Consider the following 144179-nt stretch of genomic DNA (forward strand, 5'->3'; position numbering starts at 1 on the left):
TCTACAGCTCCCAGCGCGAGCGACGCAGAAGACGGGTGATTTCTGCATTTCCATCTGAGGTACCGTGTTCATCTCACTAGGGAGTGCCAGACAGTGGGTGCAGGTCAGTGGGTGAGTGCACCGTGCGCCAGCCGAAGCAGGGGCGAGGCATTGCCTCACTCGGGAAGCGCAAGGGGTCAGGGAGTTCCCTTTCCAGGGGTGACAGACGGCACCTGGAAAATCGGGCCACTCCCACCCGAATACTGTGCTTTTCCAATGGGCTTAGGAAACGGTGCCCCAGGAGAGTATAGCCCGCACCTGGCTCAGAGGGTCCTATGCCCACGGAGTCTCGCTGATTGCTAGTACAGCAGTCTGAGATCAAACAGCAAGTCGGCAGCGAGGCTGGGGGAGGGGCGCCCGCCATTGCCCAGGCTCCCTTAGGTAAACAAAGCAGCCAGGAAGCTTGAACTGGGTGGAGCCCACCACAGCTCAAGGAGGCCTGCCTGCCTCTCTAGGCTCCACCTCTGGGGGCAGGGCACAGACAAACAAAAAGACAGCAGTAACCTCTGCAGACTTAAATGTCCCTGTCTGACAGCTTTGAGGAGAGCAGTGGTTCTCCCAGCATGCAACTGGAGATCTGAGAACGGGCTGACTGCCTCCTCAAGTGGGTCCCTGACCCCTGACCCCTGAGCAGCCTAACTGGGAGGCACCCCCCAGCAGGGGCAGACTGACACCTCACACGGCCGGCCAGGTACTCCAACAGACCTGCAGCTGAGGGTCCTGTCTGTTAGAAGGAAAACTAAAAGAAAGGACATCCACACCAAAAACCCATCTGTACATCACCATCATCAAAGACCAAAAGTAGATAAAACCACAAAGATGGGGAAAAAACAGAGCAGAAAAACTGGAAACTCTAAAAAGCAGAGTACCTCTCCTCCTCCAAAGGAACGCAGTTCCTCACCAGCAACGGAACAAAGCTGGACGGAGAATGACTTTGACGAGCTGAGAGAAGAAGGCTTCAGACGATCAAATTTCTCCGAGCTACGGGAGGATATTCAAACCAAAGGCAAAGAAGTTGAAAACTTTGAAAAAATTTAGAAGAATGTATAACTAGAATAACCAATACAGAGAAGTGCTTAAAGGAGCTGATGGAGCTGAAAACCAAGGCTCGAGAACTACGTGAAGAATGCAGAAGCCTCAGGAGCCGATGCGATCAAATGGAAGAAAGGGTATCAGCCCTGGAAGATGAAATGAATGAAATGAAGCGAGAAGGGAAGTTTAGAGAAAAAAGAATAAAAAGAAATGAGCAAAGCCTCCAAGAAATGTGGGACTATGTGAAAAGACCAAATCTACGTCTGATTGGTGTACCTGAAAGTGACGGGGAGAATGGAAACAAGTTGGAAAACACTCTGCAGGATATTATCCAGGAGAACTTCCCCAATCTAACAAGGCAGGCCAACATTCAGATTCAGGAAATACAGAGAATGCCACAAAGATACTCCTTGAGAAGAGCAACTCCAAGACACATAATTGTCAGATTCACCAAAGTTGAAATGAAGGAAAAAATGTTAAGGGCAGCCAGAGAGAAAGGTCGGGTTACCATCAAAGGGAAGCCCATCAGACTAACAGCGGATCTCTCGGCAGAAACCCTACAAGCCAGAAGAGAGTGGGGGCCAATATTCAACATTCTTAAAGAAAAGAATTTTCAACCCAGAATTTCATATCCTGCCAAACTAAGCTTCATAAGTGAAGGAGAAATAAAATACTTTACAGACAAGCAAATGCTGAGAGATTTTGTCACCACCAGGCCTGCCCTAAAAGAGCTCCTGAAGGAAGCGCTAAACATGGAAAGGCACAACCGGTACCAGCCACTGCAAAATCATACCGAAATGTAAAGACCATCGAGACTAGGAAGAGACTGCATCAACTAACGAGCAAAATAACCAGCTAACATCATAATGACAGGATCAGATTCACACATAACAATATTAACTTTAAATGTAAATGGACTAAATGCTCCAATTAAAAGACACAGACTGGCAAATTGGATAAAGACTCAAGACCCATCAGTGTGCTGTATTCAGGAAACCCACCTCACGTGCAGAGACACACATAGGCTCAAAATAAAAGGATGGAGGAAGATCTACCAAGCAAATGGAAAACAAAAAAAGGCAGGGATTGCAATCCTAGTCTCTGATAAAACAGACTTTAAACCAACAAAGATCAAAAGAGACAAAGAAGGCCATTACATAATGGTAAAGGGATTAATTCAACAAGAAGAGCTAACTATCCTAAATATATATGCACCCAATACAGGAGCACCCAGATTCATAAAGCAAGTCCTGAGTGACCTACAAAGAGACTTAGACTCCCACACATTAATAGTGGGAGACTTTAACACCCCACTGTCAACATTAGACAGATCAACGAAACAGAAAATCAACAAGGATACCCAGGAATTGAACTCAGCTCTGCACCAAGCAGACCTAATAGACATCTACAGAACTCTCCACCCCAAATCAACAGAATATACATTTTTTTCAGCACCACACCACACCTATTCCAAAATTGACCGTATACTTGGAAGTAAAGCTCTCCTCAATAAATGTAAAAGAACAGAAATTATAACAAACTATCTCTCAGATCACAGTGCAATCAAGCTAGAACTCAGGATTAAGAATCTCACTCAAAACCGCTCAACTACATGGAAACTGAACAACCTGCTCCTGAATGACTACTGGGTACATAACGAAATGAAGGCAGAAATAAAGATGTTCTTTGAAACCAACGAGAACCAAGACACAACATACCAGAATCTCTGGGATGCATTCAAAGCAGTGTGTAGAGGGAAATTTATAGCACTAAATGCCCACAAGAGAAAGCAGGAAAGATCCAAAATTGACACCCTAACATCACAATTAAAAGAACAGAAAAGCAAGAGCAAACACATTCAAAAGCTAGCAGAAGGCAAGAAATAACTAAAATCAGAGCAGAACTGAAGGAAATAGAGACACAAAAAACCCTTCAAAAAATCAATGAATCCAGGAGCTGGTTTTTTGAAAGGATCAACAAAATTGATAGACCGCTAGCAAGATTAATAAAGAAAAAAAGAGAGAAGAATCAAATAGATGCAATAAAAAATGATAAAGGGGATATCACCACTGATCCCACAGAAATACAAACTACCATCAGAGAATATTACAAACACCTCTACGCAAATAAACTAGAAAATCTAGAAGAAATGGATAAATTCCTCAACACATACACCCTCCCAAGACTAAACCAGGAAGAAGTTGAATCTCTGAATAGACCGATAACAGGAGCTGAAATTGTGGCAATAATCAATAGCTTACCAACCAAAAAAAGTCCAGGACCAGATGGGTTCACAGCCGAATTCTACCAGAGGTACAAGGAGGAGCTGGTACCATTCCTTCTGAAACTATTCCAATCAATAGAAAAAGAGGGAATCCTCCCTAACTCATTTTATGAGGCCAGCATCATCCTGATACCAAAGCCTGGCAGAGACACAACAAAAAAAGAGAATTTTAGACCAATATCCCTGATGAACATTGATGCAAAAATCCTCAATAAAATACTGGCAAACAGAATCCAGCAGCACATCAAAAAGCTTATCCACCATGATCGAGTGGGCTTCATCCCTGGGATGCAAGGCTGGTTCAATATACGCAAATCAATAAATGTAATCCAGCATATAAACAGAACCAAAGTCAAAAACCACATGATTATCTCAATAGATGCAGAAAAGGCCTTTGACAAAATTCAACAACCCTTCATGCTAAAAACTCTCAATAAATTAGGTATTGATGGGTCGTATCTCAAAATAATAAGAGCTATTTATGACAGACCCACAGCCAATATCATACTGAATGGGCAAAAACTGGAAGCGTTCCCTTTGAAAAGTGGCACAAGACAGGGATGCCCTCTCTCACCACTTCTATTCAACATAGTGTTGGAAGTTCTGGCCAGGGCAATTAGGCAAGAGAAGGAAATCAAGGGTATTCAATTAGGAAAAGAGGAAGTCAAATTGTCCCTGTTTGCAGATGACATGATAGTATATCTAGAAAACCCCATTGTCTCAGCCCAAAATCTCCTTAAGCTGATAAGCAACTTCAGCAAAGCCTCAGGATACAAAATCAATGTACAAAAATCACAAGCATTCTTATACATCAATAACAGACAAGCAGAGAGCCAAATCATGAGTGAACTCCCATTCACAATTGCTTCAAAGAGAATAAAATACCTAGGAATCCAACTTACAAGGGATGTGAAGGACCTCTTCAAGGAGAACTACAAACCACTGCTGAAGGAAATAAGAGAGGATACAAACAAATGGAAGAACATTCCATGCTCATGGGTAGGAAGAATCAATATCATGAAAATGGCCATCCTTCCCAAGGTAATTTACAGATTCAATGCCATCCCCATCAAGTTACCAATGACTTTCTTCACAGAATTTGAAAAAACTACTTTAAAGTTCATATGGAACCAAAAAAGAGCCCGCATTGCCAAGTCAATCCTAAGCCAAAAGAACAAAGCTGGAGGCATCACGCTACCTGACTTCAAACTATACTACAAGGCTACAGTAACCAAAACAGCATGGTACTGGTACCAAAACAGAGATATAGATCAATGGAACAGAACAGAGCCGTCAGAAATAATGCCACATATCTACAACTATCTGATCTTTGACAAACCTGACAAAAACAAGAAATGGGGAAAGGATTCCCTATTTAATAAATGGTGCTGGGAAAACTGGCTAGCCATATGTAGAAAGCTGAAACTGGATCCCTTCCTTACACGTTATACAAAAATCAATTCAAGATGGATTAAAGACTTAAATGTTAGACCTAAAACCATAAAAACCCTAGAAGAAAACCTAGGCAATACCATTCAGGACATAGGCATGGGCAAGGACTTCATGTCTAAAACACCAAAAGCAATGGCAACAAAAGCCAAAATTGACAAATGGGATCTAATTAAACTAAAGAGCTTCTGCACAGCAAAGGAAACTACCATCAGAGTGAACAGGCAACCTACAAAATGGGAGAAAATTTTCGCAACCTACTCATCTGACAAAGGGCTAATATCCAGAATCTACAATGAACTCCAACAAATTTACAAGAAAAAAACAAACAACCCCATCAAAAAGTGGGCAAAGGATATGAACAGACACTTCTCAAAAGAAGACATTTATGCAGCCAAAAAACACATGAAAAAATGCTCACCATCACTGGCCATCAGAGAAAGGCAAATCAAAACCACAATGAGATACCATCTCACACCAGTTAGAATGGCAATCATTAAAAAGTCCGGAAACAACAGGTGCTGGAGAGGATGTGGAGAAATAGGAACACTTTTACACTGTTGGTGGGACTGTAAACTAGTTCAACCCTTGTGGAAGTCAGTGTGGCGATTCCTCAGGGATCTAGAACTAGAAATTCCATTTGACCCAACCATCCCATTACTGGGTATATACCCAAAGGACTATAAACCATGCTGCTATAAAGACACATGCACACGTATGTTTATTGTGGCATTATTCACAATAGGAAAGACTTGGAACCAACCCAAATGTCCAACAATGATAGACTGGATTAAGAAAATGTGGCACATATACACCATGGAATACTATGCAGCCATAAAAAATGATGAGTTCACGTCCTTTGTAGGGACATGGATGAAATTGGAAATCATCATTCTCAGTAAACTATCGCAAGAACAAAAAACCAAACACCGCATATTCTCACTCATAGGTGGGAATTGAACAATGAGAACACATGGACACAGGAAGGGGAACATCACACTTCGGGGACTGTTGTGGGGTGGGGGGAGGGGGGAGAGATAGCATTGGGAGATATACCTAATGCTAGATGACGAGTTGGTGGGTGCAGCGCACCAGCATGGCACATGTATACATATGTAACTTACCTGCACGTTGCGCACATGTACCATAGAGCCTAAAGTATAATAATAATAATAATAATAATAATAATAATAATAATAATAATAATAAAAAGAAAAAAAATTAAAAAACAAAAAACAACAACAAAAAACAGTAATCTGCAAAATAAGAAGCACAAGCTTGAAGTGTCTCTATAGGTACTGTGGAACTGTGGGTAGCTGTATTTTGCCCCCTGGGCTTTTGATAGATTTGGTCTAGCTGGGAGCTAATATCTTAATCACTGGTGCAGCACCATTTTAGCAACTTTGTGCAGATACCATGTCAAGAGAGTAATAAACAAAATCCTACGTAAAAATACAAACAGGCAAAGATAAATAAAACATTGGTATGGCCCATGTTATACAGAGATTTCTATAATTATAAAGAAAGAACAATTTAAAATCGAATACATTCTGTATAGCATCTTAAACATATGTTGAGTGAATTCCTTTGGACAAACTTGAAATCTTGTATTTTCTCCACAGTATTTCTAAGAACACTGTTAATTTTTATGTAATGTCAGATTATCACAGGTAATAAGAATTCATTGAGGAAAATGGGAGAATTTATATTTTATGTAATCAAACATTTGTGATGTTTCAGAAGTCAGGTTATGAATGTCTCTATGTCATTGTCTCTTTCTCTTCTGAATTGTTCCAACTGGAAATCAAGGTCTACAATTGCCTGTACAGTGTGGTCAAGAGAAGGGAAATGAAATACATTCTGCTATTCTCGTAGCAGAGTCAATGAAGGAGATTCTAAACCCAAAGTTAATGTGAAGTCCTGGGTTTATTATATTGTTGATAAACATACATACTCTGTCACTACAGATGTCTGAGAGTTTGCTGTCAAAGTAGTTTTATGGCATTTAAATACTTTTCAGAGGAATTTGCCTGAAAGGTATTGGGTAAGTAATAAATTGTGTGTCAGGGAGAAGAAAGGAACATGTGGTTGCAGATGGATATAGAAGTAGACTGTGAAATTGGGCAGGTGTCATCTGCTGTTCCCATGTTTGGTAGGTGAACTTTACCTTCATTAAAGATGCCCTTCTAGAAATTAAAAAGTTGTTCTGCCTTTCAAATGCTCCATAGCCACATGTGGCTAGCGGTTTCTGTATTGAACAGGGCAGATACAGAATGACTCCATCGTTGCAGAAAGTTCTATTGAGCAGTAGTGTTTATATTAATATACAGATTTCAGACCCGTATGGGAGTTAGGAGGAGGAAAAAAGAAGAGAGGCTAAAATGGCAGGGTTTTATCAGCAAGTGGTAGATTTTGAAGTTATAGAGGCTGGAGAAGTATAATGTCTTAAATTCTTTAGAAATTTAGAGCACTATAAAAAGAGTTTTATGCCTAAGAATAAAGAAGCATTAAAAATATGGGAACATGGGAAAAATAGATTAACATTTAGCATATTCCTGCTTCTTAATATATTATTCTTAAGGAAGGGAAGAAGTTGGCTTGTTTTGAAGCACACATTTTACATGACTAATTGAAACCAGGGACTCCTGTGCTCAAACAGCATTGTGAGAATTCAGTTCCATGAGGGCCCTCAGTCTACTATATTTGTCCAAAGATTACAGCTGGAGCAACCTCAAAGAGCAGAATTCTCAGCAAGGAAAGAAAAACCAACGCAATGGGTAAGTAGGACCATGGCAGACAGAAATTCAAGATCTGAAGGAAATGCGGGTGCCCACATAGGCCCATCTGCAGGAACACTGTTCCAGGTATGGGAATTGGTTTATGCAAAGGCCCTGAGGCTGACACGTTTTGGATGGTTCAATAAATAGCAGGATGTTTAGTATGTCTGGAATTGAGTGAATGAGAAGGAGCGGGGAGAAGTGGAGGTCTGACAGGAAGGTGGAGTAGAGTACAGAAAGAAATTCAGACCTTTGCAAGAGCACTGGACATTCTCTGAGAGACGGGAAGCCAATGGGAAATTCTGAGTGGAAGAGCAATGTGACCTGGCTCAGGCTTTACTGGTGACTTTCTGTCCTTTCACCCTATATATGCTTTCACAATATCTTTTTATTTGCTTACTTCATAAATTGGAGTGGATATACACAATTTTGTCAGTTTTGTGGCAATATTTTCTATCAAATTTGGGGCAGATTTCATTAATTGTAGATTTTCCACTGTTTTTCAAATAATATCAACCTGACTTAGGTTACACAGCAATGATCAACAGAAGCAAATGAAATTCAGGTTTCTTTACATCTCTTAATACTTTCCCCCCTTTTTATAAACTCTCCCAGCGTTAAGGGCTAGTAAGACATATTTTTTTGAAGAATTGCCATAGAGAGTTTTGATGAAAAACTTGCAGCATGGGCATGCCAAGGAGTGAATTTAAAGCAGAGGAAGCAGAACTAAAAAATTTTCAAGTAGTGTTCCTATTTTCTATTTCTTCTTCTTCTTTCTTAAGGCTCAAGTATTATTTGGGCCAATGGAGGGCCTAAGTAGCCACTGCATCCCCAAGCCTCTAGCTCTGTTTCTTCAGTGCCAGCAGTTCAGGAAAGGAGAAAGACAGACAAAATAAGAAAGAGGAAGAGGAGAGACTTCTAGAAGTTCAGAAAGAAGTAGAGAAATGCTGAAAAGTTTTCACTTCTCTTTTTCCCAGCCTGGGATGTAGAAAGCAGACTCCCTGCATGTAAAAAGTATCCCTAATGGAAAAAAAAAAACATTGTAAAAAGGGGAAATCACCTTTTATCCCATGAGACGAGCTAATTGGGCATCTTTAAAAAATTTCAGATAATTGAATAGAGGAACTTATTTTAAAATTTTCTTTTAGAATGAGAGGGGAATTTCAAGAAGAGGGCAATAAAAAATGCTATCATCCTTGATAATAAAAAAAGTGTTTATTTAATCAAATAGTCTATTGGCTTCCTGACTCATACATCTATCTCTATTTGTTTTAGAGATTGTTCTTGATTGCTGGCATATTTCTTTCTTTGGTTCTACACAATAGCCATTGTTTAATTCATAATAACATGAACAAGAATGGGGTTGTTAAAGATGACCTCTAAGGTTTGAAGGTCAAAGAGATTACATAGAAGCAAGAATCAAGGACAAAGCTATAAAATTCATGTTCAAGGAAGGTGTGGTAAGGGTGGGTGGATGGACTTGTTTCTTCATTTCTCTTTAAATCTGTCTCTGGGCTGGTTTCATTTCAATGAGAAAGACAACCATCACCTTGCCCCTGCTTCCTAAATAGATCACTGCAAATTTGAGGAGTAAAAGATGTCATGCCCATGGCTTAGTCTAGAAGTCATCACATATAGCTTTTTATATAAAATTCATCCTTGCAGTTTGAGATTAATTTTGTTTGCCATCTGATAGTAATATTGAGGAAATTTGAATTGTAAAGATTTTAATAATAATTTGCAATAAAGATAAGCAGTTTTCAGAATTATCTCTGGAAGCTGATTTAAGGGAAGTCAACAGTTAGGCCTGGGTTCCTGGGATGAGACTGAGAAAACAAGGTAGGCTTTGAGTCTTGGAGGACTCTCACAGTACTTATTCAAGCAGTTGCTCTCACAGACTGACATTGACAAATAGAGAACTTCTGGGACATCCTTTGGCTTAGGACAATGATTAAGCAAATATTATCTTCATGAGAAAATTTCCATCAGGTTTTGGTACGTTGAAGATTCAGTATTATATTTCTAAGTGCCTTAGCTTCTTAAGCCATGTTCTGAAAATCAGCTAACTCTGCTGTGTTTTAAAAAACTTTCTGACTCACCTACCTTTTATTTCGTTTTATTTTTGTAGACATCTGCAATGAGGAATAGTACATCTAGAACAGTATTTCAATATAGCCCTTAGCTGACCGTCTTAAATGTACCAGATCACTGATTACTTTTGCAGTTAACAATGTGAACCCAGAAAAATCCCTAAATGGAAATCCTAGTTCTCCTAATCACCAGCACTGAACACTGTACAATAAAGTCCACCCAAAATAAGTCAGGGCCATAATTTCCATGATGACAGTCCCCAATACAGCGTTTTGTTATTGTTTCTTTCAAATCACTAGAATTCTTCCCATGTGCTGTCATATCTTCAGATAAGAGCCACATGGAGATTAAATGTGATTTTAAATGAACTTTTACAGTCCTCTATATTTTCTTCGTGGGTTTTATTGTTTTTAGAGGCAAGTGATGAAAGGTTATTCCCTGCAAGATCTAGCCAGTTAAACGTGCAGCATAAAATCCTGAAGCCCTGCAGTCAGACACAGAAGAGCAAAGGGGAAAACGAGAAAATGTTCCATTGGGGCTGCAGCTTTTCAGAGTATGCAGGAATGATGTCATTTGTTTTCACAAAACCCAGTTTAAATTTGTTCCTGCCTTTCAAGAACTGCAGCAGGGAGCATCTGTGGAGACTCCTGCATCCCATATTTCAGGGTGTTAGAGTGTACGCTGCATTGGAATCCAACCAATCGCAGTATTCTTGCCCGCCCCAATTTTCATTTGTTCCCCCTACCTGAGCTGCCCGTGTTAAATGACCACCCAGCACCCTCTCCCGTGTTACAACTGCAGAGGCATAGCTCCATGCCTTGAAAGGTTTAAAGGAGAATAATACCACAATAAAAACTTACTTCTGATCACCCAGGGACATTCATTTCAATGACAAATAACCTCCAGGAAAAGATCTATCTGTGAAGGATGTTTTTGGTTTGGTTTGGTTTGGTTTGGTTTAAATGAAATCTTAGCCTTTTGTTTTTGCAGCCCCTGGGTAGCACTGGGGCCATCGTAAGAAGCAAGAAAACAGAAATCCTAGGCTATTGAACTTTCAGGGGCAGAAGCAGGACCTCCAAGTTCTACACCAACAATTGTCTTTTCACAAAGCAAACCCTATTTCTATGTATATAGTCATACTTGATGATTGGAAAATAAGTAATGCAACAGAAACAGCATTTTAAAAACTATATTAAAGTGATAGAAGGAGATGATGGTGTGAACTTCACTTACAAAAATAATGGATAAGATACAGAGTGAAAAAGACAGTGTTGGTTAGCATGTCACCTCACTTGTTCTTAGTTTGTCTCCTCCATATGTAAATACTGCATATTGGCAATTACAGTTATCAGTGTAGGTTCTCTGGTTGTGAGTAGCTGTAACCAAACTAAACTAAAGGAATATTTATTGGAGGGCCATGAGGAAACTTACAGAATAAAAGGAAGACTGAAGAAACTGACTCAGAGATGACAGGGGCCGTGGTGTTATGGCATTTTCCGTTGGAGAAACTGCTTGTTGGGATTGTCAGTCCCCACTGCTAGACTGAATCATCTTCAAGTTTCCCTCCCACTTTTCTCATCATTCTGCTCAAGGGACAAAATTCCAGGAGAGAGTGTCCCATTGCTCACATGTCCAATGTGACTGCTTGGCTTGGAGAAAGCAGGGAGCCCTCAGCCTTCTGATTCACAGGGACACCTTCTAAAAGGAGAGGAGAAATTCTGCCAAAGGAGGTGGGGGTGCTGCTTCTAAAAGAAAAGGGGAAATGAGTGCTGTGTGCTCTTCTCTGTCAGCATGATCAATGCCTTGGGTCAGGGCCTCCTAATTTTCTTGCCTGAATTAACAGTCCTCCTCCTTTAACTCATTTTTTAAAACTTATTTTTAAACCATTCAATCATTCCCTATTTGTAAAGGCCAAGCCAGGACAATTTTGAAAATGAACCCAAGTGGTATTGATTGTTATACCAGGACAAGAGGCATAAACTGGGACCATCTTTGGCAAACTGGATGTATGGTCGTTCTTCCTTTAACCTACTTTCTTCCTACACTTGACCAATATCTAGCCTATTCTTCGAGACTTGATTTAAGGAGAACTGAAAGCTCTTTGAGTATAGAAATGGTGGCTTTTTCTTCTAGTGTCGTCTGCATCTTATCTCATGCTTGGCACATGGCAGTTGCCCCAAGAACCTTCACTGTGGAGTTATAATCTAGTATGACTATTGAATTCCTGTCTTTCCTACTCCCATATGCTTTCACATCCACATTTTCTATGTATCTTGGGAGTACACTATTCCCAGTATTCACCTTGGAGGGCATAGCTAACTTCTGTTTTCTTTGGATACCTGTCATTCTTTCTTTCTAATAGTGACCCCAGTGGGCCTTCCTCTCCATCATATAAATGGATAGGGTAAAGAACTAAATGACCTCAGACCATTTCTGTTTATAAAAGATGCTATTGATGAAAATATACTTTTTTTGATGAAATGGAAAGTGAAATATTTAAAAAGAGATTGTCCTTAAAACGGAATGACTTTTACTGAACACCTCTTTTGTGGTATACAGTAGAGTACTATAATAGATTTTCACCAACCAATAACTTATTCTCTGCGTTACCAGACTTTGTCAACGCACAAATCCTCTAGGTATTCTTTCAAATATATCCTCCTGGTTTCAGAAATGCTGGAATTGGAGCTCTACCTTGAATTGTCTTTTCCGAGGACCACTCTATCATCAGGATTTATCAGAAGGGTGCATTATTTGTCCATGTCAGTGCTCAGATCATGCCCTAAGGACTTTTCTTAATCAATATGTTCCCTTTAAAACATTGTTTTTAAAAATCCTGACTTGTGCGGCACAGTTGCATCTCAGAGTGAGAATCAAAGAGGTTTCCTAGGTCAAGCAGAACCCCAAGCAGATTCCTCCTAGGCCTTTCCGAGGGCCCACTCTGCAGACTAATGAGGGTGCATAACTCCATGCTGATCCCTTTCCGTCTCTAGCTGGATGCTGTGGTTTTTCGGAACCCAAGCCTAGTGAGTACACTGCCTGCAGCTCTGTGATAAAGGCACAGGCTTTCAGCCTTGACCAAGGGCCCACATCCAAAAATTCTGTATCAGAAACCAGATAATTTCACATCGTTTGCACTGTACTCCACCTTATCCATACTGTTTTTCTTTTTGTGGAAATTTTTTTTCTCTTCATCAGTCACTCTGAAGTGTTGCTCACTCATTCACTCAATTCTAGAGCAGTACTTTGCGGCCCTTCTTGTCACCGTGTTGCCTCCCTGTTCAGAACTTATGATGTAGAAAGCAAAGCATAGGATGCTATTGAAATGTGGAGTTTTATCTCTTAAATCTCACGTCAGTATCAATTACAGCACCAAAGCAATGACATGAAAATTTGTGGGTAAAAATGGAAAGTGAGTTATGTTTATATTATGCTGACTAATATATTTTTAACTTAAAATTTAAAAAATATAAGCTATTTGGCATTGCAGTTATTAATTTGAGAGAAAAATGAATTAACTGTGGAACAAAGAAAGGATGATAATTTCATGTAAGGGGTGAAGTACGTATTTATTACTTAGATGGTATGGTAGGGAGACGGCCCAGTTCACTGGAGGGTAAAATGAAAGAAGATGTAGGAGAAAGTGAAGTGTAATTGATAAACTCAGCTGAGGGTAGAGAAAAGGAGCTTGCAAGTCAGAGAGTTGTGAAGTTTTTGATAAAAGAATACATGCATTAGGACCCATCAGACATCAAGTTCTACAAGACAAGAAAAAATATTTTTCTTATTAGAAACTCTACAAGACATTTTCTGTCATTCCGCATTGCCGAGGATAATTCTTCCACACTCTTACTTAAGATGGCTTTCTCAGAATCTGTGTCTATACAGTCACAGTTAAGGTGAAAGATGGTAACCATCTGGGTAGTTCAATCAGTGTAGCTGGTAATGCATAATTAACCTCCTCCCTTCTCCCCACTCATTCTCTTTTCCCCGGTAACAATTTTGAGGGTATTTTCCTCCATAAATCTTGAATTATCTGGATAATTGTTTTCTGTACTTCATGTTGCTAGAAATCCACAGCTTGATTGATATCAATAACAGTTCTTTAAAACCTCCACATCTGCAGAGGGTACCATAGAGAAAAAGTAAAGTGCTACATTTCCGTTGCTTTTGCTGGTTACCTAATCCAAAATGTTTAAATACTCTACATTTTAAAAAGTTGTTTAGGAAAATATCTGTACAGCCAGGCACTGAAACTGGCTTATTTACTGATATCTAACTTTTCTTCATTTAACTTCATATAACTGTCAGGCCACAGAGGGTCACTACATATTTAGTTGTTTTTTTCCTTTTAAAATTGTTTTTAACTTAAATAAAAATTGGAAAAAAAATTAGTGTGCTGTCTTGTTCTCTCTTTTTTTAGGTTTAAAATCTGTGAGGGCAGGAATGACATATTCTCTATTTATAAAAAACATTGAAACTTATTCCACTGCTTACAGTTCAGTGGGGGTCACTTAATGATATCAGTAAAATTCAGTGTCAATCTTTAAAAAGAAATATTTTTCGTCTCCCCGAAAATATCTCTCCAGTAAAACTTGTTTGTCAAATGACTAGAGCTCCCTTAACAAATAAAACATAATACTATTTGCTGCTCTTTTCCTCTGAAGTGATGATAAATTGCTGGGGAGTAAAAGCCTTCACACTAATAACAGAGGAAAATTGACTCTAAGATCCCATCATTTTGTTTACCAGCTGTCTTTACAATTCTACAATAACCCAGCCCACATTAAAAAATTGTTCAGAGATAGTAAAATAGACTAGAAACAAATGATCTCTCTGCTGAAATTAGTTTAAGCAGGGGAACAGGCTGGAAAGAAAGATTTGATCCAAAAACTTACCTAGCTCTCAGGCATGATACCCGGTGACCACATAGTCGGTGCTGAAACACAACTCAGGAGCATTACATCATCGTGACAAACTTTCATTGGCTGCAGAAACCCCAAGGATAAGACAGGCTTTTAAGGTGCTGTGTGAAAACCCCTGTTGGTTCTTTATCAGGCTATGGCCAAAATATTGAAAGAAAGACTTTTCCTACATTCATGTTGTCATGGCTGAGCAGACAAAACATGGTTAACCATTTCTTATGCATGTTTATCTCCACTTTAGTCACTAGTTTTGTATTTAACTCTAACCTGTTGGGAAATTATTGTCTTAAAACTATTTGTTTTAAAAGCCTTGTTTTTTGTTTAGCTTGTTTTTCTTGAGGGTGCAGAGTGTCACTCTGTGAATGGCTATTTCCCTTCTTACTCTTCAGACCATCTTTCTTATTTTTAAAACTATATTTGAATCAATACATCTGTTTTTCTATTATTTATTTTGTCTTTATTCTCTCTAGGTAAAGAGGACTAGCACCCACAGATTTGAGAAAGCACAAGTGCGTTTATTTATTTTGAGCAATTTAATTGGAACTAGTGCACAAAGTCCTTACTTCCTAATTATTCATTGTCATTGTTAGTTTTATTTTCTATTGAACTCTATGAGTTATTTATGTCGTGCTTATTACCATGGTGATTTACAAACCAAAACCATGTGTGTAATTTGAGAGTGTGAGGAGCTTTAACTGACTGAGTGAAAGTGATAGGACAATGGCTAGGTCCAGCACTACTGCTGCACCAGTCTCTCCTGCCTGGGGGGGAGGCATTTGATGTAGGGAAAATGCTCTTGTTATCTAAGTAGAACATTTGGACAATTAGATTAATCATTCAAGAAATGACAACAATGTCACATTATTATCGAATGTTAATTTCTCTCTCGCTCACTCTCTGTGTGACTTTCTTTATCTCTGGTTCTGTCTCTCTCAAATTTAGGAGTACGGAGGAGCAGAATGATGACAAGAGTGACTGAATTAGTGGCTTTTTAAAGTGTCTCATGCCCTCTCCTAAGAACTTGACTCTCTAGTCTCTAAAAGATAAGCAAATACATACACAAATACCCTAAAAAATCCTCAAGGCTAGGAACTGAGAACTGTGTTTCTAGTGCGTGTCTGGGCTACTCAGCTCTGCTGTGAATACTCTCTTATTCCTCTCAGACCCTTCTCAGCCATGGGTTCTCAGCCACGTGCCTTGGAGGAGCCTAATCTACCTATTGCAAGAGAAGGAGTGGCTGCTGAGCCTGTTACCTTTCTTCTGTTGTTAGGAACATCTTTCTACTATTGTTCCTTAGACCTCCGGTCTCCAAGAATAGCTAGTCATCCTTTTTTCACTGTGTAGAGTAATACTGAGGATTCAAGGGCCTAGATTACGGTCTTGAGATATTTAGGAACATTTCTAATAGTGATGAGGAAAAAGGGAGAGAAAAAGAAGAGAGAACTCTTTCTTATTTTTTCTCCACTGAGAGGAAGGAAGGGATAAACCAGTCACAATCTCTCTGTTTTGTAGCTAGGATTTACAGAGTAAAATAAGATCTATCGCTTGCCCTCAAAATGTTTCATATGAGAAGGGAGAAAAATAATATTCCACCATGACTATTAAAGTCTGATAAAAATATGATAGGTATATATGCATTGATGGGCCTCTAACTGAGACTTGAAGAACTAAGAAGTGGGGCATTTGAGCTGAATTTTGAAGACATAGGGTTAACTAGCTGAAGAGAGGGAGTAAATAATTCTGTAAAAGGAAAACAGAATGTAAAGGCAAGGAGGAATGAAGGCATGGTTTGTTTGAGAAAGAGAAAATAGTGTTCTGTTTATGGAAAGAAAGAGTGGTATGGAAGATAAAGCTAGATCAACAGATATGATCACATCATGGAGGCCATTGTGAGCTAAGCTAAGGGATATGGGCTTTAACTTGAAACTATTATAGGTCATTGAGGAACTATAATCAGATTTGTAGCTAAGCTGTATTAGTCTAGCAGTAGCCTGGAATGCATAGGAATGGACTGGAACCAGAGATCCCAGTTAGCTTATACGTATTTCAGTTGAACCTTGGCAGGAAACAGATGGCACTTTCAAAAAGCGTAATGGTAGAGAGTTTACTGAAAAAAACATTTTCACAGATGTGGACGGGGTTAAGGGAATCAACAATGGAAGGTGAAGCACCCAAGGAGCCACATCAGTAGGAAGTTGTTATTGGGCAAGGTCTGTTATCAGACACTGAATCCAATGGGTAGCCACTGAGAAGAAAATCTGGGTGTTGCAGTAGATAGAAGTTAGCCTCTTGGGGCGTGGAGAAGAGTAGTGATATTTAGAGAAAGTAACTGGAGATGGAATGAAACAGACTATAGACTCAACAGTACGTGTGTGTGCGTGTGTGTGTGTGTGTGTGTAAGAGAGAGAAAGAGGAAGAAAACAAGAGAGGGAAATAAAATGGAAGTATCTAGGTAGGATAATTTGTAAGTTGTTTTTTAGTCCTAACAAACAGATGGAGGGTTGTTCATTCATTGAAGAAAAAAGCTTCAATGAATGCATGGTAATTGGTAAAGTTCCATTTTTATGCTATTGGAGTATCTAGATAAAAATGTCAATTATATTAGCTTCTAGAGCTCAGAAAAGAAATCAAAGATCAGAGATGGGGCAGTACATTTGGTAGACATTAGCAGATGCATTGTTTTTGGGGCCATGAATGTGGATGAGATCACCCAATGAGAGAGTATATAATGTGAAGAGAATGACGTTGAGGTGCAAGCCTGGAAACACTAACATTGAAGGAGCAGCTGGAGTAGAGGGGCCTCTAAAAGAAAACAGAGAAGATATGTTATTAACAAGTAGGGTGTTGGGAGTTAAAAGTGGTAAGCTGGAAGGACAAGCTGTCAAGGTAAAAGAAGAGTTTGAACTCATGATATTAAAGATCATATACAGCATATTAGTCTGCCAGAGCTGTCATAACAAAACACCACAGACTGGTGGCTTCCAGAACAGAAATTCATTTTCTCACAGCTCTGGAGGCTGCAAGTCCAAGATCCAGATGCTAGCAGAGTTGATTTCTCCCAAAGCCTCCTGCCTTGGCTTGCAAATGGCTGCCCTCTCACTGTGCCCTCACATGGCCTTTCTTCTGTGTGTGCACATCCTTGGCATCTCTTCATCCTCAAACAAGGACATCAGTCATATTGGATGAGGGCCTCAGTCTTATAATCTCATTTAACTTTAAGTACCTCTTTAAAGGCCCTATCTCCAAATACAGTCACAGTCACATTGGGTAAACCAGTGGTTACCCATTGACTTCAACGTAGATATTTTGAGAGGACACAATTCAGTCCATAATACCTAGGCAGAGTGTGGATAGGGGAGTGAGTTACTGAAATAAAGAGCAGATGAAGCTCACTGGAGCTGAGGCTAAAAACTGCTACTCTCACAATAATTGACCCCACACTTAAAATTGAATTTTTTAAATCATGTTCTGGTGAGGTTTCTACTATTTTTGCCAAATGAGCCTAGTAGAATAATGATGACCACTACTAGTAGTATAGTTATCATATGTACCTATAAAACATGCAAAATATTTATCTGTATAACTTGGAGATCAACTAAAACATTTTACATGGAAAATATTGTCATGTTTATACATCAAGTTGAAGAGTCTTCCTGTATATGTAATGCATGTGTGTATGTATCCATATTATATATAATATATCCATATATATATATAATTATCACTTTTTTGTCACTGGAGAAGCTTGTTTGAAAGTAAATATAATTGGTATAGAAATTTACATGAAATAGTCTGAAATAAAAATTGTACAGAAATTCACACAAGATAGTCTATTTTTTCACATAGTATCTTCTAACTTTCTGTATGGGATGATCACATTCTGAAAATGGTTACCAGATACTCAGCTTGTGTTTTTATGTATTTATATTGCCATTACATTCTTAGTGGGTAAATGCCAGAAAAAACTAATCGGGTATTACTTATCAACTTTGTTTTCTCTAAAGAGGAAACTGAGGCTCAAGAATAATACATAATTAGCAAAAGATTAGCAAAACATTGGCAGGAAAGAGTTTAGCTACCATTTTCCTACTTTTCACACTGGCACATATTCAATTATTTTTATTTTCTAGGTAAGCGAAATTGTTTTAAAGTTGACTCATTAGACACATCTTCCCTAAGACGTACAAAACTGTCATTTTAAAGTAAAAAGGCTGTAGTACCACCTAATTAACTAACTTGCCAGTCTTCAACTCAGAAACAGAGCAAGGAAGGCTACCCAAATCACTGTCTCCTGGTCTTATGAACCTATACCTCGGCCATGTTTCTTTACTTCTCAGGTGTATTAGTCCATTCTCACACTGCCTGAGACTGGGTAATTTATAAACGAAAGAGGTTTAATTGACTCACAGTTCTGCATGGCTGGGGAGGCCTCAGGAAACTTACAATCATGGTGGAAAGCGAAGGGGAAGCACGGACCTCCTTCACGTGGTGTTAGGAGGGAGAAGGAGCAAGCAAGCATGCAAGAGAAGAACTACCAAACACTTAGAAAACCATCAGATCTCGTGAGAATGGACTCACTATCATGAGAACAGCATAAGGGGAACCACCCCTCATGATCTAACCAGCTTCTACCAGGTGTCTCCCTCAGCACCTGGGGATTACAATTGAAGATGAGATTTGGGTGAGGACACAGTCAAACCATATCATCAGGCTTCAGTCTGCTCATTTGAAGATGAGAGATTTGGTATGGATAATATCTTCTCACTTTAAACTTCTATATGCCCATAACCTTTGCTTTCTAAGAATTCTAGGGATTTCCAGGGAGCCAACTCTTACACAGTTGTAATTCTTGAATACAGAGGATATTACCAAGGCTACAGCATGGATAGCACTCAACACAGTAAATTCTGAGGACTGCTTTGGTATATGAGTGTATCTGGATATATTCAGTTGGTGTAAAAGTAATTGCAGTTTTCGCCATTAATTTTAATTGCAAAAACCATGATTACTTTTGCACCAACCTAATAAAAGTTATTGTGAAAGCTCTCAAAACAAGATTAATTATACTGGACTTAATTCATACATATCATAGATGAAAAAACAATGGAATTCATTTGTTAATCACATGTAATTATTGTCAAAGTTCAAAGATGATTAGAAACCATTGGAATAAGAGTTATTACAAATAGACCAAAATAATCTATTTTTTTAAGTGAGAAAAAATTGAGGTTTTAGAAGCATCACCTGTATAAAAATGAAATAATACAATTTACTTATATAAAAATAAAAAGAAGTTTGAAATTTAGCAAATGCTAAAGGATCCTTAAAGAAAGAAACAAAAAACCTGAAGACTGCATCACCATTTCAGAGATGCCTCAGAGATAGAGGATGTGATGTAAAAATAAGAGTCTCCAAAAATTCTTTAACTAGATTCTAGGCAACTTGGTTAAGAAAATTCTAAAACACTCACAAGACATTAAAAACTAGTGTTTCTTGGGCCAACTGTAACTGAAATTGCACAGTTCAAAGATGATTTCTGAGGCATGCCATTTATGGCAATTTCTAAGCACAAACTTTTCCTCTAGGCCAATAATGTTAATGATTTAAGAGCTTTGAAAGAAAGAGGTTGGAGAGCAGAATAAAATAGAAAGTGTAATATCACTTCCAGCAGGTGTCTGGATTACCAAATGTGATGGTCAATTTTATGTATCCATTTCGGTAGGCAATGATGGTACCCGGACATTTGGTCGAATATTATTCTAGATGTTTCTGTGAATGTATGTTTTAATGAGATTAACATTTAAATTACTAGTCTTTGAGGGAAGCAGATTACCCTCCAGAATATAGACAGTAGAATCAGTTCCTTTCCTGGAAGAAGGGGGAACTCTTCCAACAGACGGCCTTTGAACTTGAATGGCTACATTGCCTCCTTCCTGGGTCTCCAGCCTGCTGGCCCACCCTGGATCTTAGACTTGCCAGCCTCTGTAATGATGTGAGCCAATTTCTTGAAATAAATCATTTTCTATATACTATATACAAATTCTGTTCTGTTTCTCTAGAGAACCCTGACTAATACACCAAGGTTCTGTTAAATGGAAAAATGAAACAAGACAGATTTTAAATCAATGACAGGAATTAGGAGTTCTCTACAATTTCAGTTAACATTCTGAATCTGGAATATAAGTAAGGAAACAACCCCAGAACTGATGAATTAATTTTTAAAAAAACCCAGCTTAAATATTTTACCCATTGCTGCAAAATTTATTTTTATTGAAAAGCAAAACCATTTTCTAAACATCATTAATTTCATTCTTCTTTCTAGATATTGATATGCCAACCTCACTTTCCATTTTATTATCTAAATGAGAATCTTAGGTAGCAAAGAATAATGATAACAGTTGATAATCGCTTCCATTTCTTTTATACATGTGTCTGCATGTGTGGATGTGTGAATGTTTATCTGCCTCTTCTAGTCCTCTTTATTACTGCCTGTCCTACAGAAAACATGGTTTTTTGAAAGTTTAAAAAATATTATTATTACTTTTTACTAAATTAGCTATAACTTAATTTTTAGAAGGCTTTTGGTATTTGGAATGAATTGGGAAAGTATTTGGGGGTGGGGGGAAAGAAGCTGTCTTATTAAACTTAAGGAAGGTTGGATTTTGAGACCCTTCACAGTTATTTTTTCAAATGGCTTCTCATCTTCTGCAATTTCTCCAGCAACCTCCTCTCACCCTTGTAATCAGATTCATAATTGTTGAATCTTTCCAGAATCATGTAATATATAATGTTATTCATTTCACACCAGACATTATGCAAAATTACACAAGAGGTTTCAGACTCTAAAACATTGCAATTTAAATTTTCTCTTTGAGAATACAAACAAATCAGAAAGAAAAAAATAATCCCATCAAAAAGTGGGCAAATGACATCAATAGACACTTCTCAAAAAAAGCCATACAAATGCCAAGAAACATGAAAAAATGCCCAACATCACTAATCATCAGGGAAATGCAAGTTAAAACAATGAGATACGACCTCACCCCATCTAGAATGGCTACTATTTATTTTTTATTTTTAAAAACTTTTATTTTAGGTTCAGGGCTATGTGTGAAGGTTTGTTATATAGATAAACTTGTGTCTAGGGGTTTGTTGTACAGATTATTTTGTCACCCCGGTACTAGTCTAGTACCCAATAGTTATTTTTTCTGCTCCTCTCCCTCCTCCTACCCTCCACACTCAGGTAGGCCCACAGTGTCTGTTGTTCCCCTCTTTGTGTCTATGTGTTCTCATCATTTAGCTCCCACTTATAAGTGAGAACATAGGGTATTCAGTTTTCTGTTTCTGTATTAGTTTGCTAAGAATAATGACCCCCGGCTTCATCCATGTTCCTGCAAAAGACATGATCTAATTCTTTTTAATGGCTGCATAGTATTCCATGGTGTATATGGCCACGTTTTCTTTATCTGATCTATTGTTTATGGGTATTTAAGTTGATTTCATGTTTTTGCTCTTGTGAATGGTGCTGCAGTGAACATACATGTGCATGTGTCTTTATGACAGAATAATTTATCTTCCTTTGCATATATCCAGTAATGTCAAATGGTATTTCTATTTTTAGCTCTTTGAGAAATCACCACACTGCTTTTCACAATGGCTGAACCAATTTACACTCCTGCCAACAGTGTATAAATGTTCCCTTTACTCTGCAACCTCACTAGCATTTGTTATTTTTTGACTTTTTAGTAATAACCATTCTGACTGGTGTGAAATGGTATCTCATTGTGATTTTGATTTGAATTTCTCTAATGATCAGTGATATTGAGCTTTTTGTTATATGCTTGTTGGCTGCATATATGTTTTCTTTCGAAAGGTGTCTGTTTATGTCCTTTGCCCACTTTTTAATGGGGTTGTTTTCTTCTTGTAAATTTTTTTATAGATGTGGATATTAGACCTTTGTCAGATGCATAGTTTGCAAATATTTTCTCCCATTCTGTAGATTGTCTGTGTACTCTATTGAGAGTTTATTTTGCTGTACAGAAGCTCTTTAGTTTAATTAGATCCTATTTGTCAATTTTTGGTTTTGTTCCAGTTGCTTTTGGTATCTTCTTCACGAAATCTTTGTCAGTTCCCATGTCCAGAGTGGTATTGTTTAGATTCTCTTCCAGGGTTTTTATAACTTTAGGTTTTATGTTTAAGTTTTTAGTCTATCTAGAGTAGATTTTTGCATATGGTATAAAGAAGGGGTCCAGTTTTAATCTTCTGCATATGGCTAGCCAGTTGTCCCAGCACCATTTATTGAATAGGGAGTCCTTTCCCTATTGCTTGTTTTTGTGAGCTTTGTCAAAGATCAGATGATTGTAGGTGTGCAGTCTTATTTCTGGGCTCTCAATTCTGTTCCATTAGTCTATGTGTCTGTTTTTGTGCCAATATCATGCTATTTTGGTTACTATAGCTCTGTAGTATACTTTGAAGTTGGGTGGTGTGATGCTGCCTGCTTTGTTCTTTCTGCTTAGGATTGCCTTAGCTATTCAGGCTGTTTTTTGGTTCCATGTGAATTTTAAGATAGTTTCTTCTGGTTTTTGTGAAGAATGTCATTAGCAGTTTGATAGGAATAGCATTTAATCTATAAATTGCTTTAGGCCATTTTAATGATATTGATACATGTATAGCAATCCATATCTGAAAGGCACAACTGAAATATTGTGTGGTACAGTTGGAGAGGCAGGCAAAACTTCTGGGAAAAAGAGTCTGGCCATTTTATTGATATTGATTCTTCCTGTTCATGTGCATGGAGTGTTTTTCCATTTGTTTGTGTTATCTCTGATTTCATTGAGCAGAGTTTTGTAATTATCATTGTAGAGATCTTTCACCTCCCTGCTTAGCTGTATTCCTAGGTATTTTATTCTTTTCTGTGGCAATTGTGAATGGAATTGCATTCCTGATTTGGCTCCTGGCTTGGCTGTTGTTGGTGTGTAGGAATGCTAATAATTTTTGTGCATTGATTTTGTATCCTGAAACTTTGCTGAAGTCGTTTATCACTTTAAGGGGCTCTTGGGATGAGACTATGAAGTTTTTTAGATGTAGAATCATGTCATCTGCAAACAGGGATACTTTGATTCCCTCTCTTCCTATTTGGATGCCTTTATTCCTTTCTCTTGCTTGATTGATTGGTCCAGGACTTCCAATACTATGTTGACTAGAAGTGAGAGACGGCATCTTTTCTTGTGCCAGTTTTCAAGGGAAATGCTTCCAGCTTTTGCCCATTTAGTATACTGCTGGCTGTGGAGAATGGCTATTATTAAAAAGTCAAAAAACAATAAATGTTGATGTTGATGTGGTAGAAAGGGAATGCTTATACTCTGTTGATGGGAATGTAAATTAGTACAACCTCTATGGAAAACCATATGGAGATTTCTCAAAGAACTAAAAGTAAGTCTACCATTCAATCCAGCAATCCCACTACTGGGTATCTACCAAAGAAAAATAAGTGATTATATAAAAAAGACACCTTGTATGCATAAGTTTATCACAGCACAATTCACAGTTGCAAAGAAGTTGAACTAACCTAAGTCCCTATCAACCAATGAGCAGATAAAGAAAATGTGGTATGTACACAACATGGAATACTACCCAGCCATAAAAAAGAACAAAATAATGCCTTTTGCAGCAACTTGGATGAAGCTGGAGGCCATTATTCTAAGTAAAGTAACTCAGGAATGGAAAACCAAATATATGTTATCACTTGTTAGTGGGAACTGAACTATGGGTAAACAAAGGCATACAGAGGGGTATAATGGACATTGGAGACTCAGAAGGGGGATTGTTGGGAGGAGAGGTGAGTGACAAAAAAAACTACATATTGGGTACAATGTACACTTCTCAGGTGGCAGATGCATGAAAATCTCAGACTTCACCACTATACAATTCATCTAGGTACCAGCCAAAATCACTTGTACCCCAAAAGCTATTGAAATAAAAAAATACTAAAAACCACTGATTTGTATACTTTAAATGGGTAAATTGTATAACACTTGAATTATGTCTTAATAAAGCTGTCATTAAAAACTTGCTCTTTGAGTTTGACTTGGTGTTCATATTTTCTAGAGGCAGACTTATTTTTTTTGTTTGATTTTGTCTTGCTGTGTCACCCAGGCTGGAGTGCAATGGTATGATCGTGGCTCACTGCAGCCTCAAACTCTTGAGCTCAAGGAATCCTCCCACTTCAGCCTCCCAAGTAGCCAGAACTACAGGTACACACCACCACTCCTGGCTAATTTTTAAAATATTTTGTAGAGGCAAGGGTCTCACTATGCTGCCCAGGATTCTTTAAGTACCAAATCCACAGTTATTCTTAGGAAGGCTTGCCTGCCTCTCCAACTGTGCCACACAATATTTCAGTTGTGTCTTTCACATATAAGTAGCTACACATGTATTTTATTTTTCACTTGCAGACCCAACATACATGAGCAAAGTGAGCAAAGTGAACATCTTCAGAGGTTTGACTTCCAGTGGCAGCAGGGAAGCACATAAAATTGAGACTGGTTCTTACCTAGGGATTATCTCTCATTGGTGACTAATGGACCCTTTTCATCATAGAGAAATCAAGGTATTTTTTACAGGGTTGTGGTCTGTTTATCTACTGCAAGTACATTTGGAGAGTTCATTTCTAGTGTTCACTTCTTTTTTCAGGAAGGAATTTCTGTCATTTATTTGAGAAGGCAGTACTTTCTTTACTAACCACACATCAACCAAACAACACATCCTCCCTCACACAGCATCTATCAAACAACAGCAGTCAAGGAAAGAGAGAGAGGAAGGGAAAAAAGAAACCTCCCACATAACTGACAGTCTGCTTAGACAAAGCTCATGCTGCATTAGACAGTTGTATTAGAATGGACTATTATAAACACAAGCAGGAAGGGAAGTGCTTACACTGTTCCATTAATAACTATGAATAAGCTATAATTTAAAGTTTGATGTTTTAGTAGACTATGGCTCAGCTTGTTTATTGAATATAATAAGTGGAGCTCTTGCTATACATATTATGAGTAATTACATTAAAAATGCTTGACCTGGAAGAAGACACAGCATATAAACGATCTCAGAATTTACCAGGCAGTATGTTAGCTCATTTCCTAATCATTATTTATTTATGTATTTATTTATACTAAAACATCAATGGAAAAAGTAGTCTATAATATAATGGCTAATTAGATGAGATAAAAATTAGGCTTATGACATTTAGAAACCTGCACAATTATGCCTTTGTAATTACTGACTATGGGTAGCACACTGAATCCTATAAAAGCCAAAACACCAAGCTGGAGATTTTGTTTTCCTGCTAGAAATATAACCCGTGGTTCCCCTTTTGGTAATTGCCGTACTCAATTTTGTGATATCAAGACTAACTTGATATTTGATTTACTATTCTATCTACGTATACTTGTGTAGTAGTACAGACACTTGACTTTCATCAGAAATTTTTTATTATATCCAACATAACATTAAACATGGTACCAAGCTGTAGATTCTCCTTCCTGATGTGATTCTATCAAGTGACTAAGGTTCTGTGGTAGTTGCTTTTGTTGCTTTGATATTGGTGATGTGGGATTATGGGTTTGACACCCCCAAAAGAGTACATCTATTTGGAATATGTGCGATTCTAAAAAGTTCAAGATGAGAGAAAGACTGTATGTCAAGTTATGGAAGACAGTTTTCATCATAATAATTTAATTATCAAAGATAATCTTATTATGCACAAGAATATTTGCTTAGAAGGGTCACAGAGTGATGTGAAAGCAAAATATCTATTTAGAAAATACAAATCTTTACATGGTTTGTGATACGTTAACTTATTTTTTACCTGATTTAGTATAAATGGAAAAAAAATGAACATTTACTGAATACCTACTATGAGCTAGATATCATACTGAGTGCTGTATATGCATTAGTGCAGTTAATGCCCTCTTCAACATTGGTAGGCTAAAAGTCAATGCAACTCGATCCCGGTAAAGGAGACAGGATTTACTCAGGTCTGTTTTGTGAAAGCTACATGGTAATGCCACTGGATTTAAATACACCAGAAACCACTTTAAAGTTCATTAAGTTAGTTAAAAGCTATAAGAAAAATGAATGCTTCCTTTTTTATTGCGTATCTTAGAATATTTTCAGTGGTAATGATTAGAGGCTGAATACAGCTAACTGGTTGAACGTATATATAATTTGCTGCTTCTTACAGAGCATGTTTCATCTCATGACTTCCCAAACTAATTGCAATACTAGATTTATCTATTAATTTCCAACAAAAGTAATTACAATTATGGTGAGCATCTATAAATTTCAACTTCCTTAGCCCTAAAGGAGCTGGTCCCAAATATATAAAGCATTTAATATCCACTACCATCTCAGGCACTGGAAATTCTTCAATCTCTGAGTCTCTTGATTTTCTTTAAGCTTTCTATTAGATCACGCAGACAACTCAGGATCTTTTTTTTTTTCCCCATGGTCACTAGGAACCTGTTTTGCTTTATAAAAATATTTCATTTCCAGTTATCTCTTTTTAGTTTCATAATTTCACAATTAACTTATTAGAGCTAATACAACATATGATTCTAGATATGATTTTCTAAATTATGAATATGAATTCATTGATATGTAAGCCTTTTTCTGTTGCCTCAAACCTAAATTTATTGTATTTCATTGTATATTCATCAATAAGTATCTCTTTTTTAGCTGTCTTTATTGATATTGATTGATTCATTTATTTAGCACACAACTATTGAGTGGTAGTTGTGTGTAAGGCTCTAATCTGGATGTTCTAGAAGAAATAAATATGACTGTTAACTGATGCTTTCCTTCAAAAAGACTAGTTACTATGCAATGGGCAATTTAAGCATAGGAAGAACAAATCAGAATTAGATTAAGCTATGTGTTATGGGAGAAATGAGTGATTCACTTTTCATCGAATGAAGAAATCATACCATTTCTTGGTTCAAAACCTTTAGTGATTCCCACTCTCCTTAGTCTTACACAACCTGTGTCCAACACTCATTTATTCAATTAGAATTTCCTTTTCAACATTTCAGTCATACCTAAACATTAGCCTTTGGTGCTTAATGTCTCGTAAATATATTCTTTATAGTATTGCTTAAATTACTTCCTTCAGAAAGTGTTCCTTGACCAGACCCCATGTACAATGCTTTCTTCTTCTTTGCAATCTCTACTATTAGTTTACTGTCATCATTTAATACACTGGATTGATAATATACATTTTTTTGAGTACGTGAGTGCAGTTTGTTTTTCCAATTTTGAATTCAAATTCCCTGGGAAGAGATCATGTCTGTGCTTTTTTGAATTTTGTATAGTACCCCATGTTATATATAAAAAGGGTTCAATAAATGTTTGTTGACTGATTTATATAGTCTTACAGATCAAAGAACATTTTTGTCAACTTAAAAAAAACACTTGCTTTGAGGCTCCTTGCAAATGTAGTTTCTGAGGATCATTGCATTGCTAAAGTTAAAATGCAGTCATATCTACTATAAAAAGTTAACATATGCATTTTTTTCTAATTTGGCCATAACACTTTTTTTTGTAAGATCAAATATTCATTGCTGGGATGGTGTCACTGAAAATAAGAAATAAAATTAGACTTACTATCAATTTACCATTAAATATCTAATCGACATATGAAAATAACATGGCTAGTAAAAAAAAACTAAATAAATATGTATTCATTTAAAAATGGCATACATATTGATACTTGCACAAATCACAAGGGTACAGCTTGATGAGCAACCACGCTACAGATCAAGAAATAGAATATTATGAGCACATTAAAAGTTCCCTCCTACTATTTGCTATTGCTACACAGTTTTCCTAAAGATTTTTTCCAATTTGCAATGTTACCAGTAGTACGCAAGATTTCCAGTTCTTCCATATCTTCATGATCACTAGTTTTGTCCATCTTCTTAATTTTAGCTGTTCTAAATTGGCATAATTTAGAATGTATAGTATTATCTTGTTTTATTTTGCATATCCTTCATGACAAATGAGAATAACATGTTTTCCTATATTAATTGGCAATTAGTTTATGCTCTTTTATGAAATGGCTTAGAATTTTACCCATTTTTCACTTGAGGATTTCTTTCTATGTTTGGCATAGGTGATACTTATTGTATAAGCATTTCAGATGATATCTCCTCCCAGTGTATCTAACCTCTTAAATCTCTTAAAGATTTCTTTTGATAAACAGAATGTCTTAATTTTAATTTATGATTGATACTTTTTATGTTTTCTTTGGGAAATCATTGTCAATGGGAAAGTCTTGAAGATAGTCTCATGCTACTTTCTTGAAACCTTATTGTTTCAACATTCACATTTAGATCAACACTGTATCTGGAATTAACTTTTGTTTATGGTGTTTGCTAGCAAGGAGTCAGTAAGGAGTCAGCATTCATTTGACTCCATATGATTATCAGATGACTCAGCATTATTATTGAAAAACCTGCCCTTTTCCCACTATTTTGAAGTATCACTTTTGTTGTAAGACAAGTGTCCTCGTATGTGACTTCTCTTTCATTCTGTTTCTGAACTTTCTCTTCTGGACGTTTTGCATTCTTATACCAATGCTTATACCAAAGCTTAATTACTATAGCTTTGTTAGAAACCTTGTAAGTCTTCCACCTTTGTTCTTCTTTAAGGTTGTCTTAGTTATTCTTTGTCATTTAGAAAAAGTTTATAGATTTTTATAAAATATAACTTGGCACTTTTGGGGAGGAAGGTTTACATTGGCTCTTTAGAGCAATTTGGAGAAATTGATATTGAATCTTCCAGATAATGAACATGATATATCCCTCTATGTGTTTAGATGTTCTTTTTTTTTCTCAAAAATGTTATGTAGTATTTGTGTAGAGAGTGTATTAATTTTTAAAATTATATTTATTAGGTGTTTTGTATTTTATACTGCTATTGTAAATGTGTCATTTCTTAAATTTATTTTCGTCATATTTGTTGATGGTATGTTGCTGTTAGGGTTCTTCAGAAAACAGAACCAATTATATATAGATGTAGATATAGATAGATAGATAGATATAGATATATGCCCACACATATGTATATATACACTCACACATATATACGAAAATATACATAAGAATATATATTATATATGTATACACTTATAATACATATATTCATACTCATATACATAAGAACATATGTATTATAAATGTACACATATATAATAGATATATTCATACTCATATATACATATAAATATATATTATATATGTATATTTAAATATATATGTGTGGGTATGCATATGGGCAAGTTAGCTACACTCTCTGTGCCTTAGTTTTCTCCTATATAAAATAAAGATGACTATAACACCTAACTTTTTTTAAAAAAATTATCATTATACTTTAAGTTTTAGGGTACATGTGCTCAATGTGCAGGTTAGTTACATATGTATACATGTGCCATGCTGGTGTGCTGCACCCATTAACTCGTCATTTAGCATTAGGTGTATCTCCTAATGCTATCCCTCCCCCCTCCCCCCACCCCACAACAGTCCCCAGAGTGTGATGTTCCCCTTCCTGTGTCCATGTGTTCTCATTGTTCAATTCCCACCTATGAGTGAGAACATGCGGTGTTTGGTTTTTTGTCCTTGCGATAGTTTGCTGAGAATGGTGATTTCCAATTTCATCCATGTCCCTACAAAGGACATGAACTCATCCTTTTTATGGCTGCATAGTATTCCATGGTGTATATGTGCCACATTTTCTTAATCCAGTCTATCATTGTTGGACATTTGGGTTAGTTCCAAGTCTTTGCTATTGTGAATAGTGCCGCAATAAACATACGTGTGCATGTGTCTTTATAGCAGCATGATTTATAGTCCTTTGGGTATATAACCAGTAATGGGATGGCTGGGTCAAGTGGTATTTCTAGTTCTAAATCCCTGAGGAATCGCCACACTGACTTCCACAATGGTTGAACTTGTTTACAGTCCCACTAACAGTGTAAAAGTGTTCCTATTTCTCCACATCCTCTCCAGCACCTGTTGTTTCCTGACTTTTTAATGATCGCCATTCTAACTGGTGTGAGATGGTATCTCATTGTGGTTTTGATTTGCATTTCTCTGATGGCCAGTGATGGTGAGCATTTTTTCATGTGTTTTTTGGCTGCATAAGTGTCTTCTTTTGAGAAGTGTCTGTTCATGTCCTTCTCCCACTTTTTGATGGGGTTGTTTGTTTTTTTCTTGTAAATTTGTTGGAGTTCATTGTAGATTCTGGATATTAGCCCTTTGTCAGATGAGTAGGTTGCGAAAATTTTCTCCCATTTTGTAGGTTGCCTGTTCACTCTGATGGTAGTTTCTTTTGCTACAGAAGCTCTTTAGTTTAATTAGATCCCATTTGTCAATTTTGGCTTTTGTTGCCATTGCTTTTGGTGTTTTAGACATGAAGTCCTTGCCCATGCCTATGTCCTGAATGGTAATGCCTAGGTTTTCTTCTAGGGTTTTTATGGTTTTAGGTCTAATGTTTAAGTCTTTAATCCATCTTGAATTTATTTTTGTATAAGGTGTAAGGAAGGGATCCAGTTTCAGCTTTCTACATATGGCTAGCCAGTTTTCCCAGCACCATTTATTAAATAGGGAATCCTTTCCTCATTGCTTGTTTTTTCTCAGGTTTGTCAAAGATCAGATAGTTGTAGATATTCGGCATTATTTCTGAGGGCTCTGTTCTGTTCCATTGATCTATATCTCTGTTTTGGTACCAGTACTATGTACAGCACCTAACTTTTAAGGTTGCTGTATATGCATATAAGTAAGCATATGTAAAGTGTTCACACAAGGTATATACATACGCACATATGTGCACACATATGCACACGCACGCACGTATGTGCACACATAAGCACACGCACGCACGTATGTGCACACATATGCACACACACGTACGTGCGTATGTGCACACATATGCACACACACGTATGCGCGTATGTGTACACATATGTATACATATATAAACATATATATACACACACGGATATACACACACATATATACCCAGATATAGGTGTGTATATGAATATATACATAGGTGTGTATATATATATGCATATATATGTGTGTATATAGATTCTATTGTTTCTGTTTTCTCTATATATTCATACACACACACACAGAGGGAGAGAGAGAGAAATCTGTTATGCGGAATTGGCTTATGTACTTGTGGAGGCTGAGAAGTCATGATCTGCCATCTGCATGCTGGTGAAAGCCAAGGGTGTAACTCAGTGTGAGTCTGAAGGCTGGAGAGGCAGCGGAGCTGATGGTGTAAGTCCCAGGCCATGCGCAGGGGAAGATGAGGGGAGATGTCCCACCTCAAGCAGTGAGGCAGGGGGAAGAAAAGGAGAGGAGGAGAATTCCTCTGTCCTCTGCCTTTTGTCCTCTTCAGGCTATCCATGGATTGGGTGATGCCCACTCACACTGGGGAGGGGATTCTACTTCACTGAATTATCTGATTCAAAGGCTAATCTCTCCCAAAACACCCCCCACACACATTCAGAAATAATGTTGAAACAGATATCTGGGCATCCTATGTCTTACTCAAGTTGACACATGAAATTAGCCACCTCATATTAAACATAAAATTGATTTGAAACATAATATTGACCTTATATCTAGTGACCTTGCTAAATGCCATTATTAATTCCAATAGAATGCTAGTGGTTAGAAGCCAGGACAATGAGAAAGGCAAAATACATGTGAGGATGGAGTCGCCTGAGGATTCTAGGGGTAGAAAACTTGGCTACTCAACATAAAACATGAAAGGAGAGATCAGAAGTAAGAAACTAGTCAGAAATCTAAAAAAGAAAGTTTAGATGGGTTGGAACAAAGTCTTAAAGTGGGCACGTTTTGGGGTTGGATGAATTTTGTTTCATAAATTAAGACCCGATCAATTTATGTAAAAAATATTGTAGTTGAAAAGCTTTGACAGAGCTAGAACTTAAAAATGTACTTTCTTGGAAGTCAGACAGAATAATAGCCAAGCAGAAAGGGTTATTCCAACTATCTTGAATCACATTACATCTCATATGGTATAACCTGATCTCCATATAACCTATGTCTCTGACAACATGTATGTCAGATTACTTAGATTACAGTAATAGAATTAATGGAGGCCAGTTTATGTTTTCTCTTGTGTCAGATATTTTGAATCAATCTTCATAAACATGTCTATTCCTTTAATACACTCAAAAAACCTTCAAGATAGATGCAATTATTTTAATCCTGTAAACACAATGTATTTGTAGGAGATCCTTGGTTCTAAGAAAGAGAAATCTTCTTCGAAAGAGTTTAAACAAAAAGCTTATTTTTTTGGAAGCACTTGTTTACTGAGTTATCTCAGAATAACCCAGGTGTTAAACTGCAGTTGACCCTTGCAGACAACTAGTTAGAATTAGGTATCACGTGTCTACACAAAAAGATGTACAGAAATGATCATAGCAAATATATTCGTGGTATCTACAAACTGGAGTTAATCCAAATGTTTATCAATACGTATATGGGTAAATAAATAATGTTATAGCCACAAAATGAAATCCTACTCAGCAATAAAAAGAAATAATTACTAAAAAATAAAAAAGAATTAGGTCTCAAAAGTCACCAAGATATTGTCTGTCATCTCTGCTCTGCTTGTGAGGTTAATTTCTTTGTCTCTCTTTCTCTACCCCCACCCTCTCTCCTTCTTTTTAGTGTTTTCCCACTGGCTCTTTCTACATCAGGGGTCACCAACCCTCAGGCCGTGGACCGGTACTGGTCTCTGGCGTGTTAGGAGTTGGGCCGCACAGCAGGAGGTGAGCAGCAGTCCAGCAAGTATCACCACCTGAGCTCTGACTGAGCTCCGCCTCCTGTCAGATCAGCGGAGGCATTAGATTCTCATAGGAGTGCAAGCAAACCCTATTGTGAATTGCACATAGTCTAGGTTGCGTGCTCCTTATGAGAATCTAATACCTTGTGATCTGAGGTGGAATAGTTTCATCCTGAAACCATCCCCACCCCCACACTGTCTGTGGGAAAATCACCTTCCACAAAACCGGTCCCTGGTGCCAAAAAGGTTGTGGACTGCTGCTCTGCATGATGGGAAATATTGTTGCTAATGACTGGAATTTTACGTCTTTCATGATCAACTACCATTCTTTTGGTCCTAACTTGAAAAATCCCCAGTAAGAGATTCATCAGCTCCATTTTGGCCAGGTGCCTGCAGACAACATAGGGAATGGTCATATAATATTATGTTGAACTGTATGAAATTGCCATTACATATTCTATTGCTAAAAAGTGTCAATTTCTTAATTTAATCATAATAGCCAAAATTAATAACAATAGTTGAATGTTTACCATGTGCCAAGCATTGTTTTAAGCGCTTTACATATGTTTACTCATACGCATTTACAACAACCTTAAATGTTAGGTGCTGTAGTCATCTTCATTTTATATTGGAGAAAACTAAGGTGCAGAGAGTGTAGCTAACTTGCCCATCATCACATAGTAGTAAGTGTTAGAGCCAGAATTCTAACCCAGGCAGTCTGGTTTCAGAGTCTACTACATTACAAGATAGTATCTGAAGGAATCGTATAGAATTGGGGGAGAATATTCACTAATAGGCATACATTTACTTTGGCGGGGACTCTTTGCTGATTTTATTCTGTGGATTGTTGCATTGCCAAGGGTGTATAGGTCCTTAGAGTTGGTCATGGTGTTAATTTAATATACTCTAAGAATTATGACAAGATGGGGCTGCAGAGGTGAAGGCTTTCTTTCAATAACCTTCCAAGGTGCCATGGCCAGAGGACTACGGTGAAAGCTGATCTGGACATTAAAGTTCAGGGTTTATTAGTTAGATAAGGCAAGATTTTTACAGGCCAAGTGCTGTTTAACTTCTCTGTTGAAGTATGGCTCTCTCAGCATGGGGGTCTGTAATTGAGTCTTTTATGGTGAACAATTTGGGGATTCTCAGTATAAACTTACCACTATATCTTTTCTTGCACTGGATTGTACTAGATGTAGATGCTCTGCAATAAGGTGTTACTTTTTCTAAGAGTAACAATGAAAAACACATAACAGAGGTTCTTATGTTCCAGACTCTGTCCTAAAATCTTTATATCTGTCAAATAATTTTATCTTTACAGGAACACATGAAGATATTAGAAAAGATACTTGGTAAAATGCACAACCATAGCAACCATAGAGTAGGGGAGAATAAGGGATCCCAGACAATCTTGGTCTAGAGTTCAAGCTCCTATCTGTTCTATGATAATTGTACAATAATTATAATAATAAACACTATTCAAACATTTAGAAACATAATCTCATGCATTAGAGAAATGAAGATTATTCCTTTCCACTAAACTAGTGTTAAAGGTAAAAGACGAAAGCAAAGGAAGGAGGAATTTGAAAGAAGAAGAAGAAAAAAACAAACATCCTGGAAGTGAGTTGTCACACAAGCAATGAGATGATTTTTCCAAAGGCATAAAAACGAGTGTCACAGCTGTGTTTTAAGTTGGCATTTTCACTGGAGTTTGGTCATATGTCTATATAAGAACAATGTCAAATAAAAGCTATAGAGTCACTCATTTTTACAAGGTGACTACTATGTGTAAGCACTTCTGCTGAATCCATGATTTACACATTTCTCCATCACAGATAAATACAGAGCAGCTCTCGATGTAGCCAACAACCGTCTCCTAACATGGCTCCCTGCCAAAACACACTCAGCTTCCATACTCTGTCTGCTGTCCACATTGCTGCCCGCCCAGAGAGAAAAGGAGCTCTTTGTGGTCTTTCGGTTCTTCTAGTGGAAAATTTCTATAGACTAAGCAGAGAGATAGCACAAAGCAGACCATTTGCAAGTGGACACCATCCCCTGCCAAAGGCCATGGGGACTATAAAAAGAAACAGACTCCTACGGTGTGAATCTGCCAGTTTCATACTATAAATGGAAATTGTTTTTAAAATCTAAAAGGATTGTAATGACTAAACATCAATACTGCTTGTCTTTACCCTTGATGAAAAAAGTGGTTAAAGGACATGCTTTCACACCAGCCAAGGAATGATGAAAAAAAACTCTAGGCAGCATCAAAGGACACGACACAAATGAACACCATAATCTAATTGCTGGGAATGGAAAATTCATCTAAATGTTTGTAAGAATGTGTGTGTGTGCATGTGTGTGTGTGTGTGTGTATGTGTATGTCTGTTTTAACGTAATTAAGGAAGAATTCATTTGTAACATGAAAGACAATTTTTCCCTTATTCAATGTGAATGACTGTGGCTGTGTCTATCTGCTTAACAGATCACCTAAAAATGGTCGCTATCATATTTTTTTAGCTGGGTTCAGGGAAACTTTGTATTGTAGAATTCTGAATCTGTTCCAATTTAGAGTTGAAAGATCCAAAATTACCCCAATGTGATTGATTCAGTGATTGCTTATAAACACGGCATGAAACTCCACTTGTCTTTTTAGGCAGAAGAGGCCTTCAAGTGATCCTGGGGTTCACAAAGGAGCTAGCAGTATACCTGTTTTGTGGTGTTTTTACTGCTCTCACTTGAAATTATATAATTTGAGATGAATATTACTTTTTTTGCCTAAAACTTTCAGTTGTTTGGAAGTTACACTCAATTTCGTTAATGAAATACAACATACATGAAACATAACATAGCTTTAGGACATAACATTTGAATGTAATTTTGTAGCTTATTACAATTGGTAGGATGAATATAGTGTTAATCTTATTTTAGGTAATTTACTAAGATAACTCGAATGCAGATTGGCTCCTCAGATTTTCTTCCATGTCTACATATTATTAAAAACACAAATAAACTCTATGCATTCTTCTGTCAGTCAGGCTGGAATAAGTTATGCTGTGATAACAAGCAATCCTGAAATCTTACTGACTTTCAGCCACAAAGATTTATTTGTTATTCATATGACTTGCCCATGGTGAGTTGACCAGAGACCCTCATTCATGTGCCCTTACTCCAGGATGCAGGCTGATGGAGCAGACCTCATCTTGAAGGTTCTTGTTTGCCCACACAGGTGGAAAGAGACCATAGTGAATTTTGCTCTAGTTCATAAAGCTTCCACCTGGAGGTGACATACATCACTCCTACAGGAGGTTACATGGGGAGAAAGCAAGCTCAATGCTACCATGTATTCTGATGGAGAAGCAGAAACATTTGGTGAGCATTACTAATTAATACCCTTCAGTCCCCCTAAGTAGTAAAAACTGGTAAAGCAAATTCAGTATATAAAGCACCATGGCACAGTGTAAAGCTGTCCAGTGGGCAAAGGGAACATCAGAAACGTTTTCTCAGTTTGCAGCAAACCTTCTTATGAGTTAGTTATACTTCCTTCAATTGGTCCCTGCTCATTCTCTTGGTAACCCACTTTAATCCTGTTATTTTTCTTTCACTCTTCTGGAGCCCCAAAGACCCGCTTATTTTCCTCCATGAACATATTGGGCACAGTTCTGCCTTAGGACTCTTCCCTACCTACCCTATACCTGACATATCCACTGATTTACATGAAGGCTGAGGATCTATCTGGAAACAACCGCACTCCACTGTTGAACTCTGATGTTTGGACACATGAAATCTTGGCGGCTGGATGGAGGTGAACGTGGAGGAAGTGCAAGTTTAGGGAGAAAAGAAATGGAGGAAGCCCCAAGGGTAAAGTGAAGAAGGCATGAAATGAAGTGAGCTAGACTGAACAACAAAGCTGGAGAGCTGGAGAGGACGGATGGCTTGGTATCGCAATGCAACTGATTGGAAAGTTCATTCTAATCCAGCCACCATGATTTACACGTGCACTGTGAGAGAAAGAGATGTGTGTGTGTGTGTTTATGTTAATAAAAGCCTTTAACATGTGGTGACAGAAGTGATCGATGTTATGAAAGTTTTACAGTGGCACAGAGGTAATGATGTTCCAGTTCACTAGCATTGAATCTCATTCGCACCTAGGTTGACAGTACTGGAAAAGAGAGAGGAGTTTGCCCTTGGAGTACCACCTCCACGAGCTCTCAAACCTGAGATTGCAGAGCCTGGCTTACCTGGCAATGGAGGGGAAGGAACAAGGGATATCACTAATCGCTGTGACATTTTGGAAAAAGGTGTCATGACTAATGGAGTGTAAGTGAGACATAGACGCCTGAGGTGGAGTTGTGGCACTGCCTTTAGGCACAGCAGAGTTGCAGCTCCTCTGATAGCAGTAGCCATTAGGATTCAACATGGTTGCTGCTTCCTCAAGCACTTGGGAGTTTTTTTTGTCATCCTTCCCAAGGCCACAGCTTCTTGTGATCAGCCCATCAGCACACAGGGGCCATACTCTTGCCTCAGAGACTCTTATCTTTTTGGCTAGTTTTTGCCGTTTACGGAACCACAGCTACTCTCTTGCCCTCCCCATGCCCTGGTCATAGGAAAGCGAACTCCCTTTTCCTTTGGAACTGTTCCCTGCATAACACTTTGTACTTGAAACATAAGCTTTACTTTCATTTAGTATAACCTTTTAGTACCCATCAGGAGAATCCTCAATTACCTAAATAATTCTATTTTGCTCATTTGCCATTGGCACTTTGGGTACTAAAGATGGAAAGCACCCCTCAATGGAGCCAGTATTATTACAGACAATCTGATAAGGGGTGATATTTACAGACAGTGGTAGCTGCCAAAAGATTACAAAAAATGGGATTCAGACCTTAGGAATAATGTGAATAAAGAGCATGGTTTGGAGGGAGGCCCACCTAACGTGCAATTCTTGTTTTACTACTTAGTGGAGAGAAATTGGATCTATGTACTCTTGGTAAGCCCCAGTTTCTTTCACTGTAAAATGGGGATAATAATACCCATTGCACAGCACAGGACTGTCATTAGGAATCGAATGAAATTGCATGTGCAAAACTCATAGTGCATAGGCATAGAGTAAGTGCTCAAGAAATATCATTTCTCTTCACTTAATGAGGTGTATCTTTTTATGAAATTTGGATGCATAGCTCCAAGGCCAAATCATAGGGGTGTTTCTAGTTGGGATCATTTAGAGGCCTAAGAAAAATTGTCCTGATTCTCACTTATGTTTTATCACATTTCCTGAAACGTCAAAACTAAAAATATATTATTTTGGCTTATGTTACTTACTTTCCAAGTGTCCTCATTAAATATATAGCTGTTATCAAAAAGGATAAAACATGAAGCTGTTATAAGTAATTGCCCCTGTGATGTGGATTTGTTTGTCAGAGGCAGGTTGATTGAGTAAAAGGCAGGGGTCATTGTTTTGTTTGTTTGTTTTGAGTGAAATGGAGAGGAGAAAATAAGTTTCTGTTGTAGTGCAACTCCCATAAAGGTCAGACCTGAGTGAGGTGCTAAACTGGCAGTGTTTGGACTTTTCTTTTGTGGAGAGGGAACATAATAGAGGAAGAAAGTGATAAAGGGGGAATACCAGAGGGATTTGCACTCACATTTCCCCACTGCTCGTAGGTATCTAAGGATGGCCCTGCTGGCTTGATTCATTCGAGGTCATCTGTTTGGGGAATGCTGGAGGGTGCTGAAAGAAAACTTTAATTGTTTTACAGTTGGACACAAACTCTTAGTTTCATTCAAGAATAATACTTCTGCTGTAGGAATATCAAATTTGAAAGTGTCATCCATATTGGATTTGGAGCCAGATTTCTGAAAGCGTATTTATTTCTTGGGGGAGAAAGAAACCATGCCAGACTCAGGGAGGGGTTTTCCTGCCTATGATCATGGAAGCTGAGTGAACAGAGGAGCAGAACCAACTTGGCTGTGTCCTGGGCCCTGTGACACCAGGAATTAGGTAATACCACAAGTGTCTATGAGGGGAGCTACGCATGGGGGAACAGGCAGGTTGCTTACATCCTGACAAGGAACAAAGTTAAATTTAGACATTAGACTTTCATTTCAGATAGGGAAGAGAAGACGGAGCTAAAGTTCTAGGACAAGCTTGTCATACCTGCAGCCTGTGGGCAGCATGTAGCTCAGGATGGCTTTGAATGCAGCTCAACACAAATTCATAAACTTTCTTAAAATGCTATAATATTTTTTGAAATTTTTAGTTTTTTTTAGCTCATCAGCTATCGTTAGTGTTAGTGTATTTTAGATGTGGCCCAGGACAATTCTTCTTCTTCCAACGTGGCCCAGGGAAGCCAAAAGATTGGACACTCCTGTTCTAGGACTAAGACCCATGTTTGATAGTAATACCTATATTATCAGAAGATAAAAAATTTCACCTAGAAAGACAATTTGGAAGGATAACACAGAAGGCTACCATTGCATTAAGATGTCTGCAAAGGAATGGTCTTACTTTAACTAGTTAGAGGAGCAGTTTTTGGAAACTTGGTCACTGGAGATTGGCATATCGGCCATGACATATGTTGGAGAATAAGTGCTAAGACAAGGTCTTAAGAAGAGAAATTATTTTGTGGAGAGAGGCTTAAAATAACAGAGAGGCAGTGTGAAGGAAAGCTAAGTGTGAAGGCTCTGGGTGAATGCCCTGAGGCTGTCAACTCCTCGTCAGCAATGTGGACATAAAATGATATCCATCTCATAGTTTTGTGATGAAGTGAAAATGAGGTAATTACTATGAAACGCTTAGGGCAGTGATTGGCGTGTAGTAAGCACTCAGTCCACTTTAAGTGTTACTCTTTCTTTTAATGATTCTGAGCCACAGAGCTATTTCTCTACTTCCTCTAGAGGCTGAGATGTGGGTTTATTCAGTGTCGGTATCCAGGCCCTCTAGAATCTGACAAGAGTGCAATGGGAGCGTACAACCTCCTCTTTACCCTACTTATTTTCTTTTACTGGGTATTAAAATTTAAGTTGGCAGGTGATCAGCTCATTTGAATAGTATTTTCCTCCATATATTATTATAAAGGGGTATCTTCTTCTCTGCCCCTTCATGAAATTAGCATCAATTAGCATCATAACTCCAATAATTTATCCCATCAAGCACTTAAGTAGCACATACATATTACGTAGTATTAATATCCAGATATCCCCTTTTATCAGGGGTTAAAAGGCTAAACAAAAGTTGAAATGCCCAAAAAAGGAATTTGCAATGTAGAAGTATCTAGTCTAGGAAATGATCATCACTAAAGGTTGTCAAAACCTACTCCAGATATTTTAATAAATAGTCAAGATAGAGAGTTTATTTTCTTCCTAATATTATCATGGAGTAAATTTTGATACCAAAATTTCATAGCAGCCTATTGTTTCTGTCAAGAATAATAATGACATATATTTCAAATCACTTTTATTCACGTTTGTCATTATGTATCATCAGTATTAAAATCACAGTCTTGAATGGAAAAAGAAAAAACATGAATGGCAAATCATATAGAGAAATCAAATTGGTTCAGTACATAAAAATATTCCATCTTCAAATGCCTTGCAAGATAAATGAAATAGATTGAGTAGTGCTATTTTAGGGGCTGTCCCCAGCTCAGCATTTGTGATGAACTCTCTTGAAACAAGAGAGAACATTCAGTTTTCCATTCAAGTGCTCCTGGTACTCCTTAAAAAGATGACTTTCAGAGACTTCACAAAAAATAAATACCAAAGAAATCTAAGTCAGGAGTATTATCATAATTAGGTAAATCTCACATCTTGAAGAGTTTAAATTAGAGTCTTGATTTTTTAAAGTGTGTGAGCAAACCCTAGGCTATTAGTAAATTTATCTTTAGGAGAAGTTTAGCAATTAGAACATTTAAATGAATATATTACATGCTAAGATACTCACTCAACCCAACACTTCCAGTCCCAGGTAAATACCTGGATCCACTAAATCCATTAATAAATTAATACATGTTTATTGAACACTTGCTACATAACTAGTTCTGTGGCAGGTGGTATGACATTTAAACTATAAATCAACTATAAATTATAATTCTTGGTATATAGGAGCTTCTTATCAAGTTGGAAAAGCAAACACAGGAGATTATATATAGTAAAGTCTTGAATAGTGAAGTTTAAACTATAACAGCAATAGGAATTTAGAAATGGAGAGGTTGAACTACACCAGGAAGACTTCTTGAAGGATGTTGTACTTGAGCTGAACCTTAAGAGAGGTGTTGGTTTTGAATGAAGGGCAGTGGTATTCTAGACCTGAGAGGGACAAAAAGGAGTTTGAATGTGGTGTTAATGAAAGAGAATGAGAAGAGAGAACTGGCCAGAACAGGGGGACACAATAGGAAAGAACTGAATATAGAACCAGAATATGGGGTAGCCTAGAAGTAAAAATCAAAATGCAGTTAAAAACATGCACGTTCCAAGATTGAATTTGTTCAGTCATGTGGTCATCTAACAGAGATACTATTATTCTTATAGAACTTGAACTTGGGTACTGCCAAATGAAGATGATGAACTTATGTTTTTTACCTTCTTACCGTGTAAGTAAACCATGTGACTTATGTTTAAATCTCCTCACACCAACACATACACAGATGATGTAATATGATGTCTGTTATTTACTTCAAAATAATCTGACAGTGAGAGAGGGAGGTAGGTGAGGATAGAAACAAAATTAGTCATGAACCAGTAACTGTTGCTGCACATGGAATTTGTTATACAATTCTGTCTACATATTTTTTATGTTTGAAATCTTTTATAATAAAAAACATTCTTCTACTTTATCTCTGTGATATATATCATCCTCATAAAATTGGATCTCCCTTGCCACATTTTCTATTACAAGTATGTAAAACCAGGAAAACAATCTAATCTACAGGAAAGTAAATACACACACACACACACACACACACACACACACACACACTCTTGAAGAATGAAAACATAGAGAAGCACCTGAACAACTATCTAATTATAATACTCTAATTTGTAATTCCTCTTAGTTTGAAAGAGAGTAGGTCCTAAGCCTGACTGACTCTTAATCTTATGGGTAGAATCTACTTTAATGTTTTTCATGGAGGATGCATGAATATCTTGTAATCTGATTAGTTTGTTGAGCTAGTATTTGTGTAGGACACTTATTCTTTGTTGATTGTGTGCCTTACCAAGTGTTGGAACCAATGTCCATGTCTTCATGTAGTCATTCATTTAATGGCTTTCTAGTTAGCCATAGTTTTTTTCTGAAATAATGATCAGTTATGTATCAACTATTAAACAATTGTTTATCATGCAGTGGAGCTGACATTGATGATCACAATTGCCAAGAACAATTTGATAAATTGGAGAGCTTTTGGGAAAATAGATTTGGCTTGAATTAGAATCCTGGCTCTGCCACTTGCAAATTATTTAACATGTTCGAGCTTCAATTTCATCAATAAATGAACTCCAACTACTTACCTCACAGAGCTGTTGAGAAGATTAAACTAGACTTGCCTTTGCCAAATTCTCTCCTCCCATTCTCTCTTGAACCCACTTCAGATTTTCACCTCTACCTCTCTACTGAAAAATCATGATGACCTCCATGTTGATAAATCTAAAATAACTTTCTCAGTTCTTCCTTTACCTGCCCTATCTTTTGTTTTCCTTCAGATAGATGCACAGCCATCACCTTCACTTAATTTAGGTCTTTACTCAAATTCGTTTTCTCAGTGAGGTGCTTCATGCCTCTGTAATCTAAAATTTCAGCCCTTATGACATTTCATATTCATGTTTCCTGGTATACTTAGCACTATTTCATATATTTTACTTATATTTCTTGTTTACTTTCTGTCTCATTCTCTCCCTGCCTACTTCTTCCTGTCTCCCATATAAGCTCCATGAATGCAGGGTTTATCTTTTTTTTCCACTGTTTACTATGTATCTCTAAAATAGTTGCTAGAACATAGTAGGCACTCTGAATGTTTGTTGAATGAATGAATGGATGAGAAAATGTATTTGTGCCAGCAAAGCGCCTGTACATAATAGATGCTTAATCAAATTAACTTACTCTCTAAATTTTTTTCTTTTTACTGTACTTCAATGGATGCAAACAAATTAATTTGCTCTTTCCCTTTTATGCAGATCATTGAAATAATTATTTTAATGAATGTTGAAAATAATTTTGGATAAGTTAGACCACTAATCTCTCACCCCTACAATTTCATAATGTAGCATTATATTCCATCATAGATATTATAATATTCTTTAATTCATTAATTTATTTTTCAACACACATTTATTCAATGTGCATTATGTATCAAGCATCTTTATACAAAGAAGAACAAAATGCATGGCTTTCTTCAAGGAGTTTCCAGCCTAGTGGGGAGGCAGATACAAAAAGGGATCAACATGTCAGAGTAAATGTAATCAGAGACCTATGTGGTGGGGAGACCCAACCCATTCTGTGAGGCCCAGAAAGCCCTCCAAATGAGATAACAGCTGAACTAAGTGTTAAAAATGAGTATAAGCTGGTTTGAAGAAGAGAGGATACAAAAGCAAGCCAGACAGGGAAGCTTGTTTGAGTAAAGAACCAGGTGAGAAACAGCTTGGTACGTTTTGTGTGTATGATGAGTGGAGAGGCATCAGGATCAGATTAAACATCAATGGATTAAAGTGTCATGTGGCTGGATGTCTATTTTCATCATCTCCCCCCAACCTTTCTTTTTTTTTTTTTTTTTGACAGAGTTTCACTCTTGTTGCCCAGGCTGGAGTACAATGGCATGATCTTGGCTCTTTGCAACCTCTGCCTCCCGGGTTCAAGCGATTCTTCTGACTCAGCATCCCGAGTAGCTGGGATTGCAGGCATGCGCCACCATGCCCGGCTAATTTTGTATTTTTAATAGAGACGGAGCTTCTCCATGTTGGTCAGGCTGGTCTCAAACTCCCGACCTCAGGTGATCCGCCAGCCTTGGCCTCCCAAAGTACTGGGATTACAGGTGTAAGCCACGGTGCCTGGCCTCATCTGCCACTTCTTATACTTGTGCTTTCTATGTAGCTAATGTATAGGTATAGTAGCCCATGTTTCATCTACAATCATAAACTTGTGCCTTTGCTCTTTTATATATCTTAAAATACTCTTTTAATGGGGCCAGGACTCTTTGGAGTATATAATCACTACATGAAAAAACAATATTTTACTATTATAATTATCACTTAAGACATGTAGAGATGATTTGGGGAGGTTAAATATTTAGATTGAAAATAATAATCATAATAATATTTTGCTATGTCTAGGGGGAAGATCTCTTTCTTAGTTCTTCTAGAAACTTGTATTATAAAGGAGACAACTTGTTCAACACAACGTTTTGCACATAGAGAAAGAATTTTGCTTATACTGCCTATAATAAGTCTTATTTGACTTGTAAAAACAAGAGCATAATACTTTGGTAAATCACAATTAGGTACAATTTGGGAAATTAAGAATTTGAAAATTAAAAGCCATGAATATTCAAAAAGAGAATTCCTTACAGTTTTATAAAAAAGAAGAATGTTAACATATTTATTTCATTTTCTAGAGAAAAATAATCTTGTATTTGTGAAAAGAGAAAATTGTGTTACTCATATAATGGCTTTGTGCAACTATCATACTAGAGGCAGCCTATTAACCTCAAGAGAGCAATATTGAAGAAACATCATCTTCTGATTATTTGTCACAACAACATTGTAAGACAAATACAGGAAAACCTATACTAATTTTATTTTGTAAGTGAGCAAATGCGTGCCTTTCAAAGGAGACCTACATTCGTATTTTAGATGTGATACAATGGTTGTACATTCCAGGTGTGATGCAATGATCCAAGTCATCAGGGAGCGCCTGTAATTTGATTTGTTCGTATTAATCAGGAACTCTGATAAGCTGTTTTACTATTACTGCAGGCTACTAGTTATTTTTTATAATCCATTTCTTCCTTTGTCCTGGGTTCAAAACTATACAGCCAGTGATTATTGCTGCTTCCTTGCAGCTACGTGCAACCTGCGACTACTTTTGAGTCAATGGGATGTGAACAGATCTTACCGCCCTGGTCTTTGGCTCTTTCCTCCTTCCTGTTTTCTGGAAAATGGACAATGCCTTTGTTTTGGCCAAGCAGGCAAAGAAAATATGACATGTTTAGAAGATAGGAAAAAACCTAGGTCACTGAATGACTTCATACAAGTGAGTTGCCCTGCCAATTCATACTGGCCAGTCTGTTGTGTGAGAAAAAACTTCTGCCTTATTTCAGTCAATGTGTTACTGGCTTCTTTGTTGTATCTATTCAGGTTATATCATAATTAATATCATTACTAAATATATTTAGTTGGGAGTGATTATTAGAAAGTCAAGACAACTGACAAAGTCAAACAACTAAGAGTAAGTTATCGAAGTCACTATTAAAAAATACACAAAATTATAAAATTCAAAAATCATGAATGGCCTCTTTTGTGTGTAGTTTACGTGTTTGTAGTTAATTCATCTGTAACTTTTAAAACAAATATTTGATTAGTTTCTCTGCTTAGATTTTATTAATAAAAATAGTTTTTTTAAAAGAACAATTTTAACAGAATTTTCCTTGTCTCATAAGAAATATATTACAGGGCACAGAGAAGATAATAAATAGGTAAATTTGTAAATGTTCAGTAAAATTTCTGATTTTGGGAGACACACCTTGAGGTGACCCCTCTTGAGTCATGCCGTTATATAAACTCCTCCCCTTGAGTGGGAACAGATTCATGTTAAGCCATTGAATATGGCAAAGATGATAGAATGCCACTTTCATGATTATGTTACATTATATTAGACTCTGTCTCAGAAGACTGTATAGAGTTTCTCTTGTTGGCTTTGAAGAAGCAGATAATGATGTTGTAAGATATCCATGGAAAAGAGCATGTGACATGGAGCTTCAGAATGACTTCTAGGATTTAAGTGTGGTCGCCAGCCAGCAGCTATTAAGAAGTGAGGCTCTCAGTCATACAGCTGAAAGAAAGTATTAATAAATTCTGCCAAGAACCAGGATGAATATGAAAGTTAATTCTTCCCCAGTCAAGCATCCAAATGAGAACACATCCAGGCCAATGTCTTGACTGCAATCTTGTTAGCATCTGAACTAAGCTAAGCCTGGGCTTCTGATCCACTGAAACTGTGAGACAATTAATGTGTGTTGTTTTAAGCCACAGATTGTGGTAGAATTTTATGCAGCAGTAGAAAACTCATCCTTTGGCAGCAATGCATTTTTAAACAGATGAAACAAAAACACATTGACACCAATCCAAAATATTGCCTAACTCGATTTGGATCTCTATGGATGAAATTCTTACTCCTCTTAAGTTATTTTCCTAAAGCTTCAGGATATAAGACAACAGAATCACTCACTAAAATAATTGGATTATACAGCAACAGTAATAACAAAACAGCTCATCTCATGTTACATCTCCATCTGGATAGCTACTTCTAATAGACGATTTTTTTTTCTAATATGCTCTTTTTCTTTCTTTCTTTCTTTTTTTTTTTTTTAAAAAAATAGTCATCTTTACAACAAAATTATTTGACCTTTTTTTTTCTTGGTTTTAAAAATTAGCTGTTGGCATTTGATGCAGCATATTGTAATAATAGAGACAGAGAGAAAAACATTTGTAGTATAAGAAAATTCTGTTCTAATAATTTTTGGAAATTGCTGATGTTCCTTATGCTTAGAAATTATGCAAAAAAGACATTCTTCTAAGAAACTGTAGACACAAAATATTTATAATTAGATACAATTAGAATTACTTTGAAAACATCCCATTAAATTAACAACCTGTAGTTTGGAGGCTTAGAACATTATTAATTTATTAGCATTAAGAAAATTTTTGCATCCGTTGGTAAATATCAAAACTCATTATTTTCTAAGGGCATGTCTGCATAACATTTTTTTCTGCAAGCAAAATTTTGTTTTAGTAAAAGTGCAAATGGAAATATACATAGATATGCATTTCCTAAGAAGAAAGCTATTAACTTACATGGAGGGTTTTATTCCTTAGTTCCTCAAATTCAATTTCTATCACCAGAATTTTGATTTAACAAGTCCCCACGGTTTCAGAAATGGGGACAAAAGGAAGTGAAATGCCTGTGCATCTGAATGTTTATTGTCTCCCCACAGAATCGGATATACTCTCTAGTTTGAGGTCTACTGGTTTATTTAATCTCAGCTTAGCAGGTCTGCTGTGAAAACCTAAGATTTCTGGTAATGCTGTAATCACAAGAACTAGTTACTTGTCATTATCTTGTAAGTAAAATTTGCTGCTTTAAGTTCCAAGAATTCTCAATAATTGATACAAATTAGTTTCCTGACTAGATCGTTTCCTCCGCCAATAACTTTAAATCTCTGGAAAATAGGAGAAGTATGAGAATGTGAAGGAAGGATTGTGTGTGCATGTATTTATGTGTATGTATACAAGCATTGATGGTTGGGTGCATGACAGTAAGAGAAATAACAGTTACATGCTGTAACCAAAATATCCTTGTGTAGTTGTATAATTTGTACTCAATCTTCAAGGCTCAGTTTGGTTATCACCTCCCCTATGAAGTACCTGTCCTTTCTCAAGCAAAATCAGGCTCCACTTGATTTTCTGCTCTCATAGCACCCTGTAAAACCTCTTCAACATGTATCATGACATTTTAGAGTTGTCTTTCACTACTGGGTAGCCTAAGCCTCTTGAGGGTATGGATTTACCTTGTCTGCCTGTGGTATCTTGAGTCCCTAGCACAGTATGTGGTATGGAACTGGTTCTTGAGATATGGAGGAAATTGCAATTGGAAAGTGCAGGAAAGGGAAGAAAGTAAAAAAAAATGTGAGTAAGAAAGAAGAAAGGGTGTATGGGGTAATATTATAAATCTTGATAATGTCTTTGGACATCTTATTCATTTAGAATTTGTTGCCATGGCTCTTTTTTATCCCATTCATTTGTTTCCCATTACTCTCATTTACTTCTCATCTTACCATACTGAATTTAAGGTTTTAAAATTGATGACATAGCATTCATGTCTTGCTTCCCTTATGATGATATGGTTATTAATATTCTTCTTAATGTTGATAGAATTGTTTAAAGTATAAGTACAATAATAATTCTCTGCTTTAGTCCTCTATTCAATAGTAAAAGTAGATGTGCACTATCCTAATATGGACATAGATATAAGAAAAAATAATTCCTCTTAAGAGGGCAGTGAAAACTGACATTTGCTGCACATCTATTATATCCCAGGCACTGTGCTAGAAACATGTACTTAGATTATTTTGTGTGATCCATGTAGCAACTGCTGAGGTAGTTATATTCCACCAGGAGAAAGCAATATTAGAGAGGTTTTAGAAATGGCCTAATGCACTGCAGCTGCTGGAAAAAAGGAGTAAAAATTTAAATACAGAACTGTTCTACCAAATTCTTGTGCCTTGCACCCTCGGTAGCCTGAACCGAATTTATTTTAAGCGGTAGAGTGGCCTTCATGGAGCCACCCTTATATTTTAACGTATCAGAAAGGCTAAACCTGCTGTGGGGAGGATCTTGTCTGACTCATGTATTTTGTTTTGTGGTACTTTGAATATTTTAACACCTTATCATTTTCATACCAGCTATCACTCTACACCCAAGGATAATCCTCAAGTCCTTGGCCAATGAATGTCTTCCATATCTAAAGTTACCCCATTTCTACTCTCAGAATATAATTGTCTTAAATTTTGATATGGAAAAATTTATGGGGTCACACATGGAATTTTGTTACATGCATAGATTGTGTAGTGGTCAAGTCAGGGCTTTTAGGGGATCCATTACCCAAAAAACTTACATTACATTCATTAATTTCTCATCATCCACTCCCGTCCTTCCCCCTCACCCTTTCAAGTATCCATGTCTATCATTCCAAACTCTATGTCCGTGTATACATGTTTTTTGGCACTCGCTTATGAGTGTGAACATACAATATTTGCCTTTCTGTGCCTGGCTTGTTTCACTTAAGATGATGACCTCCAGTTCCCTTCATGTTGCTGCATAAGATGTGATTTCATACCTTCTTATGGCAGAATATTTCATTGAGTATATGTACTACATTTTCTATATCCAGTCCTCACTGATGGACACTTAGGTTGATTTTGCATCTTTGCTATTGTAAATAGTGCTGTGATAAACATATGAGTGCATGTATCTTTTTGATATATTGATGTTTTTTCCTTTGTGTAGATACTCAGTAGTGGATATTAAATATACTCACTAATATATTAAATAGTAGCTGGATTAAATGGTAGTTCTATTTTTAGCTCTACTAATTTCTATAGAGGTTGTACTAATTTATATTCCCCCCAACAGTGTGTAAGCATTTCCTTTTCTCCATATCGTTGCCAACATCTGTTGTGTTTTGACTTTTTATTATTAGGCATTCTAACAAAAATTGTGTCTCAATATGATTTTAATTTACATTTCTCTGATGATTCGTAATTTTGAGCATCTTTTCATATGTTTATTGGCCACTCGTATGTCTTATTTGAAGAAAAACGTATGTTCATATCCTTCGTCCACTTTTTACAGGGGCGTTTTTTCCTTGTTGACTTGTTTGAGTTCCTTGTAGATTCTGGATATTAGCCTTCTGTTGAATGAATAGTTTGCAGATGTTTTCTCCATTCTACAGGTTGTTTGTTCACTTTGTTGATTATTTCTGTTGCTGTGCATGAGCTTTTAATTTTAATTAATTTAAATCTGTCAATTTTTGTTTTTGTTCTCTATGCTTTTGAGGTCTTAGTCATAAATTCTTTGTCTGAACCAATGTTTAGAAAAATTTTCCCCAGATTTTCTTCTAGTATTTTTATAGCTTCAGGTATTACATTTAAGCTTTTAATTTACCTTGAGTTGATTTTTGTATATGGTAAGAGATAAAGGTCCAGTTTCATTCTTCTGCATATGACAATCCCATTTTCCCAGCACCATTTATTTAAAAAGGTGTCGTTTCCCAAAAGTATGTTACTATTGGCTTTGTCAAAGATCAGTCGGTTGTAGGGATGTGGTTTTGTTTCTGGGTTCTCCATTCTGTTCATTGATTGATGTGTCTTCTATTATACCAGTACCATGCTGTTTTGGCTTCTATAGTCTTGTAATATAATTGGAAGTTAGATAATGTGACACCTCCAGCTTTGCTTTCTTTGCTCAGGATTGCTTTGTCTATTTGGTCTCTTCTTTGGTTACATACACATTTTAGGATTTTTATTTCTAATTCTGTGAAAAATGATGGTGGTATTTTGATAGGGATTGCATTAAGTCATTGCTTTGGGCAGTATGGTCATTTTAATGATATTCATCCTTTCTATTCATGAGCATAGAATGTTTTTCTATTTGCTTTTTTCATCTACAATTTCTTCCATTGTTGTATTATGGTTTTCCTTGTAGAGATCTTTCACCTGTTTGGTTAAATGTGTTCCTAAGTATTTTTTTTAAGCTATTGTAAATGAAATTACCTTCTTGGTGTCATTCTCAGCTAGATCATCGTTGGTGTACAGAAACACTATTGATTTTTGTCCATTGATTTTGTATCCTTAAACTTGACTAAAATTATTTATCGAGTCTAAAATTTTTTTGGTAAAAGCTTAAAGTTTTTCTGTATGTAATATTATATCATCAGAAAACACGGCTTATTTAACTTGCTGTTTTCCTGTTTGAATGCCTTTTATTTTTTTCTCTTATGTGAGGCTCTGGCTAGAACCTCCACTACTATGTTGAATAGGAGGGGTGAAAGTGGGCATCCTTGGCTTATTCCAGTTCTTGGGGGAAATGCTTTCAAGTCTTCCCTGTTCAATAAGATGTTAGCTGTGGGTTTCATATATGGCTTTTATTATTTTGAGGTGTGTTCCTTCTATGATTAATTTGTTGAGGGGTTTTATCATGAAGAAATGCTCAATTTTATCCAATGCTTTTTCTGCACCTAGTGAGATACTTTTTGTCCTTGATTTTGTTTATGTGGTATATGACATTTATTGATTTGTGTATTTTCAGCCATCCTTGTGTCCCTAGTATAAAACCCATTTGGTTATGGTGTATTGACTTTTCAATGTGCTGTTGGATTCAGTTTGTTAGTATTTTGTTGAGGATTTTTGCATCTATGTTCATAAGGGATATTGGTCTGTATTTTTACTTGTGTGTGTCATCTATCAGGGTGATACTGGCCTTATAGAATGAATTAGGGAGAAATCCCTCCTCCTTGATTTTTTGGAAAGTTTCAGAAGAATTGGTAATAGTTCTTCTTCGTATGTTTGGAAGAATTCAGCTGTGAATCCATCTGGTCCTGGGCTTTTCTTTGTTGTAGGATTTTTAAAAATTGTTGATTCAATTTCACTACTTGTTATTGGTCTGGTCAAGTTTTCTATTTCTTCCTGGAAGTTGAATGTTTCCAGGAATTTATCCATTTCCTGTAGGTTTTCTAGTTTGTGAGCATATAATTATTCACAGTATTCTTCGATAATCTTTTGTATTTCTGTAGTATAAATTGTAAAGTTTCCTTTCTCATTGCCTATTTTGTTTATTTGGGTCTTCTCTCTTCTTTTCTTGGTGAATCTAGCTAGTGGTTCATCAATTTTGTTTATCTCTTAAAAATCAATGTTTCATTTCATTATCCTTTGTATTGTTTTGTTAGTTTCTATTTTGTTTGGTTCTGCGCTTATCTTTGTTATATCTTTTCTTCTGCTAAATTTGGTTTCATTTGTTTTTGCTTTCCTAGTTCCTTGAGGTACATTATTAGCTTGTTAATTTGTAATCTTTCTACTATTTTGATGTAGACATTTAATGCTATAAACTTCTCTTTTAGCACTGCTTTTGTCGCATCCCACTGGTTTTTGTATGCTGTGTTTCCACTTTCATTTGTTTAAAAAAGTTAAATTTCTGTGTTAATTTCTTCCTTGACTTGAACATAGTCATTCAGGGATATGTTGTTTAATTTCCATGTATTTGTATACTTTCTGAAGTTCCTCTTGGCATTGATTTTAGGTTTATTCTATTATGGTCTAAGAAGATGCTTGATATAATTTTAATTTTTAAAAATTTGTTGAGACTTGTTTTGTGTCCTAATGATCTATACTGGAGAATATTCTATGTGTTGGTGAAAAAAAGGTATATTCTACAATTGTTGGGTAGAGTGTTCTGTCAATGTCTTTTAGGTCCACCTGGTCTGAAGTCTAATTTAAGGGCTAGGGGAGGTGGCTCACACCTGTAATCCCAGCACTTTGGGAGGCTAAGGCAGGCGGATCATGAGGTCAGGAGATCGAGACCATCCTGGCTAACATGGTGAAACCTCGTGTCTACTAAAAATACAAAAAATTAGCCGGGTGTGGTGGTGGGCGCCCGTAGTCCCGGCTACTCCGGAGGCTGAGGCAGGAGAATGGTGTGAACCCATGAGGTGGAGCTTGCAGTGAGCCGAGATCACGCCACTGCACTCCAGCCTGGGTGACAGAGCGAGACTCCGTCTCAAAATAAATTTAAAAAAAGTCTAATTTAAGTATTTTTTTTGTTGACTTTTTTTTGTCTGAATGATCTGTCTAATGCTGTGAGTGGAATGCTAAAGTACTCAACTATTATCGTTTTGCTATCTATCTCTCTCCTTAGGTCTAGCAATATTTGTTTTATGAATCTGGGTGCTCCAGTGTTAGGTGGATATATATTTAGAATTGTTATATATTCTTGCTGAATTAATCTCTCTATCATTATATAAATAACCGCTGTCTTATTTTATTGTTTTTTATTTGAAGTCTGTTTTATCTGTATAAGTAGAACTATTCTGTCTCACTTTTGGTTTCCATTTGCATGGAGCATCTTTTTCCGTCCTTTACCTTCATCTACATGTATCTTTACAGGTAAAGTCAGTTTCTAAAAGCAGCATATAGTTGGATCATGTTTTTAAAAATCCATTCAGCCAATCTATATTTTAAGTGGAATATTTAATTCATTTATGTACAAGGTTAATATTGATTCATGAAGTTTTGTTCCTGTCATGTTGTTAATTGTTTTCTAGTTGTTTATGCATTCTTTGTTTCTTTCTTTTTCTCTGTTTGTCATTGTGGTTTGTTGGAATTCTGTACTTTTGCCACTTGATTTCTTTCTCTTCCTTCTTTGTGTAATTGCGTTACCAGTGAATTTTACACTTTCAAATGTTTTCATGATGGTGAATGTCATCTTTTTGTTTCTAAGTTTAGGACGCTCTTGAGTACTTTTTGCAATTTCGGTCTAGTGGTAATGAATTCCATCAGCATTTGTTTGTCTGGAAAAGACTTCATTTCTCCTTCATTTACTGAGGTTAATAGTGCTGTACGTAGAATTCTTGACTAACAGTTTTATTTCTTTCACATTTTGAATATGTCATCCCATTTTCTTCTGATCTGTAAGGTTTCTGCTGAGAAGTCTGCTGCTAGTCTGATGGTGTTTCTTTTATAGAGGACTGGAAGTTTTCTCTTGCTGTATTTAGAATTAGCACTTTCACTTTAACTTTTAGACAGTCTGATTAATATGTGCTGTGATGAAGTCTTTTGCATTGTATTTTCTGTAGGATTGCTGAATCTCTTGTATCTGAGTATCTAATTCTCTTGCTATACTTGGGAACTTTTCATCTATTACTTCATTAAATAGGTTTTCTAAACCTTCTGATCTCTCTTTACCCTTGGGAATACTGGTAACTCATAAATTTGGTCACTTTATGGTGTCCCAATGTCACCATTTGACAGCTTTGTACATTCCTTTTAATTAATTTCTTTTTTTGTCTGATTGGATTATTTCAAAAGACCTGTCTTCAAGTTCTGAAATTCTTTCTTCTGCTTGGACTAGTCTATTGTTGAATTTACGGTTTTTTTTAAGATTTTTTTAAATAATTTTTTTATTCTTATCCTGAATTGGTTTTCTGAGTTATCTGTGTTGAGTTTCAGATTTCTCTTGCATCTCATCAAACTTTTTAAAAATCAGTACTTTGAATTCTTTATCAGGAATTTCAAGAATTTCTTTGAGTATTATTGTATTCTTTTGAGGGTGTCATATAACCTTGTTCTTTTCATGTTTCACATGTCTTTCCATTGATTTCTGTTCATATGATGTAAAAGTCACATCTTATTTTTGAATTTACTTACATTGGAAGAGAAACTTTTTCCTGAAGTTGTGACCTTGATATTGGTTGGCTAGGGACCTTTGCTTTTGCTTCTGGGTATGTGCTATAGTGAATTCTAAGTATGATTTTCTTGACTAGAGTTGTGTCTGTGGTTCCCTTGGTGTGTTAGGCTAGGGTTATTGGTGGAGGCTGTGGTATAGTTGTGCTGGGGATTGGAATGCCAGATGGGCCTATCTTCAGGTTTCAGTGGTAGTGGTGGTGGACTAAACTCATCTATCCTTTTTCCCTTGGGTGGCATATGCTGACACTTGGCAGTTCCAGGCAGGCCAGTTCTTGGGCTTCTGGGTGGCCTTCTCAGGTGGCAATTATAGTAGTGGTGTACTGGGTAAGTGAGCAGGCTCTCAAGCCTATGGAAAGTCGGTGTGGCATGACTGATGGCAGTAGCAGTCATGGTGAGATTCTCTTCTAGGTCCCAAACATTGTGTACCCTTATGTTGGTAGTGGTTGGAATTGGCTATGTTGGCCAACCTCCAGGCCAGTTGGTGGTGCTTGCAGGTAGCAGTCAGCTGAGATGGTAGTAGGTGTTTTTGTCCAACCTCAGTTACCTAGGAGGAGTGCTCAGATGCCCCAGGTGGTAGATTGGGTTGTGGAACCCCCAGGATTCTGGATCCAATACTCTGTTTTGAGGTGGATGAAACTGGGCAGAATTGGACTGGGCAAGCTTGCATTTAGGCCCCCCAAAGATGAGTGCATGCACCAGCCATCATAGGTCAGGTTAGGGTGATCTTCAGGCCTCTCTGGCAGAATGCCTGAATGAGAGGCAGCTGCTGCTACACTGAAACCCTGCCATGGGGAGGGTGAGTCCAGTCCCAACAGTCACAGGTTTGGCCAGTGGGTGGGGAACTTGCATACCTTTCATGGGGCAAGTGGCAAGTTTGGGGGCTTGTTTCCCTGTCCATATTGTTGCCTTATTTAATAAACTGTATTAATACACTTGTATTAATATGCTTATTAATTGTATTAATTGTATTACTATGTATTAATTGCATTAATACAATTAATTGTATTAATATACTTAATAATTAATTAATTATTAATTGAACATTCCATCTTGAAAGTAATTTGTATTAATATGCATGATTTTCCTACATATGAGGATTTAGCTTATGTATAGTCATCTATTTTCATATGTTATTGATCATTTCAGTCTAACCTTTGAAATTAAACTTAATGCTCTAAACAGGAATACTTTGTTTCCTGCAGGAATTAATTTGCATTTTTGTCTCTGTATCTTTACTCACTCTTTTTTCTCTAATACCTTTAAATCCTGATCTATCTGTCCATTTTCAAAATACTATCCTTCGTTCAAGGACCCGCCTGCATGTACCCATTCCTCTGCATTGAGTAAACATTGGAAAAGAAGATGCTGAGGCTTGGTAGAGATCTCAGTTTTTAAGTTATAAGAGAGAAAGACATATTGACATGGCAAACAGCAGTGATGGTCTGAAGGTTGGTGTCCAAAGAACATGTGAAGATCAAGTATGTTTTAGATGGTGTAAGAAGTCCCACCCAGACTTTTGGTTAACTTGCATCCTTGAAGTCTGGTGGTATTGCAACAGATTTGAGAAATTTTTGAATAGGGCAAGCCCACTTGCCAAAGGGTTGGAAATAAAAAGAAATGCCTTAGCCCTCTGTAAGAATGGTTGCTAAGAATTAGCTGGCTTGGCGGGAGGGGCCAAGATGGCTGAATAGAAACAGCTTTGGTTGGCAGCTCCCAGTGAGACGAATGCAGAAGGCAGGTGATTTCAGCATTTCCAGTTGAGGTACCCAGTTCTTCTCATTGGGACTGGTTAGGCAGTGGGTGCAACCCACGGAGAGTGAGCAGAGGCAGGGTAGGGTGTCACTTCACGTGGGAAGTGCACAGACTCAGGAGACCTCCCTTCCCAGCCAAGGGAAGCTGTGAGGGACTGTGCTACCTGCCAGGGGTACTATGCTTTTCCCATGGATTTTTTCAAACTGCGGATCAGGAGAGTCCCTCTTGAGCCTACACCACCAGGGCGCCGGGTTTCAAGCACAAAACTGGGCGGCTGTTGGGGCAGGCACTGGGCTGCCCCAGTATGAAAAACTGTAGTTTTTTCATACTCCAGTGGTACCTGGAACTCCAGTAAGACAGGAGAACTGTACACTCCCCTGGAAAGACAGCTGAAGCCAGGGAGCCAAGTGATCTCGTTCAGCGATTCCCACTCCCCCAGAGCCCAGCAAGCTAAGAACCACTGGCTTGAAATTCCCACTGCCAGCACAGCAGTCTGGAGTCCACCTGGGACCACCGAGTTTGGTGGGGGGAGGGGCAACCACCATTGCTGAGGCTTGAGTAGGCGTTTTTCTCCTGACAGTGCTAAGGAGACTGGGAGATTTGGACTGGGTGGATTTCACCACAGCACAGCAAAGTGGCTGTGGCCAGACTGCTTCTCTAGATTTCTCCTCACTGGGCAAGGCATCTGCAGGAAATCCAGCAGCTCTATTCAGGGACTTACAGACAGAACTGTCACCTCCCTGGGATAGAGCCCCTGGGGGGAGGGGCAGCTTTGGTTTCAGGTTCAGGGGACTTAATCTTTCCTGCCTGCCAGCTCTGAAGAGAGTGGCTGATCCGGACAAGGGAGATATTTTCCCAAGGCAGCACATGAGCTCTCCTAAGGGACAGACTGCCTCCTCGAATGGGTCCCTGACCCTGTGCCTCCTGACTGGGAGAGGCTTCCCAACATGGGTCGACAGACAGCTCATACAGGAGACCTGCGGGTCGCATCAGGCTGGTGCCCCTCTGGGACTAAGCTTCCGGAGGAAGGAGCAGGCAGCAATCTTTGCTGTTCTGCAGCCTCCACTGGTGATACCCAGGCAAACAGGGTCTGGAGTGAAACCTTAGCAAACTGCAGCAGACCTGGAGAAAAGGGGCCTGACTGTTAGAAGAAAAACTAACAAACAGAGAACAACAACAACAACAAAGACCCCTTCCCTGCCCCCCAAAAAAACCCCATCCATCAGCCTCAAAAATCAAAGGTAGATAAATCCAGGAAGATGAGGAAAAACCAATGAAAAATGTTGAAAATTCCAAAAGCCAGAATGCCCCGTCTCCTCCAAATGATCTCAACACCTCTCCAGCAAGGGCACCAAACTGGATGGAGGATGAGATGGATGAATTGACAGGAGTAGGCTTCAGAAGGTGGGTAATAAAAAACTCCACTAAGCTAAAGGAGCATGTTCTAACCCAATGCAAAGAAGCTAAGAACCTTGATAAAATGTTACAGGAGTTGCTAACTAGAATCAACAGTTTAGAGAGGAACATAAGTGACCTGATGGAGCTGAAAAACATAGCACAAGAACTTCATGAAGCATACACAAGTATCAATAGCCAAATCGATCAAGTAGAAGGAAGGATATCAGAGATTGAAGATCAACTTACTGAAATAAGGCATTAGACAAGATTAGAGAAAAAAGAGTGAAAAGGAATGAACAAAACCGCTGAGAAATATGGGACTATGTATAAAGACTGAACTTAGAGACGGGAGAAGGGAACCAAGGTGGAAAACACACTTCAGGATATTATCCAGGAGAACTTACCCAATGTAGCAAGACAGGCCAACATTTGAATTCAGGTAATACAGAGAATACCACTAAGATACTCCATGAGAAGATCAACCCCAAGACACATAATCATCAGATTCTCCAAGGAAGAAATGAAAGAAACAATGTTAAGGGCAGCCAGACGGAAAGGTCAGGTCACCTATGGGAAACCTATCAGACTAACAGTGGATCTCTCTGCAGAAGCCCTACAAGCCAGAAGAGAGTGGGGGCCAATACTCAACATTCTTAAAGAGAAGAATTTTCAACCCAGAATTTCATATCCAGCCAAATTAAGCTTCATAAGTGAAGGAGAAATAAAATCATTCCCAGACAAGCAAATGCTGCAGAATTTTTGTCACCACCAGGCCTGCCTTGCAAAAGCTCCTGAAGAAAGCACTAAATATGAAAAGGAAAAACTGGCACCAGCCATTGCAAAAACACAATGACACTATGAAGAAACTGGATCAACTAGTGTGCAAAATAACCAGCTAGCATTATGATGACAGGATCAAATTCATATATGACAATACTAACCTTAAATGTAAATGGACTAAATGCCCCACTTGAAAGACATGGACTAGCAAATTGGATAAAAGAATCAAGACCCATTGGTGTGTTGTGTTCAGGAGACCCATCTCACAAGCAAAGACACACATAGGCTCAAAATAAAGAAATGGAGTAAAATTTACCAAGCAAATTGAGGGGGAAAAAAATGCAGAGGTTGCAATCCTAGTCTCTGACGAAACAGACTTTAAACCAACAAAGATAAAAAAGACAAAGAAGGCCATTACATAATGGTGCAGGGATCAATTCAACAAGAAGAGCTAACTATCTTAAATATATATGCACCCAATACAGGAGCACCCAGATTCATAAAACAAGCTCTTAGAAACCTACAAAGAGACTTAGACTCCCACACCATAGTAATGGGAGACTTTAACACCTCACTGTCAATATTAGATCAACGAGACAGAAAATTAACAATGATATTCAGGACTTGAACTCAGCTCTGGATCAAGTGGACCTAATAGACATCTACAGAACTCTTCACCCCAAATCAAGAGAATATACATTCTTTTCAGCTCCACATCACACTTATTCTAAAATCAACCACATAATTGGAAGTAAAACACTCCTCAGTAAATGCAAAAGAACTGAAATAATAACAGTCTCTCAGACCACAGTGCATTCAAATTAGAACTCAGGATTAAGAAACTCACTCAAAACTATACAACTACATGGAAATTGAACAACCTGCTCCTGAATGACTCCTGGGTAAACAATGAAATTGGGGCAGAAATCAAGAACTTCTCTGAAACCAATGAGAACAAAGAGACAACATACTAGAATCTCTGGGACACAGTTAAAGGAGTGTTAAGAGGGAAATTTATAGCACTAAATGCCCACATCAGAAAGGTACAAAGATTTCAAATCGACACCATAACATCACAATTAAAATAACTAGAGAAGCAAGAGCAAACAAATCCAAAAGCTAGCAGAAGACAAGAAATAAGTAAGATCAGAGCAGCACTGAAGGAGGCAGAGACATGAAGAACCCTCCAAAAATGCAGTGAATCCAGGAGCTGATTTTTTGAAAAAAGTAACAAATAGACCACAAACTAGACTAATAAAGAAAAAAAGAGAGAAGAATCAAACAGACACAATAAAAAATGATAAAGAGGATATCACCACGGACCCCACAGAAATACCAACTACCATCAGAAAATACTAGAAATACCTCTACATGAATAAACTAGAAAGTCTAGAAGAAATGGATAAATTCCTGGACACATATATACTACCAAGACTAAACCAGGAAGAAATTGAGTCCCTGAATAGATCAATAATTTCTGAAATTGAGGCAGTAATTAATAGTGTACCAACAAAATAAAGCCCAGGACCAGATGGATTCATAGCCAAATTCTGTCAGAGGTACAAAGAGGAGCTGGACCATTCCTTCTGAAACTCTTCCAAACAATTGAAAAGGAGAGACTCCTCCCTTACTCATTTTATGAAGCCAGCATCATCCTGATACCAAAACCTGGCAGAAACACCACAAAAAAAGAAAACTTCAGGCCAATATCCTTGATGAACATTGATGCAAAAATCCTCAATAAAATACTGGCAAACTGCATCCAGCAGCACATCAAAAAACTTATCCAGCACAATGAAGTCAGCTTCAGGCCTAGCACATAAGGCTGGTTCAACATATTCATATCAATTAACATAATCCATCACGTAAACAGAACCAAAGACAAAAAGCACATGATTATCTCAATAGATGCAGAAAAGGCCTTTGATAAAATTCAACATCCCTTTATGTTAAAAACTCTCAATAAATTAGGTATTGATGGAACATACCTCAAAATAAAAAGAGCTATATTATGACAAACCCATAGCTAATATCATATTGAATAGGCAAAAGCTGGAAGCATTCCCTTTGAAAACTGGCACAAGACAAGGATGCCCTCTCTCACCACTCCTATTCAACATAGTATTGGAAGTTCTGGCCAGGGCAATCAGGCAAGAGAAAGAAATAAAGCATATTCAAATAGGAAGTGAGGAAGTCAAATTGTCTCTGTTTGCAGACTACATGATTCTATATTTAGAAAATCCCATCCTCTCAGCCCAAAAGCTACTTAAGCTGACAAGCAACTTCAGCAAAGTCTCAGGATACAAAATCAATGTGCAAAAATCACAAGCATTCCTTTACACCAACAATAGACAGAGAGCCAAATTATGAATGAACTCTCATTCACAATTGCTACAAAGAGAATAAAATACCCAGGAATACAGCTAACAAGGGATGTGAAAGACCTCTTCAAGGAGAACTACAAATCACTGCTCATGGAAATAAGAAAGGATGCAAACAAATGGAAAAACATTCCATGCTCATGGATAGGAAGAATCAATACTGTGAAAATGGCCATACTGCCCAAAGTAATTTATAGATTCAATACTATTCCCATGAAACTACCATTGACATTCTTCACAGAATTAGAAAAAACTCCTTTAAATCTCATATGGAATCAAGTAAGACCCTGTATAGCCAAGACAATCCTAAGCAAAAAGAACAAAGCTGGAGTCATCGTGCTACCTGCCTTCAAACTATACTACAAGGCTACAGTAACCAAACAGCATGGTACTGGTACCAAAACAGACCCATAGACCAATAGAATGGAACAGAGACCTCAGAAATAACACCACAAATCTACAACCATCTGATCCTTGACAAACCTGACAAAAACGAGCAATGCGGAAATGATCTATTGAATAAGTGGTACTGGGAAAACCAGCTAGGCATATGCAGAAAACTGAAATTGGACCCCTTCCTTACACCTTACACAAAAATTAACTCAAGATGGATTAAAGCCTTAAATGTAAAGAAGAAAACGTAGGCAATACCATTCAGGACATAGGCATGGGCAAGGCTTCATGATGAAAACACCAAAAGCAATTACAACAAAAGCCAAAATTGAAAAATGGGATCTAATTAAACTAAAGAGCTTCTGCACAGCAAAAGGAATTATCGTAAGAGTGAACAGGCAACCTACAGAATGGGAGAAAATTTCTGCAATCTACCCATCTGACACAGGGCTAATATCCAGAATTTACAAGGAACTTAAACAAATTTACAAGAAAAAAACAAGCAACCACATCAAAAATGGGCAAAGAATATGAACAGACACTTCTCAAAAGAAGATTTATGTGACCAACAAATATATTTACACAGCCAACAAACATATGAAAAACAGCTCAACATCACTGATTATTAGAGAAATGCAAGTAAAAACCACAATGAGATACCATTTCACACTAGTCAGAAAGACGATTATTAAAAAGTCAAGAAACAACCGATGCTCGTGAGGCTGTGGAGAAATTGGAATGCTTTTACACTGTTGCTGGGAATGTAAATTAGTTCAACCTTTGTGGATGACAGTATGGCTATTCCTCAAGGATTCAGAACCAGAAATACCATTTGACCCAACAATCCCATTACTGGGTATATACCCAAAGGATATATAAAAGGATAAATCATTCTACTATAAAGACACATGCACACATATGTTTATTGCAGCAGTATTTACAATAGCAAAGTCATGGAACCAAACCAAATGCCCATCAGTGACAGACTGGATAAAGAAAATGTGGTACATATACACCATGGACTACTATGCAGTCATAAAAAGAAATGAGATCATGTCCTTTGCAAGGACATGGACAAAGCTGGAAGCCATCATCCTCAGCATACTAACACGGGAACAGAAAACAAAACACCGCATGTTCTCACTTATAAGTGGGAGTTGAACAATGAGAACAGATGGACACAGGGAGGGGAACATCATACACGGGGGCCTGTCAAGCGGGGGTGACAAAGGGAGGGAGAGCATTAGGACAAATACCTAATGCATGTGGGACTTAAAACCCAGATGAAGGGTTGATGGGTGCAGCAAACCACCATGGCACCTGTATACCTATGTAACAAACTTGCATGTTCTGCCCATGTATCGCAGAACTTAAAGTAAAATAAATAAATACATACATAAATAAAAAAAGGAACTAGCTGGTTTTCAGTTCATAATTAATAGCTGAGTTTTAAGGTGCAATTCCAGGCCTGTAAAGGAACTGAACTGCAAGCTAAAGTAACTACACAAAAGACAGAGGAAGAAACAAGGTAGAAGTCTAGTCCCAGGTACAGGGATTACAAAAATATGAATAGAGAGTGCTGTAATTGTGAGATCACTTCAGCTCTGCACCTCACAGCTTACATCTGATTTGTGTCTTAATTAGTTAATTAAGTCAGGAATCCAATAAGCATTTATTGAGTACCTTTCATATATCAGGAACTAACCCAGAGTAAAATGAATAAAACACAGTGGTTTAGGGTAGGGAAGAAAGGTAAATATTGGGATTTATATTGAATAATATTAGATTATAGTTCAGGAAAAAAGAAATAAAAGATAAGCAGGATATTTGAACCCCATTTAGGCTATGCAGACTTGAAGGATGGATCCCTGATTTTAAATAAACAGTACTGGATTGATTACTTATTTCTTCCTTTCTCCCTTCATTGCGTGCCTTTAGAATATATCTATCTCGCTTCCATACCCAATTTACTGTTTTGAGATTAGATTCTGAGTGGGGAAATTGAGTGGACCACAGAATTAAAATTAAGGGAAAACTAAACTCTGGGGTGTTATTTGGGAACCTCTCTGCACACTGGCACTTATTATTGGCATATGTCCATGCCACCTTTTGTTTTAGATGGCCTTTGGAGGCAACATGAGCTGAATATTCATGATCATGCTCCTGCTTAACTCCAGCCTCACTTCCAAACACTTGCCCTCCTGCTTTGACTCCAGCTTAAACACAGGCCAAACATGTTCCCATTAAGGCCTTTGCACTTACTATTTATCTTGTGTGCATATGTGAATATGTCCACAAAATTTATTCTCTTATTTCGTTCAAGATGCTGCTTCATGAGGGCAGGGGCTTTGTTTTGTTTACTGGTCTGTTCTCACGGCCTATAACCGTGCTCATAGTAGGTGCTCAATACATAGTGAATGAATATATTGCATGACTCAACATTTAGATCTAGGATGCAGCTATTTACCAAGACCCACCAAGTGGCGAGCCCAGCTGTCTGTCGTTTTAGCTGTTTATCTTAGGAAACATAATAAGCTGGAGTGTACTTGGTGGAGCTATTAATGGACACATCTGAGTAGCTGAGGGAGGCAGAAGCACCAGAAACAAGCAGGGAGTGGCATATTGCATCATCTGCGATGGTACACACTGGATCTTTACATTGCTAGATGATAAGCCCCTTTAAGGTGCTTGGGTCACACTTAAGGAAGCTTAATGGCAACTTGCCTAAAGTTGTCCATATATTGATATTCAATGACTTTTATTAAATTAATGAATAACTTGATATTGACCTTATAAAGCTACATAGTTGAGAATTACTTAAAATAAGAATATCTATAATGACTTCATTAAAATTACTATTTAGGTTCAGATTTATAAGAAAGTGAACTATTATTATACCATTTCAAAAATTAGGAAATCTGTGTTAACTTGAAACATAAGCCAACATAATATTCAATCAGATAAATGATTGATTTATCTAACTATCGTAAGACTGTGAGAATTAAATGAGTTTACACATGATATGCATTTAAAACATCTGGGTACGGGGCTGGGTGCGGTGGCTCAAGCTTGTAATCCCAGCACTTTGGGAGGCTGAGGTGGGCGGATCACGAGGTCAGGAGTTCAAGACCAGCCCGGCCAAGATGGTGAAACTCTGTCTCTATTAAAAATACAAAAATTACCTGGGCATGGTGGTGGGCGCCTGTTATCCCAGCTACTTAGGAGGCTGAGGCAGAGAATTGCTTGAACCCGGGAGGCGGAGGTTTCAGTGAGCCGAGATTGCGCCACTGCACTCCAGCCTGGGTGACAGAGCGAGACTCCATCTCAAAAAACAAAACAAAATAACAACAAAAAAACAGAAAAACAAACAAAAAAACCACAAAAAAACCCAGCTGGGTACATAATAAGAGTCCACTGTTGAGTAGCAATTATTATTATTAGTGGTACAAATAGTAGTAGTAGTTCTATACTCTGATCTCTGTCTCTCTTTCTCTCTGTCTTTCTTTGTGTCATCCTCTCAAATAGAGAGCAAATCTTTTACAGCAGGAACCGAGTAATATATTTCTATGCACAAGGAAGAGACGCAATGCAAATATATTGAATAAATAAATAAATAATTCAATTTGAAGATTTCTATCTACAGAAAACAAAAAATAATTACGTTGTTTTTGGAATGGTCCTGTTATTACTATTTGCAGAGAGGGATGGAAAGGGGAGGAAAAGCGTAGTCTTATGGTGAGGACCCTGGACTTTATCATATGATAGTGCTGGACTTCACTGCTAGTTACTAGCTATGTTTGCATGGAAAAGTTAATTTAATATAAGATTTAGCTTCTTTTTCTGTAAAGTGGGAATAACAACAGCTACTTCTCAGAATTGTCTTGAGGACTAAGTGAGAAATGTACAACATGTTACTTGCACATTATTTTGCCAATTCTAGAAATTATTATAATCACTCAGGAATCCATAGTGGTGTCTTATAAGAGGTACAGAAATTTAACAACCTTAACATATGACATATCTCTTCCTTCCTATTATATTTTATAAAGTTAAGGACATTGACAATAAAATAGGGTAAATCAGTAAGCATTTCTTCTTCATTCATTTGGAAATGCATTACGCTCTGTTTTGAGACCACTTCTGAATTCTTGTCTTGTATTATTCTGAAGAATTTCACTTGTTTGGCTTGTAACAAATTAGGTTAGGAGTCTGTAAGAGACTGTTTCTCTGATTGTGTTATAGTCCCAGCTGTGTCAGGGACTATTCCTTATGTTGAGCATCTTGGTATTGTAAAAGTATGTCTGATTCAACTATAGGCTGCAAGTTCTAAATTTGTGTCCCAGTTTCCCCATTGCCATTAGTAATAGACCCACAGACTGGTTTTGAATCCTCTGTAAAGCCATTTGCTTAGGTGTAAAATGAGCATAATCATCTGAGTGTGCTCAACAGCTTATTGTGAGCTGAAAATGGGTTAATGCATGAATAAGAGCTTTGGAAGCTGTCAAGTACAGCACAATATATGACTAATAAATCAACAATGATTTATTGATGCAGAATAAGTGGCTAATTTCATCAATGCCTAAGGCATTTAGAAAGTTACATTTGTGTTGTGTATTCACAATTGCAAGTACCTGAATTAGAATACATTAAAAAAATGACTGATTTGGGAAAACTATCTTGAAGATACCGTATGTTCTCTTATGTTAAATCTCACACTTAGATTTCATTTTGTGGTTATTCATCATTTTTGGAATTGCTGCTTATTTCATGTTAACATTAAGGAAAAATAACTGTTTTGTGGTTTAGGTATAACTCCTACTTGAAGAGTGTGAGAGAATATTTACTACTCGGATGTTTGACACATACTAAAAAATGCTTTTTGATCCTTTATCAAGAAGACGTAATGACCAAGATCGATAAAGAAAAATGCAATGGTTACTTTACCTGCAACCATCTCAAAGATGCTCTAATGTCATTTCAGAGTGAGTACTTCAAGTGGTAGGGGTAGAGGAATAAGATGTAATTAAACACCTTTTTTTACTCAGAGATTTTAAAGATTATTATATACGCAGTAAAATTGGTAATTTTTCTCTAGCATCTAAATCCATTACTAAAGACCAAATCCTTTGCTTTAACAAAATGAGAATCAAGACATTGTGGATTGAAAAAAATATAGTGGTAACTGTTAATGGATTTTTAAGGCCTGCATTCTTTTGTATCCTGTGTGTTACCTTAGTTATTAAATTCCTACTACAGTTCTCTGTTTTCAGTGAGAGTTCATATATACTGAATGACTTGTCTAACAGTCATTAGACATTAATTCTCAAAACATTATTTCAGTGGGTTTGTTATTTGTTTGTTGAATTGTTTAAGTTCCTTATAGATTCTGGATATTGGACCTTTGTTGGATGCAAAGTTTGTGAAAATTTTCTCCCATTCTGTATATTGTCTGTTGATAGTTTCTTTTGCTGCACAGAAGCTCCTTAGTTTAATTAGGTCCCAATTGTCAAATTTTGTTTTTATTGTAATTGCATTTGGGAACTGAGTCATAAATTCTTCACCAAGGCTGATGTCCAGAATGGTATATCTTAGGTTTTCTTCTAGAGATTTTATTGCTTAATGGCTTACCTTTAAGTCTTTAATCCATCTTGTGTTAATTTTTGTATATACTGAAAGGAAGTGGTCCTGTTTTAATCTTCTGCATATGGCTAGCCAGTTATCCCTGAACCATTTCTTGAATAGGGAGTCCTTTTCCCACTGTTTGTTACTGTTGACTTTGTTGAAGATCAGGTGGTTGCAGGCAAGTGGTTTTATTTCTGCGTTCTCTTTTCTGTTCCATTGGTCTATGTGTCTGTTTTTGTGCCAGTAACATGCTGTTTGCTTACTGTAGCCTTGCAGTATAGTTTGAAGTTGGATAATGTGATGCCTCCAGCTTCGTTCTATAACCCTATTAAAAAATGGGCAAAAGGCATGAACAGACACTTCCGAAAAGAGGACATATATGTGGCCCACAAATATATGAGAAAATGCTCATTATCACTGATCATTAGAGAAATGCAAATCAAAACCACAGTGAGATACCATCTCATGCCAGGCAGCATGGCAATTATTAAAAAGTCAAAAAAGAACAGATGCTGGTGAGGCTGTGGGGAAAAAAGAACAATTATACACTACTGGTAAGAATGTAAATTCGTTCAGCCACTGTGAAAAGCAGCGTGGATATTTCTCAAATAACTTAAAACAGAACCACTATTTCACCCAGCAATCCTACTACTGGGTATATACCCAAAGGAAAATAAATCGTTCTACCAAAAGACACATGCGCTCTTGTGTTCATTGAAGCCCTATTCACAATAGCAAAGCCATGGAATTAACCAAGATGCCCATCAACAGTGGACTGGATAAAGAAAATGTGGTTCATATACACCATGGAATATGATGCAGCCATAAAAAAGAATGAAATCATGTCCTTTGCAGCAACATGGGTACAGCTGGAGGCCATTATCTTAAATGAACTAATGTAGGAACAGAAAACCAAATAATGCATGTTCTCACTTATAAGTTGGAGCTAAACACTGAGAGCACATAGACACAAGGATGGGAACAATAGACACTGGGGATTGCTTGAAGAAAGAGATTAGAGGGGGGCATGGATTGGAAGGCTAGTTATTGGGTACTATGTTCACTACCTGAATGACAGGATCATTCATAAATTAAGCCCCAGTGAAACACAACGTACCCATGTAACAAACCTGGACATGTACCACCTAAACCTAAAATAAAAGTGGAGGAAAAAAAATTTATTTCAGTGCAGAGTGTCATATACTACTGAGATAGGGAAAAATCCTGAAAAATATCAGCATCTGCATTTCTGGATATGAGGCTTAAAGCATTAGTTTCTATGGCAAAAAATATTTTTTAATAGACAATTTCAAGCATACACAAAAGACAAAATTACAATATGAGCTTCATTATAGCCATAACCCAGATTCCCGAATTAGCAAGATTTTGCCATTCCTCTGTCACTCTTTTATTCTCTCCCCTTCTCCTTCCTGACCTTTCTTCCTTCCTTTACTTTACTGAAGAATTTCACAGCAAATCTCAGATCTCATTCCATTGCACTCCTACGTACTTCAGTATGCATCTCTACAACATGCAAACCTTTTTCTATATAAGCTTATTGCCATTATCACATATAATCAATGTAAATGTAATATTTTTGTTATGATTTAGTAATAAGTTCATACTAAATTTCCCAGACTTTCTAAAAATGTCTTTTTACATTTGATATGTTTGAATCAGAATTCAATGTTCACAAATCACATTTGGTTGTTTTAGCTCTTTACCTACCTTGATCCTTTTCTCTTCTTTTTTTTTTTTCACGCAATTGACTTACCACTGAAACTGGATTAGTTGTTTTCTTGTAGAATTTCCCACAGTTTGGATTTGTTTGATTGCTTCCTTGTGTGTCATTTAATTTGCTCTTTTGTCTCCCATAATTTCTATAAATAGAAGCCAGCTCTAGACTTTTAAGGAGTCTAGGTGTATATATTTTTTTTCAGCTGGAGTACTTAGTAGAAGATTTTGTGGGATTCATATTATACCAGATAAGGAGGAACGAGGTTTTTGATTTTCTGCTTTTAACAAAACAGCCAGAATTGTTTATTGGAATGTTTCAATCTACTTTTATATAGCGATTGTATCCACTGATGATTATTGCTGGAATCCATTATCTCATTGAGGGTTGCATGATAGTGGTTTCTAATTGTATTTTTCCTACCACATGTGTTAGCTACAACTTATCTAAAAATATAACTTCCTTACATCATTTAGGACTACTTGGTTGCCCTGAAATACAATTTATACAGACAAGCAAGATAAATGACTATTTCTTTTTCTTCAAATTGTCAGTTTTCATAGTAACTAATGCCCTAGTTATCTCTACTGGTGATGAGTGGGGCTAATATGGTTTGGATCGGTGATCTTCCATCCAAATCTCATGTTCAATTGTAATCTCCGATGTTGGAGGTGGGGCCCGGTGGTAAGTAATTGGATCATGTGGGCAGATTTTTCATAAATGGTTTAGTATTGTCCTCTTGGTACTGTCCTCATGATAGTGAGTGAGTGCTTGTGAGATCTGGTCATTTATAAGTGCATAACACCTTCCCCCTTGCTCTCTTGCTCCTCCTGCTCTGGCCATGTGAGGTGCCTGCTCCCCCTTTACCTACCACTGTGATTGTAAGTTTCTGGGGCCTCCTCTGAAGCTAAGCAGATGGCAGCATCATGCTTTCTATAGCCTGCAGAACTGTGAGCCAATTAAACCTCTTTTCCTTATAAATTACCCAGTCTCAGGTATTTTTTCATTCTCTCTTATCATTATTAAGTCAAAGATTTTGATATATTCACATATGTAAATCAAATGTAGACATAACTTTAGGTTTACACAAAAAATTGCAGAGAATTCCCATATACTCCATACACAATTCTCCCTATTATTAACATCTTACATTAATGTGTATCATTTACCACAATTAATGAAACAATATTGATTCATTATTATTAATTAAAATGCATATTTTGTTCATATTTCCTTAGTTTTTACCTGATATCCTTTTTCTGTTCTAGGATCCCATCCAGGATACCACATAACATTTGGTTGTGATGTCTCTCCTTAAGCTCCCCTGGGCTGTAAGGGTTTTCTAGACTTGTTTTTGATAATCTTAACAGAGTACTGGTCAGATATTTTCTAAATGTTCCCCAGTGGAATTTGTCTAATATCCTTTTCATGATTATACTGAGGTTATGGATTTCTGAGAGGAAGACCAAAGTGGAAAATTCCATTTCATCACATCATATCAAGGATACATGCAATCAACATAACTGATCACTGTTGATGTCCTTGATCACCTGGCTGATGCAGTGTTTTTTAGATTTGTGCAGTGTAAAGTCATTCTTTTTTTCTGCCTTTCCATATTGTATTCTGTGGAAGGAATTCACCATATGCCATCCACATTTAATGGTAGAGTATTACAAAATTATCTAGAATTCTTTTGCATGGGAGATTTGTCTCTATTTTTTGATCATTTATTTCAGTAAAGACTAATGTATTTATTTCATATTTTAGGTTATAATCAGTCACTACTTTGTTTATCTTATTGCTTAAATGTTCCAACTTTGACTTTTGGGAGCTCTTTCAGTGAGTTCATGTGTCCATTTGACATACTCCTATTGCTGTGAATTTTGTTTGTTTGTTTGTTTGTGAACATTGCCTTACCTTCTGGCACTACTAGATGCTCCAGGCTCATCTTATAAAGTTCCTGCCTCAGTTCTGAATAAGCTCTTTCTCTAAGGAGCTCTGGTTCCTTTTTTTTAGAAAATGGTATTAGAAACCAAGATCTAGGTGCTAGATATGTTCATTGCTGCTGGAATTATTGCTTTTAAGCTCTTAATTAATTTTGATTCTCCAATTTTTCTATCTCTGTCCAAAGAAAGCCTCTTTAAGTTGGCTTTAGTGTTGTTCTTAAATAATTCCACAGGATTTTAATTGCTTCCTTCTTTTCCTGCCCCAAAAAAAGGCTCCCGGGCTCAGTTGGTATATTTTTTCAGATCTAGAATTAGCCATTGGTCCTATCGTGGGAAATGATATTTAGGCACCAAAATCTAGGGGCCAGTAAAAGAAATTGGGCCAGAATTTATTTTACTGGGTTCTTATTGCTTCTTATAGTGAACATATTTAAGAAATACATATTTTTGAAAAAAAACATATGTTCATACTGATTTTTCTAATTTCTTTAATTTTATACTTTTATTTCTTTTCTAACACAATGCAATTCTTAGTTTTCAGTGTAAGAGAAATATATGTGTATTGGGTATAGTTAGTATATATAAAAAAGTATATATATATAGTGTGTCTATACATATGTGTGTATGTATTTTTATATATAATCTTAGGGTATTAGTACCAAAATTACTATTGGTACTATTACAAATAAACCGAAATTACTTTTGTACCAACCTAATGCTAACAATAAAATTACTGAACAAAGTTTCACATATTTTTACAGCTCTATTTGTCTTCAGAAAATATTCCAATGTGGAGATGTAATCAAATATTGTATTCTAATGTCACGTGATTGTTTTCTTTGTTATTTTATTAATTTTGTATACAACTACATTTATTTATTTTTACTTATTTTTAGAGAAAGCTCTTTTAAATTTTAAAAATATGTACATTATTTACATGATTCCCAAGCTGAAACTGTGTAGCAATGTATATCCAAAGAAATCTTTGTATTCCTGTACCCTTCACGTTGTTTCTTCTCTCACGGTATAGGTAACCATTTGTATTTGTTTGTTTTTGGTTTTCCTTCCAACGTTTTCTTTATCAAATTTTCTGCACCTTGCTTTAACTTAAAAATATATCTCAGCGATTACTCCATTGTAATAAGAAACCTCCTTATTCCTTTTACACATTGTATAATATTTCCTTGTGCGTTGTGTCTATGCCATAATTTATTCAACCAATCCTCTATCAATAGGTGTTTGGATTTTCTCCAATCTTTTACCATCACAAATAATGTCTTGATGAATAATCTCGTGCATTTGTCACTCTATATCATTGCTAGTGTGGTTTTTTCTCTTTTGTAAAGTAGGGATAACAAAAGTACTTTGTAGATTTGTTTAGAGCATAAAATGTGATGTGGTGTATGGTATGTTTGGTGTAATGTCTGGCACATGGTCATTGCTGCTGCAAATATAATTATTATTAAGTTTAAAGTGCTACAATTCCTGTTTTAGGGTATTGTGGAAACACATTGGAGAGATGTTTAATCCCAACTGTGTGTGCTTGTGTGTGTGTGTGTGTGTGTGTTGGACACAATGAGTGTGACTAGGAGTGGGGAAGGTTAGACAGAAACAAATGACAGCTCAGCTGAGGCTTGAAGGTGAACAGATTTTTTGGGTCAGGGGAGGATGCTCCATGCAAAAGAAGCATATTGGAAGGTCAGATCAGGAGAAAGAACAGATATTTTTGAGAACTTCAAGAAAAACTTAGGTTCTAAAGGAGAGGAATGGTGACTGATGACGTAAAGGTAAGCAAGTGGTTGATACTGGAGGGATATTTTCTGCTACTTAAATACTTAATTCTGAAGGTGATGGAGAATTAGTAAAGGATTTTATGCCAAGAAAGGACGTGACAAAATTTTTATTTTACAAAACTCATGCTAGCATTTCCTCTGTCATGCAGGAAATTCAGGCAAGAAATATGAGGAACTAAACTATGGCAGTGACTGTGGACATGGAAAAATTATCCCCAGCTCACTCTTGGGACTCTTTCATCTCTGACTTTAGGACTCCAGCTTCTCCCAGTTCTCCATTTTTAAAAATTTCTTTGCTTATTCTTCCAGCAACTGTCCTTTAAGGAAGTCACTTCCTAAGACTTGATTTGAAGTCTCTTTCTAGCTCTATACTCTTTTGGGGTGCTCTCATTTACTCTCATGGTTTCAAATGTTACCTCTATGCAGTTGACTTGCATATCTGCATCTCTATTTCTAACCTAACTCTTTCTAGAATTCCAGATTCTTATATCCAACGGTTAGCTAAACATTTCCAGTTGGATTTCCTCTAAACACTTTGAATTTAGCATTTTTCAAACCAACATCATCTCCTCTCCTCTCCTCTCCTCTGGCCACTCCCCCAAACACAAACCTTGTCTTTTTGGTTTCCTTCGTCATTACCTGCTTTACATTGTCACTGAAACAAGAGCACTCCTTATATGTTATCCATGCACCTCACAGACATCTGTGCCTCAGGTGCTGTCTCATCTGTGGTCTGAGTCTAACTTTTCTATCTATTTCCTCTAACACAGCCTTGGCTCTGGCCTTCATCACTCCTCAATTGTACTATTAATTTTCATAACTTCAATGGTTTCTCCTCCTTAATCTTTTCCCTCCCTCTACTTATCTTTTACTACCAGAATGGTGCTTCCAAAATCTGCAATGGATTCTGATTGTCTTCAGAATACAGGCCATGGTCCTGTGGTGAGACATTCGGAACTCTGTGGCTTCCCAGCAATCTACCTTCCAACTCTGAGCTGCCACCATACTCCATGAACATCAGGAAGCTCAACAAACGTTCCTTGTGTTTTCCTTCAAGCCTCTCCTTGCCTGATTCCTTGGGTGAACAGTGCCATTCTTCCTATTATTTCCTCTCCAAGTCCTCTTTACCTTTCAAGTCTCAGCTCTTACGTCCCCTCCCCAGTGAAGCCCTCTTTGAACAAGTCTCTTACCAGCTTTTAGCATAAATTGACCCCTTTCTCCTCTGAACTGCAAATCATTTATACGAACCTTGACTTTGCCAACTATGGCTATAATTGTCCTCCCTGTACTTGATTATATATGTGGGTATCCCTTACAAAACTATACATTCATAAAAACCTATCATCATCCCTTATATACGGTGGTGCTCAGAGTATCATCTGGAATTATTTATATACAATCTCTTGTAATTCATTATCTTTAGGTCAAGAAGGTACAATCAGCATAATGAAATAGGTTAAATTCTGACAATTATGACCAAACATTTTAACACATTGTACTGAGTACTTAGTAGGAATCAAGCAACATGCCCAATGCTTTATATATCTCATTTTCTTATTCATCCTGACTACCCTATGAGACAGTTTCTGCTATCATGTCCACTTTATCAAAGGAGAAATTAAGATTTAGGGACACTAATTAAATTGCCAACATCATAAATCAGTAAAAGGAAGAAGTAGCATTCAAACCCAGCTGAAAAAGACCTGTGCCTTAGACACATCAGATGCTTTCCTGCTCCAACATTGTTGAATGGAAGAACTGGTGTATAGTGTGAGTTCAGAAAGTCATTAAATGTCAGTAACCTGGTATGAGTTTGATGGGGTTCAGAACATAGTACACCAAAATATAGCACCTCAGCATTTGAGAAAACAGTAGAAGCAGGAATATTATTCTTATCTTCCCTGTCCCTTCTCCCCTAAAACAGGTCATAAGACCCTCATTCTAGAGGTGCCCTTCCTATACCTGGATGACACAGGGACACGGATAACACACAAGAACACAGGGACACAGACAATAATGTGAACAAATAGGACTTGCTAAGTCCCCCCCCGCCCCAGTTTATTACCATTGGATCATACCCCCTTTGTTCAATCACACTTCTCCATGACTATCCATTTCTTCATCAAAACTGGCATTAAGCAGCTAGGCACGATGGCTCATACCTGTAATCCCAGCACTTTGGGATGCTGAGGCAGGCAGATCACTTGAGGCCAAGAGCTTGAGACCAGCCTTGCCAACATGACCAAACCCCATCTCAACTAAAAATACAAAAATTAGCCGGGTTTAATGGGGCATGCCTGTAGTCCTAGCTACTTGAGAGGCTCACGCAGGAGAATCATTTGGCCCCAGGAGGCGGAGGTTGCAGTGAGCCGAGATCGCACTACTGCACTCCAGCCTGGGTGACTGAGTGAGACTCTGTCTCAAAAAACAAAACAAAACAAAACAAAACACCAAAACTCGCATTAAAAATACACAGGTTTTCCTATTTATTTGTGTATTCAATTCTTATGGTTCCCATGTCACATAAAACTTATATTAAATAATTTTGTATAATTTTTCTCTCATTAAGCTGTCTTTTGTTATAGGGACTTCAACCATGAACTTGGTGATGAGCCAGAGAAGGTAACTTTTCATCCCCTACAAGACCTGTAAGTCCAAAACAAAATTTTGTGCATTTTCTGGCTAAGGACAATAATTCCTATAGTGGGAATATTAAAGACAGGTCTAGGAATACCATAAAATGATAAAAAAAAAAGTCAAACTTGGAAGAAAAGTTAGACAATTTGTTTATAAAGGAATATTCTGAATTTCCGAGGGATTTCCTGTTACTTTTAAAATTTACATTTTCTGAGATACTGTTAATATAATACTTAAAGAAGATGTAGTAGTAGCCCCAAGAGAGAAACTCCACAGATTTTAAATGTTGGTGCATTTATTCAGCAAACATATTAATAAATATCCATTCTGTACTAGGTGCTGTAAGAAGATACAAAGTGGGATCAGATGTCTACATATTGCTTATAATCTAACAGAGGGGATAAGAAATATACTCAGCAGGTTACAAGAGCTAGTGATAACTCATCACTGCCTTAGAAGGGTTTCAGTTCCAACTGCAATTTCCATAGGAATTCTATGGAGAGAGAGAAAACTCTCTATGTTACAGGGTATAAATAGACTTTTACTGAAGACAGCAACTGGTAGCAAAGTTATAGACATACAGTTTTGCCAGGATCAGACTTACATCTCAAATAATTACTTTAAATCTCTCGAAAAAAATCATTTTGTAAACTTCAGTGTCAGTCAGTCAAATAATCAATATGTCCAGTTTGGTTAGAATTGTATAAGAAAGTCATACATTTTTAAAACATTTCCACTATTCCAATAAATTACAAATGATGAGGTCTGTCAATAAGAAGCATCTAATTATGTTCAAAACAAAAACCTTAACTTGATCTGGTTTGCAAGTACTTTCTGAGGTAGTATGGATACTGCCTAGTGTTCAATAAAAGGAACATACTGTCTTGTTGAACTGAGAGCAATTTTGTGTTCCACCTTCTACTCTGCCAAGAACTAGCTGTTCTTGAGACTTAGCCCAAGTCCTTCAATCTCTTATTTTAAGCCGAGTAGCTAGGTGATCTTTAAATTCTCCTCCGTCAGCCAAATGACTTCATTTAATATCACCTTATTTAAGCCCATGCTAACAAAAAAATAGTGAAGAGTTCTCTAATTTGTGCAAGTCTATATAAAAGCTAATCATTGTGTGACAAAAAGAAATAAAATGCTCCCATTCTTAAAGTCAGACCATACCTTCCTGTGGCTAATTTGGGCTTTGGGCAGTCATGTTAAGAATAGGCCTGCTTATGCCTGCAATCCCAGCACTTTGGGTGGTCAAGGCGGGAGGATTACTTGAGGCCAGGAGTTTGAGACCAGCCTGGGCTACATAGCGAGCATAGTGAGACATTGTCTCTACAAAAAAGTAACAAAAAAAGAGCCCATCGTAATGTAGTCCCAGCCACTTGGGAGGCTGAGGTGGGAGGATCACTTGAGCTCAGGAGTTCGAGGCTGCAGTGAGCTACGATCATGCTAATGTGTTCCAACTTGGGCAATAAAGCAAGAATCTGTCTCTAAAAAAAAAAAAAGAAAAGAAAAGAAAAAGAAAAGAGCTTTTATTTCAGAAATGAATAAATAGAACAGAATTTATTCATCTAACAAATATTTATTGAGCACTTACTATGTACTAGACACCATGTCAGGTGCTGAGGAACACGGTAGTGCACAAAGTCTCTGCCCTTAGGGAGCTTCTAGTCTAGAGGAGGGAAGTTAAGTAAATGAATGTATTAGGATCCTGCAGTGGGGCTTTTATGTCCTTGTGTCTTCTCTCAAAGGTGGTAAGGACATAAGAACTGCCAAATAACTCTATGTCCCTAAGGAAGGACACATAGCAGATGCCAAGGGTAAACACTTCCAGCCTATAAAACAGTGGAAATTTGAGAGAGAGCAAGAGCAAGAGCCAGATGGGAGTGTGTACATGAAGAGAAAGGGACAATGAAAATCCCTAGGAAAAAGTTTTCAGGAGCTTTAAGAGAGCCAGCTGGAAGGCTTGACAAATGTGTTCTGGAAGTGGAGGACTGCTGTTGCCTCCTGCCAACAGACTAGCCGTAGGGGTGCCCCCGTCTGGTATCAAAGAAAAATGGCGGTCCTGGAAGAAGATTTTCAACCAAGGTGCTGGATAAGAGAGAGAGAGTTTCCTTGTGGGCCCAGTGGCGACAGAGCCCAGGCACACTGCCTGGAAGAACAGAAGGACCTCCAAAAGGCATGAGTGAGGTGGGTTGCTGGATGCCCATAGGCTCAGGGAGGAAAGCCTAAAGACAGCGCGAGGAGTGGCACAATCTACCTTAGAAAGGCACAGAGAGAGTTCCGCTTCTTCCTCCCCGCTAACAAACAAACAAACCCCAAACCCACAAGAAAGCATTCGGAAAGTAAGGGATGATTGTACCGTGCTCTCTGTTTAGAAGGAACCAAGAGCATATCATGACTGCATCTGCACCCTAAGCATGTGCTCTTTGCCCACAAACTCTCTTCCACTTCTTTCATGCTGGCTGGTGAGGGTCCAGGAGCTTGAGTTAGAACATGCTGGAGCAAGCTGGACACGCTGAGCTCTGCACTCAAGGCAGGCTTCCGTGCCTAAATCAGACCTGAGCTGCAGACAGCTTTAACTTGAAGGATCTTACAAATTGTACTTATTTCATTGGTCTAGCTATTTTCAAATCTGAAATGAGACTTTTCTAGTGAGGGGGCCAGAAAAGCTATGGGACTTGCCCATGATCCAAGAGGAAAAATACCCAGAGAGAAGGCTTAGAACGACTACTGTGAAACAATACAGTTGCTTCATGAGCATAAATCTTGTTCATTTAACAAAGATTGTCTCACATTAGTCCCACAGACACACACTTCTATTATAAATGATCAAAAGGCATTGTAGTGAAAATGTAATAATACATAAAAATGGGGGCTTAGGCCAGACATGCAGACCACTGCTTTAAGAAACTGAATGTAATGAAGAAACTGAACATGGCTTTTCTTTCTCTTTCCCCTACCCCATCACTTCCTGTTCTCTATTGCCTCATTTATTTCTATCATTTCCAGCATTTGGGGACATTTTTAGTTTAGTCTGATTACATTCAGTCCCACGGTGAGGCTGTATAGAGATAAATATATCTGTAAGTCAGAAATATCGCAAACCCCAAGACGAATAATCGCATTGCCTTGTCATGTTGCTCTTAGTCAGAAAGTAGTGTCTGAAAACTAAAGAATTACTCTTAATATACAGTTCTCTTCTAGGGACAGTATTTGATGTTAGATCTTTGGTAACGTTGTTTTGTGGGAAGGGATCTTTATCTTATATATCACCTTCAGAGGAGAATAAATAAGAATGAGCAAGTTGAAGAAAACTCAAGGTGAGAGGTTTCTTTTTCAATAACATTAAGTAGAAAATGACAGCATATAGATACCAGTGTGTTTTCTTGTGGGTTTTGAAAAATTTAGAGTATTACAACAGGCATTTAATTGCCAAAATATATACAACTTTGATGCTCAACAATGATTATGGTTATAATATTTACTAGAACCTTCAAGTGCCCTCTCGGATTGATTTTCTGCATTTATTCATCTTTTCTCACTTCCTCCAACCTCTGACAGTCATTGGAAGAGGTGTCTATCCTTGTGATCAAGGTCATTACCTCCCATGGCCTTAGGACTCTTCCATGACCTTTGCTCTATGGATAATTTCATCTCCGTTCTACAGACTCATTCTCTCTCTCATGGCTTGTGCTCAGCCTGTTAAAAAAACGATGAAATCTCCTTGGGTCCTAATATTAGAACAAAAAACTTGCTTGACTTTGCATGTTTGTGTAGCTACTATCTAACCATCCCTGTGTTAGCAATCATTTCCTAGTGGTCAAATTCAACAGACAATTTTCAGTTCATATTTTACTATGACAATAGTAGTTATAATAACAACCCCCCCAAATTTTAGAACCTCGACAGAATAATTCATTTCTTGCTCACATCATAGTCTGACATGGGTGTTTTTTAGGTGAGGATGGCTTTCCTCTGTGTGATGACTCAGGGACCCTGTCTCTTTCCTTATTGTTGCTCTGTCATGAGTTAGGATCTTGGAGTCCTCTGCTTCCAGCTCTTAGAAATGGAATAAGAGGACAGAGGTGGCATACCTCTCTTTCAATTACCTTGGTACTCACATTCTATTGATTGAAACTAGTAAAATGGCACCACCAAAATACACATGAGGCTGGGGAATATATTTCTTGCTGGGTCAGTGGGAACTTTTTACTAAAGAAGGAGAAGCATAAATTTTCAATGAAGAAGTGGCTGTTGGCTGCTATCTATTCTTGAAACTGTCTACCCTTTTACATCATTTTACAGAACTCTTTCCTGTCTCTCCTTTTACCTTTCTGACAATGCAGCATCTTCTTTCTATTCCTTCCTCTCACGCTTCACTGCGTGTCAGAACTCTCTCTGATTTCCACCCTATTCTGCCCTCTCCACACAAGCTTTTATAGATTCAACTAAAATCTGCATACTGATTGCTCACAAATTTCTATCTCCAGCCAACTTCTCCCTGGAACTTCAAACTATGTATTAAATATTTTTTTGGACACATCTGCTGGAAAACCAATAGTCTCCTTGAATTTGCTGTGTCTGAAACTAAACTCTTTATCTTTTCTCACTCTCATCATCAAATGGAATCCTGCTTCTGCATTAACTAGTTAATAACGTTACCATATATTTAGTCAACCAATATAGAAATTTGGGAGTCATCCTAAAATACTGTTTGTTTTTCACAATTCTCTCCCTTCCTACGCCCCACTTCCCATTAAAAATCAACCTCTAAATATCATTATTTTGAAGTATTTTACAAACTATTTCATCCATTGTTTCAAGAACCTTATTTTATGTTAATAAAACGGTTATTTATTATATTCCTCTTTATGACACAAAAGCAGATGCATATACTGTGATGGTAAATTTTAGGGGTCAACTTGACTGGATCATGGGATTCCCAGATAGCTGGTAAAGCACTATTTTTGGGTGTGTCTGTAAGGGTATTTCTGGAAGAGATCAGCACTGATTCAGTAGACTGAGTAAGGAAGACATGCCCTCACCCAGTGAGGGTAGGCACCATCCCATTGGCTAAGGCTCAGATAGGACTAAAGGAGGAAAGGCAAATTCTTTCTCTTTCTCTCTCTCAGCCTCTCTCTCTCCTGGAGCTGGGACACCCCTCTTCTCCTGCCCTTTGATACCAGAACTCCAGGTTCTTTGGCTTTTGAACTTTGCTTGCACCAGCACCCCATCCAGCTCCTCGGCCCTTCAGCCTCAGACTGAGAATTACACCATTGGCTTCCCTAATTCTGAGACTTTCGGACATGGACTGAGCCACGCTAATGTCTTCCCTGGTTCTCCAGCTTGCAGATAGCTTGTCATGAGTCTCTCATAATTCTCCTAATAAACCCCTTTCATAGATGTATGTGTACATGTATATCTATATCTCGATTTATATCTGTAATTGTATCTCTATATATCTCCTATTGGTTCTATCTTTCTGGAGAACCCTAATACATAGACAATATTGTTTAAAAGCATTTTAAAAGACAACAAATTGGCTAGTGTTTGAAAATTGGAAAAATAAAGATAAGTTAAATGAGAAATTAACTAACTAATTAACTAATGTAAAGTAAGAAATTGGCTCATAAAGTTATCGAGGCTGAGAAATCCCATCATCTGCAGCCAGTGAGCTGGAGACCCAGGAGAGTCAATGATAGAGTTCCAGTCTTACTCTAAAGGCCTGGGAACCAGGGTAGCTGATGGTATAAATTTCAGTCTGACTCTGAGTCTGAAAGTTAGGAGAACAATATGCCAGCTTAAAGACAATAATGCAGAGATTAAGTGAAATCTCCCTAAATCAAATTTTTGTTTGATTTAGGCCTCCAGTGGATTGGATGAGGCCTGCCATCCAACTTTCCCCATGGGAAAGGTAATCTGCTTCTTTAAGTATGCTGGTTTGGATGTTAATCCTATTTAGAAACACCCTCACAGACACATCCAGAATAATGTTTAATCAAATATCTAGGCGCCCCATGGCCCAGTCAATTTGACACATAAAATTATTACACTAATACATTGTGAACATTTTGCATATTATTAAGTATTTATCAAAGCCATTATTTTATTCCTTGTATAATCTTAAATTTTATAGGTATATTATTAATCATTTAAAAATCCCCCATTGCTTGATATAAAATTGTTATAAATTTTTACCAACAGAAAAATGTAACAAACATCTTTGTAGGCATATCTTATATCTTTGTTTCCATATCTATCTATAGTGATATGTTGTGGAATTGTCTGTCTGCTCATATTTGCTTCCTTTCTGGAACTCCCCATCCCCCACTTAGTGTGACTCTGATGGGGCAATTTAGCCTGATGCACCACCCCCACCCAACCAACACCACCACAGGAGTGGTAACCAGATCAAGTTAGACAATCAGAGTAACTCATCCTCATCCCTCAGGGATGGTTCAATGATGGGCATGGGTACCACACCCAGTGACATGGTGTGCTCCCTGAGACTTTGTTGATGGAAACGTCATGGAAGATGGATTTATTATGTTGGGATTGCTGAACTGTGAGGATGTGATGTACATTCTTGGTGGCCAGCTCCTTAGCCTTGAGGATAAAATGTTTCCATGGAATGAGGTGAATGTGCAGAGAAAGGAAAGGTTAAGAGATGCAGAGAAATACAGACTTCCCTGTAACTTTATTGATCCCTTATTCATTGTTGCCTATAGAAAATTTATTCTTGGAATTCCTAATTACTTAGACTAATAAGTCCCATTTGTGTGTAGATTACTGTGAATTGTAGATCTCTCATTTTCAATTGGAGGGGACAGATTTTTAGAAATTAGATTACTTAGACATAAGTAATGAACACTGATTAAATAATTTTATCAGATTACTTTTTAAAAACAATGTATTAATTTATATTTTTAATCAGCAGTTTATTAAAAGTAATAAAACAAAAATAGAAAAATAATAGAAATGATAACATAGCATTAGGAAGAAATATTTAGTTAAGTACTGTTATATACCAGGCACTAAACCCAGGGTTATCTTTACCAGGGAGTAAATTATACATATGTTTACTTTCCATTCATATATATACTCATTGTTTACTAAGGGCACATTGAAATAGACATTAATAAAATGGGCCAAGAGTCTTAAATATAGAGAATAAATCATATACACGGCAATTTATTGTGTATGCCTTTGTTTTTCTTTTAAACTTTTAAAATAAAATAGCTGGCTTAGCCATTGTATGCTAAAGAAAATAAATGTACAACAAATAAAACCCAATGTTTTTGGAAAGGTAATGCTATTTGTCATAACATGTAAATCTCTGTGACCTATTACTACAGAGACTACACTTATTATTCAAGCTGGAGCAACTGTAAGAATGAAAGGCAGAGCTCTTAATAAATACACTGGGACAAGCAGTGTAAACCGAAACTGTTCTGTGCATAGTGGGACATATAGTCACTTGATTTCATACAATGTCTATTTTTTACTTAAATAAAGAGATGCTGTTGCATTGGCAGACATTTTGAACTCTGACCCACACAATTATTTGTGAGTCCAGAGACTTTCATCTCTGACATGTGGCTTCTAAGGGTACACTGGGTGTTGCCTTCGAGGAGGATTTATGGATCATGCCTGGAAATGAGGCAATCATATTCACCCACATTCTGTTGGCAAGAAATCAGTCATTTGGCCACATCTAAATACAATGGTGGCTTCAAATTGTAGTCCATTTAAATAGCCAGGAGGAAAGGGAAATGGTTCAGTAATAACCAGCCAGTATTTTTCCATAGCTTAAAAATATAACATTTTAAATAATCTTTGTATGTTTACAGAAACATGCAAAAAATTGGATCCAGAAGAAATACAACTGTAGGTTGATATTATATTTTATCTCTCGATCATTGCTATTCTGATATTTCTAAACTAGCCTTGAAAGAGATTCAGTTAAAATATATAAGACAGAATTTATCTCCTATTAGATTACACTGTTCAAAAATTCTGTCACATCTAATTTTTATCAGAACCCATGTGCCAAATCCCATTTTATTTCAACAACTCTATATAATATAAAGAGCACGAGATTCCAAGTCAGAAAGACCTGAGTCACAATCCTGATTACTGTTTATTCAATGAAGGATCTTGAAGAAGCTACTTAACCTTTTTAATCCTCAGTTTCCTGTCCTGTAAAATGGAGGCAAATGCCTATCTCAGAAGGTTGTGAGAATTAATTAAGATGAATACTTAACATGCCAATTTTAATGCTTCCCCCATAACAGATGGTCAATAAGACTGATCCCTTTCTCCTAGAGTAGTTAACTTCTGTGGGATTAAATAATTGCTACTCCAAACAACTGTCCCCTCTCTCTAATTAATAAAGCATGTCAACTGGAAAGACTTCATTTTAATCTTGAAGTGCAGATATTTTGTAGTTGCTAAAGTGTTTACAAAAGTTACTCTTCTTCAAATACAACTTAAAAATAATTTAGTGTAACAAACCCTATTCTCCCTACCTCTCTAATTTTGTATGATGACTTCACACATTGAATTCATTGTTCAAAAGATTTCTGAGATGTTATGAGTGCAGAAAGGCACAAACTAATTTTCATGCCATAATAAATTTAATATTTTTCAAAGGAATGGAGAAATTTCTTTTTTTTCAGAAATAATGGTGGCTTAAAAGATAGTTGAGACTAGGGAAGAATGATGTGGAAATAGAAGGTGAGCTCTCAGAACCTGGCAGTACACCACCACCAAGTTCATGCTCTAACAATCGGTGTTTGTCACAAACTAGGTGATTCTTCAGGAGGCTAAAGGTTGAATATAATCCTGGCAATCTTCGTGTCTAAGTAGGCTCTTCAGCAATAGCTTTGTTTTGGGGCTTTGGTAACACATACAGTCTACTTGAGTTTTAAGGCTGCTTTTTACCAACGTCTCAAAAGAATTTGAAAGCCTAACAGAATTTAATACTAGCTACTAAAATCAGAGCAGGCTGTCACAGAGTTTAAAATTTTTTTTCTGAAAAGTAAGAACATGTTGGTTTTCTGAGACCTTGAGTGGAATGACCTGAGTGCATATCTAAGCGATTTTCAAAAATGTAGTTATTACCAAGTCCTGCCTATAAAAATCCACTTGAAAAGAAAGAGACAGAGAGAGACAGGGTGCTCTGTCGTCCAGGCTGGAGTGCAGTGGCACAATCCTAGCTCACTGCAACCTCGACCTCCTAGGTTCAAGCAATCCTTCCACCTCAGCCTCCTAGTAGCTAGGACTACAGGTGGGGCCCAACATGCCCCTCTAATTTTTATTTATTTTTTTAATAGAGATTGGGGTTTTGCTATGTCACCCAGGCTGGTCTCGAACTGCTAACCTCAAAGCAATCCTCCTACCTCAGCCTCTTAAAGTTCTGGGATTACAGATGTAAGCTACCATGCCTGGCCAAGAGCCCACTGTTTTAAGTCTACAAGTGGTATTAAATTATTTCTCTGCTTAAAGGATTTATAACAAAATTAAAGGACTAACTTCATTCCAGGTTACGTTTGGTTGCTTAATAACTTTTGGGAAGAGAAGAATCCACTTGTAGCTAAGAAAACACAGGCAAACCCATGAAGAATTCTGCCTCTATTTTCATAATTAACCATCTGCCTTATCATCCCAGATATTCCCTGTTTGGCCACGACCCTCATTGTGTCCCTTTTCTTGATGGCCTTAATTCCCATGAGTTTCTAATTGCCACATACTAGTCTTTATTGCACCTCATTTATTCAGGGTTCCAGATGCAGACTATATTTTCTGAGAAATGAATCTTGGCCAAGTGTTAATGAGCAAGGACTAGAAAGATGATTTTTGGTAATATATTCATTTTAGCTGAGACGTTTAGACAAATTTACTCTGCGCTTGTTTTCTAAAACATAAATGGCTGGCATTTTAGGCTTGCATAGAGCTGATTTTAATGACACTTAAATATAGGGTGGACCATGGTTATCAGCAACCCTGTGTTCCTTTGTGGCAAGAAAAAAGGTTGGACCAAATTGATTAGTCTGGTGGCTCTTTATTAATATTTTGAAGGAATGTCTGCAAAATAAATTGTGGTGCGGTGCCATGTGCCTCCAGGGACCTGTAACACATTTTTAGTGCTTGTTAAATTCAAAGTGATGCTGAAATTATAGCAAAGTAATAACAAACTGACCAAAGTTTAATAGCAAACTTTCATTTTATGCATCAAGCATTTGCTGAATACAGACCTAGAAATTTAAATCTGGGCTTCTCTGGAGATGAGCAGTTCTCATGAACAGACCAAGAAATTCGCCTGTAGGCCTTCAAAGAGTTCACTTGAAGGTCTCCTTTCACTGGGACAGATGATTTAGCAGGAAGGATGGGCTGCAGAAATGTTGTCTTTTCCAATTTCACACTTTTCTTTCCTCAGTCTTAGCTTATAAAGATCTAATTTTCCCTCCTTTTTTGCATCATTTTTCATATCTTGACACAGGGCATCTCTCATATTTCTGCTCAGATCAAGGGTAGAGCTAGGCAGATCAAGGTATAATAAGTTTTAGCTAAATGTTTATGCCAGTTTTGAAAATTTACAGCTTGCATGGAACACTTGCAGAGGTCATAGAAAAAAATTTTTTTTTCTTACTTAAATTACTTTAATTTAGTTTAACAAACCAAAAGTCAAATGCAATGCAACCTATTCTATGGTTCATAGATTTCTAAAATAAAATTGAAATTGATCTCAGAAGACTAGAAGGTATTCCAGTGTTTTGAAAATGACCGATAAAAATAATTGTTCATTCTTACCAAGCAAAATATTATTTATGGGAAGAACAATGAGAAACTGGGAGATTCCACAGCCAGATGGGTGGCTTTGTGTAGACAAAACACATCTGATTAAATTTTGTACTTCGGTGTCAGGTAGACACAGCAAATATTGATGACTCATTCCATAATGGATTCCTTGTCTTTTTAGGATTCATATGGTCAGCCTTCTTATGAAAATTTAAAAACAAAGTTTGTTTTGTAATAGTTATAGTCTGTTAAATTTTTATAAGACAATTTATAACATATCATATGATATAGTCAAATGGTAGAATCATAAAAGCTTTAAAGTTCATGTTTTCAGATATCTCCACAAGTTTGTGCCATTAGTATATCAGATTCACAAGTATATCATTACATCAGACTCACAATTATCAAAGCGTCAACAGTATTCAAATGTGATATTTACAAAATTTGATCCCTGCAATTATATTGATATAATCTATACAGATGATATACAGTAAGTTAACTGTTTAAGAGTGGTTTACTCTAGGTCCCCCAGGTAGTCCAAAATCTAAAACGTTTTTGACACTATAGATTTGAATGATAATATTATTGTCATCCCCTTAAAATCAACACCAGTTTTTTGGTTGATTCTGGTACTCACGTGTGTGTGTGTGTGTGTGTGTGTGTGTGTTTTAAGCATTGGCCAAAGGTAGCAGGTGGCATAGATGGCTGACAAGATCTTTTGCTTTGCCAAAGTAGACCAGAGATTTTTACAACAACTGATTTCAGATATTCTATAATTTCTACTGTCCGGGAGAGGCACTGAAGGTTTTTTATCATCTGTTGAGAGAGTTGATTATAAAACAGTTTTCCTGGTGTTCCTCTTTAACCAAAATCTTCTCATTCTCTTTGGCCCTTGTTTTCTGAGATAAATCACTCTCTTTCTTTCCAAAGCAAAATGAAAGGGGCAATTATACCCTTGGTGATTCTTAATTGTCCCAACTAATGAAGTCAAGTTTCTGGAATCTGAGCTGAAAATGAAGCTTACAATGCACCCTCAATACATGAAATTTGGTAAGTCAATTTGAATCTTTTTTTGTTTGGTCAAGAAAATTCAACTATTTGAATATTGAACTGAAGTCACTATACTGGTACTCTCAATTTAGCTTAGAATAAAAATGCGTTCTCTCCCTATATCCTCAGTTAAATTAAGGGAAGAAAAACAAAACAAACAAACAAAAAACAGTATTATCACTCAAATAGACTTTATTTTATTTATTTTTTACAGCCCAGAGGCCTTTATTCTTCTTACAGCTATTCTGCTGTGAATTCATAGGGAATGGGCTCCAGCAGCTTAGGCTACAGGCTACTTTCCACCGGGTCTCACAAAGTGTGCTTCTCAAAGCAGGCTGGGGCTTCCCTTGAACCCAGGTACCTTTCTCTTTGTCTTCCTTCTTTTTTTTTGAGACGGAGTCTTGCTTTGTCATCCAGGCTGGAGTGCAGTGGCACGACCTAGGCTCACTGCAACCTCCGCCTCCCGGGTTTAAGTGATTCTCCTGTCTCAGCCTCCCAAGTAGCTGGGACTACAGGTGCCCACCACTGCACCCAACTAATTTTTGTATTTTTAGTAGAGACGGGGTTTCACCATGTTGGCCAGGCTGGTCTCGAACTCCTGAGCTCAAGTGATTCGTCTGCTCTGGTCTCTCAAAGTGATGGGATTACAGGCATGAGCCACCATACCTGGCCTGGCTTCCTTCTGTTTCTGATTATTTTCTTTCACATGTTTCAGGATGCTATCTTGGCTCTTCAAGTGCTTAAAATGCTGAACATGTATATTAATTCGCTTGGCAAGAACCTTGCCCTTACCTTGTTTGCTGACGACACTGCCAGCAGCATGCTGGGGAACATTGTAGACTCTTCCAGTTTTGGATGGCAACACTTGCAGGGCATTCCCTTTTGAACAATACCTATTCCCTTGATGTCTACAATATCACCTTTCTTGTAGGTTCCCACTTATGTACCCAAAGGAGCAACTCCATGTTTTCCAAAAGGCCCGAAGAACATATAGCAGGTACCTTGTCTTTTTCTCTTTATGTTTGTCATTTTGGTGAATTACTGAAAAATGGAGGTTCAGGCCAAAAGGCTTAACCAGATATTATTTTAAGCAGTAAGTTTTTACTTTTTCCAAATATGTTCCCCTTACATCAAATAAGCATTTTCTCCCTGTGTTAATGCTAATTAATTTGCCATATCAATATATCAAATAACTTCACCAAATACTGTTGTAAAAAGCTCTGTACTGGCCCAATAGACAAATTAAAACCTAGGTTATGTAATCTAGATGTGCCCTTTGCTTACATGTGGGAGAATTGGAAAGATTCATTTATTAGTGACTGCAATATACAGAGGAATTTAATTTAAAAGATGTTTTGGAAAAATTCAAATATTATCACTAAGGGGAAGTAAAAATAAATATATATGTTTCACATCTCTGGGTCAGAAGAAAGCAAATGCAGTATCTATCAATACAAATCAAAAAAATAAACAGCAAGAAAATACAAATAGTTTATACTCTTTATACTATATTAAAAGGCAAAGACTCGGCCGTGCGTGGTGGCTCATGCCTGTAATCCCAGTACTTTGGGAGGCCGAGGTCAGGAGATTGAGACCATCCTGGCTAACACGGTGACACCCCGTCTCTACTAAAAATACAAAAAAATTAGCGGGGCGTGGTGGTGGGCACCTGTAGTCCCAGCTACTTGGAAGGCTGAGGCAGGAGAATGGCATGAACCCGGGCTGCAGAGCTTGCAGTGAGCCTAGATCATGCCACTGCACTCCAGCCTGGGCGACAGAGCAAGACTCCACCTCAAAAAAAAAAAAAAAAAAAAAAAAAAAAGGCAAAGACTCTCAGAAAGATTTAAAATCTGACTATATACTGTTTTACAATAGACACACCTAGAACCAAATGATACAGAAAAGTTTAATATAAAAGGGCAAGCCAGCATGTTTTTAACATAAAGGCAAATAGAAAAGACAAGCATACAATCTTTGTTTCAGACATTAAATAAGACAAAAGGTGCTTTTTTTACATTTTAAAGGGAACAATTCTCATCGTATTTCTAGCAGTCGTGATCTTTTATGAAAAATAATATGGCATTAAAATACTTGAAACAAAAAACTTTAGAAATACAAGGGAAAAGAGAAATTGAGTTGTTGTGGGTAAATCAAGGAAACTTTCCAGGCTTATTTGGAAGGAAGTATATGTACTAGTTTCTTACGTATTTTTGATGGAACATGACCCATCTAGTTCTTGGCTGGGCCTAGAATGAGCAGGCTCAGATATTTTTCTTAGTTTAGGTTACATCCTGCCCTAATAACAATGTTTATTAACAATTGTTGTAGAGATACCAACATCTGTAGAATGAAATTCATTATTTTTCCCTCTGAAATCAGTTCTGTCTTGGATGCTAAAACCCATTAAATTGTAACACAATTCACTCAAGCTGCTAAACGTAAACATGTCATCCTTGGCTCTCCTTATCTCTAAAATGTATCTATTGAATCTGGCTCCTCCTCTCCCCCTCACTATTACGGTCTTATTTTAGGCTTTCTTTGATCTAACCAATGTTGTCCCTGGCACTGGACTCATACAAACCTGATCACCCCATTTTCTTTAGAAACCTCTGTTAGTTTCCTTTGCCCAGACTGTAGGATCAAAATCTAACTCCTTACATGGTTAAAATGCCCTTAACAATCTGCCCTTCTCCCCACATCTTTCCAGATTTATCTTTCTCCATTCTTTCTCTAATCTTCCATTCACTTAAAGTGTATCGCTATGCTAAGTTTTAAATAATTAACCAAAACACCAGACCCATTTATGATTGTTCTTTCATCTACATTCTCTCCTCTTAGAATAACTTTCTCTGATTCCTTTTTTAACTCATTTTTTAAATCTTTAAGTTGCATATAATTTACTCAGCATATATGTATGTGTGTGTATATATATGATGTATAGTCATGTTCACTTAATGATGGGGTTATGTTCTGAGAAATGTGTCATCAGACAATTTTGTCTTTGTGCAAACATCATAATTTACTTACACAAACCTAGATGGTATAGCCTAGTACACAACTAGGCTATATGGTATAGGCTATTGCTTCTAGGCTGCAAACTGGTACGGCATGTTACTATAGTAAATTCTGTAGGCGATTGTAGCACAATAGTAGTTGTATATTTATTTATTTTTTGTTGTTTATAAGGTTTTGTTAAAATTAGCTTTAACATTAATAATACACCATACAAAGGTAAAATATGGTTTTCTCTTCTGAACAAAATGTGTAATATTAAAAGACAAAAGATTTTGTTTACTTCTTGAGTAAACTGCAGGGAGAAAATGGAACAGGAGAGACAGATTTAGTTGGCCGCATGCTGTCTTTATTTGGTCTTACTGTTTGGGAAGCAGAATCTCCTCTCTATTAAATGGTAAATGATTTTATCACTGTAACTAAATGAAGGACTATTCTATAGTGACTCATGATCCTGTTTTGTGACATCAAGTGTCTTAAAACTTTGATATTTGACTGACTTCCCAATATTAAAATTAATAGTTCTAGCTTCAAACTTTTTGACCTTAAACTAACTTTTTTGGAGATTAGGTTCCCTAAAGTCCAAGAGAGCTATAGTAGGCTTATTAGACTTATTTGTTATGTTAGTACACAGTAAGCCTTGTCAAATATAAGGTGGTATTTAGCTTTCTTTGGGTTATATTTAGACATGTTGTTCATATATGTTCTAGTATTGTATGACATTCCTGAAAATCTGATATGTCTTGATGTATGTTTTCAGTAATAATTATGATTATGTTAAATTGTTGTATGCCACAGAAATAAGCAAATTTCCTTGTCAATGGTGTCTTTGACTATGGCTGTCCTAAAACTTTTGTCATCCACAATTGTTGTTTTGCTTTGATCCTTCTCAAAAAGTGACTTATAATCAGCTACATTCCAGGGCTTGCTTTGGAGGAATTTATGAAAATAAACTCTCTTCTTTTCTTCTTTTCTGTAAAAACGGTAAAAGAAAGAAAGAAAAAATATCACTTTCTTTTGTGTGTGTTCATTTGTATATCTTTCTTTTTTAATTTATTTTTTATTTCAATAGGTTTTTTGGGAACAGGTGGTGTTTGGCTACATGAATAAGTTCTTTAGTGGTGATTTCTGAGATTTTGGTGCGTCATCACTCAAGCAGTGTACACTGTACTCTATGTGTGGTCTTTTATCTCTCATCCCCTCCCACCCTTTTTCCCAAGTCCCCCAAGTCCACTGTATCATTCTTATGCCTTTGAGTCCTCATAGCTTAGCTCTCAATTATGAGAGCATACGATGTTTGGTTTTCCATTCCTGAGTTACTTCACTTAAAATAGTAGTCTCCAATTCCATGCAGATTGCTGCAAATGCCATTATTTTGTTCCTTTTTATGGCTGAGTAGTGTTCCATGTTGTATATATACCACATTTTCTTTATCCACTCATTGATGGGCATTTGGGCTGATTCTATATTTTTGCAAATTTTGCTGCTATAAACGTGCGTGTGTGAGTATCTTTTTCGTATAATGACCTCTTTTCCTCTGGGTAGATACCAGGAGTGGGATTGCTGGATCAAATGGCAGTTCTACTTTTAGTTCTTTAAGGAATCTCCACACTGTTTTCCATGGTGGTTTTACTAGTTTATATTCCCATCAACAGCGTAAAAGTTTTCTCCTTCACCACAGCCAGGCCAACATCTATTATTTTATTTTTTTATTTTTTGATTATGGCCATTCTTGCAGGAGTGAAGTGGTATCACATTGTGGTTTTGATTTGCATTTCCCTGATAATTAGTGATGCTGAGCATTTTTTCATATGCTTGTTGACCATTTGTGTATCTTTTTTTGATAATGGTCTATTCATGTCCTTAGTCCACTTTTTGATGGGAGTATTATTATTATTATTATTTTGCAGATTTATTTGAGCTCTTTGTAGATACCGGACATTTGTCCTTTGTCAGATGTGTGGAATGTGAAGATTTTCTCCCACTGTGTGGGTTGTCTGTTAACTCTGCTGATTATTTCTTTTGCTGTGCAGAAACTTTTTAGTTTAATTAAATTTCATCTACTTATCTTTGTTTTTGTTGCATTTGCTTTTGGGTTCTTGGTCATGAAATCTTTGCCAAAGCAGCTGTATAGGAGGGTTTTTTCCGATGTTATCTTCTAGAATTTTTGTGGTTTCATGTCTTAGATTTAACTCTTTGATCCATCTTGGGTTAATTTTTGTATAAGGTGAGAGATGAGGATCCAGTTTTACTCTTTTACACGTGGTTTGCCAATTATCCCAGCACCATTTGTTGAATAGGGTGTCCTTTCCCCACTTTATATTTTGTTTGCTTTGTTGAATATCAGTTGTCTGTATTTGACTTATTTCTGGGTCCTCTATTCTGTTCTATTGGTCTATGTGCCTATTTTTATACCAGTACCATGCTGTTTTGGTGACTATGGCCTTATAATATAGTTTGAAGTTGGGTAATGTGATGCCTCCAGATTTGTTCTTTATGCTTAGTCTTATTTTGGATATGTGGGCTCTTTTTTCATTCAATATGAATTTTAGAATTTTTTTTTCAAGTTCTGTGAAGAATGATGGTGGTATTTTGATGAGAATTGCATTGAATTTGTAGATTGCTTTTGGCAGTATGGTCATTTTCACAGTATTCATTCTACCCATCCATGAGAATGAGATGTGTTTCCATTTGTTTGTGTCATCTATGATTTCTTTCAGTAGTGTTTTGTGGTTTTCCTGCAGAGGTCTTTCATGTCCTTGGTGAGGTATATTCCTAAGTATTTTGTTTTATTTTTCAGCTATTGTGAAAGGGGTTGAGTTCTTGATTTGATTCTCAGCTTGGTCACTGTTGGTGTATAGCAGAGCTACTGATTTGTGTACATTAATTTTGTATCCTGAAACTTTGCTGAATTTATTTATCAGTTCTAGGAGCTTTTTGTAGGAGTCTCTAGGGTTTTATAAATGTGTCATCAGCAAACAGGGACAGTTTGGCTTCCCCTTTACCAATTTGGATGCCCTTTATTTCTTTCTCTTGTCTAATTGCTCTGGCTCAGACTTCCAGTGTTAGGTTGAATAGAAGTGGTGAATGTGGCCATCCTTGTCTTGCTCCAGTTCTCAGGGGGAATGCTCTCAACTTTTCTGTGTTCAGTATAATGGTGGCTGTAGGTCTGTCCTAGATGGCTTTTATTATATTGAGGTATATCCCTTGTATGCCCATTTTACTGAGGGTTTTAATCATAAAACAATGCTGAATTTTGTCAAATGCATTTTCTGCATCTATTGAGATGATCATGTGATTTTTGTTTTTAATTCTGTTTATGTGGTGTATCACATTTATTGACTTGTGAATATTAAACCATCCCTGCATCCTTGGTATGAAACACACTTGATCTTGGTGGATTATCTTTTTGATATGCTGTTGGATTCAGTTACCTAGTATTTTGTTGAGGATTTTTGCATCTATGCTTATTAGGGATATTGGTCTATAATTTTCTTCTTTTGTTATGTCCTTCCCTGGTTGTGGTATTAGGGTGATACTGGCTTCATAGAATGATTTAGGATTTAGGGAGAATTCTCTCTTTCTCTATCTTGTGAAATAGTGTCAATAGGATTAGTACCAATTTTTCTTTGAATGTCTAATAGAATTCACCTGTGAATCTGTCTGGTCTTGGACTTTTTTTTTGGTTGGCAATTTTTTATTATCACTTCAATCTCACTGCTTGTTATTGGTTGATTCAGAGTTTCTATTTCTTCCTGGTTTAATTTAGAAGGGTTATGTATTTCCAGGAATGTATACATGTCTTCTAGGCTTTCTAGTTTATGTGCGTAAAACTGTTCATAGCAGCCTTGAATGATCTTTTGTATTTCTGTGGTATCAGTTGTAATGTCTCCTGTATTAGTCTGTTTCCATGCTGCTGATAAAGACATACCTGAGACTGGGTAATTTATAAAAGAAAGAGGTTTATTGGACTTACAGTTCCACATGGCTGGGAGGCCTCACAATCATGGCAGAAGACAAGGAGGATCAAGTCACATCTTACGTGGATGGCAGGAGGCCAAAGGAGAGCTTGTGCTGGGCAACTTCCTTTTTAAATCCATCAGATCTTGGGAGACCCATTCACTATCATGAGACTAGCATGGGAAAGACCCAGCCCCATAATTCATTCATCTCCCACCAGGTCCCTCCCACAACATGTGGGAATTATGGGAGCTACAAGATGAGATTTCAGTGGGGACACAGAGCCAAGCCATATCATTCTGCCCCTGGACCCTTTCAAATCTCATATCTTCACATTTCAAAACCAATCATGCCTTCCAACAGTCCGCCGAAGTCTCAACTCATTTCAGCATTAACTCAAAAGTCCACAGTCCAAAGTCTTATCCAAGATAAGGCAAGTTCCTTCCGTCTATGAGCCTGGAAAATCATTAGTTAAATTAAAAGTTAGTTACTTGCTAGATACAATGGGTGTACAGGGATTGGGTAAATACAGCCATTACAAATGGGAGAAACTGGCCAAAACACAGGGGCTACAGGCTCCATGCAAGTTCAAAATCGAGCAGGGGCAGTCAAATCTTAAAGTTCCAAAATGAGCTCCTTTGACTCCACGTCTCACATCCACGCGACACTGATACAAGACGTAGCTGGCTTTGCAGGGTACAGCCTCCTTCCTGGCTGCCGTCACGGGCTGGTGTTGAGTGTCTGCAGCTTTTCCAGGTGCACAGTACAAACTGCCAGAGGATCTACCATTCTGGGATCTGGAGGACAGTGGCCCTCTTCTCACAGCTCCACTAGGCAGTGCCCCAATAGTGAATCTGTGTGGGGGCTCTGACCCCACAATTTCTTTCTGCACTGCCCTAGCAGAGGTTCTCCATGGGGACCCTGCCCCTGCAGCAAACTTCTGCCTGGGCATCTGGGCATTTCCATATATTCTCTGAAATCTAGGCAGAGGTTTCCAAACCTCAATTCTTGACCTCTGTGCACTCACAGGCTCAACAACACGTGGAAGCTGCCAAGGCTTGAAGCTTGCACCCTCTGAAGCCACAGCCTGAGCTCTACATTGGTGCCTTTCAGCCATGGCTGGTGCAGTCACTAGGCTGCACACAGCACGGGGACCCTGGGCTTGGCCCACAAAATCATTTTCTTCCTGGGATTCCAGGCCTGCAATGGGAGGAACTTCCACAAAAGTCTCTGACATGCCTTGGAGACATTTTCTTCATTGTCTTGGTGATTAACATTTGGCTCCTTGTTACTTATGGAAATTTCTGTAGTGGGCTTGAATTTCGTCTCAGAAAATGGGATTTTCTTTTCTATTGCATTGTCAGGCTGCAAATTTTCCAAACTTTTTTGCTGTTTCCCTTTTGAAACTGAATGCCTTTAACAGCACCCAAGTCACCTCTTGAATGCTTTGCTGTTAGAAATTTCTTCCACCAGATACTCTAAATCATCTCTCTTAAGTTCAAAATTCCATAAATCTTTAGGGCAGGGGCAAAATGCCTCCAGTCTTTTTGCTAAAACATAACAAAATCACCTTTGCTCCAGTTCTCAACAAGTTCCTCATCTCTATCTGAGACCACCTCAGCCTGGATTTCATTTTCCATATCATTATCAGCATTTTGGTCAACGCCATTCAACAAATCTCTAGGGAGTTCCAAACTTTCCCACATTTTCCTCTCTTATTCTGAGACTTCCAAACTGTTCCAGCCTCTGCCTGTTACCCGTTGTAAAGTTGCTTCCACATTTTCAGGTTTCTTTTCAGCAGCCCCCACTCCTGGTACCAATTTATTGTATTAGTCCACTTTCACACTGCTGATAAAGACATACCTGAGACTAAGCAATTTACAAAAGAGAGGTTTATTGGACTTACAGTTCCACATGGCTGGGGAGATCTCACAATCATGACAGAAGGTAAGGAGAAGCAAGTCACATCTTACATGGATGGCAGGAGGCAAAAAGAGAGCTTCCATTTTTAAAACCATCAGATCTTGTGAGACTCATTCACTGTCATGAGAACAGCACAGGAAAGACCCGCCCCCATAATTCAGTTATCTCCCACTGGGTCCCTCCCACAACACACGGGAATTATGGGAGCTCCGAGATGAGGTTTGAGTGGGGACACAGAGCCAAATCATATCATCTCTTGTTTCATTTCTAATGGAGCTTATTTAGATTGTCTCTTTCCTTGGTTAATCTCACTAATGGTATCAATTTTATTTATCTTTTCAGAGAACCAGCTTTTTGTTTCATCTATCTTCTATATATTTTTGTTGCAATTTCATTTAATTCTGCTCTGATCATTGTTATTTCTTTTCTTCTGCTGAGTTTGGGTATGGATTATAGTTTCTTCTGTTCCATGAGGTGTGACCTAAGATTGTCTATTTGTGCTCCTTCAGACTTTCTGATATAGGCATTTAATGTTATGAACTTTCCTCTTAGCACCACTTTTGCTATATCCCACAGGTTGTGATAGGTTGTGTCACTATTTTTATTCAATTCAAAGAATTTTTAAGTTTCCATCTTGGTTTCATTGTTAACCCAACAATCACTCAGGATCAGGTTATTTAATTTCCATGTATTTGCATAGTTTGGGAGGTTCCTTTTGTAGTTGAATTCCACTTGTATTCCACTGTGGTCTGAGAGAGTACTTGAGATAATTTCGATTTTCTTAAATTTACTGAGACTTATTTTGTGGCCTATCATATGGTCTATCTTGGAGAATGTTGCATGTGCTGATGAGTAGAATGTATATTCTGAAGTTGTTGGGTAAAATATTCTGTAAATATCTGTTAAGTCCATTTGTTGTAGGGTATAGTTTAAGTCCATTGTTTCTTTGTTGACTTTCTGTCTTGATGATCTGTCTAGTGCTGTCAGTGGAATACTAAATCCCCCACTATTATTGTGTTGCCATCTATTAGGTCTACTAGTAATTGTTTTATAAATTTGGGAGCTCCAGTGTTAGGTGCATATATATTTAGGACTGTGGTATTTTCCTGTTGAACTAATTTTTTTATCATTATATAATGTCCCTCATTGTGTTTTTTAACTGCTGTTGCTTTAAAGTTTGTTTTGCCTGATATAAGAATAGCTACTCCTGCTCACTTTTGATGTCCATTTTCATGGAATATATTTTTCCACTCCTTTATCTTAAGTTTATGTGAGTCCTTATGTGTTAGGTGAGTCTCCTGAAGACAGCAGGAATTTGGTTGGTGAATTCTTGTTCATACTGCCTTCCTGTATCTTTTAATTGGAGCATTTAAGCCATGTATATTCAAAGCTAGTATTGAGATGAGAGGTACTATTCTATTAATTGTGCTATTTGTTGCTTGAATACCTTGTGTTTTTTTTCATTGTGTTATTGTCATATATGTCCTATGAGACTTATGCTTTAAAGAACTTATATTTTGGCATATTTCAAGGATTTGTTTTAAGACTTAGAGCTCCTTTTAGGAGTTCTTGTAGTGACAGCTTGGTAGTCGCAAATTCTCTCAGCATTTGTTTGTCTGGAAAAGACTGTGTCTTTCCTTCATTTATGAAGCTTAGTTTCACTGGATACAAAATTGTTGGCTGACAGTTGTTTTGTTTAAGGAGGCTAAAAATAAGACCTCAATCCCTTCTAGCTTGTAGGGTTTCTGCTGAGAAATCTGCCATTATTTTGTTAGATTTTACTTTATAGGTTACCTGATGCTTTTGCCTCACAGCTATTAAGATTCTTTCCTTTGTCTTGACTTTAAATAACCTGATGACTATATGCTTAGGTGATGACTTTTTGTGATGAATTTCCCAGGTGTTCTTTGAGCTTCTTGCATTTGGATGACTAGATTTCTAGCAAGGCCAGGGAATTTTCCCCTGATTATTCCCTCAAATATCTTTTCCAGACTTTTAGATTTCTCTTCTTCCTTGGGAACACCAACTATTCTTAGGTTTGGATGCTTAACATATTCTCAAACTTCTTGGAGGCTTTGTTCATTTTTTCTTATTCTTTGTTCTTTGTCTTTGACAGATTGGGTTAATTCAAAAGCCTTGTCTTCGAGCTCTGAAATTCTTTCTTCTGCTTGTTTGAGTGTGTTGTTGAGACTTTCCTATGCATTTTGCATTTCTCTAAGTGTGTCCTTGATTCCAGAAGTTGTAATTGGTTTTTATTTATACTATCTCTTTCACTGAAGATTTTGCCTTTCACGTCTTATATTATGTTTTTGATTTCTTCAAGTTGGAGTTCATCTTTCTCTGGTGCCTCCTTAATTAGCTTAATAATTGACCTTTGGACTCCTTTTTCTGGCAATTCAAGGATTTCATCTTGATTTGGATCCATTGCTGGTGAGCTGGTGTGACCTTTTGGGAGTGTTAAAGAACCTTGTTTTGACATATTAACAGAATTGTTTTTCTGGCTCCTTCTCATTTTGGTAGAATATGTCAGAGGGAAGATCTGGGACTCAAGAGCTGCTGTTCAGATTCTCTTGTCCCATGGTGTGCTCCTTTGATGTGTTGCTCTTCTTATTCCTCTAGCAATGGGGCTTCATGAGAGCTGAACTGCAGTGATTGTTTTTGCTCTTCTGGGTCTAGCCACCCAGCAGTGCTACTGGGCTCCAGCCACCCAGCAGTGCTACTGGGCTCCAGCCTGGTACTGGGGAGTGTTTGCAGAGTCCTGTGATGTGATCTTTCTTCAGGTCTTTCAGCCATGGATACAGCACCTGCTCCAGGGGAGGTAGCAGAGGCGCAAAGAGGACTCTGAGGTTTCTTGGTTGTATTTTTGTTTAGTGCACTGGTTTTTCGTTGGTTGGCCTCCAACCAGGGGGTGGTACTTTCAAGAGTGCATCATCTGTAGTTGTATAGGGAGAATCAGGTGGTAGGTGGGGCTATAGAGCACCCAAGAGATTCTGTCCTTTGTTTTTGCAACCAGATGGGTGGAGAAAGACCACCAGATGGGGGTGTGCCTGAGCTCAGACTCTTCTCCGGCAGGGCTTGCTGTGGCTGCTGTGGGGGATGGGGGTGTGGTTCTCAGGCCAATGGAGTTATGTTTCCAGGGGGATTATGGTTGCCTCTGCTGAGTCACACAGGTCGCCAGGGAAAGTGTGGAAATCTGGCAGCCAAGGGCTCACCCCGCTCCACATGGCCTGCAGTCCTAAAGGCCAGTTGTCACTCTGACCACCGTGCACCCCCAATAGCACTGAGTTTATTTCCAGGCAGCCGGTGACCAGGGCTGAGAACTTGCCCCAGACCACCAGCCTCCCTGCTGAGAAAGCCAGCCAACTCACAGCTTTTCAGAGTCTCAGGGAGCCTGTAGCAGTGATGCAGTTCCTTCAAAGGGTCTGTGGATTCTCTCAGCTTTCCTGGTATGTTGCTGTGGTAGTTGGTGGAGCAGAAGTTCACAATGTGAGTCTCCACATGCTACTGTGTCTGTGCGAGTGGAAGCTGCAAGCTAGTCCTGCCTCCTATCCACCGTCTTCTTTTCTAGTTGTGTATTTAAACATAGGAAAGGTAATATGCTGCACTGTGACATTATGATGACTACAATGTCACTAGGTGGTGGAAAATTTTCAGTTTCACTAATGATCTTAAGGGTATATACTGTCCATTGTTGACCCAATTGTATATCATAGTGGTCCTATGAAATTATAATATTGTATTTTTACTGTACCTTTTTATTTTTTACTTTTCTTTTTTACTATACCTCTTTTTTGGTAAAATGTTCAAATCTTTTGTGTGATTTTTATTAGATTGTTCTGTATATTTGTGGAAAAATATGTTTTATAGATAGAGTTGTTGCTTTAAAAAAACTTTTTGACAATGTTTATCTTTGAAATGTTCAGACAGCTTTAAAAAATAATTATGGAAATGTTTGCATTTACAGCTAGCATTCTCTATTTGTTTTCTATTTGCCTCATCCATTCTGTGTTACTTTATTTCCTGTTTACCCATTTTGTTTTAGTTGCATGCTTTTTAGTATTCTATTTTATTTCTGCTGTTGACTTAATCATAATTATTTGTATTATTATTTGTGTAGTTTCCTAAGTATTAACAAAATGTATCCTTAGCTTATCACAGCCTATCTTTAAATAATAATATATTGCTGTACATGTAATATAAGAACTTCGTAAGAACACCTTTTCATTTCTTCCCTACCATACCCTTTGGACTATTATTTTCATACATTTTATTTCTACATATATTACAAACTACACACTAACTTACTATTTTTAAAACAATAAATTATCTCTTGAATTTTTTCTTTCTTTTCTTTTTAAAAAAAAAATTTAACAGTTTCCTCCTTGTGTTCAGCCTCTCAGTTGTTTTTCTTTTTATACATGTGGGATACATGTGCAGGATGTGCAGGTTTGTTACATAGGAAAACATGTGTCATGGTGGTTTGCTGCACCTATCAACCCATCACCTAAGTATTAAGCCCTGCATGCATTAGCTATTTTTCCTGTTCTCTCCCTCCCATGCCTCGCCCTCCACCTAGACAGGTTCCAGTGTGTGTTGTTCCCTTCCCTGTGTCCATGTGTTCTCATCATTCAACTCCCACTTGTAAGTCAGAACATGTGGTGGTTGGTTTTCTGTTCCTGTGTTAATTTGCTGAGTATAATGGCTTCTAGCTCCATCCATGTCCCTGAAATGGACATGATCTTGTTCCTTCTAATGGCTGCATAGTATTCCATGGTGTATATGTACCACATTTTCTTTATCTAGCCTATCATTGATGGGCATTTGGGTTGATTTCATGTCTTTACTATTGTGAATAGTGCTGCAATGAACATATGTGTGCAATAATTTTTTTAATTTGAAATAATTTTATATATAGAAAAGTTGCAAAAATGATACAAAGAATTCATGTATTCTTTCATCTAGCTTCCCTTAATACTAACATCTTATATTAGCAAGGATAATTATCAAAACAAAGAAATTGACTTTGGCATAATACTTTTAAGCAAACAATAGATGCTCCTTGAATTCCATCAGTTTCCCAGTAGTTCGTTGCTTCTATCTCAGGATCCAATCCAGTATTCCACATTGCAGTTACTTTTTATGTCTCTTTAGTCTCCTCTAATCAATGATAATTCTTGAATTTGACACTTTTAATGAATAATGGTCAGTTGTGCTGTAGAGTGTCTCTCAATTTGGTTTTGACTGTTGTATTCTTGAGATTAAATTGATACATCTTTGGCAAGTACACTGTAGAAGTGATGTTGTGTCCTTCCCAGTGCATCATATCAGGGTGTACATGATATCAATATGTCTCATTACAGATGATATTAACTTTAGTCATTTTCACTAAAATATTGTCTGCCAGGTTGCTCCACCATAAAGTTATCACTTTCCTTTTTGCAATTAATAAATATCTTGGGCAAAATACTGTGAAACCACTCAAATATCATTTTTCCTGAAAACCATGCTCACTGATTTTAGCCGTCATCAGTGAGTTTTGCCTGCAGCAGTTATTACTATGATACTTGTTTGAGGTTGATTTTGTATTTCCCTCATTTCTTTTATATTTGTTAATTGAAATTTTTCTGTAATGAAGAACTATTTATTCTCCTATGTTTATTTATGTGTTCAATTATTTAAAATAAATTGTGAAGTCATAAATGTTTACTCCTTTGAATATTATTTAATATTATCATTTTTAATTTTGTGACTCATGCTATTCTAGTGTTTTCTGATACCATGATATATTTCAGGTTCATTTTATTTTATTTTAATTTTTGCATCAGCCTTGGAATCAACCACTTCTCTGACTAGCCATGGTTCTTTTGATTGGCAAATGGTATTTAAAAACAAAGATCCAGGCACAGAGTACTTGTTACGGAAGTGTTACTGTTTTTAGGATCTCTCAAATGACAGGGTTTGGAAATATATGCAAGTATACTACTCACACATACATACAATTCTGCATTTATATTTCTATATATATATCTTAACATATATTAATGCTCATGAATTCATAGTTATGCCTCCAATTATAATCTGACACTATAGGGTTAATTCTGTCCTCCTTTTTCTTATTTATAACTTCTTCCTTTGACAATGGAAACAGAGTCTCTTTGTCTACAATATATTTACTTATTTGTTAGATCGTTGTATATACATGCTCCTATCAGAAACAGATTTACTAAGTACGTTTGTGAATAGTTACTTATATGTTTAGCTTTATAATGTCCACACCAAATTCTAAGTTACTTAGATTAGTTCTTTTCTACCTCACTCCATTCAGTGTGGTTATCCTATTCACTTCTAATATATTTAGGTTCATCCCTTACTGTCTTGTATTCAATTTTGGGATCCCCCAACAACTTGAATGATTTTAATAACTATTTAGTTTTATGAGTATTTGAGAGTTTATTATGGTTCTAAAAATCAAAGCTATAGTGAAACCCAGAGAAATATCGTGAAGGAAAGGAAAATATTTTCATGTTTGTGCACAACTGGGGCTTCCCGAGTAATGAAAATTAGGACATGGATTAAAAGATAAGTCTTGGAAATTAAAGGGTATTAGACCACGAGACATTTGCTCCTACTATGAGTAGTAAAACTTAACTTTCTAGAGCCAACTGTTTGCATTGCAGGGTAGGAACTTTCTCCTTTATCTTCCTGAGAGACTTTGTTTTATTTCAAATGGGGATGAGACCTAGAGCCCTAAAGCCTGTAATTTATATTGCATGTTATTGTAGACAACTAGGGAGTGGATATTGCCTTTCCTCTGGCAGGAAAGAATAGAGGGCAGCTTTTCTTCTCCTACATAAACTGTCAGGCTCATAATTTTGGAGGTATTCTCCTTCAGGACCCACCTCACATATATATATATATATATATATATATATATATATAGGGTAACATTTGGTTTTTGTGCTTTGTCCCTAGGATATTAGGGCAAGAGGAACTGATGTGGTTATTACTATAAGTAATAATAATTTGCCTTGATCCAGAAACCTCATGTTTGTATCCTGTGTTAGTCTGTTCTCATGCTACTACGAAGAAATACCCAAGACTGGGTAATTTATAAAGGAAAGAGGTTTAATTGACTCACAGCTCCGTGTGGCTGGGGAAACCTCAGGAAAGTTAAAATCATGGCAGAAGGGGAAGCAAACACATCCTTCTTCACATGGAGGCAGGAGAAGTGCAGAACAAAGGGAGGGAAAGACCTTTATAAAACCATCAGATCTCATGAGAACTCACTCAGTATCATGAGAACCGCACGGGGAATCATGATCTAATCATCTCCCACAAGGTCCCTCCCCCAGCACATGGGGATTACAATTGGGATTACGATTCAAGATGAGATTTGGCTGGGGACACAGAGCCAGACCATATCATTATAAATAAGATAAATATATACATTAAAAACTAATTAAGAAATATTGCTTCCTCTTAATCTCTACTACTGTAATCCATTTTCCCCTTCTTTTTGTCATTTCCTACCCACTCTCTGTTGGAATGAATCTTTTAAGTTTACGATTTATCTCTCTTGTATTTCTTTTGCATAAATGATGTATATTTTCTATCTTCTTTCCTTCTTGTTTTAATATAATAGCTCTACTGAGATATAATTCACATACTGTAACATTAACCCATTTCAAGTGTACATGCTTTTAGGGTATTCACAGGGTTGTGTGATCATCACCATAATCAATTTTGGAATAGTTTCATCATCCCTAAAAGAAACTCTGTAGACATAATTTGTTATTCTCCATACCCCTCCTCCCAGCCCTAAATAACAACTAATTTATATGGTCTTTAGTGACTAGTTTCCTGAATGCAACGTATTTTCAAGATTCATCCATGTTGTAGCATCAATCAGTACTTTATTCCTTTTTATTGCTGAATAATTTTTCACTATATGTATATACCACATTATTTATCCATTCATCAGTTTATGGGCATTTTGGTTGTTTCCATTTTGAGGCTACTATAAATAAGGCTGCTATGAACATTTGTGTACAGCTTTTATGCAAACATGTTTTCATTTCTATTCATACATGAGTAGGAATAGAATTGCTGGGTCATTGATAACTCTATGTTTAACTTTTGATGAACTGCCAGACTGTTTTTCCAAAGCAGCTGCACCATTTTACATTCCTACTATTAATAGCAATATGTGGGGGGTTCCAATTTCTTCATATTCTCACCAACTTGTTATTATCTCTTTTTAATTATAGTTATTCTAGTATTCCTTTCTTTCTCACATGACATATAGAATCTTATGTCATAAGATTATGACATAATGCTTCATAATTTGCTTTTTTTCGCTTACCGATATAGCCTGCAAAAAACAAGTCATCTTAGAGGAATTTTCCTCATTCTTTTTATAGCTGCATAGTATTCCATTGTGTAAATGTATCATAATTTATTCAATCCCTCTCCAACATATGGATATTTGGTTTATTACCACTACTTTGCAAATATGAACAATGCAGCAATAAATAACCCTATGCATATTATCTAAGCCTATGCATAATATTCATATTATTAGAAGAGTATTTTCAGGATATATATGTGGTTGTGCTAAATATTGCCAAATTTTCATCCAGAAGGCATAGACCAATTTTCATTTACATAAGCAGTGTATGAGAAAATTTGTTTGCTATAGCCTTGTCAACAGAATTTGCTGTCTTGCTTTTAGACGTTTGCCAGTCTGATAGGTGAGAAATGGTGTCTTAGTGTTGTTTAATTTCTCTAATTTTAGTGAGACTGAAGGCTTTTTATGTTTTTTATGTCATTTTTGAATATTTTTAGTGAATTTTCTGTTCTCTTAATTATTTTTTAAAGAGGTTAATAAATAACAAAACAATCTTTTATATTTATTCACATTTATTATTTCTAGCATTCTGTTTTCTATGGATTCTAATTTCCATCTGTTGTCATTTTCTTTTAGCTTGAAGAACTTCCTTTAACATTTCTCTTAGTGTAGGTGTGTTAGGAACACATTTTCTCAGCTTTAGTTTTTCTAAAAATATGTTTACTTTGCCTTCATTTTTTTTGACGATATTTTGCTAGATAGAGAATCTAGCCTGCTGGTTATTTTCTTACAGTACTCTATGTTGTTCCATTGTCTTTTGGCTTATGCCTTTTCTGATAAGAAGTTTGCAGGCATTCTTATTTGTTTTCCTGCTGATGTCAGCCTTTGGTATACATCCCTGGGCTCTCAGTAAGGACCTCTGTCTAAGAGTTTTCAGGCTGGCATAGTCCTGTATTCTCTCTGTACCTCCTTCAAGTTTTTAATGTCACAGTTACCCACACTTTGCAATTAAATGCTTATAAATGATTTGCCTGGCACCTCATCATCCTACTATTTTTCTAGAGATAAGAGCAGCACCGGATCTTTTCTCCCGTATAAAAAGTTTGTTACTTTCTGGAATTTTGTTCATTCAGGTTTCTTTGTGTACTCAACTTTGCAATGAATTAAAAGTAAAAGACTATGATTTTGTAACTGCTCCAGCTTGGTTCAGTTGTTAGGATGATAACAATAGTTTCTTATGATATGGATCTAATGGAACCTAAGTCCATGGCTTTAATGAGAATGTTTGTAGTAAGTGTGTTTAGATCATTTGTACATACAGCCAATGTGTGCTTATTCGGCAACACTCACTCATTGAGCTCCCCTCTTAAGATATGATCACCGTTTGTTTTGCTGTAGGAAATGTGAGTTTTTGCAAGGAGAGGTAAAGTTTAATTGTCAAACCTGGAAATAATTGAATCTATAGTCCCCTATGATAACAAAAGGGTGATTGACTTGAGCTTTAAAAGCTTAGCATTGTTAAAGAGATTCCAACAATATCATGTTTAAAACAACGACATTAAATAGTAATGAAACATTTTAGTCATAAAATAAAGCAGATTTTAATGCTTTATCACCTCCAATAAATTGCAGTTTTGTTTTTCTCTTGAATCTCTGTTGAGCTGACACTTCATGCACTTCATGCATCTAGCAGTGCTCAAATGCAAGACCATGAAAAAATAAAATTCGGCCGAATGAATGCAGATTTCTAGTTTGTATTACTTTCTCTTCTCTTATGGTATATGTTAAAGAAGAGATTTAATCAGTTTCACCAGTAAGATCATGTCACTACCGCAAAAGATTTTAATGGTCAAGAAAAGTTTAGGCCATAGTTTTCATTTGTATTAGAAGGTATGTTGATTTACATTATTTTATTGTATTGAATTTAAGATGCAATCATTTGCATAAATGAGCAAAATATTTCATTTCAAAGAGTAACATTTCTAACATTTCTTTTGTTTTCTAAAAGAGTAGGAATTCAAGATGGATTATGTTACTTTTCATTTGAATAATGTCAGATATCAGGAAGAGAAATAAATTGCCTTTGCATTTAATTGCATCACAACTGATTTTGGAATAATGAGATATTTTAGTTTTTCAAAAAATATTAGTGTGCTGCAAAATCAATGTTCTTTCTATTATTTTTTCCAAGGTGAATAATCTAAATGTATTAGTTTTTATTTAGCAATTGATGATTTAATAATATAAGGCTATTCATAGCTCATTTAGAAAAGTCTCTGAATGTTTCATTCTCTCGGTGGTTAAAAACTCTTTCAATTATTTTTATGTTTGGGCAGAATTTGTATAAGCTGAGTGATCTTTGCCCAAGGCATACTTTCTCCATGTTTATTTTTCTGTCCATTGCTTCAAATGAAATGGAATGAAGTATATGCGGAGACAGTTGCTTTTTATTTTCCACATTCTTATCTTGCCCATAGAAAACTTGAGAGTAGCCATCAGCCAAAAATATGTTGGCCTTTAGGGAAAGTCCTACGTGTGTGTAGCAGGGGTAAGAGGAGATATGCAGAGTGAGAAACTGTCTTTTCTCTCTCCCTTTTCACTAAATACCCTCCTCACATGGAGGGTTGTATCTGAGTTCTTTATCATCACTTCTGCTACAACATGGCAGGCCAAGAGGATGAGAGCAGCACAGGGAGAAGAGGGACCGAGAAAGACAGGAAAAAAATACCTCATGCCTTGAGTTTGTTGAAGTTTTATCCTACCCAGGCCAAGTGGGAGGAGAGATGTAGTCTGTGTGATTTCATCTTATGTCACCTGCCAGGCACTCTAGGAGTGAACTAAACTTTCCCCACTGACAATGTGGTGGAGTGGAAGATAAAAAGACTCTCAGTTTGTTGAAGACTTTATAACTTATCTTATTATCTTAATCTCTGCAATTTGCTCTTCATAAAATTCTAGGGTAAGCATAACCCAGACTGTTATTTGACTTTACCTGTGAGGTGACTGAACTGAGAGGATAATTAATCTAGTTTATACAGTCTGCAAATGGCAGAGCCAGACTCAAACCCAGGATGCAGATTTCAATTTCTTCTGTGACTCAATAGTGCTACCCTGTCCCTACTTTGCTACCTGAAATTCACCTATGTGGGTGATTGCAGGTTTGGACTTCTGGGAGCGCTCAGTACTTGAATGTATACAAATACATCTATGTGTATTGTTCTAATTTTTTTTTTTTTTTTTTTTTTTACTAAATCCATTAGCAAAATTGCTTTAGGTAAAGGAGAAAAGTTGTACCAGATAGATTGAAAGAAATGCAAAAGAGAATCACAAGAAATATGAATTCTTAAGTACCCTGAATTTTCCTACTAGGACTTTGTTCTCTTGTCTCTTTTTAGATCTCCATCCTGTTTTGCAGTTTAATAATCAATTCCCTTGTTTCCTATCTTGAAGTCAAATAATGTTTAATAACTACAGGCAGTTTAGCTTGTTGTTTGTCCAGTCATTTTTATTTATTTATTTAGACAGGGTATCACTCTGTTACCCAGGCTGCTGCAGCCTCAATCTCTTGGGCAAAAGCGATCCTCCTGCCTCAGCCTCCAGAGTAGCTAGGACTACAAGCGTGCACCACCACACCTGACTAATTTTTTTCTTTTAGAAACAGTCTCACTATGTTGCCCAGGCTAGTCTTTAACACCAGATCTCAAGCAATCCTCCCACCTTGGCCTCCCAAATCCCTGCTGGGATTGTAAGTGTGAGCCACTGCACCCAGCCTGTCTATTCATTTGTTCAGCACTTATTGAATCCTGTCTAGATACTAATCATTGTATTTGGCTTAGGGATTAAAAAATAAAAAGCAAATTCCTGTTTTCAGGGAGCATGTCACATTGTGAACAACACAGAGAATTTAGCAGAGACCATGGTCTTTCTATTGGTTAAAAGTAAAGATTATATACATTAGTTTGTCTTTCCCTGTGCCACTCTCCTTTCCTATCACTGCATGACTCAAGAAAATGGAACTCTACTTTTCCATATGCCTACTGATTCTGAATGACTCTGTGAAAGCCCAGGGTTCTATCTATCTGTTATGTAAACTCAGGAAGGATGTGTCTTTTCACTCACAGAGCTTCTCAAAACTGTTTCTCTTCTCTAGAAAATATTCCACATCTATCTCTGTGCAACCATTGCCCAGTATTATTTTGTAGAACAATACATTTTGCTATTGTGATGAGATTTCATTTTCTGTTAGAGTGGAGGCTCTCAAAGTGTGGTTTGTGGAAGTTTGGGGGGTCCCTAGGAGTCTGTGAGGCCAAAACTATTCATAACAGTAAGAATATATTTGCCATTTGCACTGTTTTGACATTTGCCCTGGTGGTGCGAAGCCATAGTGGGTTAAACTGTGGTGCCTTAGCACAGATATAGGCAGTGGGCTCAACTGTTGGCAGAAGTCATTGCGGTTTTCATCACTACAGAACAAAAAAAATGAAGCCAGTTTGCCCTGAGCATGCCCTTGAAAAGGCAGTATAAATAATCACTTTTATTACATTTTGGCTTCAAGTACACATGTTTTCAAATATATTCTGCATAAACCACTCTACTACACAATGCAGTATGAGAGTTGCCTCAAAGAAAGCACTTGCGCAATTATTTGGGTTGTGAGCTGAACTAGCTGGGGTTTACACAGAACACCATTTTTACTTGAAAGAATAACTGACTAGCTATGGTTTTTCAGTCTTGTTATTTGGTAGGCATTTCCTCAAAAATGAACGAAGTGAGCTTATTGGGAAGACACTGACAGTGTATGTTGTCCATAATGAAACCCAACCGCTCAAGTGAAAAATTAGAATTTTGTAAGACTTGTATTTGCTACCATCAACTTGAAAGATTATCAACACTTAAAGATGGTTCTGATGAGATTAGTAATGATATTAAGAATTGTGGGCTTTTACCTATATCTTATAATTAGATATTTAACATTTAGAAAATCTGCATAAGAAATATTTTTCATATGACTGATTCGTGATAGTACAAAATCACATGTGGGTAAAAGTTTAAAGTGCAAAATAGTCCAATAGATTTTAATGTAAGAGAGTGAAAAATAAGTTTTATTATGGTTTCAGATTCCATGTTGCAGCTAACCTTAAAGAAATCATCACTTGATGAGTTTTGGTTTAGTATCAAAGGAGAATATCCACAGTTATCAGAAAGATTCTAAAAGATATCCTTCCCTTTTGAACTATATACCTCTATGAGGTTATTTTATTTTTTATTTACTTCAATCAAAAAACACCAACACCACTCTATATTGTATATTATAAAAAACTGAATGTTGAAACAGATAAAAAGACCAAGTGTTTTCTTTTAAGCCAGACATTAAAGAGATTTGCAAAAATGTAAAATAATGCTACTCTTCTAATTAAATATTTTTATTTCAAAATATATAATTATTTTTCATAAAATTGCTATTTATGTTAACATTTAACTGGATAGTTATTACATTAAAAGTGAATTAATAAGTATATACCTTGACATTTCTCAGTTTAAAATTTTGAATATTGATATTGATACCTCTATAAACAAAAGCTTTTTGCTGTTCTTAATAATTTACAAAATCTTTTTATTGTGAGTTTCTTTAGATGTACAAAAAAGTTATAAAAATAGTACAGAGCATTTTCAGATATCAGATATCCTTCTTGCAGCATCTCACAATGAGAACATCTTACATAACCATAATATGCTTATCCGATTAGTAAATTAACATTAGTACAATGCCATTAACAAATAAAAACCCCATTTAAGCTTTACTAGCTTTTCCATTACTGTCCTTTTTTTTTTTTTTTTTTTTGGCTCCAGGAACTGATTCAGAATCCCATATCACATTTTGTTATTACTTTTGCCTGGTCTCCTGCTGTCTGGAACAGTTTTTCAGTCTTCCTTCATTTTCAAGAGTGTGAAAGGATCCCAAGACCAAAAGTCTGGGAACTGCTGGTTTAGAGTCACAATACTGACTGCTCAAAATGACTTTTGTAAGTAAAAGCACTTTTAGTCTGTAGATATACATGAAATTGTACACATCATTTAAAGTATTTTTATTTAAGCATATTTAAAAATTCTTCCTGTGCTGATCACTTGGCTAATTATTATTAGATGTAGTTCAAAACAAGCTAACAATTAACATGGGTAATTCTTGTCTGTTTTAAGAATAGATATGTCTAACAATTGTATTTAAAATAATTCCCACCAAAAGACTCATAGCAACTTATTTTGGTGATCTAAAATATGATCTGGCTAGCTCTAAAAATATTACTGACATATTTCTACATGGAATTAACCTACCAGTGAGATTATCATATTTTGTGTTTGATCTATTAAGACTGAAGTTTGGCTTTGTCTAAATAAATCTTATTTTAATAAATAATAATTAATAATAAAAAAATAAAAGATTTAATTAATACATCTTATTATTTTTTATGCTTCAAAATACACTGAATCAACAAGTCAGAGAAAAACTGAACATTGACTGAAAACAATTACCCATTCATTTTCCTGGAGACTCTCTCAATGGCTTACACAGGAGTGCATTCTATTTCCAGGTGTGTTTGACACAGCAACAGAGATGACCTTAGTTTGTACAAACTCATTCCTTATGAAAACATGACAGCTCTGAATTAAGAGAAGGCATATTATATATTAAAAATTATTCAATAAATTACTTACTTTCAATTATAATGGAACTTTGGTAATGCTAACATTTGACAGCTGGCCTAAGAAACTGCCAGATTTTCTATATAAGTTCTTCCTACCTTTAATTCTATAAAACACTATGTCAGCCCAGGGAACTGGACTTCGGTGACACATCTAAATTCTTATAATGACAAGGCTTTAGTATATTATTCCTTTCTTATCGATGCACATACTTTGCTTGTCTTAATGGGTTTTAGCAATAGTTTATTTAATCATTAGAGAAACACAAGTAGAAATTAATATATTTAGTAAAGAAAATATTCTTTTGTAATTATTTTATTGAAGGTTTGATAGTTGGTGTTTAGTATTGTAAAGTTTTGTCTCAGAAAAGATTTATGGTCTTTTCTCAAAATTTATGAGAGATTTAAGTTAAATAAGTACTATATTGAATATTCTACAACTTCAAAAAATTATTTATGTAAAAATGAATTTGGGATTTTAATGAGAACAGAAGAAGAAATCTACTTCAGAGTTTATATTACCTTGACAGCAGCTGAATTCCTTAGCGAAAACCTGCAATCAGCGAAGGGTACCAATCACATATACCTAAATTGTGTAGAAGAAATTCAACTTCTGGGATTTTCCTTTTTCTTTTGTTTGCCTGATGTATTAGTCCATTTTTATGCTGCTGATAAAGACATACCCGAGATTGGGAAGAAAAAGAGGTTTCATTGGTCTTACAGTTCCACATGGCTAGCAAAGCCTCAGAATCATGGTGGGAGACTAAAGGCACTTCTTACATGACAGTGGCAAGAGAAAATGAGAAGGATGCAAAAGTGGAAACCCCTGATAAACCCATCAGATCTCGTGAGACTTATTCACTACCACGAGAACAGTATGGGGGAAACTGCCCCCATGATTCAAATTATCTCCGACTAGTTCCCTCGCACAACACATGGGAATTATGGGAGTACAATTTAAGATGAGATTTGGATGGGGACAAAGAGCCAAACCACATTGTTCTGCTCCTGGCCCCTCCAAATCGCTTGTTCTCACATTTCAAAACCAATCATGCCTTCCCAACAGTTCCCTAAAGTCTTAACTCATTTCAGCATTAACCCAAAATTCCACAGTCCAAAGTCTCATCGGAGATAAGGCAAGTCCCTTCAACATATGAGCCTGAAAAATCAAAAGCAAGCTTGTTACTTTCTAGATACAATGGGGGCACAGGTATTGGGTAAACACAGCCATTCCAAAGGGGAGAAACTGGCCAAAACAGAAGGGTTACAGGGCCCATGCAAGTCCAAAATCCAGCAGGACAGTCAAATTTTAAAGCTCCAAAATGATCTCCTTTGACTCCAGGTCTCACATTCGGGTCATGCTCATGCAAGAGGTGGGTTCCCATAGTCTTGGGTAGCTCTGCCACTGTGACTTTGCAGGGTGTAGCCCCCTCCCAGCTGCTTTCACAGGCTGGCATTGAGCGTCTGTGGCTTTTCGAGGCACACAGTGCAAGCTGTTCATGGATCTACCATTCTGGGGTCTAGAGGATGGTGGCCCTCTTCTCACAACTCCACTAGGCAGTGCACATAGTAAGAACTATATGTGGGGGCTCTGACCCCACATTTCCCTTCTGCACTTCCCTAGCAGATGTTTTCCATGAGCGCCCTGTCCCTGCAGCAAACTTTTGCCTGGGCATCTGTGCATTTCCATACATTGTCTGAAATCTAGGCAGAGGTTCCCAAACCTCAGTTCTTAACTTCTGTGCACCTACAGGTTCAAGACCACATGGAAGCTGCCAAGGCTTGAGGCTTTCACCCTTTGAAGCAACAGCCTGAGTTGTACCTTGGCCCCTTTTAGTCATGGCTGGAGTGTCTGGGACACAGGGCACCAAGTCCCTAGACTTCACACAACAAGGGGACCCTAGGCCCAGCCCACAAAACCAGAAACTATTTTCCCCTAGGCCTCCAGGCCTGTGAAGGCTGCAGTGAAGACCTCTGACATGCCCTGGAGACATTTTCCCCATTGTCTTGGGGATTAACATTTGGCTCCTTGTTACTTACGCAAATTTCTATAGGCAGCTTGAATTTCTCCTCAGAAAGTGGGATTTTCTTTTCTATCACATTGTCAGGCTGCAAATTTTCCAAACTTTTATGCTCTGCTTCTCTTATAAAACTGAATGCCCTTAACAACACCCAAGTAACCTCTTGAATGCTTTGGGGCTTAGAAATTTCTTCCACCAGGTACCCTGAACCTTCTTTCTGAAGTTCGAAGTTCCACAAATCTCTAGAGCAGGGGCAAAAGGCTGCCAGTCTCTTTGCTAAAACATAACAAGAGTCACCTTTGCTCCAGTTCCCAACAAGTTCCTCATCTCTGTCTGATAACACCTCAGCCTGGGCCTTATTGTCCATATCGCTATCAGCATTTTTGTCAAAGCTTTTCAACAAGTCTCTAGGAAGTTCCAAACATTCCCACATTTTCCTGTCTTCTTCTGAGCCCTCCAAACTGTTCCAGCCTCTACCTGTTACCCAGTTCCAAAGGCACTTCCACATTTTCAGGTAAATTTTCTGTAGCGCCCCACTCTGCTGGTACCAATTTACTGTATTAGTCTGTTTTGACGCTGCTGATAAAGACATACCCGAGATTGGGAAGAAAATGAGGTTTAGTTGGACTTACAGTTCCACATGGCTGGGGAGGCCTCCGAATCATAGTGGGAGGCTAAAGGCACTTCTTACATGACAGCGGCAGAGAAAATGAGAAAAATGCAAAAGGAGAAACCCCTGATAAACCCATCAGATCTCTTGAGACTTATTCACTACCATGAGAACAGTATGGGGGAAAACTGTCCTCATGATTCAAATTATCTCCCATTGGGTTCCTCCCACAACACATGAGAATTATGGGAATACAATTCAAGATGAGAATTGGGTGGGGACACAGAGCCAAACCATATCACCTGATGATTGATAAAGAAGGAAAATAGCAAGGAAAGTCAAGAGAGAATTATTCTTAATATTTATGTATACAAACTTCAGGAAAACCTTTTCTAAAGTCACATCCAGCTGGTTTGAAACAAAAAAGAACGTGCCTTGGGTTACATCAACTGATTGCCTATTCCTTCGACCTAACGGTGCCAAGCACTCTTCTAGTTTCTGAATGATATATATTCTGTTCATTCATACAAGAAAACATTTCTTCAGTGACTGTTACGTGTTAGACAACATGCCGGGCAATATGGTTACAAAGATGAAAGAAACTCAGCCTCTGCCCACAAGGAGCTCACAGGTTAATTACAGACACAATCATACAAACATAACATGGAACTAGCAGTAAAAGACTAAGTTTATACTTAAAGAACTAAGTGCTACAGTCCATTGTAAACTGAGTGATCATGGAAGTCACCAAGGAAGCGCAGCTTCATTTGGACTTTGCAGCAAGGGGTGGTTTTGCATAGGTGTAGGTGGGAAGGCAGAGGTCATTCTAGGTGGGAAGATTAAAGACATGGAAGAAAATATACAAGAAGTGACACAAAGCTAGCTTAACGAGGGAGGGTGCTGTACTATATTTTCTCTTTCACTGGCTTCCAATTCAAAGACAGTAGTCTTGGTATTGCTAAGATAATTTTGATGGCACTCTACGAAATTAATGTTTCATGCAACTTACAACTCTTACGTATTTCTCCCTGTTATTTCCCTTCTCTTTGAATCTCACTTTCATCTTTTTTTTTTCTCTTGCACTTTTTAGCTTCCATCTATAGTTCCAATAGACATTGTTCAGGTGTATTAATGGCTTTGCTTTTGTAGCGGTTCTTAAGCTCGTTATATCTTCAGGAGAGGTGAGAATTGGGAGGGAGAGTGCTGGTAGGTGACTGTGATTAAAAAGTTTCTTCCAAATAAAATTCTTAACCTTTAGCACATGATATATTCCTCAAAAGAAAAATTTAATCTTTTCTTAAGGCTTGTATTGTAAAAAAAATACTCTTGGTCTTTGTAGTATATGAAAAAATTGATATCTCTTTTTAAGAGTCCACTTAAACAAGCCAAATATCATGGTGAATAGTCAAAGAAAAAAAAGATTTGATTGTGATATCAATTTTAGAAAATGAAACTGTATATTATGCAATGTATTATAATTCCATCTATATGTTAACTCTTAACATGACTCAGAATGAATCAAAGATTAATTTTGATTGGTGTAAATTTTCAGACAAATTAATATATTAAGATATTATCATTTTCATTTCATCTTTGACTGTGTAGTGTAATTAAAAAGTCATTTGTCCTGAAGATCAATCTCTAATCTCTTGTTAGTCATCATTCTTGTTTATCATTCTGTCCATTTTCTCTAGACTGTTCACTAGTCTAACTTTCCTAAGCACTGATTTGTGAAAGTTTCTGTGTATGTTTCATGCAATCTTCCAATTTTAATTTCCCTATGCAAGTGATTTGCATGGCATTATCAGATGTCCCAAATCAATAAGAGACAGATGCCGAAAGGTATCACTAAACACTAGAGTCATCTAGGAAGTAGTGTGAATTTATTAGTGAATGTTTTCAGATTAGGATTTCTTTTGCTTATGTGTGCAACATCAGAACAGAAGGCACACACAGAATGAATAGTTGGTTAACAAGGTGACCTTTCTGCCTATGTATGGAAGCTCCCAAGTAAGTGTACTTCGTTCCATTTTGGGGATTCATTTTAGGCATCTTCAGAGCTCTGTTTGCTTGGGCAGATAGACACACCATTGATGCAGGGAAAGATTTGAACTGATGGATCCTCTTCTAACCTGTCAGAACACCATGCTTCTCTGCTTAGTTGTGGCTGAGGAATGATACTTAAAAAAAAAATCAACATGCATCTTTTTATTTATTTATTTGACAAATAAAAATTGTGCATGTTTATTGTGTACAACATGATGTTTTGAAATATGCATACATTTAGGAATGACTAAATCAAGTTGATAACATATGTGTTACATATGCATTACAAGATAACATTGCATTACAATATGCAATTTGTACATACCCAAAATTGTATATCTATGTTTTTTAAAATCAGAAATTTTTTTCATGAAGAGTGAACTGATTTTATGATATTGTTTTAGATTAAGATTTTTTTAAAAAGTATTCTTCCTCTTTTTTGTTGTTGTTTGTGTAAGTTCCAATTTGTATTTTAATGGAAATACTGACAAAAGCTGTTTTTCATATAATACAGTCATATTTTGTAGTCATCTGTTTGGTTTTACTATTTAAAAGCATCACTTGTATCAACCTCCCCAAATATATAATTTTAAAAAAAATCTTTTATTTTAAGTTAACGATACTATTTTCTTATGAAAAATAGGACAGATTCATTAATAGAAAATGTAAAAAATACAGGAAAGTGGGGGAAACATCACCAGAACAACGACTGACATTTCTAATATTTTCTTTCAGTTTCTCCCTATGCTAGATTGTATATATTTCAAATCAAACTGCAGATGATATTATATTTTCCTTTTTTCTCCTTATAGTAAAGAAGAAAGCCTTAAAAACCCTTGAGTGAATGGTTGGTATTTACAGACAAGCAAACAAGAGGACCCAGCCTGAATCTGTTGAATGAACGAAAGGGGAAATGCCCTAAGGAGTCAGATGGAAGAAGGTTTTCTGGGAAGAGCAGAACAGAGGAGTTGGGGTGCAGACCTCCTGGATCACCAGCAGAAGGAAAAGAGCAGCGAGACATTAAAGTGATTGAGACAAAAATGGAAGTAAAACAGCTTAAGGCTTTCTGAGATCGAGTTCCTGGCAGTGCCATTAGCAGATGGTTTCTTCTGAAGTTCAGGGGAAGAGAAGATGCTCGAACAACTCTCCAGGGACTGAGTGGGTGGTACAGAGCTAGTGCTGTAGATGCCATGTATACAGGCAAATTCCCCAGTGAGTGTTTTCCAATATCAAGTTTAACTGGCATTTAAGATATATGCCAAAGGTAGGTAAATTATTTTGGCCTGTGCTTATAGGTTTATTTCCCTGGATGAAGCTATCTGTCTCTGTCCTAGTGCACTGTAGCAGATGCAGGGTCTTTCCATACAATACATTAAAAGCTGCATCTCATTTTAAATATATTATAGAAACCCTGATCATACAATATGTACAAGATTTTTAAGATCAGCCTTCAGTCGATTTTTTTTGCTTTATTTTTTTTTCTGGAGGTCAAAATGAATGGTTAACTGTCTAAGTTGATTGCAGAGAAAGTTACTACTCATTCTAAACATAGGTTTTTAGAAAAGTGTTCTTGGCATTTGCTTCCACTGGCTTTTTCAAGCTTACATGGGAATCAAGATTCAAAACTGGTACACCAGTGGGAAGAGCCTGGAAAATAGACTATTGATCAAGATGAATCTGGCCCAGATACTTTAAGACCTTTTCAGTGTATTTGAAAGATTATAAGTTTGAACTAACAGAAACTCCAATGCTGTTTTTTCACAAGTCAATATGTAGTGTACTTTGTTATTCTTTTTTTTCCTATAATATCTTAATAATATTCCTGGCTGTAAGAAAAAGTTGACACTATACCTATGTTTTGACTTACTTTATAGAAGACCCAAACAATCTTTAACAAAAGGATTTTTCTCAAATACTATTTTGAAATCACTATATTAGACACTATCTTAAATTTATTTCTCAATGTGCTTCTTTTTGAAACTTGCACATTTTGGTGTTCTTTTCAGCATCACTCATTTTGTCTCATAATAAAGATACCCAATAACAATATAATAAAGATTTGATAACAAATCTCCAGTTTTGGAGTGTTACATTTCATATCTACATGCTCACGGAGAATTTAGTATGACTATTCCCTGGCCTTAGTTCCTCTAAGCCTAGGATACTTGCAGTCATTTGGCAAATAATTTAATCCATGGCAAACATGAGTCTTAATACAAAAATTATTGAGTAGACAAAAAAATAATTGAACATATTTTGGACTGATTACCAGTGCATTAAAAAAGTAGATGTTTAAGGATGGGAATAATAAGTTTTTTTGTTTTTACTTAAATGTATATAAAAGGAATGAAAATACAGTAGCCTATAGTACTTAAGAGTGTGGGTATATTTTCAGCACTTAATAATTACTAGTTGAATTGCATAATATGGGACTATATCTGATATGGTTTGGCTCTGTGTCCCCGCCCAAATCTCATGTTGAATTATAATTTCCAATATTGGAGGAGTTACCTAGTGGTAGGTGACTGGATCATTAGGGGAAATTTCCCCCTTGCTGTCCTCATGATAGTGAGTGAGTTCTCGCAAGATCTGATGGTTTAAAAGTGTGTGGCATTTCCCACTTTACTCTTTCTCTCTCCTGCTGGCCATGAGAATAAGTGCTTTCTTCCCCTTCACCTTCTGCCATGCGTGTGTTTCCTGAGGCCTCCCAGCCACGGATTCTTGCAGCTCCCAGCTGCAGAACTGTGAGTCAATTAAACCTCATTTCTTCATAAATTACCCATTCTCAGATAGCTCTTTACAGGAGTGTGAGAATGGACTAATAAAATATCTCTAGAATTATGTTTTTGGAGATAATTTAAAGATAAACAAATATTGGAAACCTCATTTGATCACATAGAGAACAGTAAATGGAAGTTCTACTTTTTCTCCAGGGCCTTTCTCATGCTTATGCAGGGATTATTCACCCAGAATAAGACATCCAATTAAGGTACCTGCTATCTCATGTAACACAGAAGAAAGTTGAGCATAGAGGCTAAACATTACCTAATATTGTTGGAAAAGCTTCAAAGCATTCATTTTCAAAGCAGCTAATGTAAACCATGATAATCACTAGTAGCACTATGCCATTTTAAATACTTCAATATTTTGTAGTTATTAGATTCTAAGTAAGTATAAAATGTAGTGAATAAAAATTTTATTTGCCTAAACAGTGTTAGACAATATAAATGAGTGAGTTATTTTTTATTCTGTTTAACATTTTCAAGCCAATAAACACTTTACTAAAGTATAGAGTAGCTATTCATTATTACTCCGTGTCTTATGTTTATGATGTTAGAAATGAGTAGAGATGGTTAGCTGCCTGGGTATCTGTTGAAAATTCTGCTTAAACTATGTATTATAAAGTTCTGTACATTTCAATGATTTCTTGGAGATTCATTTCTAGTTCAAAGTAATTTATAATTCTAACATTAGTCAAAACATTTGTGGGAAATGCTCCTTGACAGTTATAGCTTGACCATGAGAACTGCTTTTAAGGCCTTAATTAGAAAGGTCAGCCTGCATTATTTAAACCCTTCCTATGTATTCTTTGTATGCAATTCTATTTTCCAGCGACTCCAGGGGATTAAAAGAAAATTCTCACAAAAGCAAACAACAATTTTGGAAAATATTTATAACTGAACACAAATCTGTAGAACTCTCCTTGCTTTGAGTCTCATTTGTAATAAGTTTCTAGCTCAGCATTTGATGGCTAATTCAGGAGGCGTTGGTGTTGGGGAAGGGTGGCCTGTTGAGTCTGATGGTTGTGATTTCTATTGTTATGGTTTCCTTTTAATTTAATTTGGTCTTGAAGTCTGTCATGAGACTGGCCATAAGCCAAGATAGCCACTCTCCAGGAGAGCCCTGACCAGTGGAAAGTTAAATTTGGGTGTGTGTGTCAGGTGGGACACAATGAGGAAGTAAAACCAAAATGTATGAAACAGAAGAAATTTATTACTAATAGGACCAGAGAGGCAAGGGATGCTGATGGGAGGACTGCAAGAAGCCCAGAGGCAGCAGGGAGCTCAACACGTGGATGTTGGGGAAGAGAGAGAGAGAAAGAGAGGAACCGGTGGGACTATGCGTTTATTAAGGTCCACGGGCATTATTCCTTAGGCTTTTGCGTGGCGGGATTGGCTAGTTTAAAGAAAACTCAGCAAAGGGAGAACTTATTTACATAACTCTGGTGTTAACCATGTGTTTTATTGTAGTTAGCAGATGTGGGGTGTGTTGGATTTTGGGCCAGTGAGAGGAGGAACAAGCAGTCTATGTTGTAAACAACCACTATGGGGAGGGGAAGTTTTAATTTAACCAAAGTGATGGGGTTGGACTAGGTTTCAGACAACTTATGTCAGGTCTAAAACTGAATGCTGAGGCAGCAACTATATTAAACAAATTTATGACAGTGATGCTGGCATCACTTACTGCTTTTAGTTCAACCCTGCAACAGGCTTTCAAACATGACCATTTTGGTTTCTTATACTTGCAAATTAGAAACATCATTAAATAGGCTACAGAAAAAATAAGATTTTTAAGAAATATTTTCTAAGCAGAATGGTCAATGTCATTGATAGACATAAAATAATGACCATGCCTATTCTCTTTCATTATTTGATCAGCTTATTCAGATATATTATTCAACACACTTAGTCATAAAGTTCTTGAAGCATCTTTTTGTTCCTCATAGTTCATATTTTCTTGCACTTCTTAATCTATGGTTAATGAACAAAAGCGTGCACACACAATTCTTTTAAAATAAATGTAGTCTGTGGGAAGCTTTGGATAATCCAGGATTTTTAAGTAATTGAGAGCTTTGAAAAGAATACTTTAGAAGTCAAACCTTGGCCTCAGTTTGTAGCAGGGGAACAAACAACAAAATGTAAGCTCTATATGAAAGAGACACAAATAGAAAACAAGGGAATCCTTAATATAAAGAGAACTCAAGTCAGTTAAAAAAAAAGTCATATTTCTTTCTTAAGTTCAATAATTCAGTATTCATAAGAGATATATCTCCCTCCACCCCCATGACCCTCACACATACATGCTGCTTTTTAGCATTAGCAATGAACTTTATTATAATTAACTTATTCTATGTATGTGTAAAATTAGTGCCAGGTCTGAAATGAACTCTGTCTCTGCATCCTCGCCTCTGTTCTTTGGAATTACTGAGGGACTATGAGCTATTGTACCATGAGGGTAAAATATAAAGGTCAATTTATTAAGGTATGTCTGCATGTATCTTATTGTTATTTGCAAGTCTTAATGCTAAGCAGTCACTTCAAGTTTTATAGGATGTAATCTGGTACATGTAAATAAAACTCAGAGTTCTTGAAAGAAAATCATAAAAGTAGCATATTGCAATCAAAGAGCAGATGTCTTGTGATGTCAAGCTGAATATTTATGGTCTTGCTCTAAGCCAATCTCTGAAACTGACAACAAATTACAAATTATTTGAATATCTAAAAGAGAATAATTTCATTATAGAAAGGTGTTAAAAACTTTGCTTTGCAAACAAACAAACAAACAAACAAAAAACAAATAGATTTTTAGTTCTAAGAAAAAGGAAAAAAACCCACACAATACTGAAGTAGAAAAATTCAACAATGTATTCAAGAGTTTCTGATTACTAGTAATGAGTGACCCAGAACAACTAGATTAGACTTCTTTTAATTAGATTGTGGTAAGTACTCCAACATACCTGAAAGATGAAAAAATTATTCTTAATTTGATTCTTGCTAATTTAAATTCTCAACCAAATTAACTTTAGTGATTAAATTTCACACATAAAAATGTTTAACATCTTATTTCTAAGTTGGCCTTGGAAGTGTTTCTAGTTTATTCTGGCTTTTCTGCAGAAGGTCTCAAAAAGAAATGTGGTAATTTATCTTCTGTAGTCAAACATGTCACTTTTGCTTTTTATAATGAGGCAGAAGGGATACTGTTATTCACCATGTTTCTCCTATGTTAAGATTGGGAAGTTAATCGGGGAGAACCATAAATAAGGTCATCAAAATCCGAATGCTTCAGTGAAACTTGAGCCCCCTCGACAACATTCCTGAAATGTTGTTATTTTGTCTTTGCTGGATATTCCAGTGACATGTTAATCTGATCCATCTTCAGAGGGTTGTATCATTCAAAGTTTACTCCCTGATATGGTTTGGCTTTGTCCCCACTCAAATCTCATCTTGAGTTGTAGCCACCATAATCCCCATGTGTTGTGGGAGGGACTTGGTGGGAGGTAATTGAATCATGGGGCCGGGTTTTTCCCATGCTGGTCTCATGATAGTGAATAAGTCTCATGAGATTTGATGGTTTTATAAAAGACGTTCCCCTACACATGCTCCCTTGCCTGCTGCCGTGTAAGATATGTCTTTGCTCTTCCTTCACCTTCCACTGTGATTGTGAGGCCTCTCCAGCCATGTGGAACTGAGTCCATTAAACCTCTTTTTCTTAGTAAACTATCCAGTCTTGGGTACATCCTTACAGCAGTGTGAGAACAAACTAATCCACTCACTTAAAAGAGTTTTGATTGAGGGCTCACTATATGACACAGTCCTAAGAAACTGAGATACTACACTGAACCAAATTCCCGGCAATGTGGAATTTATATGCTGTTCTTTCATATTATGCTGAATTCTAACTCTCCCTAACTTCTATCTTTTGTTGTCATATATCAGCCTTATACTACTATTATCTGCCAGCCTAATAAGGCCTTATTTTGTTAACTGATCTCTAAACTGATGATGTTTTCATCAAATCTGAAAAGAAATATTTTAAAGGTGAAAAATTTGAACTAGCAGTGGTATAGGTTACGTGTAAAACATTTCAACGTGCATGATTCTGAGGCAGAAACAGATGTACTGAAAGTTTATGATTTTTCTTCCTCTGGTCCATGTTCCTGGGCTTGCTTCATTAAAGCTGAGTGAGTAAAACTGATTGACAAGTAAGGCAATGTAAATGCAAATGCCTGAATCCAGAATTGGACTGCCCCTTTAGAAAGGAATTGATGGCTCTGTAAATACAGTACTAACTAAACACTCACGTATTGAGGACAATCTACAAAAAATAGTATTTTGTCCTTAGAAATGTTTTGTTGTTACCGTGTAGATAGGCTCCGAATTATTTTTTAATAATATATAATAGACATGAATTATCCGCAGGTCATATATGAAAAAAAGATTCAGCATATAGTCTCATGCACGAGCAGACCAATTATTCTTTGACTCAAACCTCCCAACACCAATAATGGAATGCCAACCATATTTTCTTAATTGGCTCATGAATATGTTAAGGGGACTGGAGTTATTCTTTGCATATTTATTAATTCTATGTTTTCCTATTTATCTTGAAATATTAACTTTGACAAAGAAGAACTTATGTTGATTTGACTTATTTTTTTAATTCACAAAAAATATTTTATGTCTCAATTTACTAGCTTCACAGTATACACAGAATAGCAATGATTTTTTCATTCAGTAAAATGGTAGGTGGGTTATTTCCAGCCCCATTCTTTATTTTATATTAATTCAAAGCATCCTTTTCGATAGTTTGAAATGTTACATCCACCTTGTCAAGTAGATCCAGTTGTTATAGCTGCCATTATACAGACTATTCTCTGTAATAATTATTTTCATCATAAATGAAAGCATCCATCTTATTGGCATATTCCTTTATCAACACTGTGGTGTGAAATATGTTCTACTTGATGAATATTGGCAAAATAGGTCATCTTGCTGGCAGTGGCAGCCCGTCTGGAGTGGCTGCTGTGAAGACACGGGCTGAAGTTGGGGAGGTGCAGCTAGGGCTGGGAACACAGGGGGAGCCCTGCCCACTTCTGAATTGGCAGGGTGGGCGCCCTGCCCTCCGAGGCACTGCTGCAGCCACCCAGCCACAGCTGCGGACCTGGGTACCCTGTGCTCCTGGGGACCTGTGAGCCCCCTCAGCCTCGCAGGCTCAGAAGTGCCTGCTCCCGCTGCCTGGCTTCTCCTTGCGCCTGGTGCCCACTCTGATTTCAGAGCAAAGTTGAGGGCAAGCCCGGGTGCTCTTCTGATCTGCCTGTGGGTGCGCATGTTTGGGGTGACGCTGACATGCTAAACCCTGGCCGTTGGCCCCCTTGGACTTTGAGCACCGATCAGCATGGGAGAGAGGCTGAGGCGGGGTTGATGGCAGCTTGTCAGGGGCCTGCAGGCACTCCTCAGCATGAGCAGCGTGGGCACTATGGACAATATGATAGCAGCAGGAGGAAGACAGACTTCCGCACAGAAAAGGGTGGGTGCACAATGAAGCCCCACCTTCAAGCCAAGGATGACCTAAAGTATGGGGTCCGGGCTGTCAGTTCTGGGTGGAGATCATGGCTTGGAGTAAGAACTTACGGTGCTTTTTCCAGGCCTGCCTATGGCTGCCCGTGGACCAATCGGCATGCACGATGCATTTCCTCCCTTCTGAAGCCCATAAAGGACTCTCTCTCCATTCCGCCCCATCCACCACTCAGCCACACTCACAGAGATGTTGGGACAACTTGCCTGCAGATAGCAGCTACCCATGTCTGGTCTCTCCACTGAGGGCTGCAACCTGCCTGTGGAAAGGAGCTACCCACTTTGGGTCTATTGAGAGCTGTTCTGTCACTCATTGAAACTCCTCTCCGCCTTGTTTACCCTCCAGTTGTCCATGTATCTCATTCTTCCTGGATATGGGACAAGAACTCAGGACCTGCTGAATGGCAGGACTGAAAGGGCTATAAAACAAACAGGGCTGAAACATGCCCCGCCACTCGCCACGTTGTGAGCAACCAGAAGGAGAAAAGAGTTGCCGCCCTTAGGGGAGCCCAGACCTAGGGGCTCCCCAAGTTAGGGCTATGATGATACTCTCTTTGAGGCTCTGTGGTTCCTGGCATCACCAAGTTTCCAGGCACCACTGCATTCCCCCTGTCCAGGCGTGGGTGCCCATAACAGAAGCTGCATGTAGTACATCTGGTTCAGCTGCAGTGCCTGAAGCTGCCCACCCTGCCGCAGCAGCCAGTGTGCCTGGCTGTGCGCTATGGCTGAACCCCATGCTCACTTGCCCACACACCCCTCACTGATCCGAGCCTGGCTTGCCCTTGGCAGGTATGGAATCCAGGCTGATAGCATGAGCCGAGTGCAGCCTTCCAGGATGAGTGGGCAAAGCGAGCCCACCAGGCATGAGCAATACTCAGGCAGAAGGTACCACCAGCCACAGAGGTTTCCAGCTGGTGAAGAAACACCCCAAGGATCCCGTGACAATCTGAGTAGCAGGAAGAGAATGTCTGAAAGCTGTGTATTTTTGTTGCAATGACTATCTTCTTGGTTTCTGACCAGGAAGACTCAGAATAAGTATGGTAGCATTTGTTGTCCTGGAATAGAAAGACAGGCACCAATCATGAGGACAATTTGGTTAATAATGGCAGGAAAGCAAAAAGGAGAGGAAAGTTTCAATGCATGTCCAGATCTAAGCATGGAATTGAGTCAACCAAAACATTCTTTGCTCTGTGATTACTGTTCAGTCCCAGCACCATTGTCATGTCCAGCTGTCAGAATTAAAAGACAGTTTCCTGAGATATAGCCCTGCCCAGTTGGAATCAATAGGAAACTGGCCTGTTCACGTAGTAGGATCACATTTTCCCTGACTAGTAAGTGAGATTTGGAAATCATCTCTTGCCATTGTGTACCAGGACAATGCTTCTCAACCTTTATTCCAATCATGAGCATTCTTGAAAATTGGATAGAAGACATAGATCTTAGAAAGGTACACATGCACTTACATGTACATACACATTTTTGTAAACAATTGAAAGGGGTTTGCATGTGTCTTCCCACCCAATTGTGATTCTCCCTGGGGTCATGGACTCCAAGATAAGAACCTCCTACGCTAGAGGAGAAGAAACTAGCTTTAATCATGTAGTCCATGTGTCAGATATTATACTAAGCACTTTATACATACTCTCTCATTTACTCCTTACGACAACCCTGTGAGGTCGTTTTATTGACCCCATTTTTCAAATGAGCTGGTCAGCATCAGGACTTGCGTGTGGTTAAGCAACCCACAGGTGAAGACCTCAGAATACTAAATAGTCTCTTCATAGGCACTTAGTGCCATATTCTCCCAGTTTCCTTTTCTGGTTTGCCACCCTGTCTTTCTACTAATCCAAACTGTTCAATAGAGCTTGTCTAGTTTCCCTTCATCCTCACTTAGACAATTACTTCTCCTCAACTTCCCATTGGGAGCTCCTGTTCTGCTTCATGGCCACCCTTCTGTGCTATAGTATCACTACTTTCGCCACCTGCAAGGAGCTGAATCTTCTGATGTACAAGCTCCATACCCTCATCTAGCCTCCTGCCACCAATTACCCCTACAGGTTTAGTCTCACATCTGTTCCTAAGCCAATACTAATTGAGGCAGGAAATAGACCTTGGTGTAGTGAGTCTGGGAATTAAATTACTCTAACAAGATCCACTGATCTGGCATCCAACAGCTGGGCTTTCAAATCTCCATTCTATTAACCAGATGAGGAATCCAATGTGTCTATGTGTATGCCTTTGTGTGCTTCTGTAGTTTCTATTTTATACATTTCCTATTGGCAGCATGTAAGGACTTTTACTGTCTTGGAAATTAAATAGAATATTCCTTCAGAGTTAAATTTTGGATAAAAAACCAGAGCAGAGATAAACAAAGTGTTGGGAAAGGTAAAGAATGGTTCCCATGTTGAAAGGATTTGATTGCAACTCAATTGTCCATATTAATTCACTTAAATAAAGACTATTATCTATGTAAATAAGGGTTATCCAGTAATGGAAATATAGAAAATGGAGAGTTTCAGGGAAATAAATGTTGGCAATGCCAACTCAGGAAAAGCCAAGGGAATGAATACTGCTAAATATTCCTTTGAAACTCAAATGCTTCCCTTACCAAGAAAGGTGTCCCTTTTGTGATGAGAAATGCAATTAATTGTAGGCAATGAAAACAGCATGTTCTGGATCCATTCACAACAATAATATTTCTATGGACAAGTGGGTATGTTTCATATTATCTTAGCACATTGCCCTTAAGCAGTTTATACATCAAATCATCTTTCTACTAATTCCACACTTACCTAGTTACCATCTAATTATGATTTGATTTTCCATTTAGTTCTCTCTACAGGCAAATATTTACTACTCATGTAGATGATAAATATCATTGGTCATTGGTGCTATGACAGTAATTTTTCAAGATGACTTAATAAAGTGATATGGAATATTATTTGATTTCTTTTAAAGTCCAATCACATTTTAATATTTGCTGATGCAACTGTTCTGCTCGGCATGGCACTTATACTCATTGTATTTTTCAAGTCAGGAGTTACAAGTATACTCTAGTCTTAGGCACATTTTAGTTAGGGTCATTCAGCCTCTCATCACTTGTTTCTCTGAGCACTATCAAGAAGGGGGCATTGCATATTGATTATAGAGTACAGAGCCTCTGAAATGACTTACCTAACTGAGGCATTTTCTGGGGAGGCTATTCTGAGCAGGAGGAAACCTTCCCTTTATGGCACAATGACCAATTTCATTCTCTTGAATAGATTTTTACATTGTCTGCTCTATGATAGAACTGCGATTCTCTTTGCTCCCAGCTCCCCAGTTGGTATAGTTTCTTGGCTTATTATGCACATATCCCGTCCCTTACTCTGCCATCCCTCTAGCTACTTGGATGATATCTGGATGTCCAGAAACAAAGCTTTGGTTTGACCGAATCTGGTAATAGACCTGCCAAGTGCCTGGCTCATGGACTGTGCAATAGCCTGTCCCATCCCCTTATACTCTTGGCTGAGGGCCTTTAATAGAAACAAACTGTGAATAATGTCGCCTGGCCAGCTAGTGTTTCCCAACCCTCTGGATCTGCCCGTCTGGTGTCTGCTATTGGTAGAAAGGTGAGTGGGCACGGATACTGCTCCATTTTATGCCCAAAGTGTCTGTATCTTTTGAAAATGTTCTTCAGACCATTTGCTTGTCCTCACCAGAGCCAGAATGCATGGTTAGATTAGATTTCTTGACACTTCCTTCTGTTTGGTCCCAGCTTCCTTTCCCTCTCTAATAGTCACATGGTAGAGAATCTTAAATACCAGATTGAGAAATAGGTTTTTAGTTAATTTGTGTCATGTCAGCAGAGGAGGCTGTACCCCTTAAAGATTATTAAGAAGATAATATGGAATGAATTGAAAAGAGAGGACGTATTAAGATGGAGACCACATAGTCTAAAACAATTCACAGCAAACTGTGAATTGTAAGTCAAATTTGGCCCACATTTTTTTGTAAATAAAGTTTAATTGGGACATAGTCACATTCGTTCATTTATGTATTTTCTATGGCAACTTTTGTGATACCAAGAAGAGTTGACTAGTTGTGACAGAGATCATATATATGCAAAGTCCCCCAAAAATTATTATCTGGCTCTGCACAGAAAAAGTTTGCAGAACCCAGTCAGTCTGCCTGATGATTATTGAGGAAGAGGTTAGCAATAAGATTGAAAAAAGTATTAATGACAGGCACTGAAGAATTTTATTGTAATTTTTTGACAAATGCCTAAGAGGTTTTATGTCCAAATACACTTCAGATATTACATTTCACGTTTGGAATAATTTTGTCAGTTTGAGCTACAGGCACTCCCAAACTAGTGGCAAGAACAAAGAACCTATTGTGATGTTCAAATCTGTTAGGAAACAATAAATTTTTGCCTTTGAAACATTGTACATCTTCCATATGATTTGGAAACTCTATGATTTGATTTTGGAAATAAACAAAGTACTCAGTCAACAACTGGTAAATGGAATAATTCTAATAGTGAGGGTAGAAGACATGTTCCAAATGTTTACTGAAGTAGAGCTTCAAAAAAAGTGGGGAAAATTATAGAATTCTAAGAAATAAAAGAAACGGACATACTTGAACTTTCTAGAGCAAAAAAAAAAAAGCTAACTGGAAAGATAGTTAAGTAGGTAGGTAGATAGATAGATAGATAGATAGATAGATAGATAGATTAGATAGATAGATACATAGATAGATAAGATAGATGGATAGATAGATAGGTTACATAGATAGAAATCTATAATTTAACTGAAATTCTTCTCTCCACAATCCAATCTATTTCTTTCTTTGCTGTGACCTTTCCCCTATTAATTCATTAATATGCACTGTCTCAGGGGAGAGATTATATCGAATGTAGAGGATAAATACCATGGCTTCTGAGTTACAAAATAGGCTCTTGAGACTCACAGCAGAGACAGATTCTTGAAATCCAGGGCTTTTGACCTGTAAGGGTTGGAATACTCTATTTTTAAAAGGCTAATCCCAAAAGACATCTAGTTTCTGCTATAATTAATAGTTTGGAAATATGATAGGAGTCTATCCCTGGAGATTAGGTAGGGATTGTCCAAGTTAGGGGAGGAAAACTTGAGAGAATATGACTTTGTTTTAGAAAATTACTGTCTCCTAAGAGAGTAATGTCATATCAACACAATATCACAAGAGAGTAACACTATATCAATACAATTTTCTAAAACAAAGAAAGTTCAAAGCTCAGTTCCATAACCTGGAACTGAGATATAAGTGAATAGAGTTCTAGAACCTCCAACTACACTTGGGGAAGGAAAGTGCAGGATACTGAAGGGACCTATGTCTTGTGTTTCAGATGGTGAGTGGAGATTTGGGAAGCCTTGTAGAGAAGTCCTGTATTCTGTTTCCTTTCCTTCCTTCCTTCTTTCCTTCCTTCCTTCCTTCCTTCATTCCTTCCTTCCTTCATTCCTTCCTTTTTCTCTCCCTCCCTCCTTTCCTTCCTTCCTTCCTTCCTTCCTTCTTCCTTCCTTTTTTCCCATGGTTTCCCTCTGTCACCCAGGCTGGAGTACAGTGGCACGATCTCGGCTCACTGAAGCCTCTAGCTACTGGGCTCAAGCGATCCTCCCACCTCAGCCTCCCACATAGCTGGGACTACAGGCACGTGCCACCACGCCTGGCTGTTTTTGTATTTTTTGTAGAGATGGGGTTTCATCATGTTGCTCAGGCTGGTCTCAAACTCCTGGGCTAGCAATCTGCCTGCCTTGGCCTCCCAAAGTGCTGAGATAACAGGCATGAGCCATGGCACCCAGCCTGTGTTCTGTATAATTTCTACTATATTGAGTAGCAATGACCACAGAAGTTACCTGGGCAGGTGGATTTCAAGGCAGCTCTACAATTTCAGGAGAGTAGCCATTTGTCTTTCCTGTTCTTCAATTACAGGGTATGGATTTAGCTAAAAGAGATCTAGAGAATCAAAAATCTTGTTGTTGGAAAGAGGTGGGTGTAGAAGCCATGATCTAAGGGAGACCAGATGGCATATAGAATGTCTCATTAAAGACTAACAAGAATAAATGCAAACAAAGTGCAGTGTGAACAGATGATCTGGGAGAGGACCCATATCCTCCCCAATGTGGTGCCGCTTGAGCTGAACCAAAACCTGGGTACAATTCTAGAGGGGAGAACCTAATTGACTACAAAATTTTAATTTATCTGAGAAAGTACTGCAGGGACTCTACAAATTGTGATTAGAATGAGTTTACATTGAATTGAATAAGATTAAGTTCTAGAAAAAAAAAGATTAAATTCTCGTGTGTAGACAAAATGATTATTTTGACATAAGAAATAATATTTTAAAAATATATAGCATATATTTTGTACTCTGAATATTTGTACTCACCATTTATAGATGAAGAAACTTTTCAGTTGTTTTCCTTTATGTTGTAAGATTATGCTATTTACTTTTTTTGTATATATTGTGTTATACATAACATATTTTTACATTGGATATGTGTTATTTTAATAGATATGAGCACTGATAGGTTCCAGAAGTAATGAATTGGCTTTAAAGCCAAAAAAAATGTGTACTGATTGTTCTAGGATAATTTTAGTCATGTCTTTATACTTAGAACATGACTCTCAATTGTGACTGTATTCTGGAAAAGGGACAGTGTCTCTCTTTCACTGCACACACACGAAGGTGTCTCTTTCAGTCAAGCAGGATAGTGGGAAAGGGGGAGAAAAGGTGGTATAACAAAGGGGTGTTTGTTATTACTGTTGTTAGGTCATCCAAGCTGATTAATGAGAGAGAAAGAGAGAGAGAGAGTGTGTGTGTGTGTGTGTGTGTGTGTGTGTGTTTGTGTGAGAGAGAGAGAGAGAGAGAATGGTGGCTGGGAACACATTGGTTTCGATAGGTAAACACACAAGTTTCCCCCCTGCCCCAAGCCCCATTGCTGTCATAGAGGACATTCTCATACACGAAGTAAATTGCCCTGATGAATCATCCTACTGCTTGGCTTCATAGTGTCAGAAACAACTATGAACAAAACTGAAATCTCATTTTAACATTTTGCAGAAGATTTATACCTTTAATACTCTTATTAAAGAATGAACGAAACCTTGAAACTGACCTAGAATTTCATTTTATGGCCCAATGGAGAACTGTTTTCCCAATAAGCATAAAATGCCTTTATCAATATTAATTTTCTAGGTTATTCATGATGATGTGAAAAATTTCTTATTACAATGAGTAAAAATATTGTGAGGACATAGGACATTTTTTGACATAGGTGCTTATGTGGAATTGCTTTTATAGAATACTTGGCAGCACATTTAGAGTGCTGTTTACTAAAATTTAATCTGTTATTTGTAAGTTGATTTAACAATCCATTTATTATGGTAATATAGGGACAAATGATGATATGTAACATGTGCTTTATACTAATTTATTAAAAATAAAAATTATGGGTGTGTGGAGTGGGAACCAGATAATTCATAGGCATATATTTGCAAATATCCTGGGAGGTGGAGAGGTTTATTCCTGTTGAATAGAAGACCCAAGAAATACATAAATCAGTTATCATAAAACTAAATGAAAAGAAGCTGGAATTGAGATGTTTTCCTTTCTTTTACTCAGGTACATATTTCAGGTATAATTATTACCCAAAGGGGCTACATTACATGGTTGATTTAGATTAGCTAAGCATAAAGAATGTTATACTTCAAAGTCAGTAGGAATAGGCAATGACAATTTATGTCTTTACTGCCAAAGAAACAAGGAGCTTTAGGAAGAAGATTAAATGTAACGATAGTTTAAAATGTTTCAGTATTACTTATTGCTTGTCAAAATAAAATTGTCAAAATCGAAAACTAAGGCTATATATAAGGGAACTCGCATATACTTTAGAAATAATATACATAAAACTGGAGTTGGTAATTTATTTCTACCTTAACAAAGTCATTGTTTCTATTTTATTAATCTAACTTAGTTTGTGGCGTTGTTTGCTCTTTTCTTTCTTCTTTTCTTCCTAGACTTCCTATCTTATTGGCCACAGGTTGACACTTACTGACAGGTGTATGTATGCAAATACAAACACTAGTGACACTTAATTACATAAACTCTTGGGAAATACACCGTTTGGCTACACATATTAGCAGTTGTAAATGTTTACTGAACAGTTCTGTACTTAACATTTTGCTGTGTAATAAGAGTTTTTTTTAAAACACACTTTCACTAACTGATCACTTGATTCTCAAAACAGCTCTCGATTAGGGAGTGGGGTATTATCCACATTTGACAGATGAGGAACCTGGAGGCCAGAGTCAAAATACCTAGATGGCATCAGAGCCAGGCCAAGGGATTATGCTTTCTTTCAGGGAAAAAAGAAATGGAAAAAAGAGAGACTGGTGTTTATTTAAAGCTGAAGAATGAACTATCAAATCATGTCCAAGCAAGGTCTAGAAGTGGAAGAAACAATTATTCTGGACATCTTTCAGTCAAGTCTATCATTATCATAGATTCCCAGGCATTCTTATCAAAACTGGCTGTGTTAAGAAGTTTTACCAGGTTAGCTTCTGAGAAGGTGAAAAAATTCAGGCCGAAAAATCTGCTCTATTCGTCATCTTTAACCAGGTAGACAGATTTTACTCCTGCTGAAAAAAAAAAAGAAAAACCTTTGCATTGAAAAAAAGAATTATCTTTGAATGTTTTCTTTAAGACACAGTTCAAGCACTATTTTAAGGGCATCTACCTTCTCATTCATCAAGTATTTATTGAGCACCTGCAAGATACTAGAAATTCTGTTAGATCCGGGGATGGAACACAGCCTAATAGAAAATAATCTAAACCCTATTATTCTTAAAAATGGGGGATCAGCATTATACAAATAAATGATCACATTAATATATAATTAGAAAGTATACAAGTAATTGAAGAAATTAAAGAGCGTGATGATTAAGGCAACTGATTTAGATTGAGGATCAGTGAAAAAGTGACATTAAATTTCCAGACCTGAAGGAAAATTAGGAATTAGGCCAGGTGGGGAAAGAATTCCCCTGACAGAGCGACAGACGAAGCTGCAGATAGAGGCTGCACCAAGTTGTTGAGTCTTACAGGCCAGGCTGACAAATTTGATTCTTTTTCCTGGGGAAAATATTGAAGAATTTCAAGTGAGCGATTATAAGATTAAATTAGCATTTTCAGTTAATTTACTGCTACATGGAAAATGGATTGAAGGAGAATAAAGGAAGATTCAGAGAGTCTATATCAAAGATTAGGGTGACTTTTACTAGAGCTGTGGCTGGGGAGATAGAGACACGAACCTGTTCAAGTCATAGCTATGTCACCAGAAAAAATGAGCACTGCCTGGACAAATACTAATTACCATTTTGGCCAACCTTATATTTTTTGTTAATGAGAAACAGTATTTTAGAATAAACCCACAACCCAAAATATTAGAGAAATACTATTGTTTCTGTAACTTTGCAGATCTGATACCAAATCTATGGAAAGAAGTTGAAATGCTGAAACAATGAGCTTTTCAAAAATCTAGGCATTTGGCACAGTGTTCAAAAGAAGGGAGTCCTAGTCTTGCTCAGTTTTGAAGCTGCACATCAAATACCTAAAAAACAATGTGTAAGTCCCATTCTGCCAGAGGTCAGAAAGTCCAGCTTTTTTTTTTTTTTTTAACAATTTTATTCCCCAGTAGTTTTCTGAGTAACCCCAGTGAAAGCGATGTGCTTCCCAAATCCGTTCTGGTTGCCACCTGCCACTTTAGTCAACCAAGGGTCTCTAGACCACAGCATGGCTTTTGCGCATGTCACCCTGTGCTGTCTTGAGACTGGAATCTCTCAACAGTCTGGAACTTCTTTCTCATTTCCCCAGTGCAGATTACATTGTCTGGCCTCAGATTTCCCATGGTGTTCAGTGAACCTATAATCCTTAAGAAGGTTTTTTCTGAAGGCTTGGGGATAACAGAAGAGATTTGAAACTCATAGAGAATAAAACTGGAAACTATAGTCATTCTCAGTTCATAATGCAAGCCCCAGGAACAAGTATCACCTTTTCTCTCCAGCCTGTGGTCTGCAGCCTGGGTACCTGAAGATATAGAAGACTTCTCGTTCCCAAAGTTACTCTCTTCTAATTGTTCTCCCCTATCAGGAGCCCACCCCAGCCACAAAAGAAAAAAAATACATGTCTCTTTGTGAAAAAGATCCACAGTGCACAATTTGATCCCTAGTGAAGACCATCTTACTGTTATTTTGCAGAGGGCTTTAGCCTCTTGATCCTGGGTCTCTTCATCATGGAGTGGGATTTGTGCTTTACATTTGTCAAGGCAAAAGGGACTTAAAGTGATTATCCCTGCACAAAACAATAATTGTCCCCCCTTGTGGTCTCAAGCTTTAGAGAAACAGGTTCCTGATCAAAGTGTCAAAAATTCTTGGGTTTGTATTAGTTTCCTAGGACTGCTATAACAAAGTACCACAAAATGGGTAACTTCAACAACGGAAATGTATTGTCTCACAGTTCTGGAGATGATACACACAATTCTAGAAGTCTGAGATCAAGGTGTCAGCAGCGTTGGTTCTTTCTGAGGGCTGTGAGGTTAATTAATTTGACTGCTAGAAGGAAAATGGCTCCATGCCTCTTCCCTGGGCTTTGTTGGCTTGTGGCAATCTTGGGCATTCCTTGCCTTCTAGAGGCATCATCTTAATCTCTGCCTTCATCTTCACATGGTGTTTTCCCTGTAGGGCTTCACATTGTCTTCACTCTGTGCATGTCTCTGTGTCCAAATTTTCCCTTTTATAAGGACATCAATCAAAATGGATTATGGGCCTACCCTACCCCAGAATGACCTCATCTTAACTAATTACATCTGGAACTATCCTGTTTCCAAATAAGGTCGCATTCTTAGGTACTGGGGATTAGGACTTCAACACATGAATTTTGCAGGGACATGCTTAACCCGTAACAGGGTCTTATCTCATTGGAGCACCTAGTTGATGAGATAGTGTAAATCATGTCATCTTACATCATGACTTGACTAACAAATCACTAGGAACCAAACCTTGAGTGTACTTGGCCTGGGAGGGTAGGATACCATAGGGAAAACTGCCACCTGTCCCCTCTGTAAAGATTTCAGTAAAGAAGTAGTTGTTCGTAAGAAAGAGGGAGAAGTGGGAGCCATAGGCAATTTAATTATCCCAAGTTTCATTTTATTTTATTTTTTAAGACAGGGTTTGGCTCTGTTGCTCAGGCTGGAGTGCAGTGGCACCCATCATTGCTCACTGCCCCCTCAAACTCCCGGGCTCAAACAATCCTCTCACCTCAGCCTCCCGAGTAGCTGGGACTATAGGTGTGTGCCATAATGCCTAACTAATAATTTTTCCTTCTAATTACCTGGTTGTTTTATTTTGGTTTATGAAAATACTACACAATTGTTGTAGAGCATGAACAAAATATAAGTAATTGCAGAGGAGGAAAAAAAGGCATAATCCTAATACCTAAAATGGCCAGTATTTAAAAAGGAATCATGTAGTTTATTAAAAATTGAAATAATCTTGGATAAAGTTTTGTATCCTGCCTTATCCACTTACTACTATTATAAACATTTTAAAATATAATAATATGCTTCAATAGTGTGTTTTTTGCTTCTTTTCCTAATGACTCTATGGTATTTTATTACCAAATAGAGTGTAATCTATTTAATCATTCTTCTCTCAAGTTTTTTAACTTGAGATTATTATTTCTATGTTTATTTTATTATTATTTCTATATTTATATGAAAAATAACAGAGCAATGAAGATTTTTGTACATAAATCTTGTATACATATCTAATTATTTTGATATGTACATTCCTAGAAGTGAAGTCGCAAGTTTTATATCTAAAGCTTTTAAATTGTACTGCAGTTATAACTTCCCAAAAGAGTGATTTATGTGTTGCGCTCTGTCAAATAATACATATTTTCCCAATCCCTTGTCAACATTAGATAGATAGAACATAAATTCCAAATTGAGGAGTAAAACATTTTGTTGTTGTTCTAATTACTTGTTATCCTTTTTATAATAATGTTGAACTTTGTTTTGAAAATTACATTTCTGTTTTTGCGAATCACGCTTCATGTTCTTTGTTTTTCATTCAGTATTTTTATTATTATGTTTTTCTTACTGACTTTTGAAAGCTCTTTATCACTCATATATAACCCAATGTATTTTTTTTCCAGGATGTCATTTACTTTTTAATTCCATTTATGATTTGTTTTAAAGTATAGAAACTTAATCTTAGTGCTCTTGGCTTTGTCCGCTCTTTCTTTTATAGTTTCTATCTTTGATTTTATGCTTTGAAATTGTTATCTCAACCTAAAAGCTGATAAAAATTTATTTATATATTTTTCTTATTTTGTGTGTGTGTGTGTGTGTGTGTGTGTTTTAATTCTTATACATTTAACTTTTTAGGCTGTCTAGAATTTATTTTTGGTGTGGAATAAAAATGTGATCACATTTATTTCTTTTACATTAAGATTTCAGACAGAATATATCTAAAGTGCATATTGTGTAACCCTTCTCTCAGTGATCTGAAATGCCATTTTTATCATATACCAAATTCTTAGTCTACTACAGTTGGATTTTGGGCTCTGCATTCTCTTTCATGAAGTGATCTTCAAGGACTCTCATCTTTGTGGTCTTCATTTTTACATCTTAATGTAGCTGTAGTATCCTTTTTAAATTTTGTTGAAAGCAAGATCTTTGGGAAAAAATCATTTCCTGTTTCCTACAACAAACTTGATTAAAAAGATTTACTTCTTACACTGAGTTCTCCAGTATTTTCCTTCCTTGTCTTGGAGAGCTGGTGTTTGCTTATCCCTAGAGAAGCCCCGATGCTGGGCTGCCTTTGAGCTTGTGGGAGTAGCTACAAAGGTTGAAACCGTGTGTGACTTCCAGACCACACATGGCGTGGTGGTCATTCTGGTCGGCCTGGGTGCAAGCAGTACGAGTGTGCGTTGACTGTAGAAAATTTACAAACAGCAACAGAAAAACCTGGTAAACATTGATTTGCTTTTCATTATCATCATGTACCAAGAAGTTTAAACAATGTTAATGATACAATACTCTCTTAAAAAATATTTTATTGGTCTAATTCTAAACAATTGCCATAGCTATTGAGTTCTAATAACAGATGCATGGCTTTAAATTCATACATTTTAAAATTGCTTATCACTGGATAAATGTCATGTTCTCTATGAAAGATAATTCAAAGAACTCCAAATTATACAGTCAGTTTCTAACACAAGAAGATTAACTATATTTGAGCTTGCTTGGGGAGTGGTTTTCCAACTCCAGAGGAACTAGGTATTCCTGCATTCAAATGGTATATATAAAATGAACAAGAGAGCACAGTGCTTGGAAATCGGAAGAAACAGAACGTGATGAATTTTCTGGTGAAGCTATTTTCGAGGAAATGTTTTGGCTGCAAGAGAGATTTGCGATTTATCAGAATTGATTCTGGGGAAACAAAGACATGGGTGGTATTGCAAGCTCTGAAATGAATTGTGAAATGATATTTTTATAAATATCTGCAACACTTACCTGTATGTTTAAGAGTTGTGTGCCTGTTGCTTCATTTGAAATACCTTTTTGAACTTAAAATGATTATAAGGTTTAATATTGGCCAACTATGAACAATGACAGATTAACAAGGCTGCACTGCCTACGAATGTAAATATGTGAAGAAAAAGTTTTGAAGATGTTATTTACTAATTTGTAGAAGTTAAGGCCTAAAAACAAAAACTTTGTTTTCATTCGTTACTGTAATAGACTAATATGTAGGTCTATGTTTTTTTTTCCATTTATATGTAGTACTTCATTACTTATTTTTTCTTTCGGCAATGTAGTATTTATTTGTTGTTAATTAATACATTTATTTTTTGACTGGCATAATTATATGACAAAGTTTAATAAAAGGGAATTTTCAATAGCTGTGATTCTTTTCCGGACATTGTTGTAATTTATTTTATTTTGTGATTATTACTGCAAATAATTTTGTTGCATAGAAAAGAGGGTGTTAAAAAGTGCTCTGCTCCAAGTTTTAAATACGCTAGGTGTGCTTCTATCTCTGGGTAGCACTCCTTTCTGGAGGGAACCTTCCATCCTATCAGCATGTCTGGCCATCATCTCAAAAAGAAGCCTCTACTGCTTCTATATCCTCTGTACCTGCCCATGACCTGACCTCACCCTACTGATTTAGATGATGTGAAGACACGTCTAGTCTGCTAACTTCCCTGGCATATTAGACAGCCAACAATGTTTCCTTTAAGTCAGTCCCATACATATCAAGGTTTCTGGTATACAGATGGCATTCTTTCTAGTTTCCAATGATGTTTTATTTCTCTACCACTTTCCTCCCAATTTTACATTTTGTAGGTTTTTCCCATGGTGTTCCCTTTCCAATGTCTTTCTGGAAGTCACACATTGACCACTAACAACAGGAGAGAGGACAAAGAAGGGCAGCAAGAGACTATTTCCAATGCAAAATATGATCAGGTAACTCAACACTCTTTACTTGGGCATGTGGGGTAGGCAAAGGTGGGATGTCCTTCTGAAGGGTGCAAAGAAGCTAGCTCATCCTTTGGAATGACACTTAAGCCTCCCAAGTTGTTTCAATCTTGGATAATAAGAATTCTGGTTTTGAAATGAATGGTTGGAATGCATTTTCTTTGATAAAATATGCACAGAATTTTAGAGCTAGAGGTTAACAAATCAAGCCCTTTATTTTATAGATGAAAAAACCCATAAATCCCAGAGGAGTCAAGTCACTTGAGTTAATTCCTCAAGGTAGTTAGTGGCAGAACTGGAACCAGATCTCAGATCTACCTATTCCTAATTAAGCATATTTTCTAATAGAGATATTGCTGTGCTTGCCTTGACATCATGCTTAACCTTTCTCCCCAGCTCCTGCTTCCTGGTTGTTGTAAGGATTAAACCTAATAATATATATTAGAATGTTCCTGAACCTCTAAAAGGCTTAAAAAATCTTGACAGCCTTACTGGTATTCTAATAAATGTTCCAAATAATAGAAGTTTCAAAAGGATGTAAATTGTGGCTTTTTGTGGAGTTCTGTATGAAATGCAGCCTTTTCTCTTTTACAGTGATATTGACATAATTCTGCTCCAATAAACTAATGTTCCTATCTCAAACGACTTCTTTGGCAGGAACAAAAATTAATATGTTAATGCAAAAAAAGACACAGAAATATTTCAAAACGGGGAATGGCAGAATGTCTTAAAAGTTACCAAGAGACAAATGCCGATGCTTAATTTTTATTTTAAAATAAAGTATTCAGTATCTATATAATAACCTTAAATGCACAAGCATTGTTTGTGATCATAACCCCTCCCCTTCTTCTATCTAGTAGAAAATTTGCTAGTCTTTTATGTTTCTGCTTTACTCATTTATTTCTCTCCTTAAGCAAGTATTTATCGGAACATTATTATGTGCCATTTCTGTGGTTACAACAATGAATACAAGAAGATTCTATAGAGAGAAACAGAGGCAATTATAATAAGTCATGGAAAGAACTAGGGTAGCAGAAGTAGTGTCAGAGAAGCAAGGAAAATAGAGTTTAGTAAAACTTGAAACATTCATATCTTCCATTAATAAGAAATTCTGTTAAGAGTATTATTGAGGGATTTGAGTGAAACCAAAAGTTTAAAAATCATCTGAAGTTTTAAAACTCAAAGGTTTTAGTCTGTCATGACCAAATATATTGAAAAATGGCTACTATTCAAATTCATTTAAAATTTATCCTCTGATTAATTTTTACTTTGTGAATGCGATTCTAGTTTCTTTAATTTGGGAAATAATGAATAAAGAGGTAGATGCTAAATTTCCTAGGTTTTGAGGACTGATAAAACATTTCCCATTACTAAAATGTTATCTATTAAAACTGAAAAACTTGGGTTGAAATCTTTGGATGCATCAGCAATACGATCAATAATCATGATTAAAGATAAAGAGTGACATGAAGAGGCAAAAAGTGTTGATAGATACGGTTTGGAAATAAGAAAACTATGAATGCATTGCAGATAGGCAGATTAAATAGAGAATGTAGAAAGCATTTTTATAACAAGTCATTTAATTAAAATACATGATTTTGACTGATACACTAAATGGCTCTTTCTTTGAGGGTACACAAAGTATATTTCCAGCTTGTTAAGAAATAGGGAAAAGTAAATAATTAGTGCCATGCTCCTTAATTGTAAGAATGAGAACCACAGGGGAATTATTGTGCCATACTCAATTATGAACTAATAAAAAAAGAGCATCATGAGAAAAGATCATGAGATCATTCTTTTCTGTGGGTAATTCCAGTAATAAATTCTAAGGACATACCATCTCTACATTGATGAATAAGGAATGCCAGAAAGTAATCAAGAATCAAAGTTAATGGAAAAGAATTAGAAATGTGACATAATAAACGTGAGAGAGGGAGGGATGGTTAAGCTAAGGGAAGAAAGAGCCCTCAAAACTGTCATATGTTCCTATTGTGTAGGATCTATGTGAACAAGGTCAGCAACCAAGGTAACATGAACACTGAGAGATACTGGAGAATTTTTTTATTATTCAAAAATATAATGAATACATGAATCACTTTTTGAAGATACAAGTGATAAAACTACAGACTACTAGAAATGAATAAGACTTTCTCTAAAAGAAAATGAAAATGTGGAAACAAATCGAATAATGTGAATATATCTTTAAGAATTTAGACGACAGATTTAAATCTCAAGTGTGTCATAAACCAAAGCAAAATAGCAGAAGATAAGTGAGACTGCACTTGCTGTAAGAACTCAAATTCTATTGTTTTGAGATCTGTACACGACAAAAAAAAAAAGAGAGAGAGAGATAAAATTTAGGAGCATCTTAAGGAGGCCTACTTCTTACGATACTTGAACAGCTTTGTCATACTTTGTGGCACTGTTGGTGATAGATGAGGGAGATGTTCGGAGAGAAAGTGAGAAAAGCGTTTTTCTATGATCTTGACAGTCTGATTACCTCTGAATTTCACACTCCCACTTTCAAAGTACAAAACACCCTATTTTTCTCTTTTTGCTAAGGTATAGAGTCACATTGTTAGATACAAAACAAAGATCGTCACTCCACTAAATTTTATAGAAACACTTAAATGTATAGAAGATACATGAACAGCAATAATTATAGGTGACAATATATGCCAGTCACTGTCTATGGCCATGTATCTGTATTAAATCATGTAATCTTCATGACAGCCTGTGAAGAAGGCTGTTTTCACAGGAAGAAATGGAAACATCGAGAGGGGAAGAAAATTTTCCCATATCACACAGCTGAGAAAAGGTGGGACAAGCTTCAGTTCAAGTAACTTTAGTGCCTCTTTCATGTGGGTAAAAATGAAAGGAAGCATTGAAAAGACAATTTTTTATACATATTTAGCCATTGCTTCCCAACAGTACAGAACAATGCAGAATCCCTTTTAATTCTGTTGTTTGAAAACAACCTAATCCTGTTTGCTAATTCAGTGCCTAGATTTTTTTTCTTCTCTCACATCATTTCTTTTTCTTTTTCAAAACCTGAAAATTTCCAATTCACCTGATGCATTTGTCAAAAAGAGTTTGTGAAAAATATCGAGTTGGAGGGCAGCCTGTCTGTATCAGTGAGAATTAGGGTACTCATCTAGGAACTATTGAAGTAACTTGGACACTCAGGGTTTATTTCTTCATGTAAACAACAACAGCAAAGTTCAGAGAAGAGAGCCTGGAGAAAAGCACAAAATTATTAGAGACCCAGGGGCTTTCTCTTTCTGCTCATATTAGTTGTCTTCCATCTGCAAGATAATTGCACTATGTAAGGTCGTGGCAGGGGTTCCATCTACATCACTGGGGTAAAAGAAAGGAAAGAAAGAGAGAGGAGTGGGGCATGAAGCACTTGCCTTTTAAAGGAATATCCCAGAGAATCCACAGAGCACCTCCTTTTCCCATTGATCAGAAATTAGTCAGATGGCCACATCTAACAGCAAAGAATAACTGGGAAATCTAGTCTTTTAACTGGACACAGTGCTATCCTGAATAAAACTGGAGTTTTGTTACTAAGGTGGATGGTGGAAATGGATGTTAGTGGAAAGAACGAATAGCTTTTGCCACTGTGTCATCAAGAAAATTATGGACATCCAGAGCGACATGAGAAAGAAGACTGGGGTGAAAGCCCAGTTTGGAAAGCCAGTATAAAAGTACAAGAGTCAATGGGAGGCAACTGTGTGCTATAGAACTGGATTAGGTTTACTTGTGATTAACTATAATGGATTAACTTTTCAAATTGGTTGGTGTTAAATTCTACCTAAAGGGGCTTCTTATAGGCTGGGTTCACATAGGAATCATTACCTTAAAATTCTTTTAGAAAGGAAAGAGAGCCCCAGCTTGATTATTCTAAGCCTGAAATCCTTAAAATCAATCAGACATGGTCCTAGCCCTCCCCTTTCTGCTCCTCAGAATATAACACACTGGATTTGGGGGTAAGGGGAGAACTTCGCTTCCTTTCTTTTTTTTTTTTTGTCTTAAGCCACCATCTCTGAGTACCAAGGTACAGTAGAGATACACACCAAATAAATCTTTAGAGGATTGCACTGCACTCTTTTTATCTCACTTCAAATTATAGAAATGGAACTGCCACCAGATAAGGACATTTTCATAAACACTTTACTTCTATGTTCCAATGGATGCTGATGAGAGAACATATGTACACACAGCCATATTCACAAACATTTATAACCTCCAGCAACTATAAAGTCTCATCTGTTGTATAAAGAAAGCTTCTATTTCCAGTGCAATTTGCCAGCGGACGCTGATCACTTGACAGTTATATTTAAAGGCAGCAGGCTCCTGACTCGAAATCCTATGCACTAAACACCTGTTCCCTGTCAGAAAATGCAGCTGACATTTTTCTAAAAGACCTAGTTATTCTGTTGGAATAGTTCTTTGCCCCATGGACCTCATAAAGACAAGTCAGTGGATTGTGTGAGATTTCAACAGGCTCTATGTTGAAAGTAGAGCCCTACAAGGCTCTTGACACATGAAGCAAACACAGGAAGACCAGTTTGCCAACAGACAAAATGCCATTAGCTGCCTCATTCTCAGCCATTCTGCCAAGAGAAACTAGCATCCTCTGATACTATTGTTGGCATAGTATTGTGACATTGCATCTGATTTTCAGATTCTTTAAAAAAAAATCATTAAGCATCTGGTTATAAAGATTATTCATGTTAAAACACCAAAAGCAATGGCAACAAAAGCCAAAATTGACAAATGGGATCTAATTAAACTAAAGAGCTTCTGCACAGCAAAAGAAACTACCATCAGAGTGAACAGGCAACCTACAAAATGGGAGAAAATTTTCGCAACCTACTCATCTGACAAAGGGCTAATATCCAGAATCTACAATGAACACCAACAAATTTACAAGAAAAACACAAACAACCCCATCAAAAAGTGGGCGAAGGACATGAACAGACACTTCTCAAAAGAAGACATTTATGCAGCCAAAAAACACATGAAAAAATGCTCACCATCACTGGCCATCAGAGAAATGCAAATCAAAACCACAATGAGATACCATCTCACACCAGTTATAATGGCAATCATTAAAAAGTCAGGAAACAACAGGTGCTGGAGAGGATGTGGAGAAATAGGAACACTTTGACACTGTTGGTGGGACTGTAAACTAGTTCAACCCTTGTGGAAGTCAGTGTGGCGATTCCTCAGGGATCTAGAACTAGAAATTCCATTTGACCCAGCCATCCCATTACTGGGTATATACCCAAAGGAGTAGAAATCATGCTGCTATAAAGACACATGCACATGTATGTTTATTGCGGCATTATTCACAATAGCAAAGACTTGGAACCAACCCAAATGTCCAACAATGATAGACTGGATTAAGAAAATGTGGCACATATACACCATGGAATACTATGCAGCCATAAAAAATGATGAGTTCATGTCCTTTGTAGGAACATGGATGAAATTGGAAATCATCATTCTCAGTAAACTATCGCAAGAACAAAAAGCCAAACACCGCGTATTCTTACTCATAGGTGGGAATTGAACAATGAGAACACATGGACACAGGAAGGGGAACATCACACTTTGGGGACTGTTGTGGGGTGGGGGGAGGGGGGAGGGATAGCATTGGGAGA

General features: G+C 37.1%; 1 long non-coding RNA gene across 2 annotated transcripts; it reads left to right on the top strand.

Annotated features, from left to right (window-relative positions):
* The first annotated feature begins 6022 nt into the window (after window positions 1-6022).
* LOC129049686 (uncharacterized) lies at window positions 6023-118887 on the top strand. Of its 2 annotated transcripts, XR_010136801.1 has the most exons (6): window positions 6023-11402; window positions 75077-75139; window positions 86859-86978; window positions 87910-87975; window positions 110071-110243; window positions 116411-118887. It is a non-coding gene; the product is annotated as an uncharacterized LOC129049686 (long non-coding RNA). The 2 variants fall into 2 exon arrangements; XR_010136800.1 differs by lacking the exon at window positions 110071-110243 and having other exon boundaries at window positions 6028-11402.
* Window positions 118888-144179: the final 25292 nt, after the last annotated feature.

The sequence above is a fragment of the Pongo abelii genome, chromosome 14 (genome assembly GCF_028885655.2).
Source record: "Pongo abelii isolate AG06213 chromosome 14, NHGRI_mPonAbe1-v2.0_pri, whole genome shotgun sequence".
NCBI classification, from domain to species: domain Eukaryota; kingdom Metazoa; phylum Chordata; class Mammalia; order Primates; family Hominidae; genus Pongo; species Pongo abelii.